The sequence below is a fragment of the Rhinichthys klamathensis genome, unplaced genomic scaffold (genome assembly GCF_029890125.1).
Source record: "Rhinichthys klamathensis goyatoka isolate OS25496 unplaced genomic scaffold, OSU_Roscu_1.1 h1tg000015l_1, whole genome shotgun sequence".
Lineage (NCBI taxonomy): Eukaryota > Metazoa > Chordata > Actinopteri > Cypriniformes > Leuciscidae > Rhinichthys > Rhinichthys klamathensis.
In genome coordinates, this window is record NW_026606567.1 from 2,530,822 (window position 1) to 2,642,576 (window position 111,755).

General features: G+C 38.6%; 5 protein-coding genes and 1 long non-coding RNA gene across 15 annotated transcripts; 4 read left to right on the forward strand and 2 right to left on the reverse strand.

The window, feature by feature from the left end:
- The first annotated feature begins 8,697 nt into the window (after positions 1 to 8,697).
- On the forward strand, positions 8,698 to 13,010 carry tnfsf18 (TNF superfamily member 18). The gene is made up of 3 exons (XM_056233787.1): positions 8,698 to 9,240; positions 12,256 to 12,316; positions 12,539 to 13,010. Exons 1-3 carry the CDS (start codon positions 9,061 to 9,063, stop codon positions 12,880 to 12,882), a joined length of 585 nt encoding a protein of 194 aa, XP_056089762.1. The 5' UTR covers positions 8,698 to 9,060; the 3' UTR covers positions 12,883 to 13,010.
- Positions 13,011 to 23,232: 10,222 nt separating this feature from the next.
- Positions 23,233 to 27,084, reverse strand: tnfsf14 (TNF superfamily member 14). 2 transcript variants are annotated; one of them, XM_056232828.1, is made up of 4 exons: positions 26,584 to 27,084; positions 24,171 to 24,210; positions 23,950 to 24,027; positions 23,233 to 23,663 (listed from the first exon to the last, which is right to left on the reverse strand). In XM_056232828.1, the coding sequence occupies exons 1-4, from the start codon at positions 26,785 to 26,787 to the stop codon at positions 23,275 to 23,277; spliced, it is 711 nt and encodes a 236-aa protein (XP_056088803.1). In that variant the 5' UTR covers positions 26,788 to 27,084; the 3' UTR covers positions 23,233 to 23,274. The 2 variants fall into 2 exon arrangements, with proteins under 2 accessions (XP_056088803.1, XP_056088811.1); XM_056232836.1 differs by having other exon boundaries at positions 23,950 to 24,009; positions 24,156 to 24,210; positions 26,584 to 27,083.
- Positions 27,085 to 31,396: 4,312 nt separating this feature from the next.
- tmed1a (transmembrane p24 trafficking protein 1a) lies at positions 31,397 to 37,378 on the forward strand. Its single transcript, XM_056232848.1, has 4 exons — positions 31,397 to 31,799; positions 34,669 to 34,766; positions 35,198 to 35,387; positions 37,075 to 37,378. The coding sequence occupies exons 1-4, from the start codon at positions 31,599 to 31,601 to the stop codon at positions 37,291 to 37,293; spliced, it is 708 nt and encodes a 235-aa protein (XP_056088823.1). The 5' UTR covers positions 31,397 to 31,598; the 3' UTR covers positions 37,294 to 37,378.
- Positions 37,379 to 39,352: 1,974 nt separating this feature from the next.
- On the reverse strand, positions 39,353 to 100,185 carry dnm2a (dynamin 2a). 9 transcript variants are annotated; one of them, XM_056232676.1, is made up of 21 exons: positions 99,741 to 100,185; positions 74,096 to 74,169; positions 71,400 to 71,549; positions 71,076 to 71,279; positions 70,678 to 70,776; positions 69,822 to 69,982; positions 69,497 to 69,639; positions 69,275 to 69,410; positions 69,005 to 69,072; positions 65,944 to 66,082; positions 60,983 to 61,069; positions 60,826 to 60,896; positions 58,690 to 58,738; positions 57,054 to 57,086; positions 52,799 to 52,909; positions 50,826 to 50,935; positions 50,636 to 50,747; positions 49,100 to 49,264; positions 48,779 to 49,002; positions 44,913 to 45,149; positions 39,353 to 39,556 (listed from the first exon to the last, which is right to left on the reverse strand). In XM_056232676.1, exons 1-21 carry the CDS (start codon positions 99,899 to 99,901, stop codon positions 39,526 to 39,528), a joined length of 2,565 nt encoding a protein of 854 aa, XP_056088651.1. In that variant the 5' UTR covers positions 99,902 to 100,185; the 3' UTR covers positions 39,353 to 39,525. The 9 variants fall into 9 exon arrangements, with proteins under 9 accessions (XP_056088651.1, XP_056088604.1, XP_056088625.1 ...); XM_056232629.1 differs by lacking the exons at positions 39,353 to 39,556; positions 65,944 to 66,082 and adding exons at positions 42,430 to 43,140; positions 63,098 to 63,236; XM_056232650.1 differs by lacking the exons at positions 39,353 to 39,556; positions 57,054 to 57,086; positions 65,944 to 66,082 and adding exons at positions 42,430 to 43,140; positions 57,253 to 57,264; positions 63,098 to 63,236.
- LOC130069133 (uncharacterized) lies at positions 40,610 to 42,087 on the forward strand. The gene is made up of 2 exons (XR_008803738.1): positions 40,610 to 41,150; positions 41,200 to 42,087. It is a non-coding gene; the product is annotated as an uncharacterized LOC130069133 (long non-coding RNA).
- Positions 100,186 to 101,107: 922 nt separating the features above from the next.
- On the forward strand, positions 101,108 to 110,761 carry qtrt1 (queuine tRNA-ribosyltransferase 1). The gene is made up of 9 exons (XM_056232718.1): positions 101,108 to 101,464; positions 101,569 to 101,637; positions 105,681 to 105,819; positions 107,148 to 107,342; positions 108,620 to 108,758; positions 108,868 to 108,943; positions 110,099 to 110,208; positions 110,376 to 110,460; positions 110,556 to 110,761. The coding sequence occupies exons 1-9, from the start codon at positions 101,192 to 101,194 to the stop codon at positions 110,706 to 110,708; spliced, it is 1,239 nt and encodes a 412-aa protein (XP_056088693.1). The 5' UTR covers positions 101,108 to 101,191; the 3' UTR covers positions 110,709 to 110,761.
- The last annotated feature ends 994 nt before the right edge of the window (positions 110,762 to 111,755 follow it).

The following is a 111,755-nucleotide window of genomic DNA, read 5'->3' on the forward strand; positions in this document are numbered from 1 at the left end:
TTATTATTATTATTATTATTTAATTATTATTATTTTTATGTGTGGAAGTACATGGCCAGCATCAGTTTCAGGTGGTTAGTTATATCATTAAGACCGCATAAATGGTTCTTACAGCAACAGGTGGTTGTTCTGCAGTTCTGGTGTGTGTTTGTTGTGCTCAACGTGCAGCCTCTGTATCCTTTCATATAGGCTGATTATTTAAGAGGGTTTATTCTCTGTCTGGGAAGCGAGGCAGACAAACATTTATTGCTGCGGTACCTTCAATGGGCTGACGGCCATGATGGAATGCTGAGTAATGTACCCTTTATCAATCAGGTTTGAGGATTGAGCTAGTTGAGATTGGGTAACTGTGTTGCAGCTGTACTTTCGCTAAAGGGCAGACCAGCCACTGTTTCTTGTATATTTTAGATGTATATTGTGGTTTATTGTTATTTGATATTGACTTTGATCTTAAATGTTGTCTGTTATTTGCTTTGTTTCTTTGGTACTGCTCTCCTCTTTTTGTGTGTTCCAGTGCTCAGAGACTTTGTACAGGGCCGGGCCTGCATCTACACTAAAACCTCCTTCGGTGTAGGTGATTTGGGTGGTGTGACACTGCTGTGTGGTGTGTGAAATAGTGACTTAAAGGTTACTACTTATTTGCGGTGTATGCTGTGGGGTTTCTCCTGTTTTCTTCTGTCTCTTAAGCCTAGTTCACACTACATGATTTTAAAATGTTGGGCTGAACTGTGCGGTTCACACTACATGACTTGCTCTCTGTGAAATCAGGAGTGTTCAAGTTGTTGAGCTGTTCACACCACACGACACAACGTGATTGATCCGCAACAGGAGGTAACGCACTATACGAGTTGACAACAACTCTGTCACCCAACGATTCTATCTTGTCTACAAACCACGTTTTGTCACAAAAAATCACGCGATAAAACGAAACGGAAATCCCGCGAAGCAGCACGCGCGCCAATACCCAGCGAAGAAGACGAAGAACACAACACGCGAATATGGACGTCAGACAGAAACTAGTGCTGCAAACTGTTTGCGCGATGATTTGCTCTGAGAAAAAAACGCAAAAAAAGAAAAAATAAGATTTACCCGGTGACCTCAACCCATGCCTTGCTCTGATTGGCTGTAGCTCATGACATCACGTGAGTTTGAGTCTGGATATCTAGCATGCTAGATATTTTTCTGGGCTCGGCGACATGTCTGCGAGGCGTCTGCGAGCGTCTTTGATGCGTTGTTGGCTCTTTCATACTAACAGATTGCCGAGCGTTCATCGCCCGCTAATCCCCCGCGATTTGCACGCGATAACACCCTGACCTGTCGGCGAGCTCAACGATTTGCAAATCGGGCTTAAATCGGGCTTAAAATCATGTAGTGTGAACTAGGCTTTACAGGTGGTAGGAGGTCCACAAGGGCAGGCCCGACCCTCTTGCAATCTTGAGGAGAGCTAATTCCAACTTCTGTGAATGTTATTATCGACACGTTTTTAACATTTGATGGTTTTATTGGAACTATAAAATTGTTATCTTTTTACAAACTACATTTGTTGTCCATAATCAGTATTGTGACCTTTAGACTAGAGGTCTCCTCCTCCCTTAAATAAGGAGGTGGCGTAGTCAGCTTATATTTCCTACACTACATATTGAATATTGCAGTTGGCTTTTTTATTATTCTGTGCACGTCTTCTCCTTTTTTTATGTGCCCTAGCTCATAATCTTTAATCAAAATAACTTCCCCTCCCTCTTGAAGCAACATCTCTTCTCCAACGGCGTGTTTACTGGTGCGAGGCCGTGACAACCTGTGGAGATCTACCAATAGCAAACCACAACCATCCAATCAATTCACCATGGACAAAATCAAATCCCGCCCTACATTTTTTCTTGTTTGAGAAGCCATTTCACTCAAGAAGCTGACATTCCTCACAATAAGGAAGAAAATACTATGGTAACTTCTGTTTCATACCTACTTTAAGAAAAGTAACCATTATAAAATGTACTGTTATTCCTCCTGAGGCTGTATTTTCTTACTTTGCAAGTAAAGTACTTTTCATAAATGAGACAGCCTCAATGCCATATGCAGCAAACAAATGTGACCTAAAGAGGGTGCAGCTTTTCGAAATGAGACCCAGCTCCTGTTTAGGCCAAGTGAACATTTATGACTAAAGGCACAGTCACAGGCAATAAAGGCCCATTGTCTTTTGTCAAGAGCAGAGTGCAATATGAAGCACAGCTCAGAAGTCACTTCCGAACCAAGCAACAGAACGTTAGTCAACACAAGGAATCTGCATTATCAACATGAACCCATTGCGAAATCTGAATGGGGAACTTTTCCCGATTGTATTGATTTCTTTTGAAATTACTGGATTTTGCAAACAAAAATTCATGGCAAATGTGACTTCACCATTAATTGTTATTTGACTGCTGTTCTTACTACACATTTGAAACTCCATATATGTAAATAATATACATATATATATATATATATATATATATATATATATATTATTTTATTAAGAGGAGTTCAAAGAGCCATTGATTTGCATACAACTAGACATGCATCCTTTGTAAAAACACCCCTTATTGCATTTTGCCACCAAATGCTGTCTATGTCAGCCCACAGGAAAATGAGGCTCAACCTTTCTCCTTCTCTCTTTCTACTTGCCTTCTTTTTCATGAGACCGGCAAATGTTGCCTTTCCTTGTCTTTCAACTCCAGCTCTAAAGCACTGATCAGCTGATCTTTTTCTTTTTCATTAAATGGCGACCATAGAGAAAACCTGTCAGACATTTGTCTTGATGCCATAAAAGAACCGTTTTGGGTTTCCTAAAGAACCTTTCAGTCAACAGTTCTTAAAAGAACCATGTTTTTCTTAGTGTGATGAACATTTTAATAATCTAAAAAACCTTTCTGCACGATAAAGAACCTTTTGTGCAGTGATAAGATTCCATGGATTGTAAAGGTTCTTAATGAAACCAGTTGCCAATAAAGAACTTTTATTTTTAGAAGTGTTCAGCATAAGTTACAATGATATATAGGCTGATATTTAATGTAGGCTAATTAAAAATATATATATATAAAGTCTTGGGCCTGTCTGTAACGGTTTCTTGAAGACGTTTGTATGAAGTTCTCAATTATTTGCACAGGTCTGGTGAACTTTGGAGAATTGGGAAATACTGCCATCTGGTGAGTTTTAACAATGACATTTTGTCATGGCTGTGCCATCTTACCTCCGGTTCACATCGAAGGTTTTTTAAATAGCTGAAGATCGGTGAGTGTCACAATGCTGTCCACACCCTTCTTAAAAGTATTTTCTCATGGATTACAAAAACCAACTGTACTTTAAATGCAGACAAAGTGTCTGTGATTAATATACAGAAATGCCCCTTTCTTCCACAGGATGCAACATTCGTGATGTGGATTAAATTATGTTATTTATAAAGTCACTTCCATTCCAACGATGTCTCTTCCACTGAACCCTCGTACATGCATGAGAGCATCACATAATGTGTAGAAACGTTTTAAGACCTGTAGATGGAGACAAACAGACATTTGTTTCAGAAAGTGTGCTTACACACTCAAGAAATTTGTCTTCATGACATAAGAAAAATATAACTACTCATAGATAATAAAATATTTACACAATCTGCATATTTGTGATATTTACATCAGGGTGTTTATTTACCTTTGTGAAGGACAATTTTTTCAACCTTATAAAATGTATGCGTTATTTTTCATGTCAAATTCTTACATTTGATCAATCATTTAGTTATAATAATAAGACATAGGGCTAATATCAATCAAATTAAATAATTTACACTGCAAAATTACAACTGCAATAAATAATGTTGAGATTAATGTTTTAAATAAATGTTTGAATATACAAATAAATAAATAAATGCAATGATACTTTTAAACATGAAACTAAACCGCCAATAGGTGGCAGCAAGTGACCGTCTTAATGAGTGAGTCATTGAATCATTCGTTCAAATGATTAATTCAAAACGCTGAATCATTCAGTAACAAAACACAGAGTGTTGCTTTCCTTTGGAACAATTTTTCTGAAATAAAAATCTTGTGTCTAAAATGTAAGTAACTTAATATTAACTATTGAGCAATAAATCAATGTAACATTTGCTATTGTGAATATTCAGGAAAACAGCTCCCTTGGCCATGTGATGTTACTATGTTCATATGTTCATATGTTTGCATATAAAGCAAACTCTGTAGGGTTTCTTGTGTATGCTGTTATGCTCATTTATTTTGATTTCTCCATGAAAGTCTCAAGAGACAGGAAGCGTGAGCCTAAACAGCGCAACCTTGTTTCCAGAAAAACACTATCCATTATCAATCGCTGTTTACACTGAATGTAATAAAATCTGAATCATTCTAACATTTTAATGCTTTCCTGTTATTTTTTGTGACTAAAGTTTTAAGCTACTTTTCCAGTAGAGCAAGTGAAATTCTCGTCATTTGTTCCTTTAAAAAAATGCACTTGTCCCGGACAAGTGTTAATGTGACTGAGGGCTTATACACACACTGAGATAATTAACCAAACACAAGACACCTGCTTAACTTAATCAATGATTATGGAGACAAATTAACTGAAGAACTGAGGCACCCAGAAACACAAAAAAACGAATAGAAACAGAACATACATGTTACATTACACCCCCCTCCTGAAAAGGCGCGTCCTCACGTTGTATAAATTCCAACTGAGGAGTGAGGGCAGGGGCTCTGGAGCGGGATGTGAAACAGGAGAGAGAGAGAAAAGTTTGGGGCGAACCAAACAGTCCATGGGGGAGTGGAGGGAGGGAGAAGCCAGGAGCAGGAGGAGCCAGATGGTCACCCACAATCCAGTCAGGATGAAGCCCCAGGGTGGAGTCGAGGGAGGGAGGAGCCATGGTGTTGACTTGGCTGAAGACACCCTGAGGACGACTGATGGAAATGAAGCCACCGGAGCATCCGAGGTGGAATCAGGGAGCCTGAAGACTGAGGTGACGCCGGTGGGACTGAGGACAAAGGTGGAGCCAGGTGGAAGACGGAGCCGAAGGTGCAGGCAGGACGACGTCTGACCAAGGCAGAGCTGGTGGGACAAGGGAGCCCGGTGGAGCTATGAGGACAACGATTTCTGGTGGAGCCGAAGTAGGGAGGACTCAAGGTAGAGCCAATAGGTCGACAAGCCGTGGTTGTTCGTAAGCCAGAAGTGGAGGCAGGGGAATATCCTTATTGGGCGGAGCTGGAGAACTGAAGCTCTGAGGCAGTTCCTCACAGAAAGGTGTTGGAGATGCAGAGGGGCTGAAGTGAAACAGCAGAGGCGGGGCTGAGGAATCGGCTGATTAGGGAAGAGGAGGCGGGAGAGATCACTGGGAGCACAGGCGACATGAGCTGGGCAAAACCAGCTGAGAAACAGGAGACTCAGGGCTAGGCGAGTCCAGCCGGGGTGGGAGGAACAGGGAAATATCTTCCCAAAACACCTCCAAATTACTTAAATAACAATAATAATTTGTTACATTTATATAGCGCTTTTCTGGGTACTCAAAGCGCTTTACATATGGAAGGGGGAATCTCCACAACCACCACCAGTGTGCAGCATCCACCTGTATGATGCGACAGCAGCCATACTGCGCCAGAACGCCCACCTCACACCAGCTTATTGGTGGAGAGGAGACAGAGTGATAGAGCCAATCAGTATATGGGGATGATTAGGAAGCCATGATGATGGACAGAGGCCAATGGGCAAATTTGGCCAGGATGCCGGGGTTACACCCCTACTCTTTTTCGAAAGACATCCTGTGATTTTTAAAGACCACAGAGAGTCAGGACCTCGGTTTAACGTCTCATCCGAAGGACGGTGCTTTTTGACAGTATAGTGTCCCCATCACTAATTCTGGGGCATTAGGACCCACACAGACCACATGGTGAGCACCCCCTGCTGGCCTCACCAAAGCCCCTTTCACACAGCGCTTTGAACCCGGCTTATTGCCGGCAAAATGCCAGAGTGCCTTCTGTGTGAACGCAAACACGACCCGGGATCGATGCCGGGTTGGGGACCTAGTAACATTGCCGTGTTCAGACCCGGAACGCGCGCTGTGTGAACAAAAGCCAGAACCAATGCCGTATAAGGGGTGTGTCGTAGTGATGATTCACGAGCCTTTGCAATAACGTAGGTATCGTGTGACTCAGTTACTCTAGAAGAAAGTTTGTGTCCGTCGTCGATACAAGAAAGAACGAAAAAATGTCTGCAAACTGGACTGAAGTAGAGACCCGTCACATCCAACGTCACGCGTCTTTCCGGAACATACACGGGTTGTGTGTGAACGCGCTCTCTGATTCCGGCAAATCACTGGCAGTGTGAATGAAGCGAAAAAAAATTTTTCTAAGAGTGATGTTTTCAGTCACAAAAACGTCTCAGGACTACTTGTGCTGTAACCACTGCTGTTTTTTGTGTGAAAATGAAAACTGAATGTATACGTTCAGTTCATACGAGAAGTGAAGGGGTGGTTGTGTGTCTTTATCGTCAGTGTAGTATTAAAATTACAGCAGTAAATCCATCCTGAGCAGGATTAATGTCACACCTTGACACCGTATCTCACCTTCGAAATCCCCCAAGGGCCTATTTCATCTTTTTAAACACGCCGTCTTTAGTTGTTCCATTGAAAGCCTTTTCAAAGTAGTGATACACTGTAGCCTAGTTCATAAGATCATTAGGTGTAAAGTCAGCACGGTCAGTTGGTCTATGGATGGAAATTGAGTAGGAGAGAAAAAGGTCAGTCGTATTTTATCATGTTCACGCAACACTATACTTACATTTCCTAACCCCTCCTCACATCTCGGGTATTTTTTGGAGGTCTGAACATCCTCTAGCTGGGCAGAGGTTCCCACCCACTAGAGTGACCAGTCACTAACACCACCTCCCAAGCATGGAGTCACTGGATTACCTTATCTTTGAAATATGCCTTTGTGTCTCTTTCGGTTCCTCTCAATCAAACGCATAAGAGCAACGTGGTTCCTCTTTTGCTTCTCTTCGTCACTGATTTATTATCTCACCCAAGGCTTTAAAAAGCTAAAGCTGGAAAAATCTCTTGTGGCTTTGGAAAGTGTTGATATTTCATCATTTCTCTCTTTCTGGTTTATTGGTTTACTATTTTCCTGCAGGTGTTTACTTTATCTGGCTTATGACAAATAGCAAGAGTCATTCATATAGAGCAACTTTCACAGGTAGACCACAGCCTGGAGCTCACAATATATATAGTCAACATATACATGCCCAGACATGTATTATTCTGCTTTTGAATTGTAGTTACATAGTTATTACATAGTTATGACATGTTTACAGTTATAAAAATTCACATGACATGATTAGCAGAAATTCTTCCAATTAAAATGAATGCTAAATAAAATGGGAATCTGAAGGTGGGTCAGCTAGAGAATATTACTAATTTGAGGGTTGTTTGTTATAATCATTTGTCAATAATTTTCATATTCAAGCTTTCTGCATGATCTGGGTCACAGGGGAAAACCACAACTGGGTCATATCCACAGATGTGTAAGAACATAAAGCTTACATGTGTGTTTTTAATGCTTTTTACTCATTTTATGTAGTCTTCATAAAATAGTATATGTAGCCAACCGTGCGAATGCAGATCACTTTGCACTTGACCATAATTTGAGTGGATCTCATGAAACTCATAAATCTAGCTCATTTTATACCTCAAAATAACAAGGAGAAAAAAAGTTGTGCTTTATTAGAAAGCTAATCAGAAAATTTTCAGAACCATTAAAATGTTATGATTTTTTAATCAAAATTATTTGCCTCAACTCCCTCAGTACAATGCAAAAAAATATAATTCTCATTATGTTAATGTGAAGAAGGATACATTTAAATTGAAATATTTACAGCATACATGCTATGTTTTAATTATTGTACTGTAATTCATTTATCTGATTTTTTTATATTTCTTATTGTAATGCAAGTAAAAAGAGATTTGTATTATTATTATTCAATTAAATTATTTTAAAGAATTAGATCAAAGAACCCTGCAGAAAAATATTGCGCAGCACAACTGTTTTCAACATTGATAATAATCAGAAATGTTTCTAGAGCATCGGATGATCATATTAGAATGATTTCTGAAGGATCATGTGACACTGAAGACTGGAGTAATGATGTTGAAAATTCAGCTTTGCCATCAAAGGAATAAATGACACTTTACAGTATAATAAAATAATTTTAATAAAATTTCACAAATGACTGTTTTTACTGTATTTTTGATGCATACAGTACTTCTTTTCAAAACAATAACAATTTTACCACTACATTTGATGTTTCATCCTTTCACTTACTCTCCAGTGTTATATTAGCTGTGTATGGATATCGAAGATGTTTACTATGCTTTGATGGATCGACATTCTGTTATTGTTACCACATGTCATAACATGTTTAATCAGAATAATAACATATGCAGAAGATAAAATACGCCACATAAAGTTTAGCTCTGGTCTGATGCGGTGTGGTAGTGGCGGATTCATTCCCTATATATTCTTAACATGTCAGAACAAGCTCACTTTGACCACTGAACAAGTTACGGCAAGAAAAACGAAACCAACATCTGTACACAACAGCACAGTATTTGGTTTAGTACAGGTCTCACGTAGTGCGTCACATGTGGCGTACAGAATGTGATGGTTTTGTATAGTGTAAAAACTCCCAGCAGTCTATTAAAGGGACTGTGACACCTGCTTCCCTCCGGTTGACAGCGAGTAGGAGGGCCTGTCCCTGCCCAGGCGAGAGATGTTTCATATTGCACATCACCCATGCTTTAGGGGAAAGTACACTACAGCGCTCCTCTTGGACATCTGCTGAGAAACTCTAAACAGGAACACAGACACTCACAAAACACAAAGCCATCATACAGGAAGCTTGACACATTCTGAGGTTTGTCTACGGGCCAACCAGAAGACGAGAGGTGGAGGCCACGCTCATTCGACATCGTCAATCCCAGCCTCACCAGTGTTTTCACCTCCGTTCGCTCACTCTTCTCCTGCACTGACGCTGTCAGGCATCATGTCTCTATCTGCCGAGTACTGCAGCGATAAAACGGGTGACAGGGGTGGCGGAGGTAGAGCTCTGGCCCATCAGAGGAGGCTGATCCGGGGATTGCTGGTTTGGGCCACCCTGCTCACTCTAGGCCTGGCCGCGTCAATAACTCTGCACTTCATTCACAGAGAATCTGATAAACCACAGGTAGGGATGAGATCTATAATCTAAGTTCATGTTCATTTTATATATAAGCTGCTTCAACCATGTCTGTGAACTTAACGAAATGCATCCTGCTCACTCTCAGAAAAAAAAAGGTACAAAATATTGCAAAATTTAGAAGATACACCCTTGTACCTTATTTACCCCTAAAGGGTTCATATACTTAAATGTACCATATTAGCCTACATATGGTACATACTGTATTAGAATGTTTTGAAATGATACTGTCCCAGGACAGCTTTTTTCTAGAGTATGGGATGCTCTTTAAACAATACTGAAGTTCACATATGCTGACAAAAACAATAATTAAATGAAGCAGTGAAGCAGAGACTTGAAACAAAAAATGTTAGAAAAAGGATAAAAGTAAATTCGGGCAATTGAGTCGAGAGCTGTTGTGTATTGTGTATCTGGTGGGATAAAGTCAGACCACAGCGGCTTTCTGACTCAAAACCGCAGATGAGGGGAACGCAAATGTGTGTAATCACAACAACCTCATATTTATATAGACAGAACATATTCAAACAGATAAGCTCAAATAAATAAATGTCTGAGAATTTTAAACTGAACTGTGATTTTTAGTGGATGTATGAAATTCCAGTGGATTTGCAGGTGTAGACTTCATCACATTCACTATCAATATTATCCATACTGTTAAAATAAGTAAGCATGCGATGACCACATAATAAGGGGAGTCTTTGTTATGCAGTAAATCAAACAGCTCATTTAGTGCCAATGTGGAAACTCTGAATATGTGAGTATTGATACTGCTGCTCAGTGTCAATCATCATTGTTCTTTCCAGCACAGTGGAGAGATCTGAATTTGCCGAAAATGCTTTTGTTTGTCTGATAAGGGACTAGCTGTGGTATCATGCCAGTTGGAAGGTCAAATCTGGTTACCACATGAACATGTCAAAACACGTTCTGGCTGCCCAACGAACAATTTACTGCAAGAGAAAATAAGATATGAAACTTTCTGTGACATGGTTGATAGAGATTAGCATCTGATGCAATTACAATTTACCATCATTTTTGAGTCACAGTTTTGTTCATATAAAGGAACTATTTTTTTTTTACACTCTTAAAAGGTTCAAAAAGGGGCTTTGCGCAACAACGCCATATAGAAGAACCATTTTGGGTTCCCCAAAGAACCTTTCAGTAAACACTACTTAAAAGAACTTTTTGTAAAGAGCATTTTAAAAATCTAAAGAACCTTTTGCGGAATGAAAAGCTTCCGTGGATGTTTCTTCATGGAACCATAAATGCCAATAAAGAACCTTTATTTTTAAGGGTGTAATTGTGCTACAAAAAAAAAAAAAAAAAACATACAAAACTATCCTTTTCGGGTAACTTTTAGAAGGTTGGCTATAAGATTTAACTGGTGGTTTCATTCAAAAGTAACACCTATAAGATATGAGAACCTGATTCTGCTGTTTGAAAAGGAAATTGGTTAAGTTCTGAAACTATACTTTCTCTTAAAATTAGTTTTTTTTTTCCACACACACACACAGACACATGAAGATGCAGCATATTGGGCTGGTGAAAACAAACAAGCAACCGCAGAACAGTAGAACATGACATTATGACATCATTCCACTTAGGGGAAATGCCACCCCTCCTCTTCCCTGGCTTGTGTGACATCAGAAGCGCTGCTTGTGCACAAACCTTTTAAATACATTTGAAAATACATATTTGGGTTAAAAACAAATGAGCTAAAGGGGATAGATGAATTGGACTGAAATTAATTGGACAACATATTATCAACCTGTTGGAAATCCCCTAGTGACCAACCAGAGTAACAAAGCAACCAACCTGAGCACCTTAGCAACTGTCGAAACCATGGGTTTCATGTTAGCCCTATCTGAATTAACCCCAGTAAGGGCCTTAAATGTGTTTGTACATGTGTTTTATGTCAGCCCTATCTGAATTAACCCCAGTAAGGGCCTTAAATGGGGTTATTCATGGGTTTCATGTTACGCCTATCTGAATTAACCCCAGTATGAGCCTTAAATGTGTTTGTACATGTGTTTTATGTCAGCCCTATCTGAATTAACCCCAGTAAGGGCCTTAAATGGGGTTATTCATGGGTTTCATGTTAGCCCTATCTGAATTAACCCCAGTATGAGCCTTAAATGTGTTTGTACATGTGTTTTATGTCAGCCCTATCTGAATTAACCCCAGTAAGGGCCTTAAATGGGGTTATTCATGGGTTTCATGTTAGCCCTATCTGAATTAACCCCAGTAAGGGCCTTAAATGGGGTTATTCATGGGTTTCATGTTAGCCCTATCTGAATTAACCCCAGTATGAGCCTTAACTGTGTTTGTACATGTGTTTTAGGTCAGCCCTATCTGAATTAGACCCAGTATGAACCCCAAACAGGTTTGTCCATGGGTTTCATAATGGCCCTATCTGAATTAGCCCAGTAAGGGCCCTAAACGGGTTTGTCCATGGGTTTTATGTCGGCCCTTTCTGAATTAGCCTTAGTGTGAACCCTAAACAGGTTTGTCCATGGGTTTCATATTGGCCCTATCTGAATTTGCCCATACTGGGGTTAATTCAGTTAGAGCCGACATGCAATCCATGGGCAAACTTATTTGGGGCCCACACCTGAAGCCCATATCGTGCCTACATTGGCCCCACCATACAATGTTGGCTAGGAAAGAACAACTTTGCAACCACCAAGCAGCTACCTGGCAACCAATGGAAGCACCTTATTAAGCACTGCCCTAACAACCATGCAGAACACCTTAGCAACCACATTGTAAACTGACTTGAAGTTTAACCACTTAAGCAGGATCTTACTACTGTATTTATGTATCTAGGAAACCTCAAATGCTGTATAAATGCTCAATGCTCATAATTTTATAGCGTTTTACAACTTTTCATTGAAAGACTGTCTTTATGGACCTTGCTTTTTGTGTACTATATTTTGACTGTAATTAGAAAACGTAAGAGAGATTAAAAAAGCCTTGATCTTACCTTATTTTTTTCAGACCCAACAGGATACCGGAAACCACAACCAACCGAATAAAGTCACGGACATGATGTCATTTTCACCAAAATGTAAGTCAGCGCTTAGAATCTTTTAGATATTTAAATCTACATCTTAATGTGTCTTCAGTTTGTGATCGTTATTTCCTTACTAGAACCAAATATATTCATTTAATGTCCTAACATAGCCCCCAACACCTATTTGGATACTTATTTCACAATTAAAATGCTATCTTTTTCTATGGTAGGCATAATTAAAAACCTTAAAAATGACTTCTCTAGATTTGTCCACAGGGCCTCAAAAAAACATGGTGGAGCTACTCCATTGGAATGTACCGAAAACTGGCTTCATCGAGGGAGAGGGGCAGTTGAAGGTGAAGTACGACGGCCTGTATTTCCTGTACCTGCAGGTTACCCTTGACCCTCACATGAAAGAAAACTATACAATCACTATGCAAACAGAAAGAAACAAGGTGATTTCCAAAGGTCTTATCAATGGATCAAAACTCTCAACTGTCTTCATGGGTAAAGGGATTAAACTGAGTAGGGGAGATACCTTTAATGTGACCTGCAAGCCTCATGCCAAAATCCAGACCCATTACACTGAAACCTACCTGGGAGTGATCAAGCTTCATTAGATCTAAATCGAAGACTGAAATGGATCTGTGACAGTATGAATGTGGACTCTGATTAGCACTGATCTGTTGGATTTTGAAGTACAGTGGAGACAGTGTGCGACATGTTTGATTTGGTAAGAAATGTATTACTTTTTTTATTTATTTATTTCTTAAAGTCACATCTCCAAAAAATAGTGAAAGCTCTCTCCCTTTATTGCACTATATTTAAGCTTTTCTCCATGTGAAGAACGATGTGTTACTGCATAGCCGAATTCTGATTGTTAAACACTCTAAAAAATGTTTGGTTGACCCATGTTTGGGTCAAATATGGACGAACCCATCCGTTGGGTTTAAAAATTGATACAAATTTTTAAAACAATGGTTGATTTTGTCCATATTTGACCAAAACATGGTTTGAAACAAGCCAGCATTTTTTTAGAGTGTGCCAATGTAAAATTGGGTACTATTGATGCACTTTGTTAAAAATATATATTTGTGTGCAATTGACCCTTCGCTAAGGCCCTGAACTGCTCCAAATGTTTCTACAACATACTCACTTTGGTATTGTGAACCCTTTATTTACTGTCCACACTACAAAACCTGAATCAATAGAACATTTAAATGAGATTAAATCTTACTGATGTTGTACATTTGATTTGTTTGAGAATTATGGTCAACACATCACTTAATCTACAGAGTGAACATCAAGATTTTGTTTTTTCAAGGTTTCAAGTATAAAAAGGGGAATACCTACCACTTGTTTTCTCTCTGGTTATCTTGTGTCACTATTATAAGCTCCTCAACAACCATATTTCTGGATTATTTCTGTAAAATGCCATTTAAAACTAGCAAAACACACTGAATCTACATACATTGAATAGAGTTGGGTTAAGGGATGGGGTTAAAGTGCAGACAAAGAATATCAAAATACCTCCCTTTAATAAACGCATACTACACTTATATAAAATAAAATATTTCGAATTCAGCCTGAAGTTTTCGCCAACTAACATGTCATTGGTCAGGTGGTGTATCAAGAGAACCAAGCCACTAAAAGAATGTATATACTGTAATTGTATCATGTGTATGTGTTTTCTTTCTTTTTTTTTCTTTTTTATTATATATATATATATATATATATATATATATATATATATATATATGTATGTGTCATATTTATCTATATTTATGGCTGTTAATTACACAGTGGCAACCATCTGGCTACTTAAAATGTATGGTTTAGAGAACAAAAAAAGGATAGTTCACCCAAATATTTAAATTCTGTCATTTACATTTACTCACCCTGTTGTTCCAAACCTGTATGAATTTATTTCTGCTGAACACAAAAGAAAATATTTTGAAGAATGTCAGTAACCAAACAGTTCATGGTCCCTATTGACTTCCATAGTATTTTTTTTCCCATACTATGGAAGTCAATGGGGTAGGCTACATCAACTTGTTACCCATATTCTTCAAAATATATATTCTTTCATGCTCAGCAGAAAAAAGAAACTCATACAGGTTGGAATAACTTGAGGGTGGATAAATAATGACATTTTTCTTCTTCTTTTTTTTGGTGAACTATCCCTTTAAGTCACTTATTGGGGTCACTGTAAATGGCTGAATTAATGTTTTGTTTTGTAATATTACTTAATGTCTTAAGATCTCCTTTCAAATAAAGTTACTCATTTTGTGGAGGTCCGTGTCCATATTTCATCACAGATATATCTGTCAAAAAGCTTATACACTGTGTAAGACAATTGTTTTAATAAACAACTACATACTTTCTGCCGTTGTAATATGCATTTTTTGTGATGATGACTCATTCATACTGATGGTAGACCGGCTGATATACTTACAAGAACGAGACAGACAGTGATAAGACTTTCCATCGAGGTGGGAGTGAGGGGGCAGAAACACAGCAGTGACTAATTTCCATAAATCCATCAGCAAACATGTTTAGTTAACTGTGGGTTTTTCGACACTGACATGTTTTCAATAATCATTTCAAGTTTGTACCTACTTTAATCTTACCATGGCACTAAACTGAACCGTCTTCAGTTGGGCTATACCTCTGAGGCTTCTGTTATGGTTCTGCATGTGAGATTGATCTCAGAGATCTTGAATCTATAGAGTCATCATTCTGTGCTACTGTGATGTTTTGATGACTCAATAGCGGGACCCTCTTTCTGAAAAGAAAGCGAAAGAGTGCGTAAACCAAAACATCACTCAGCACATCTGCTTTCGAGGAGCCCCTTATGAGTTCATCAACATCTTTTCACACACTCGTCATCTCACATTCCTGCACAGTTTAATAGCCCTAAATATTATATGCACTGCTTTTGTCTTATCAAAACCTCCTCAGTGATGGGTACAGTGATTAGATTTATACAAATTTACTCTGATTCTAACAGAGACATGCTAGAAGGAGAAAACCCGCTAGCTGAAAGACATCTAACATGGCAGCTGTGGGAACAAAGCCTGTTTCTACATGTTGGTTGGTTGAGAAGAAATGACAATACCATAGCGCTCTCCAGGTATTATTGGCCTTTTGCTCTAAAACTGGGGTTTTCAAAGTGTTATAAGGCCAAAGTATCCTAGTTGTATGGTTCACATGGATTAAATATGGTTATCTGAGTAGTGCGACCATATCCCGATTTTTTTCGAACCTGTGTGGTTCATCTGACGCATTCGCCTTGAATTATTTCGCACTAAAAAGGTCAATTGTCTATTATTGTCAATAGTGTAGCACCGGGCCTAAAAGTAACTACACCTGCCAATGGCCTGTGACTTCAGAAAATTTACCGGCCACAAATATTTTTTACTGGCCATGAAACTGCAAAAACAGGAAGTAATGACACCAAAGGTTTAGATATCAGTGAAAATTCACAATTCTCTATTCCAATTTCGATACCTCAGCTAAAACTAGCCTAACTAATATAAATTTAAAAGATTATTAAAGATAATAATAATGAAGTAAACTGCCTGTAAAAAAGAATAAGAACAAATAATCAAATCACAAGCAATAGCACTAATAAATACAAATTAAATAAACAGTGCTTTTCAGGTTTTTCAGGTAAGTCTAAGAGTTGTTTTCAGGTACAGAAATGTTATAAATGAATAGCCTGATATAGCCACTGCATGGCCTTCACTGTATAAATTAAATATACATTAATCCTTAATAAAGTTACGCAGTCAAGAGCAGTGAGTGATTTTTTTATTTGTCCTTTGTTGTTTACATAAAAAATCATAGACAGCAGCAGGAATATTAGGCTGCTGTCACTTTAAGACATGATGCATGGATCCAATGTACTGATACTGTACACATGCATTGTCTTTCTCGACTGTTTATGTTCACTTAAGCCATAAACGACTGTTTACTAGGATACTCGACGAGATGGGCAATTTTTAAACATAATTTTGTGTGAATTTGTCCGTTCAAGAAGACGTGAAAGAGAGCTCAATTCAGAATTTGCGTGCTGACATTGCTTTCTGGACACGTACTTCCGATGTTTGTGCTCACAAAACTTCTCACACAGCGTGTGAGTAATGAATTGAGGTTCTTTCCAACGCATTCTCATCCCAAGGCGTCATATACTGACGCTTTTGCCAAAGCGTCTACATCCGACGCACATGGCACCCTTTAGCGTCAATATAACACGCTTCGGTTATGGGTGGGTTTAGGTCTGGGGTAGTGTTAGTGTTAGACCACTAGAAGGCGCCATATATCTGCGTCTCATATTGACGCTAAAGGGTGCCATGTGCGTTGACGCCTTGGGATGAGAACGGGCTGTTCTTTCGCATCTCCTTGCACTTGAATATTTAAAATTGTAAGGCTCAAAGTTTCATGACGATGCAGCACTGGCCCATCAACATTCACAGTTGTGTTCTCACAACATTGCATTAATAGGATTCATAAAAATCTTGCCGGCCACCTGGAGATTGAAACCCTTTCATATACTCGCCAAATCCGATTTGTACTCGCTTTTGGGCGTTAATTGTAGGCCCTGGAACAATATGAAGCACAGCTCACACAGATGTCACTTTCAAACCAAGCAGCTTTCTGTTGGTCACCTCGGCAAATTCACCTGACCAACTTGAAGACGACCGAAATCTGCGAGGGGAACTTTTTTGTCCGATCACATGGATTCCTATTGAAATGATTGAATAGCCCGCGAAAATTCGTAAAACAGCAATGTGACCGCAACTTTATTCAACTGGCCTCTGACTTACAATAGGATACTTCATTTTGTTTTCTTTCCAAAAATATCTGTGTCTATTGGGCATTTCTCTTCATCTTCCCCGAAATGTGGGATTTGTTTTCCAACATGCTTCACCATGAACACACCCCAGACAGCAACATAGTGTCGGCCCAGATCCGGCCCACATCTGGTACGCGTTGAGTCCACATGCACCAAATGTGGCCCGGATCTGCCGACACTATGTTGCTGTCTGGGACTGGGGAAAAATTGTGGCAATGTAGCTAATAAAACTGTATTGTGAATTATTCAAGTCATACTATTTAACATCACTGAATGAACATAAATAGATTATTTATACTAACAAAACAAAAGTTTATGGGTTAAATCAGGTAGAAATAGCAAAGGTGACAATTTCAGGTTACCACTTTTTACATCTGACCTTGATGATATGCAAACAGACTTTAGAAAACAAATGTACAAAGCTAGACTTAAATGAAAAACAGTTTTATAGAGCCTTTTTTTTTTTGAGCCAAGATGGATGGACACTGAGTGATTTGCTTTAAAAAAAATAATTCAAAATTGTGGATTAAGTAGAAACAATTTTTAAATAACTGATGGAATTTGGCTGAGCTCAAATAATTATTGGCTTCATAACATGGTCTTTCCGGTCCTACGCAAAAATAATAATTCTGCACACAAAGCGATACTGGTGCACATCCGGAAAAGGGCAATCACGGTCATATTAGCCACCAAAAGGTCCATAATGCTAATTTTACAGCCCACTCTCGTCGAAATGATCCGCTCTCCACCTCCTCCACAGGAAGAGGGAGATAATGCAGAAGCATTTCCACTGCACTCGCTTCTGTTGCTGAGGGGAATCTCATTTTCAGTGAAGTCATTCATCAGCTTCTTCTCACTTCTCACGATCTTTATTTTCTTGAGATCTCTTTCCCTTCTCACCCTGTGTCGCTGAAAATGAAATTGAAAAATGCTAATCTGATGTTCTTGCTTCTCTTGTTTTGATCGGTGGTGTAGGAAAATATCACTCATTTCATTTGCCTTTATTTGAACAGTCTCATCAGTCGCTGCTCTCTCTCTCAGACAATAACACACAACAATGCATGTCTGTCAGATCATGACAATAGGGGTGAAGAGGCTCTGTCACTTGAGCTCCCATATTACAGCAGCAGGTGGCGCTGTTTTACTTACTGATTTTAACACTGTGATATGTTGGACTTCAGTCCCAGTGTTGTGCTGTGCATTTTTTTAAGTCCTTGATAAAATGACTGAGAAATGAGAAATTATTTTCTTACCCAAATTAAGTTATTTCAACTTATTGTGTTTATGTCACCATTAAATAAATAAAAATGACATTTTGTATGGAATATTTATCATAGTTAATTCATCCTTGCACATTTTTTTTTTAATTCATGTGCTTAATCTTTAATCAAAATAACTTCCCCTTCTTCTTGGAGCAACACCTCTTCTCTGTTGATGTATTTACTGGCACGAGGGCGGGGCAACCTGTCACTCACATGAGATCCACCAATAGCAAATCACAGCCATCCAATCAATTCCAAATGGACAAAATCAAGTCCCGCCCTACATTTTTTTCTCATTCCAGAAGCCGTTTCAATCGGATAGGCCTATACGTCACAATAGGGAAGAAAAGACAATGGCAACTTCTGTTTTCATGGAAATTTTAAATGTAGCTTTTTTGAGGTAAAGTATAGTTTAAAGTCCCCATGAATTCAAAATTGACCATACTTACTTTGTTTGCCTAAATTGATCGTTTTGTGGTGAACAATTCATCCATGCAAGTCAATCCACACAAAAACTTTTTTTTGGCTTCGTAATCTTTAATCAAAATCTGAAATTTCCCCTCCCCTTTGCATTGGAGGACCTTCCCTGATGACGTAGGTTTGACGTTTGGGTGTCTGCTTAACATCCGTAACCACGCCCCTCCAACTGACAGTAGACAGGCTGAATGACAACACCTACTTTTCTAGATCCAATCAGGTGCTAGTTGGAAAAAAGCCACGCCCACTAGTTTGCCTCATTTATTCCGTTTCTCTCGGAAATACGTCACAACACTGTAGAAAAGTTGTTTGCCACATCCGGTTCACGGGGACTTTAATTTATTATTAACTGTAAATGCTGTTGATATTGTTGTATCAAACCTATAATGCAGGACAGGTATGTATCAGTGAAACACAAAAGGCCACTTTTACACTGCAAGGTCTTGGTGCCTAATTTCAATTTGTTGACTATATCTGAATTATTTTGATGACCAGCTTACATCTTTTAAAAGTGACCCATATCCGATATCGGCATTTACACTATACACTTGGCGAAACAACCCAAAGTAGACGTACTGATCTAGAAGAGCTTAGGCCAAAAAGGAAGTAAAGCAGCTTGATTTGTATTGGACGAAAACAAACTGATAATACGTAAGCATTTGCTTTCCGCAACATAATTAAAGGTCAGTAAAACATTGGGTTGAGCCTTCTTCCTCCATTGCGCCATTGAAAAGAGTCATGTGATCGCGGTCGGTGTCCACCTGAGATTACATCATTCACCACCGTTTCTGCAAACCTGGCATGTCATGTTTATTGGTCCTGTATTTGAATCTGAATGCAATCGATGACATTTGAGTGCTGCGGTGAATCATCTGTGAGTAAAGACTTTAATTTTGTTCTGTTTTACACTAAGCTATCATAGTACAGTACTTGGAATACACGAGTCATATGAAATGCATTTATGATGGGGATGTTGGAAGATCCAGAGATGATCTATTGCCTTAAAGGAGAACTCCGGCGCAAAATGAACCTTTGGTCTAATAAAACATTGGTACCTTGTCAACCGTTCTCTGAGATTTGTTTTCATGATAATCGATTGTAAAGTGTTTTATCTCTAAAAACTGTTTAGCGTATAACGCTAGTAATGGGGGCATATAATAAGTAAAAATAAATCGCTAGTTTATACCACTAACAAGGATTAAAATAGCCCCACACGAACACAGTAACATAATGAGGGTCCCTACATGCAAAACGAATTGAGAACTTGGTAAGTGTACAGACCGTTTAATAAGAAGATAAAGATAAAGACAGTCCACTTCGTGTATACAGATAGGAGCCATATTTGGAAAACAGACTCGACTAATCAAACCACGAACGCCATTCATACAGTTCAGAAGTTCACTGAACTTCATACAGTTCAGCTCACTTAGCACGTCGTTCGTGGTTTGACTAGTCGAGACTGTTTTCCAAAGATGGCTCCTGTCTGTATACACGAAGTGGACTGTCTTTAAAAAATATCTTCTTATTAAACGGTCTGTACACTTACAAAGTTCTCAATGCTTCGTTTTGCATGTAGGGACCCTCATTATGTTACTGTGTTCGTGTGGGGCTATTTTGAGCCTTGTTAGTGGTATTAACTAGCGATTTCTTTTTACTTACTAAATGCCCCCATTACTAGTGTTTACGCTAAACAGTTTTTAAGAGATAAAACTCTTTACATTCGATTATCATGAAAACGAATCTCAGAGAACGGTTGACAAGGTACCAATGTTTTATTAGACCAAAGGTTCATTTTGCGCCGGAGTTCTCCTTTAAGAGATTCAGCTGTTGTTTGGTAAAACAGTGGTGAAAAACATTTGTAACGTGATATGGAATTTTAAGGGATGGTTCGCCCAAAAAAGAAAATTCTGTCATTATTTACTCACCCTCAAGTTGTTCCAAACCTGTATGAGTTTATTTCTTCTGCTGAACATAAAATAAGATATTTTGAAGAATATGGGAAACCAAACAGTTGATGAGCCCCATTGACTTGCATAGTAGGGAAAAAATATATAATGGAAGTCAATGGGGCTCATCAACTGTTTGGTTATCGACATTCTTCAAAATATCTTCTTTTATGTTCCACACAAGAAAGAACTTCATATAGGTTCGGAACAACATTGGGGTGAGTAAATGATGACAGAATTTTCATTTTTAGGTGAACTATGCTTTTAAATTTGATTTCCACATGAGTAATCTATGTGTTTTTCATGAGCAAAAAAAGCATTTTCATACTAGCCCTGAAAATCAGCAACACTTCTAATCTGAATCTTCAGTCTACGTGGAGACACACTCTTCACACGCTTTTCTGATACTATAAAGTGGAAATTGAAAGGGCAGGGAAATCCAGCAAAATAACTTTCAGTTTCACCCCACCAAAACAGGAGAAAGACTAAATATGCTAATGTGAACATACACTGGATCATATACTCAACACATACACACACACGCACACACCAACGCATGAGAAGTCTGAGGATAAACACACACACAAAGACCTTCCCATTCAAAATCAGTACACTTAAGGCCTGTGCCTGACATCATCATCAAACTCATGCATTAACTGCATGAAACCACCAAAGTCTTTTCTGAAAGTGATAATGTCATGAAAGGTTGGGCCTACCGATTCACTTTGTCTAAATGTGCATCTGCTGCTGTGTTGGTTGGAATATTCCACCGAGCTCATTAGAAAAGCTTCAGTCTAAAGACAGACAGATCTGAGTCAGCGAAACAGCCGTTACCTGTGTTTGCGGCGGCTGGCGTTCCCCACCCCCATTTCCTCTGCAGTTTACAAGCTCTGCTAAGAATACACAGAAGCGTGGGCGTTCACAAAGAAAAGCTTCTTAGAATAAGATCAAATAAAGGGACCTGATTCAAACGATAAGCGCATATGCGTGAGCAATGGACAACGAACCAAGCGTTTCTCCAAACCTCGAATTGCAGTGGCACCCCTGATGTCATCTGACACATGTGAACAACAGGCATCTCAAAAGACAAATGACTCACATCTCTCCGCACCTATGTTGGAGGATAAGATGAGTCAGAAAAACTTTGCATCATGAATTTAAAAATAAATTTGCAGGTAAAGCAAGAATCACAAATGAAAGTGTTACTGTATAGATGAGCAGGAAAGGTCAAACCGCAGCATTAAATGACGCATCATCCGCCGCGTGTTATACAACAATGTGTAAGGATGACTTAAAGCAGACTTAGGTTTGGCATAACTTTATTTCGAGCAGAAAATCCATTCAAAACAAACAAACGTTCAGTTAACGTACTTGAAATAAAGTTTTGTGCAGCTGATGCACGTAGAGAAATAAATTATATCCACGGTGGATACATCCAAAAACATGAAACATGTGCCTCTTATTATGCATAATATGAGACGGGCTATAAATAGTGCAGAAGATAAATGGCATATTTCAAGAGAATCGTTCAAATTGGTATACAAGCATGAAATTTGGCACAGATTCTCTCTAAGGGTCACTTTTTGGGAAAAAGGCGTTGGCCACCCAAAAATCATGGCGGCCATTTTTTCAAGATGGCTGCTATTTATGTCAAATGCAGTGATAGGCATAACATTTTGTGAAAATACATGTTTTTTTGGAAAAAAATCAAAAATTCAAGATGGCCACCATTTTTGAAAATGGCCGCCATTTCTCTTGAATCCTTTCATCTTTTTTTCAAATGGTGATGCTATCATGAAATCTGGTACAAATATTCTTTAAGGAGCATTCTCATGGAAAAAGGTGTGTGCCACTCAAAAATTCCGAAAACAATTTATGCTAAATGTGCCTCACAAACTATAAAGATCAAACTGAAATGATCAGAGATATTTTAAAATATATATTTCTGCCGATCTTTTCTAACAGATGTGCAGAGCGGAAGGTGCTACACGCAGAAACATTGCAGGCTTTAAAACGTGTTAGTCATTTTTATGTATTTAAAAAAATTATATATATACATATAAAATATTTATAGAAATAATAGCATCTATTCTGTATATTGATCATACAATCTCAAAAGATGAGTTTGATTCCTTTTGATATGACCCGTCACATGTCCTTTCATAATTCATTAATTTGGTGTGTCTAGCTTGTTTTCAGGTGGAACAACTACTTTGTACACTTTTAAAGGAAAAATAAATATAAAAATAAATATTTTCCATCCAAATCTAGTGGTGCACTTATTCAACTTCTACAGATTTATCATACACTTAGAAACACCAGTTCAAAAGCTGTCACTGGGACGGTACCTTTTCATAAAGTAACACCTAATGTATTTCCCTCTACCAGTACCTTTTGAAAGGGAACTGCCCCAGTGAAAGCTTTTTTCCCTCTGAGATTGTTTGGTAAAAGTCAGACTCCAGATTTAATCTAAACCATGAACACACCAAAGTAGATCTCAGCAGCATTGGACAACACAAGTGAACAATTTTTCACCCTGACAAAGACAGCATCTCCTTTGTAGAGATGAAACATGCCGCTGAGGAAGCTGTTGTCTATGATTCCCGGCCTCTGGAGTTTAAGATGAAACCTAGAGGACTGGAGAAGCAGAATCTCAGCCCCATATCGATCTGTAGTCCGCAGTACAGAGTGGGTGCATGTGATTTTATCCTCCCGGAAGTGGATCTTAGAGTAGACGGAATAATATCCCTCTTTCTCCATGACGAGTTTCCCCTCAGCTGGCTTGAGTTTGACTTGGTGGAGGATGGATTCCTGATGCTCATTCCACAGCACGACTCCATTAACAGTTGAATTACCAGCTACATGGGAGAGGACAGCATGAGCGTCATGAACATTAGCACTCAAATGTTTCAGCACTTGACTGAATTTATATTTCTCATGATTCTTAAGGAAAAGTAAATCTAGCTAACAAGTGTGCGACATACGTGTGCAATTTGCTTTTATTTGTGTTACTTCAGTTCTGATTACTTGGAAATATTCATATAGACATTGGATTGGTAGTGTTGATTGTCAATAGTGCCAAATAAACGTCGAAATAACGCCTAACGTTTAAAATAATAATAATAATAACAGCTGTGATATTACTTGTCAGTTGTGCCATTGGTTTTGACGGCTTCATTTCTCCAAGATGTTTGTGTTTGCCGAGTGCGACATCTTCTTTCTCTATAAAAAAAAGCATAAGTTTACCATAGATTTAAGTGCAATCTGATATTCTTCATATGCCATATTTAACTAGAATTTAAAAAATGCAAAACAATGTAAAGCATCAAAGTAAACTTGTGACTATACAGTTAAGTGATCTTTACCTTGTTTTCTCATGGCAGTCTGAGGTTCATTTGGAGTGGTCTGAAAGGAGAATAATACATTTATAAATTCACTTTGAGTCTATGATTTTTTAAATGCCGTGGGTGAAAAGACCTCAGAAAAACATTACAATAATGCATCATGTATTCTGTTGCTTCTGCGGCATATTGTGTCTTCATAGCACTTTATTTATTGTAAAATAACTTAAAATAACAGTTCATAGTACGCATCACCTCTACATTTTCTGACCCAGATAGCACACGTATGTCTTGTTTTCATCTGGAAAATATCTGTTGTGTACAAACTCTTACAAAAAAAGTATACTTCAAGTTTATTTTATTAAGTATACTTAAGTAATGTTTTAAGTATAATATCAATGTACTAGTAAACTTGTAAGTGTACCATTTCAATACTGATTAGGATTAAATTGGCCCACTTTTTGTTATATAAAATACTTTTATGTGTACTATAAGTGTAACAGTAAACATTGAGTGCACAACTAGTTCACAACTTTTAGTTTTAGTTATAAAAGTACACTTTAATGTACTTTCAGTAAACTACAAGTTTAGTAGTTTTCTTTATAAATCAATATTTTTAAACAATGTAAGATTTTAAGACAGTATGTAAAACTATGTGAAAATAGGCTACCCAATCAAAAGAATAAACACAACTACAAGCCAAGTATACTTAGAATACTTAACTACTTAAATATATCTCGATCAAAAGATCGAGTACAAATCCACTTAGACTTTTCTGTCTATGTAAGTCAAGTATACTTAAGTGCAATTTTAAGTATATATTTCTGAGAAGTACATAAAAAGTAGACTGAAAGTACTTTTTTTTTTCTTTTTTTTTAAAAGAAGTATACTAATAGCACACTTGAATAAACTTTTTCGTAAGGGAACATCTGATAAGCAGTTTTACATACATTCTAAATCATAAACATCTTCAATACATCTTCTAAATGTCTATATAATATCTGACAAAAAACATCTTAGAGACGTATTGCAGATCTAAAAAATACATCTTCCAGATGAAAACGCACATCAAATAGAAGTAGCCTATGTGTGCTATGAGGATATAATGCTTCATATTTAACTACTTTTAACATTTGTATTCAATAGTGGGTATTTATTTGGCACAAACAAAATCAGGATTTTAGTATTAAGTCGGCATGAAATGAAACTTCACCCTATCTGTTTCATAAATTCATGTTATAGATCTTCTTGTGAATGATTCATCATATTTTCACTGGGGAAAAAAATTGACCCCATTTTTATTTATGTCATAACTGATCTTCCAGTGAAATCATTTAGTGCTTAAACTCGGTCCCTGTAAGCCTCCACTTTTGAGAGCAACTTCCACATTTCAAAATCCAATCAACAACCAAAGCAATTCGCCGCAATACAGGTTTTATTCTCCCGGATGTATGACTATACGGAAGAAAAGATCGGTCGCCACTTCCGCTTAATCGCGACTTACTGGAACACATTTTACACTATAGCTATACAACTTTTTAGTTTTTACAACTTTATTTAAATAATGTCAATTAGCATATAAATCAAACCGCCTGAACTGACTTCCCAACATTTCTTGAGAGCTTATGACTTTATTTTTTAAAAAAAGCAACTATATAATGTTAGCTCGGTTGTAAGGTTGTGTATAATAATAAATAATGTGGATATAAACAGTGATGTATAGGTTTACGTTATCAAGAACTGCTGTGTAAACTGAAAAATGTGAGTGGTTACTTGAACTTAGTTATCAATGATTTACAAGACTTGCCATTCAAACATATTATTTCCTCTAGTTAACTTAATTTGTGTCACACTGCTACATCAGATAAGAAATCAGGTCACATGTTAGGTCAGGTAACCACAGCAAGCTATGTGGTTTGAGCAACGCCAGGTCTGTCCAGCTACATTTCTGCAAACTTCATGTAAAGGGAGGAGCCTGACAGAAACATCGCAATCTACGCAGTGTATATTAATGTACATATGGCTGAAAACACTTCTATTTTGTATTGTTTCATCGTTGTATTATCAGCATGACAATATGTTCGTTAACACTTTATTTCAATAGTCCACTTTAGACATTCTACTAACTAACTTTGTAACTACATGTCAACTAACTTTCATTAGAGTATTAGTAGACTTAATATCTGCTAACACTTTATTTTGATGCTCCTCAACAGACATTCTACTGACTATAAGTGTTACAACTACATGTCAACTTATTCTACTAACCTGAACCCTATAAACAGTCTACTAATACTCTAATGAGAGTTAGTCAACATGTACCGTAGTTGCAAATTTTAATTTGAGTTCTATATCATTTTAATTTTGTTGTTTCAGGTAACTTAATGTTACTGATCAACCAGAATGATAAGTTGTGGTTGGACTGGATGGTACTTACAGGCTGTTCTTTGGTTGAGTACAGCCGGTAGATGAAGCAAGCCTCAATGGTCATTCCACACAGAGCCAGAATGACCAGGATCACCAGCAGCGTCTGGATCCGCTTCTGCCGCTGTCTATAGCCAGGTTTGGGCGGCAGCGGAGGGGGTCTCGTGGGGCTGTCCACCACAAACACCGAAGGATACGAAATTTTACCTGTAGCCATGTGCACACCGTCTCTGGCCACGTTACAGATCACAACTGCACATCCAGAGAAGTGCAACTAGACCCAGTGCAACACAATGAGTGCGAGTCCCACTGTCAGAGCGAGAGATAACCATCACTCATAAAAGCCTACAGGTGGGCGGTCGATGCATGTGAGCCAAAAAACTGTCAGACCACTCTCAGAATCTGCATGCAAACCTGTAATGCTGTCTCAAGGGATGGTTAAAGCAAAATCTGCAAGTGGCGAAGAAAAACGTGCAACGTTTAAATCTAATTTGGTTTCAAAATGAGTTTTTTTTAAAAATCATCAACGGTAAAAAGCTGATTTTTTTTGTCCGTCAGACTGACATATTCCGTTTGGGTCTGAGTAGGTTGGAAGTGGAATCTATAATGGGATTTGGTAAAAGACGTGGTACAAAAGCCTACACAAGCTCGTGCATTTTCATGGCCACGCAACTGGCCCACCAATTCACACCTTCCTCTCTCCTGTGCATCAGCTCACAGCCACAGCTTCCCGTCCTATACAGAAGTCACACGCTTCTTCAGTTTAACCCCCACGCTGTGTTTAAAACCCTGTAACAAAGGTGGTCAAAAATGGCCGGCCTTTAAAAAATTGCTTGTTATGCTATATTATCACCGAATATTGGATTCAAACTTGTTTTCTTTCAATTAGGACCGGTTTTGTATTTATTTTTGGAACTGATAGATCGTAGGTCTCATTGATCTGAGATTACACCTCCGTTTTTGAGTGAAAAAAGCATGATTTTTGGATTATTTTGTCAATATTCATCAACATATGGAAACATTTGTACTGTTTATCACACTAATGTTCTTTAATAGTTAACTAGGAAGTTTGTTTTGAAATGCCTTTAATTTGTACAAAATGGACCAAAGTAACACTTTTTGTGTTCCTGGTTTACCGGCCTACAAAATATATATATATATATCTGGTTGATCATAGGCCTGAGGATAAAGTTAATTTGTGTGTGTGTGTGTGTGTTGTAGCGCAAGTGTGCATGTATCCAGCATGCACAGGTCTAAGGCCTTTATCTTTGCAAGCACACATATGTGAACATGAATATGATGAAAATGCTTCTAAACACTAAATGTTTCTCTTACTTTCCATATTCCCCATTCATTTTCAATGGATGGCCATTTTTGACCAATAAGATCAAAGAGGCCAACAGTCAGTCAGTTTCATTTAAATAAACGTAGTTAAATAAACACAGAACCGGTCCTAATAGAAAGAAAACAAGTTGACAAAAAGATTGAATCCAATATTTAGTGATAATATAGCATAATGAGCGATTTATAAGCAATTTTTTGTAAGCCGGTCATTTTTGACAGGGAACATCACATGTGTGACAATGCCCAAATCCCCCCAAAATACAAGAATTATCCCAAACTTTTGGGGTAGTTATACTCTGTGTGAGCAAAGTCAGTAAGTCCTTAGTCCAATGTAATGAGATTAACTAGCATTTTCGGGAAAAATAAAATCTTCTCAGGTTAAAATGACCCGAACACAACATAAGGGTTAAGTAACTATAGGCTGTAGAAGAAAGACATTTAAAAACACTTAACACAAACCCCCAAAAAGTCGTTTTGGAGCAGTAGAACACAATAGAGTAGTGACGGTCAATGCAGGCCGATGTACTATTTTTGTTTTGTTATAGTAGTGTGCACATGAGAGCAAAAGGGTAACAATAGTTCCCCATAATTAGACCAGTAAACACAAGTATAGTTGAGCTGATCTAAAAATTAAATGCAAGCAGACTGAGAGAGAGCCATCCGCTAAGAATAGAATACTCGTTCAGTCCATATTTAATTGATGTCATATCTTGTGACATCAAACCAACATCAAAGAATCAGTAGTGACTTTGTTGTTGCCAGCATCTTGGCCAAAGGCTTGTCCTTGAACACACCGCAAACTCTACATCCAACAGCCTATACCAGTGCATCTGTGCCTGCGTGAGAGAAACTCTCCATACCAGCAGGTGGCAGTAGTCTGGATTCAACGGTCATACAAAGAAAGCGAAACGAAGGCTGAATCCGAAATCGCCCCCTATAACCTTAAATAGGACGTTATTTGAGGGGACAGCCATTTGTAGTGGTGTCCGAAACCATAGTGGACGTTATTGAGTGCACTTCTTCAATCCAACATTGCACCGCAATTACAAATGTACAACCGGTGAATGTTCATGCTGTCCGAATGCGCTCACTCGTTTTCATTCACTCCTTCCAGTGAACAGTATTAGTGGACTAACATATAGGGAATAGTGAATGAGGGTTTAGGAGGCGATTTCAGATTCAGCCTAGGACTGCAGATATACAGTACAAGAAAAGCACTTCCTTACCGTTTTGAATTTAATTAATGTTGATCAGTTGGTCTTCACTTTCCTCATTCCATATGGCAATGTCATTATGAAAATATTTGTGTATTAGAAAGCTCCGATAAGATGATGTTAAATTGGAAGAGCTTTCTGTGTTCCATCTTGACTTTGACTGTTTGCCTGCTTTCGCCACTTTCTCGATTCTTCTAAGCAGAACAGCCAATCAGAGTCTCTTTCTCACCTACTGCCCAACACCGATTCAACATGCCGACGGGATCCTTTAAACATTAAAGCTGCAGTCCATAGCTTTTTTGGGGTTAAAAATGATCCAAAATACATATATGAGAAAATACATAACCAGTCAGTGTTTTAAAACTATCTGGTTGCCTTAGCTCGATTCAAAACCGTAAGCTTGTAATAATGTTTTTAATTCCAGTGGTACTGGTGGATTTCCGCGGGAGATTCGAGCATGTCTTTGCGTCATTACGTCACAACACATAAAGAAGGAGTCTCGGCTAGTATAAGCTGTATTGCGTGTGAGGATGTTGGAGGTGGAGATTTATAGCCTTTTCTCACAGCACTTGATATTAAACTTATCAATTTGATGGCGGATCCAGAAAGGTTGAAACGACAATCATCAGTGACAACTAGAGATTCACCCGTTGTAAAATGCAAAAGACTTCGTTCGGACTTCGGAGTGGCTACAGAAAAAAGAGACTGCAACCGGACCCATGCGGAAACAAGGATACATATCGGAAGGACATTACATGAAGTCACGCAATGCTGACGGTGTTAACATTAACAATTTGAGAACAAAGTATAATTTGCACGGTTTTGCGTGATATGATAAGCGATTGTTAGATTTAATCAGTGCGATTTACTGCAATGTCAGAACCAGAACAAAAGTGGATGTTACTTACTTGTTCAGATGACATTTTCCGGTGAAAATTATAATGTTGGTCATACTTCCAAAAAGAATAATCTGTGATTCTGACTGACAGCCTCACACTCTCCTCAAACATTGTGTCCATCCGCGCTGTGCCGTGTGCCCGTGTCGAAGTACAACTCACGTAAAGTTGATAATTCCGCGAATAACTGCAATTGCAGATTTCGAACAGAGATGGCGACAAAGAGGAAAAAACTGCGGACTGCAGCTTTAAATAATTACAATTTGAATGTCAGCCCAACCAGAGGGCCCAACCGTGCTTGCTTGACAAGTGAGAACAAATCTTATTGGTTCTCGCACATGATGCGGCAAGATCACTTTATATTAAATCGGTTAAACATATAAAGTGATTTTGTATGTTCAGAAGACTTGAATTACACCTCTCAATTCATATGGATTACTTTTACAATGTCTATGTGCATCTTTAAACCTTTACAATTTTGGATAGGCAAAAATGAGGAGAGAATTGTAAAAAAAACATCTTCACTTTTGTTCTGAAGATAAAGAAAGTCTTATGGGTGGGGGAAAGTTACTAAGCAATGTACTTCCTAAAAAAGTAACTAGTCAGGTTACTCAGTCATTTTTTGTGAACAGTAATGCATTACGTTACTTTATCTCACTTTATCTGTTTTTGTGCGAGTGAGATGAGTAAATGCCTGGTCACATTTATCCTACAGAGTAGGCTAAATGATTGAATTTTCATTTTTAAGTGAACTATCCCTTTAATTGAAAGTCTGCATTGTATTTTTACAAACTTGACAATTCACACCAAAGCAAACCATGATTTGTATTATCTTCAAGATCAGTCCATAGACCTAACTAAAATAAAGCCTCTTCTTGAAAGGTTCATTTTATGTAGGCAAATTGTTTGTTATGTTCTAGTTATGTTAGCTAGGTATGTTCTAACACTGCAGGGATGTTTTGTGTGACAACCACATCGAGCCATTACAACACTAAGGGTTATTTTATTATATCTTATTATAAACAAACATTCCCAGAGCGTTGCAGAAAAGTTTTTGTGACTGGCATTGGTGTAGTAGGCCTACAGCATTGAATTAAATTAAGACATGAATATCACAACGTATTTAGTCTCCGTGCAATTTATAGCCAAAATGCAGCCTACGGCCTTTCATTCGATCCCTTCAAATGGTCCAGGGACGTTCCGATGACGTAGACCATACTACAAGTAAACGTGTCTTGCAATAGAAACATTGAGCCCTACAACACTAGAACATGAAATGTTTCATGTAAGTTACTGCGACGCAACGAGGCAAGCGCGCATTGACGCTCAAATCGAGTCTTGACGTCGGAACCCAATCGACAAATCACCGAGACTGTTTGCGCGTTTTACGCGACGCGGGAAAACTTTAACGCGTCCGTTATCAACAAAGCTGTCAAACTTCAAACCCGGCTGTTTTGTCACTGCAACTTCACGAGAGTCCAAAACAACGCGCTTACAGTGCTGTGGAAGGCAATGTTCGCGTCTAGTTCTGTCGCGTCGCTCGCAGTGTTTGAAACAGCTGCTCCGGTGTGTTTATGAAGAGCAAAGTAATGGAGCGGTTTAAAGCGACGCGTCTCGTAGTGTGTTTGCTGCTCTTTCTGACGCTCTGCGTGGATTTGGGATACGAATTCAGAAAGAATAAGGACACCGAGTTCACTTTCCTTCTTCCTGCCGGAGCAACCGAGTGCTTCTTCCAAACAGCCACTAAGACCGGCAGCTTAGAAGTGGAGTACCAGGTCAATACATTTTTTTTCTTTTTAATTAAACTATTAAAAATGATATCTTATTTAAAATGATCTTTTAAACGAACTCAAGAGAAGCCAGACTAAATAAGGAGTCGGCAAAATTGAGAAAGTAACTTGTCAAAATGGTTGTTTGCTAAGTTAAGAATAGCTTTTGGTTATCATTTTATTAACACTATTAGTAACTCTACTGCATTACATTGCAATTTTGCTTGACAGTAATGACCAGGAAGTAGCAGGACTTTTCCTTTCATAGGTGTAGATGTTTTGGTCAAAGTGCATAGGCTACTGCATGAAGCACTAGGCTACAGTAAAGATACACATAAGGTTTCATTATCCTATAATGTTAATTTCAACATTTACTAATACATTAGGCTATTAAAACCAAATGTTGTATCTGATCATATTATTTAATGGACATGAGCAACTAACAATGAACGGTTGTATTTTTTATGAACTAATAACATATGTTACTAATGGAACAAATGCATTGCTCATTGCTACATAAACAGCTTGTGCTTGGTTTGGTTTCATGCATGTGGATCTTTTCTACAGCTCTGGTGGGAAGTTCAATATTATTGACATCATAGTCAATTGCATACTTGAGCGATCCTCATTCAGTCATCTTTAGACATCACACACAGTAGCTATACTGTCTTTTGGTTATTCCTGTACAGCCCTGTGTTGTAACCCTCCTCCTCAGGAGCTTGTCTGGGGTGTGTTTACGTTAAAAGCAGGCACAGCTGCGGGACAGCTGACCCGACCCAAAGCTCATTCCATGTGCCGGAAGGATCAGAGTGTCTCCAGTGCTGCATGGTTGCTGTTGCCACACTTTATCTCTAGTGACGCCGGCACACTGGCTCTTCATTTGAGCTGCTTTATCAGTTGGTGGAAGATAGGAGACCTGTTATTTGAATTTGGGAGGAAAAGGGACACGTGAAAGAATCATAAGGGCAGGGGTTGAAGTCTTTGAGAGTTTGCTCATGTAAGTATGAGAAATGTTGGTGTGACAAATAATCCAAGACACTCACTCATAACCTGTAGTGATTGACTGATACATTGGTGGATTAATTGGCCAACATTTGATCATTTTGAGATGACTTGAGTTTGACTCATCATTGGCCAACTACTTAGCTGCTCTTAAATCTCCTGACTGCTTTGTCATTAGATAGATAGTCCATATTTTCTTATACATTACTGGTGTATTTCCAAGAATGGACTTACCGGTACTTCAAGAATGGACTTATTTAAAGATGTAAATGTAACATGTAATTTATATATGTGACCCTGGATCACAAAACCAGTCACAAGTAGCACGGGTATATTTGTGGCAAAGACCCATTGTATGGGTCAAAATTATCGATTTTTCTTTTATGCCAAAAATCATTAGGATATTAAGTAAAGATCATGTTCCATGAAGATATTTAGTAAATTTCCTACTGTAAATATATAAAACATTTTTTTTTTTGCACCCTCAGATTCCAGATTTTCAAATAGTTTTATCTAGGCCAAATATTGTCCTATCATAACAAACCATACATCAATGGAAAGCTTATTTATCCAGCTTTCATGTGATGTATACATCTCAATTTAAAAAAATTGACCCATGTTTTGTGGTCCAGGGTCACAATATATAAAAAAAATCCTTTATTATAAGAAACATTAACAAAAACTCCTTGAATGCTTATTAAGATTTGAAAAACTTTTGTCCACCAAATTAAACTGATTTAAACCAATATGCCGGAAAGAAAAAAACATTACATAGGAAATGTTATCAAACTGTGTGACTGTGTGTCGAGGTCAATTAGTCTCTTAAAAGATCAGAAAATAATTTTTTGTTATTATACGGCAAGGATAGTTTAGGTTGTCAAACGTTATCATGTGGTGTGACTCCCCAAAAACATGATTCATTGGAGTTAAATAACTTATGATATTTGTTAAAAAATACATTAAAGTGCATTAAAATGTATATTATATATATATATATATATATATATATAAACTTTACAAATAATTAAGGTGTACACATGTATTAAAGGTGTAAGGTAAATTATGTTATTACTTTTCACTTAATGGTTACACCACATGACATTTTTAAAGTGATTAAAGTCTTTTAGAGTGATTAAAGTCTCCATGAAATCAAAATGGACAATTCTTGTTTTTATTAATGGAATATTGCAGTAATTAAGTAATTTTTAATTGTGAAAACAAATGCATTAATTAGGCCAATTTAGTTTTTTTGTTTATGTTTTATAGTAACGTTAATACACATTGACATTAAAGCTCTTATTTGCATAATTAATTTGTTCACATTATTCCAAAGGAAGGATATTTGTCTGTATAATATTTCTTTAAAATCTTTCGGAAGCAACTGATGGTTTTTTTTATCATACATTGGTGGATAAAATCAAGTCATTTGACAATTTTTCCTTTATTGAATATCAGGTTGCACTTGGATGGACATTGCATTACAGAAGTAAAATGAGTAAAACACTTTTTCATTCATCAGTCACCCTGCTTGAGTCAACATGAAGCAGAATTCCCCCTATTGCGGTGAAATTGCTTCTCAAACAAGAAAAAAATGTTGGCCGGGAATTGATTTTGTCCACGGGGAATTGATAGGATGGTTGTGGTTTGCTATTGGTGGATCTCATGTGAGTGACAGGTTGCCCCGCCCTCACGCCAGCAAACACGTCATCAGAGAAGAGATGTCGCTGCAAGAGCGAGGGGAAGTTATTCTGATTAAAGATGTGCACAGATAAATCATTTGTAGTAAATACCGCAATGTTCCATAAAATAAAATAATAATAATTTTGATGTGATTGAGATGTGAACCTCTCTTAACCTATCTGTGTATGTGCAGGTGATTGCAGGCTCAGGGCTGGACGTGGGATTCACTCTGATCTCCCCCAGTGGATACAGACTGGTCTCAGACTTCAGAAAATCGGACGGCATCCACACGTAGGTTTCACATCCCGTCGTGCGACGAGCTCAACCTTCACACATTATTCATATGCAGTTAGTTTAGGACCGTCATAACCCACCGGATTTGCATGTCCTCTGCTGGAAATTTGCATGCTGTCTGCAAGGCTGACAGTGACCACATCGAAACTGAATTGACTGAAAACAGTTGCCTGAAAATGCTGTCATCATTTGCCTCATGTTGTTTCAAACCTGTATGACTTCCTTTCTTTTGAAGAACATAAAAGAGCATTTTTTGTTTACCAAACCTTTTTTGGTTACCAAAAAGTTTCGGATACATTGAGTTCTATTGCATGGACAAAAAAAAAAAGAGACGTTTCTAAAAATATCTTCTTTTATCTTATGATCTAACACTTCTCTGTGTCTTACAGTTATGATGAGCATTAGAGTAATCTTGCTGTGTCTGTCAGGGTGGACCCCGCTGAGGAGGGCGACTACAGGATTTGCTTTGATAACAGCTTCAGCCGTGTTTCAGAGAAGATGGTGTACGTGGAGGTGATCGTGGATGGACCAGAAGAGGAGGAGGAGGAGGATGAGGAAGACTGGGCTGCTCTGGCTGAACCGGAGGATTCGCTGGAGTACAAACTGGAGGATATCAGGGTACACCAATCAAATATCTCTTCATTCGGTGAACTTGATTTCACCAAGTGCAACATGTTCCTGGATCAATATCTTTGTTGATCCTGGAACAACATTTCAATCAACTAATCAGATTTGAGGGACAGGTTTACAGATTATGTCAAGTTTAGGCTTACAACCAGGGTTAGGTGCTTCAACATCTGTGTTATTCACCATCATTACCCTTTGATTTTAGGGATATGTTATGGGTAGGGTTAGGTTATCAGGGTAGGGATAGGGTTAGGCCTGAATTTTCAGACAGGAATGTTGTTCCAGGATCAACAAAATATGTTGATCTAGGAACATATCTTACTTGGCTAAATCTCGGTGAACAAACAGGCAGATGAATGAAGAGGGTCACCCGTGATTTTGCCAAGTAAGATATGTTCCCAGATCAACATATTTTGTTGATCCTGGAACAACGTTCCTGTCCGAATATTATACCCTTTTGTGGTGGCAAAACATATAATGCAATGCAATAGAGATGAACAAATCAACTTTCCTCAAAAGTATGATGTATCATATTTATATAGCATGATTTTGCAAAAAAAAAAAAAGTTGCTTCAGTCCAGTAAATGTTCATCTTGAAATATTACTAACAATATAAAGGTTATTCTCACATTTACTTTCTAAAAGTCTGAAAATATTTCACAACTAAAAGACACGTGAACCACAATCTGAAGGGGCGACATTTAAAAAATTACACTAAAAGGCCTTTTACTTGCTAAAAAGGTATAAAATATCAATACATGGTTTTCAGCAAAGTTTTGATCATGTTGATAATTTAGGGGCCAATTGAGCTATAAAGCTAGCCTGGGAAAACCCAGACAACTTCCGGCAAATTTAGATTTGCTCTGAAAGTTAGTCTGGCAAAGAGCTCATTCAAGCCCATTTCCAATCCGCCGAAATCGAGGCACCAATCAGAAACGTTGGGGCGGGCTTTACACGATGACGACAGCGCTGGGATTTTGAAGCAGATTTTGTAGCCTACATTACAAAGATGGATGCCGCCGTCGAACATCACTCGTTCGAATCAGCTATCGCGTCTGTTTTAAGCGATCTGAACGTTTCCTTTTTGTTAAAAACCGAGCAAAGAACAACACTCGGAGATGTTTATCCACCGCTCTGCATACGTCATCTCCTTCACCGCTCTGATTGGTTTTAGGTCTATCCGCGACGTCCGTTGGTGACGCCCCTCTGGAAATGATTTGTCTATGACTATGACGCTTTGCCAGACCATAACTCAGTTACAACTGAGAATGGTCTGGTTTTAACCAGGCTACTATAAAGCAGCTCTACAGAAAACAATCATTATTCGACTCAATTCAGTTTAAGTTTTGTTTTTATCCAATATTGTCAGTGCAGCTAAATTAATAATATTATTGGATATTAAGTGTTTGTGTATCAAACATGATACAGTAGGCTTTATAGGGTTAAAGAAAACCCACCAACAATGTTTCCAAAATGCCTTTTATGCTTCAATACAATACATTTTTCCTCAAAGTTCTATTTTGGCACTGATCAGTTTTCCTCATTGAAATGTCATGCTTTAGTTACTAGTGTTTTTCAAATGTTGTACTGTGACAACCAGACTGCAACCAAATTGCAATGTTATAAAATGGCTTTGTGGGAAGTTGTAGCTGCAATGGTGTTTTCTCTCACCACACAGGACACAATGGATGCTGTGCACAAGAACCTGGAGCGAAGCCGTCAGATGCAGGCGATGCTGCGGGCGTTGGAGGCTCGCGACCGCTACCTGCTGGAGGATAACCTGTGGCGGGTTTCCTTTTGGTCCAGCGTCAGTTTGCTGGTCATGGTCAGCGTGGCCCTCACACAGGTCTACACGGTACGCAGATTATTCAGTGACTCGCGCAGAGTCTGCACATAGCAGGGATGAACTGAGGGGAAGATGCTGTAACACTCTATGCACTGTTAACCTAAAATACAAACTAATGGATTCTTGAAATGAAGATGCGAGGAAGCCGGGAAAAAAAACCACCTCTAGTTTTTAGAGATATCAATTAATCTGAATTCTTGGAGCTTGACTCAGTTTTAATTGTAAGAGTTTTCTTTAGAGCGCTAAATAACACTGGTAAACACTACATTTACTTGAAGTACTGTAGCAACATTTGAATGAGAATGTAATTTTGCACTTGACTGCGGTTCAGATAATTTATGAGACTTGAAACGAATAACACTGCAGTAAATTGTGAGTAACATATTTCTTATGGATTTATACAGGGGTTAAATAAAGATCCAAGGGAACGTTTCGCTTTTGAATGGTTTTATTATACAGCACATTAGCATCTCATTTGGAACAACTGCAGCTCAGTCATATGTGGCATTGTAAGTGCAAATAGAAAATGAATTTAAAACTCATCTGGGTTATTGACGTTACATTTCAAGTTAATGGCTGACTGAGTTATTACTGTACTGGTGGAATCAGAATCACATAACAATACTTTTAAGACTGTTGAATCTCTTTGTTTCTACAGGTTAATCTGAGGTTTGATTCATTTTCAGTATTTCTAATATTCATCCATCACCCTACAACAATATACAAATATTCTCATTAAACAACACGCCTAGTAAAAACTATGTACAACAATATTCATTACAAACTGCCTATAAATAAAGAGTCCTGGAGGTTCACAGACATGATGCTCAGTTAATGATTCAAATATTCATCTTGCATACGCCATAAAAACTAATTTATTCAGTAGAAATTTGTCACTAGGGCATCTCTTGTAAATCATGAAATTAAATCTCAGAAGAGCCATTAAACAACCAGAACAGGAATATTTAAAGATTAAAAGAATATTATGATTCATCTACTGTCGCTGCATGTTTGACTCCAAACTTTCTCAAATCCAAAGACATACTAATGTAAAAAATGTTTGCCGCCTTCTATATTTAAAGCTCAGATTCTCAGTCCTGCAAATAGATCTGATTTACTGGCTTCTTTTCATGTGTTCATGCTTTGAAGTTTAATGTTTACTTGCAACACATTTAATATTTGCTATCAGTAACGAATAAATGTTGCAGACTAATTGTCAAATACTTCATTAGGCTGCTGAATTAAGCTTGAAGACTAAAGTTAAACTCTAACTATAAACCTAAAACTTCAAATAGTGAGTCCCTTTCTAAATGTTTCAGTATGACCAAAACATGTGGTGCACAAATTCACTTTATCAGGGCTTATACAACAGTTGTCTACAAATCTGAGTGAACAAACGGCATGCTGGAACTATTTTTTTGTGTATATCTGTCTGTGTTCACAAATGGAGCACAACATTTGGTTTAATGGATATAAATGCTTCTTTATTGGCCACAAATAACCTTGCTAAATCCCCAGTGAAGAACTACACTACCCATAATCTTAAAAGGACAACCCATCAATTGGTTGCTATAATCAGAAATCACCGGAAAAAAAACTTCAGCAGTGAAAAACAAGCAGTCTCTTCATCATTAAAATATGTCAACAACTTGGGTCACATGTGCCTTGTCAACCAAATCCAGTATCAAGCCACGCCCATAAAGTATTGTGAATTACATCTCTGTAGTCTTTTTAGAGGGTGGCGTATTTTGCTACTCGCACTCAGCCTCATTGTGTTTATAACCACACTCTTGCAATCTTTCAGGGAAAATGTTATTTAAAGACTGAAAGAGTTGTGGAACCTTAGTAATGGTGTCCTTCGACCGATGGTGTAGTTCGTTTATAGCCTACGTTTAGCTCTTTTTTTCCTAACGATTGTATCAAGGCTTCAAAATTCATAAAAGTTGTGTTCATTTGTCAAGATTATCATGGTGTGTAAGAATCACTAATGAGCTGATTTGTTTGGTCCAAGGCTCAGAACGGTTTATTTTTTTTTTTTTTTTTTAAATCTATGAAGAAAATAAATGGGGAAAAATACTTCTGGAAAAGTAGGGGTTCAAACAAGACTGTGTGATACATGGAAGAATCTCATCTTTGGTCAAAGAAATAGCTTAGTAAAATTAAGTTGGCTTTTTTCTATACAATTGATTGATATCCTTAGGAATGGGCATGATGTCGTTATGATCTAGAAGAGCAGCCATACAGTACGGTATGTCGGTCCTCCTCCTGAGCACTGGATCAGCTTCACCACTGGTTCCGTCGGGGAGGTGGACGTCTGTTTAACAACCGCAACCAAAACCACACATCAGCTGGGAGAAATTCATTTATGTGATGCACACAGTATTTTTTACAGTAACTCAACAGGCTCTAATGAGGAATGAAGTGCTGACGTTTTCATTATGACTGTGTTCGCTGTGTGAAGTTGGGGTTGGGTTAGATGATATCTCAAAAGCTGTGAAACCACTTTATTGTTACATAGAAACAAAGGATTCTGAATCAAAGGCTGTTAAATATGAGCCGTGTGTTATTCATGGTCACATGCTGATATTTGACAACTAAACGTCTGACTAACGACTTTGGTCATTCAGACGTGGTCTTCTTTGATTTTTTTTTACTTCCACTGACATGCTCACGAGTCATACTGAGAAAGATGAATCAGCTTCACAGAGGAAGTAGCTGTGATGAAGCCATGTGGTTCTCAATCCGGTTCCTGAGACCTTCAACACTGCAAACGTGATTCATCACAAGCTCATTAGATGTTCCTGTTCTAAACAGTATCATATGCATGATTAGATTAGAGCATGCTAAAAAAGAATTACTTTCTTGTAGATTTATGAAGTATGATTTTTGGCTACCACTTGACCTATGAATGAGGAGTTTGAATCCAATAGGTTGCAGCAGTTTTTAATGAATCGGCCTAGAAATAATAACTAATGTATTAGCAATGCATTTATATTTTTAGCTTCTTGCTAGTACTTACATGCATATAAGAGAGTCTGGGGTATCATGATGCAACCGTATGAATAATAAACAATATGCTCAGATAAGTATGGACTTTCTCATAGGTGTGAGTATCAGTTGGAACCTCACAATTTGATTTAAAACCAATGAGTTTGTGACGAATGAAAATGTTTTGGGGAGGTATTGAGTAGATGCTCCGCTGACTAACTTAAAGCACTTCTGATTGGCCATTGCGTTAACACTCTCTCTCTCATTATTTACTATACACAACACATACTTATTCAAAAGAAGTACCAACTCCAGAGTATGTAATTTGGGACGCAGTCATAGACTGAGACACCTAAAACGTGCAGTGCTGCTGAGTCTCTTGAAGCAGGATTGAAAAACACTGGATTACACCAACAAAGAGTATCATCTCACTACACCTGTTACATTTGATTTATTTCAATAAGAACACAAAGAGGAAGAGATGCATGCTGGGACAGACATGTCATGGTAAATCAAGGAGACAGTGAGGAGACGTGACACAAGGAAACACCGACCACCAGAGCACCAGATCTTTATTATACACAACACCTTTTATTACCTCACTTCCAATTCTCATTGTGCATTTTGCTCCAAGTCCATTTTAAATCGCTACACAGGCACTTGACAATTTGTTATTCCAAAAGCATAAAAAAAAGTCGTTAAATATGTCCTCAGTCCCTCACTCCATACAAAAGGACAGAATTATTAGAGGGAGAGACGGGGATTGGGTCACCATAACCTTAAAGACCACAGGAAAGTTACGGCTGCAGTGATTTGGGCTCCATCCAGTTCTTAACAGATGCTGAAGTCATTTGAATTTGGAAAAGATAAAGCTGCATACAATTTAAAAAGCCTTGAATTGACTGGGTTGTGAAGAAAGAGTGTTGGTTGCCATCACTGCAGCCATAACATACAGGAGTGACTCAAGAGCATTTGGTATTTAAATCCACAGCTAATTTTTAAGTTTCACCTCATGTCCGACTCAAAGCCTTCGATTATTTACAGACATATTGTGCTGAAATCAAACTCTCTTGCACCAAATCCCCATTCTTATCCTCAAGTTAATCAAGAAAACAGAATTTGTCGTGGCCCATTTCCCTGCGCGCACATCAATAAAAGCAAACATCAAAGATTCTGCAATCATATCCGGATCAATAGGAAACCAGCTGGACCGCTTTCACTCTGAATTATGTTCAACTGTTATTACCGCAACCGACAGGGCACAAATCTGTCGATAGCAAAGAATATCTGTCGTTCTACACAGATGCAAACAGTTTGTGAAAAATGCCGATTAACACGAAGACGACAAACGCCCAGGTTATAAATAATACACTCAGAAATACGCGTGTTAGTACATCTACTATGATGTCTACATGAAAGCCTTTGTTTCACCGTCTTGGTGTCAGAAAGTTCTCTGTGTGTGTGTCAAGTTTGAACGGAGTGGTTCCATATAGCAAACGCCCCACGACCCCAAATACACCTGCATGTACCATGTTCAGAGACCCCTTGTTTGAGTGCACTCCCACTTTCCTGCAGCGCCCTGATGTTTTTCCCGCTCATAAATCCCACTCCCCTGACCCTCATTATTCCAAGCGAAATAAAAGCGCCCCATAAAGCCTTGCAGATTCATGTTGCAATGACCAAAACGCTAAGCTACCAGATTTGGAGTCGGGTGTTACCTGAGACACTATCTTACAGAGCGCTGACGGGTCGGACCGTCGCCAAGTGGTCACCGTGCTTTCCAGGATTATATTCATATACACAAATTATTATTTGTATAAACAGATCATTACAGAAATTTGCATACAAATTGCGCCTCCTCCAGCTATTTAAAAAAATTCCCGTCCATGAAACTAGAAGTGCTTTTTAAGAACCCAATTTCCCGGATGTTGAGTGTTGACACCAAATATGCAATGTGTACTTGTTGGTTAGCTGCTATGGATTCAAAATGAACAGTCGCTTGGTACTAGGTGCCGGTGTAGTGCTGAATTCTGTGACCCACCGAATTCTGTGACCCTAGTAGGCGCTGTAGTGACGGTAGGGTTAGGATTGGGATTAGGAGTAGGTTGGATTAGCGCAATACAGCGCCTACTAGGGTCACATCATTTGGTGGGTCAAAGAATTCGGCACACCACCAGAAACATAACAACGGCCAATTGAACATGAAAGACGAATGAAATCGGGTCAAAATAAATCCCACATAGTATAATGGTAACGGTCATTGTGTCTTATTTCAGGATATCAAGTTAAGAGTCAAGAAAACACAGAATGAAATCAAAAAACACATGAAGAAGTGTCTATAACAAGAAAGAGGTCTTCAACCACCCTTCAGTTACACAAGAACAGGAAGACGACAGGCTAGTTTAACAGCAACTAGCTTGCACAGTGCTTGTATACATCTTATCCCACATTAATCCACTAGTCAGTGAGGAGGCATGAGTCATCTAATGTTGGTTCGTCTACAAAAGTTGAGTAGGATACCCCCTGGTGGTCACCTGACCTATGTGAGTGATAAAATGACTGAAAGTTGGAGGCCACTACACCCTTTAAGTCACTCTATATAATATTTCAACAAAATAACAACAATAATCTTTTTTTTTTTTTGAATAGTTATGTGCTTAATTTAGACCTCTGGGATTTAAAGGTAGGGATGTGATTAGCAGCGCTGATCAGAGGACAGTTTGAGTGGATTATTAAGGTCTATTGGTCAGGGTGTTCGTGTAGACACGCATGCACGTTTCAGTGCAGCTCTCCAGCCCTTCCCCTCAGCCCAAGCACACTATGGTGCCCAGCGCACGGGTCTAGTCTAGCAGGGAGGGCTCAGCGGGGCGGATAATGGTGGGCCGGTTTGGAGCGCCAGGGGGTCTTCTGCTGCAGGAGGAGAAAAGAGTGAGAAACAGAGGTGAGACATACCCACAACCACAGGGAAATGATTGAGGAGAAGGGATAAGGAATTAGACGAGGCGATGCGAGAAGGGATGAGAAAAGACAATAGATGAGGGGAGACAGACAAGACTAGACGAGAGGAGATGAGAAAAGACAAAAGGAGAAGAGCTGAGGCAAGAAGAGGTGACTAGATGAGACTAGAAGAGATGAGAAAAGACTAGATGAGATGACATCAGAGGAGATGAGACTAGATGAGATAAGAAAACAAGAGAAGAGATGAGGAAAGAAAAGGTGACGAAGAGTTGAAAAGCGATGAGAAGAGACAAGATGAGATGAGACTACTTGAGAGGAGATAAGACTAGATAAGTTGAGACAAAATTAGAAAATAAAAGATGAGGAAAGACAAGACTAGATGAAACTACATAGGAAGAGACTAGATGAGGATGAGGCAACATGAGAAAATAAGACTAGATGACATGAGACTAGACAAGAAGAGATGAAAAGCGAAATGAGACTAGATGAGAAAACACAAAAGATGAGGTCAGACAAGACTAGATGAGATTACATGAGAGGAGATGAGATGAGATGAGGAAAGAAAAGGTGACTAGAAGAGTTGAAAAGCGTTAAGAGACAAGATGAGATGAGACATGAGAGGAGATAAGACTAGATAAATTGAGATGAAATGAGAAAAGAAAAGATGAGACTAGATGAAACTACATGAGAAGAGATGAGATTAGATGAGACTAGACCAAAAGAATTGAAAAGCGAAAAGCAGAGAAAAGATGAGGAGAGACTACATGAGAGAAAATGAGACTGGATGAGGTCAGACAAGACAAGATGAGAGGAGATGAGGCTACATGAGAGGAGATGAGACTAGATGAGAGGAGATGAGATGAGAAAAGACAAAAGGAGAAAAGCTGAGGTAAGAAAAGGTGACTAGATGAGCCTAGAAGAGATGAAAAGAGACAAGATGATGAGAGACTACATAAAAGGAGATGAGAAAAGACAAAGGGAGAAGAGATGAGAAAAGAAGAGGCGAGTAGAAGATATGAGATGAGAAGAGACAAGACAAGAAACGACAGGAAGAGAAAAGCCGAAAGAGGCTAGATTAAAAAAAAACACACACACAGAGAAAACACAAGAAAGGACGAGATGAAAAGAAACAACGAGATGAAAAGAAACAACGAGATGAAAAGAAACAAGATGACATTAAAACAGACAAAAACAGATGGGAAGAGACAAGTTCAGGACAGATGAGATTAGAAAATGCCAGGTGAGACAAAGTGAGAAAGCACAAGAAAAAATTAGCTGAGAAGAGAAAAGAAAAGTAGAAAAGATTAAAGGAGAAAAAATGAGAATAGAAGTGATTAGGAGAGCCAAGGCTAGATGAGACTAGATGAGAAGAGAAGAAAGGAAGATGAGTCTAGATGAGTAGAGACGAGAAGTACCTCTAAAGAAATAAAAAGATGAAATGAGATCAAAAGAGGAAAATAAAAACACTGGAGGGTCAAGTAAGAATATCCTGAGAAAGAAATTAGGAAACAATTCGTTTGTGACAGGACAGAATGCAACTGTTAGTGAGAGAAGAATGAGAGCTGAAGAAAGAGTACATCACTCAAACCTTGACAAACCAAGGCTTCTTGAGTTTTTCAACAAACGTTCGCTCCTCTGAGCTTCAGACACCAGATGCTTGTTCTCACACACACACGCGAGGATACGTATCTCCATGGAGGTGACACACTGGTTAACAGTCTTACCTGGGGATGCCCGGAGGGATACGGGCGGGGCGGGACGGGATCTGAGGAGGGGCACTGAAAGGATCCAGGCTGCTGTTACTGAAGGCATTCATGGGCTGTCCTGGCCGAGAGGGAATGGGCGGAGCTACATAGGCAGGGATGGGGTTAAGAGTGGGCGGGCCTGGTGTTGGACCTCTCACTGCTGGAGGCCTGCTGGGGGGCGGGGCCGATGTAGGCGGTCTGCGCTGGGGGGTGGGGCTACACAGGACAGGAAAAGAAGACATTTGGAGTTAAAACAAAAGTTTATGAAGGACCATACTCTAAAGGGGATAGTTCACCCCAAAATTAAACTTGTATTTACTCATCTACATCGTTCCAAATCTCTATACAAAACGTATTTTTGAAAACGTCTGCGTTCGAAATCGCATACTTCATGGCCGTTGTATTTAGTATGAACGTTAGGGCTGGGACAATAAATCGATGCATCGCGATTCGTGGATCGATTCCTATTTTTTCCGAACACATCGCGATTCTCTCTCGAATCGATTCTGAGCTTAGCTTTGAACAGCAGACGGCGCGCTCTAGGCTAGTTTTTACCCGCAAGCTCAAATGCTCACGAAGAAGAGCGCTCGTGCTCAGAAAGCTTTCATGACGCTTTTATGATTATTTTATAGAAGGTTCAAGTGGTGTGTGTAAGGCATTGGAAGCCAGCAGATTACGACTGTTTCTAGAGCACGCAGTGCCATCTGATGTTAAAAAATAAGCTCAGAATCGATTCGAGAGAGAATAGCAATGCAATCGGGGAAAAAAAATGGAATCGATCCAGAATCATTTCTCGATTCACGATGCATCGATTTATTGTCCCAGCCCTAATGAATGCGTGTAGTATCATGTGTGTAGAATGTAATCCGGATGTACTACATCCGTTGTGTATTTGTTCTGGTGCGACTTCACAAGATGAGCAAGGTGCGTAAAGAAATATTGGAAGAGTGCCAGCAGGACTTGCAAAATGGAGAGATCAAGTTGGTCATTGTCATGTGACCCACACGGTTGCTTCGCCTCACTGCTGTTCACAATTTCAGTCCCGTGACTTTATGGGATAGTAAAGTGTCCATTGTATGTGCACTTTGGAATCTCACTGGAAGTAGGTCATTGCCTGAATAGTATGAATTCGGACATACTACTCTTTTCACATACTGTTTTTCACCTACTGTAATGCAGGAAAGTATGCAATTTAAAATGCAGCCCTAGTATTTTTTGTCCATATAAGTTTTTTTTTTTTTTTGGTCTCCAATCCCTTTCAGTTTATGGACAAAAACAGTTGCAACATTCTTCAAAATATTTTATGTTCCACAAAAAAAGAAAGTCTCAGTCTTGGAACGACATGAGGGTGAGTAAATGATGTGAACTATCCCTTTATTATTTCTGTAGCATTTAGCATGATGCAAATTGTGCACATAAAAGAACTACTAAATTAAACATTTGTGGATTAACGCGTACAGTTTCACATACTATTTTTAAAAACAGTATACCGTATTTTCCGCACTATACGGCGCACCGGATTATAAGGCGCACCTTCAATGAATGACCTATTTTAGAACATTTTTCATATATAGGGTGCACCGGATTATAAGCCGCATAAGATACTGCAGTCAAACGTTTGACTAGGTTTGCGTTATGCATCCACTAGATGTGCTAAAGGGAATGTCAACAAAACAGTCAGATAAAGTCAAACTTTATTAAAGGTGCCCTAGAATGTTTTTTTATTATTATTTTATAATGTTTCTTGGGTTGCCCTTATAATGTTAGTATGTTTTTTTAGATCAAAAATAGTCATAATTTAGAAATAAAAGGCATTTTTCCTAGCCTGATTTTAGCCTCTGATTTGAACGCTCTGTTTGAAGGGGCGTGTCTGCTGTGTGTCACCGGCCTCTGCTGTGATTGGCTGACATGCTTGCATATGAAATAGCTATGTATTACATGTGAAACTCTCTCGAATAATTTTACTACTGCTATTATACGTTTTTACTATTACAGCTATCGAGATTAACGAATCTTGAGATGTTTTTAAAGTATTTCGATCTATTCCCATCACATAAAATGTTGCCGTGATGAGCATTGAGCAAGCAGATGACAGTCTGCTGATCGCGGGACTGAAGATCTTATCATTGCAACACAGTTTCTGCACTCTCTCTAATGCTTTCACCAATGCAAACACGATCATGTAAATACAGTAAGAGCTTCGTTGTGCAGTGTAACGTGCGTCATTGATTTCATAACGAGTTTGGCAAGTGTCCAGATAAACTTGCTCTGTGGAAAGATTGTTCTTTGAACGCTTTCTGTATATAATTTATTCACAATTTAAATACGTTTTTTTTCATCCTACTAAAAGAAACGACGTGAAGCTGATATTTTAGTCACTGGCTTGACTTACTGATGCATAAACAGTATTGAAAGATTTTGAGAGAAAGATTACTTGTCTGAACACATCAGAAAGTGTTGCTTGCTCTCGATCCGAGGCCAGCTCTGTATTGGCCCAAGTTGAGGAAACAGTCGTCGGTGAAATGTTTGGAAATTTTCAGAGAAAATAAAATTAACCCATTGTTTCTTCAGAGGCTCAGATGAAGGAACTAAAGAATACTTTTGTGTTCATGTGTACATCCAAACACTGAGCAACTGCTATGCTTCGGCTGCGCAGTTCCGCCTGGCATTGAACATGGGCTGGCATATGCAAATTCTTGGAGTCGTACATATTAATGATCCCGACTGTTGCGTCACAGTCGGTGTTATGTGGAGATTCGCCTATTTTTCAGGGGTGTTTTTCAAAAAAGGGATTTAAGTAAGAAGGAGAAACCAATGGTGTTTGAGACTCACTGTATGTCATGTCCATGTACTGAACTCTTGTTATTTAACTATGCCAAAATAAATTCAATTTCACATTCTAGGGCAACTTTAAGCGTTCTGACAACTCCGTTCACTCCCATGGTAACGTTGTTCAAACGTTAAAGGAAAACTCCGGTCAATTTTAACATTGAGCTCATTTTTGGTAAATTTGGAGTGCTGTCAGTACAGATAACAACGACAAAAACCGGTGTTGCCTACACCGTGTTATCCTCTTTTTAAAATTTGCACCCTGTTGACTTAAACGGGGCAAGTTTTAAACCTGCTTTTAGCCTCTTAACAACCTTAATGTGTCATTACAAGTGCACGGCCATGTGAGTGAACACGGTGAATCTGACTGTGGTAAATGTGAAAGATATGAATAAAAATGCTGTTTATTCAGCCAGCTCACATACCCGTATTTTCTTCCTGTTTTCGGTCGAAGTCCACAGTAGGCGACTGTCGAGTGCGCGCGCGCGATCATTGGTAACTAAGCAACAGTGGAGACTCAGACTGTCAGCTGATGACGGTGCTGTGTGGTGTTCTGAGAATATCAGCTCAAATGGATAGTTCATCCGAATCAGATGTTGAACACACGGAGGAGGTTTGATCACGCGCGCAAACTCGACAATCGACTACTGTGGACTTCGGCCGAAAACAGGAAGTAAATACGGGTATGTGAGCTGGCTGGATAAAGAGATTATTCCTGCCTTCGTGAAAGCTCGGATCACAGTTGAGACTGATATATCAGCCCAGGCATCCACGATCCATTGGCAGATAGTGGCGTAAGTCGCCCGGCGCTGTCTCCCCGTCTTGGTGAACGTGTGTTCACCATCCATATATAAGGCGCTCCGGATTATAAGGCGCACTGTCTTTTTTTGATAAAATTAAAGGCTTTTAAGTGCGCCTTATAGTGCGGAAAATACGGTACTAGTCTGAACAAAGAAAACCACAATAATGGGAATCTAATTCCTTCACAGCCAAATGCATGTTGTTCATGTTCTAACCTGGACTCCGGCACCCAGCTGTCGTTCACGGGAGGAGGCACGGGGGTGGACACGGTGCTGGTGCTAATGTCTCCGATGATGCTGAGCGCCTCTTTGATGGCATGGTACATTCGCAGCATCTCGTCTCTGCGCTGGGCCTGGTCAGCAGACTCCTCCATCAGACTGTTCTGATCTCCTGAGGAGTACAGGTACGCCAGCAGCTCTGAATGGATGAAGTCTTTAGCCTGGGGAAAGAAAGACAAGAGAACGATGTTTGCAATACCGGTACATTCAAATCAATGCGTTTCAATATGCTTACAACACAAACGGTTGAGTACTTACGCTGTTGATCATGAGATGCATGATAGTCTTGGGCATGAGGTCTCGGATGGTCTTGTTGACGATACCAATGTAGGAGTCCACCAGGTTTCGGATGGTCTCCACCTGCCTCTCCAGCTGAGGGTCCATGGAGAAGGTGTCGGCTGGGGCGGCATCTTCTGTCTCCACCTACACACACACACACACACAATGAATGAATGAATTTTAAAGACAACATCAAATTCAAATTGATCTACATCCTTAATAAATGTACCGGTTTCTTATTGTGGTCAATACATTAGTGCGCACTATTCTTAAGAATAAAGTTTTCTTTTATCTTTCATCAAATTGTAGTTACTTTCTCCATCTATAAGATAGCCTCTACTAACCTAACCAAGACCATGATACTAGAAAATATGATACTAGAAAACATGACTGATGTGTGCCCATGTTAAAGCTGCATAAAAAGGTGATCGGGATGAAAGATATGATTGCTAAAATGTTCTAAAAGATTTACCGATGTACTCTAAAGGCCCATTTTCTCCAAGAACAATAACTATAAAGATAACTCTAACGATTACTATATTAGTGTCCACACCAATGCACCAAAACATACTGTTTATACTAAGCGCGTGCTATAATTGTCATCAGCCACTTTAAATCCTTGAGGTCTTTAAAGCAGGATGGATTCTGATTGGCTGTCGATGTTTTTTTTTGTTCATCAGCTGGTCATTGTTATAGTGTGGTGTGGCCTTTGCTATTCTTTTAAATTTACAACAATTTGTTATTGTTAGAGCTATCATTCTCGGTGTGAATGAGCCTTAAATGTTTTTAACGTGGTTGAAGTGTGGTTGCTAAAGTGTTTCTGGCTGGTTGCTTACTCAGATTGCTTCGTAATAATACAGTAATAACGTAATAACACACCTGTCTTTAACAAGCAGCAGAATTTAAGATATCATGTCAATAGCACAAATGGATTATCTGCCTAATTTTGTTCAAATCCCTAAACCCCAAGTATATGTAATAATAATAGCAATGTTTGCCTTAGAAGCATCACCATCACCACTACTACAACAACTACTTCTACATTAATCCATTCCGAATACATTTTAAAACGGTGTTTTTGTTTCAAAATGCTCCCTGTTCACACTAGTTTTTTCAAAAGCTTTCCAAAAGTTGCTCATCCACACTGAAATGTCTGAAAAAATGCGTAAAGTCCATGTGCAAATTCATAAGTCAACACCATTGCTGAGTATTTTCTCTTTAAAACTGCAGTGAACCAAAAACAGTCTCAAAAACACGGTTTGAAATCGCTGGTGTTTCTGACGTCACAAACTACCTTGTAACCAATCAGGTCAACGTGCCGACGGGCTTTAGCAAATCATTAACAGCGAACTAGCAGGGCAGTCTCGAGAGATGCCAGGTTATCCCGGGATATTTCGGGATATTTAGCAATATGGCGGGCGTATGATGTATATTACTATGTTCTGATGAACTATATGCCTTTCTCCACTGACGTTCTGAGATGTTCAAATGAGTGTTCAAATGAAACATTTGTACCTGATCCTTCTCAGGGTAAACACCCGCTCTGAGAAAAGAGGCTTTCCAGCTATCCATGTCCTCCTGTGTGTCACAGGCCAGCTCGATCTGACGCAAGTCCTTATACACGTTCCTGCAAGGGGGATCGAACACATGAAGTCACCGAACACCAAACGCAAACACAAACATAGAGAGAGCAGTCGGCCCTGACCTTTGCTCGGTGTTGAAGATAGCAAAAATGTGCTTATTGGACATGAAGCCTTTCTCCACGTCTCTGAGCTTCAGGTTGTCCAGAGGGAGCATGTATTTCTTCTCTTTTTCCTATTAGAGTGAAACGAGAGAGGAAGAACAATCTTATAAAGCACTTCACAGTGCATGGTTGCACAGAAAAGTTCTGCGTGAAGATTCTTCTTTCGTGATCAACAGGGACAAAATGACGGGGAGTAAATGATGGCCGGATTTTCATTTATAGAGTGAACTGTCCCTTTAAAGGACCACCAGGTTGCCAAGCAAGAGAGGGGGATGTGAGACAGAGAGAGAGAAAAGAAAGAGAAGAGGAGGAGTCTGGATGAGGACTAATGCTGCCAACTCGTTCTGTTGCGTTGAGAAGCAGCATCTGGAAACGTTTATGTCTGCAAAGCTACGGCCCCAACAGTTACATCACTCAGAGGAACACTTCCCTGCCCCCAACACACACACACACCCCAGTAACCCAGTACGATTTCCTGCAAATTCCAAAGTCGGATCCCGGCTGGAACATTTCAGTGCGCTTGCCACGTCACTTTGCCTCCCCTTTCGTCCCTTTTTTTACTTTCGTCCCGCTCTTCGTCTCTCCTTTCTCCATTTGCCGCTTTCTCTTCGCTTCGGAAAACCACAGCTAAAGGAACATTTCTCTGTGTTTCTCGTAAAACGATGGTAAAGAGCGAAAACCGCCAACTGTTCAGATTGTGAGAAAAGAGCCATGATGGCAGAGCGGTCCGGATTTCTCTTGAAGAAACTGCAGAGGCCTGGAATATACATTTGCCACGCAGCAAGTGGACTTAGTGAGTATACCGAATATACGTTTTAAATTCATTCGTAATGTAAAGATTATCAAGAAGTAATGCTGGGATATGTTATTCTGACCGGTTTCATCCTATTTTAGATTCATAATATATTTACTATAATTTCTTGTGAATATGTGGGCCAGTTTGAATTACTTGATTCTTTGTGTGCCTTCATTAACTCAGCACGGAAAGCTTTTTAAATGTACGAATATAAGGTCACATTTCACCCCCAAATCAAAGGATATTATACTTTTGCATTAAAAAAATGAAACACTTTTTCAATGCGCCATTACTTTCATGAGAAATAAAACATCATTAACGTAATATGTACGGGTATTTTAATTTGGATTTTTTATTTTTGCAATGATTCTAATTGGACTTGTTGCTCACTATTATTTTACTATATTATACTTTACAACTGAAATATCAATATTTTTGTTCACATTCCAATAATGGGAATGAGATTTTAGGGATTTTGATGATAAAAAAATTGCTCTTGAAATGATTAAGAAAAAAGTTCTCTTAATGATTACATAACAACCTTCATTTACTTTACTTTTTATCGCTTTATTTGAAATAAGCAGTGACCCGAACATGTTCTCGACGGGTTTATCAGTGTGCCTGTCTGAACTGTTTACTCTCCTCTGCAGTCGTGTGCGGTCCTCGGGGCAGTGACCTGCGGTCCAGCCGCCCTCTTGCCTCCCCCCCGCCTGCCCAGTGTTCAGACTACCTGTTCATCATGCTGCAGCTGAACAGTAGTCCGCACATTGGTTAGGCTGGGCAGGGACACACACACCCGCGCCTCGAGCAACAAGGACTCTACCATTCGCCGCTGGACGGGGGGGGAGGGATTTTACGAATACACAAACTCTCTTGGGGACTAAAGTAAGACGTGTACATTAATGCATTTAGCAGATGCTTGCATCCCAAAAGCAACTTACAGTATACATTGAGAAATGTGAATGAAAAGCATGGCGTTGACGTTACCAGCACCATGTTCTACCAGTCGAGCCATGAGAACTCTGCTAACGTTCGCACTCATTTCAAACACACATGGGGTTCCGAGTCCAACTTGAGTGGCGCTAGTTCGAGAGGGGGAGGGTCTGTGAAAGAGAAATGAAGAACAGATGAATCTCACCTCCTCGTCCTTGTACCAGGACACCGATTCGGCCGACAGGACGAACCAGTACTCCTTTGAGCCGCCCTTCATGATGCTGATGTTGAGGGTTAGCCAGCCTTTACGGATCACCTGTGGGACAGAAGGGTGGGAAGGGGGGAGGGTGTAGGGCATGCCACAAGGGTGGGGAAAAACTCATGAGATCCATTCCACACACTTGTATATATTCAACAGTCTTTGTTCTGGAAGCTTGTGTCCTATGCTGAACCTAAAAACCCTATTGTGCAAACCTTCGACACTTACCTGCTGAGGAAATATTTTCTGGTACCCTGCCAAAACTTTTGTTGTTGTCACCACTTCTAACGACTAACCTGAACAACTAAATAAAGATGCTTCGTACATTACAGTCGTGGTTCTCAACTGGTTTAGCAACATTCAGGTGTGGCCAAATTGGCGACATTTCATTGAGATTTAACCGGCCAAACGGTCAATTGTTCATTATCAATTGTGTAGCGATGTATGAAGCAGAACTCGTACAAAGGCCTTTCAAACAAGCGGCTTTCTGAATTTGACGCATTGGCCAACTTGACCATAAGAAAAATCTGCGTGGGGAAATCTTTCGCCCTCAAGCGAAACTCCCGATCGCGTGGATTTAGTTAACTATAATAACCCTGTTGTGACTGGGCCTGTCGATATGCACAATCATATGCTTATTTGCACTTTATTATTCACAATTCGACTTGCATTTTTTTCAAACCTGAGATGTTTAGGTTGCGACTCACCAGTTGGGAACCACAGGATCTAGCGTTAAAACTACATGGAGTCAGAACATAAGGCAGCAATTAAAGCTTAGTCACAAAAGAAACGCTCCAGAAACCCTGAATAAACACTAAGAAAACCACTGGGGAGTGTCTTGAAGTCTTGAAATAGAGCAACAATAAAAGTACAAAGGAAAAACTTTGTTGTGTTTGTCGATTTTTTCGAAAAGCAATGTGGAAATGTGACAGCAGATGCCATCCAGACCAACTGGCCTGCCAGAGGAACGGAGGTCAGAGGTCGAAAGCGGTATGTTAGGGTCAAATTGGTGAGTAAAAGCTAACCTACATACTGGTAAACAAGCAGCGTTAGTAGTGTTAAATGGAGAAAGACGTACACTCAAGTGTGAAAATCTACTGAACAGGGAGGAATAGTGAGAAGGCATCGGTAGGCGAGTCTACTGGTAACCAAAGGCTGTTTGCTAAGAGAAGGTAGAGGAGTAGGAAGGGAATGTAAAAATGTTAGTTAAGGAAACAGAGTTTAAAAAGGGAGGGGGAGGGCTTTCAGCAGGATTTCAATGTTATTTTTGAGGGTTAAAAGGTATCCGGAAGTCAAGGATTGTGGGATCAAAATGAATCTTATTTACGATCTTAATGCACATTCTAGTTCCGTCCTGGTACTACATCTTTACTTCGTAATACCACACGGCATCAATGATATTAAACTTATCTCATAACGGAAATACATATCTGCCACAAGCATTTCTAAGATACCATCCCTTTTCTCCCTTTCCATTTTGCTTTGTTCTCTGTAAAGTCGGAGTGAAACTAAGAAGAGAGGGTTTGAGTTAGTCAGAGAGTGCCAACAGAAACAACACAGACGTAAAACTAATGGCACAGACTATATAGATTGTTTGCCTTGGTGGGGAAATGCCTTCAACTTTCTCAAACCTAGAAACCTGATAACCATCTCTAAGAGGGGGAAAAGACAGAAGAGAATAAGGTGAGAAAAACGCCAGGACATTTACGGCTCAGGCATCTCGCGTTAGGAACGTACTGTAGCGACCCGAACAAATGACCACAAAAACGCTCTCGAATATCTTTTTAATAGACAGAAATCCAGCAAATATCTGCGGTCAGAGCCTGACTCGGGCTCTGTATTCTCTAACATGGATCCGATTTCCCTTTGCCGCCCACAACTGGAAGAAACGAGAGCATGACCCTATTTTCCGTTAGTGTTTGGATTTCTCTGCTCCTCGACGTCGCACATTCTTACTGTCGTCTCTCTAGCTTACACTAATTAATCCTAATATTATGTAAAGTGTATAATTATCAACAATTAATAAAAGAGTTGGCAAAATATGATCAGCTGTCTTATTAAACAGAAATCTGTTGATAGAACGGGTGATTTTTGAATTAAAGATGAGATGATTAGATGATTACCTGTGAGAGGCGAATGTTAATTACCCCAACAGAAATCCCTCAATTAAATTTGTCCCAAAAAGGATTTCTCTAAGGTTGAGCGGTTAATTTCGTAAATGTGAGTAGACTGATCAGTAAAAGAAACCCAGTACTGCCACATTCTGGCCATTACTGGCACACCAAGGGGAGAAAAAAACAACTAAAAACTAAATACCAACCAGATTTTACAATTGTGCTGATTTAAAACACTTTTATTTGCCCATTAAAAGGGATAGTTCACCCAAAAATTCTGGCATAATTTACTCAGCATCAAATTGTTTCAAACCTTAATGAATTTCTTTCTTCTGTTGAACACAAAATAAGATATTTTGAAGAAGTCAATGGGGCCGGCCCATCAATGGTTACCAAAAAGATCTTCTTTTGTGTTCAACTCATACGGAACAACACGAGGATGAGTAAATGATGACAGAATTTCATTTTTGGGTGAACTATTCGTTTAAGTTTCCTAAGGGCTTTACTTGTTTTGTTTGTTTTTCACTTTTTTACTTTGAGCTGGTAATTTCAATTCATCTCAGGGAATCAGTTCAAACTGCCAAAATAGTTTCAAATCTCTGATTCAATTATTCACCAAATTAAAAATGCTCATGCTTTAATTAGACTTGTATTGTTTACTTTTAAATCTTGACAAGAATGGCTGTTTGGATGCAATGATATTGAATAGACCAATTTCCAGCCGACGTCACAGTTACGTCACGGCGCTAGCTGGTGGCAGAACAAAGGGAAAACTGGAGGCGGCAAATACAAACCAGCACAGATTCGGCTACAAAATAAGGATCTTAAATTATTATTCTTATTATTAAATGTCATCTTGTTGTGTTGTTGGGTGCAAGAATCAATGAAAAATGAATATGCTTTATCTGCATTTTTTTTATTTCTAGAAAATATTCACCTCATTAAAATTGCACCGTAATGTCACTCTTTACATTGTCGTCTTCATCGCGCTGGCTCGGCAGAACTGCGGATCGTACCACACAAGTCTTGTACTTGACCATTCAGCACATAGTTATAGGCATCTAAAAATGTATGTGCCCTCTGTTTCTCTATCAGGTAGGTGTAGAAGTCAGGCCACTCAACCGGAGGTAGCGTTAACGTTAATACTGTCAGATCCTCAATCAATGAGTGTAAGGGTCGGCCAATCTGGTTCCATCCGTTAAAATTAACTTTTGCAAAAAACAATCGTGGTCCTGGACAGTGAGCGACCTTGCACATTAAGATAAAATCGGATTTTCTCCAGCCATTGTTAAAAACAAGCTAACAAAACTTGCAGACTTTACGTTAGTGAAGCGGCCAGAGGGATCGTTCTGCCACCACCTAAGCTCCGCCCACAGAAAAACGTCACCATGTTTACCAACTGAAAATTGGTCTATATTGTTAAAAGGTTTTGTTAAAAACCAATATAGCACAGTCCTACATCAGAAGTGTTGCTAGTATGAAGAAAACAATCATGTGTCAATGGAAAATAATTTCGATTAGCTGTTCATGGCAAACACACTTAAAAAATCAATAAAAAAAATCAATCATTCATTCATTAAAAATGCACACCACATAAAGAAAACTCAAACACACTCCAAATGTTATCTTGGGTTCGGGTTTGGCTCTTTAGTATGATTGGATGTTTTCTTGGCCCCGCCCACCCACCCACCAAATACCCCAGGCGACGTAAAGGCTGATTCTCCACAAGGCAAACTCTGCTCACCCAGCCTGGGCCGCCAGGACTCACGTCCAGCAACAGGACAACCGAGGCCTCCATTTCACTCATATATGCTTTTCTTGTTAAAAAAATAAAATAAAAAATCCTTTCATGCAAACACAAAAACACTGTGCACTGTGAATTTTTCTCTAAATAAATGGTTAGTAACGGTCTCTTGGTTTAATTACAAGAATTACCGAATGTTAGGTGGTGCCACTAATTACAGTGGGCATTTTATGGTGGATTTGAGGTCAGTTACTGATTACACGTAACTGTAATTGAACAACAAACTACGAATTATTTTTTTTTATTCCAGGTTCCACCATTTTGGTTTTCCACCAGACTATACCTTCTCGACTTCGCCTTCTCTCAGGCCACCTAGCTGCAGAGTGAAAGAAAAACCATCAGCTTTAAAACTCTTGGCCGTAAAGTCAGCACACAGACATCCCGCCTATGAGTTGGTTGCCCTGTTACGGCCTCAGTTCTCCTGACTGGATGAGCGCTGATGACCTCTAACTGGGTGTGGCTTGAATGTTTGTGGTACTTACCAGTACTTCACCCTGCAGTGATAGGAAGGGAGGGGGGGGGTGAGTTTTGGGTAGAATAAATGAGGCAGAGACACAAGAAACAAAGCAAGAAAAGGAGGACAATGCAGGAGGAAGTATTAGAAAGATATGTTTTTCAAATGGAGATGAAAAGGTTTGAAAGGGACAAGAGTGTGATGGAGTGAGTCAAAGAAGAGAGAAGGAGTTACAGCGAGAAAAGAGTTGGGAAGACAGGGAAGCAGACACATTGTGAAAGAGAGAAAGAGAGAGAGAAAGAGAGAGAGAGCAACAGAACAAAGTTACATGCAATTAGATTAACTGACAGTACCACAAATCAGAATTATCTAATAGGTCGTGTCATTGTCACGGCTGCATCCATGCACATTCTCAATTACACTTCAAAACATAGAGGGGAAGTTTGCTTTACATTAGGGCAAGACTGAAACAAATAGAACAATGCACTGATTATTCATTTGTCATGCGTCAGTGTTACTAGCAGCTAGTATTGCTGTGATGCTAGTGAAAGCGCAGTTTCTCAAAAGCAGGGGAGGAAATGAAAGGGAATGTCCCTGTCTAATAACACAGCGTACTTTCAAGTTGCTTGTGTCATTTCCACTGAAACCTTAAAACACGATAAGCCCATTTCAGGCTCTTTCATGTTTCTAACTGTGTTACTCTTTAGTGCAGAGAAATGTTAATTCAAATGAAACGGTACACAAATACTAACACTGTGTCCTAACCAGGTGTGACGTGACAAGATTCAAGTTGCCAACACAAATCATGACATAATGCTTCACAATAACAGCCAAATTGGATTTATAATCTAGCGGTTTAGTCAGGACGTCAGTTTGTAGACAAGCCCGGAAGGCTAATAGACTTTGGCTTCCTTCAGAAATTTCCTATGGGTTTTTGGATTCTGAGTAAAATAAGGTACTTGTTTAGACTGCACGTCATTTATGTTGCAGAACAAAACATGAAACATCCTTTTAATTACCTGAAACTCGAAAATGCGAACTCACTTCCAGGTTTTAGGACTTATTATAAACAACATTATTATTATTATTAACAACGATAAAAAAGTAATTTTGCTTGTTGCGGTCGGTAAAGGCAAAAACTCAGTTTTACATGGAAGCCATAGCCATAGAAGCTCGTTGCTTCTTTCTTTTTTTTTACACCTGGTAAGGACACTGTACAAAAGGGTGTAGTTGATGACATGTATAAATGATAGAGGCCTTGGGGAAACACATTGTTCAGTTTTTGATCAAATGAGGTAAAGTAAAAGGGTTGCTTTGTAAGGGATTCATCAGGGTTTAGTGTTTGGCCCTTTTGTGTTTAACTGGAATGGTGGCGGGAGTGATTGTGTTGGAACGAGGGATGTGGGGAAAGATAGAGGGATATCAGAATGGATTCAACAGCATGTGGAAGTAGAGAAAAATGTACCTGGTTGGGAATGGCCCTCTTCTTGTTGACGATATTTCTTTGCTGGGCGCTGCAGGTGGGGGAAACGGAAAAAAACACTAATTACACACTGATTGGATGCTGCAGTATGTATTGTATGAATAGCACAACAATAAAACAATATCTGTGTAAACCTCCCTGGCGCTCTGGGTGGGAGCGATCCTGCCACTGAGGCAGGAAGATGGGAGGAGCGGGAGGAAAAAGAGGAGATGGGTGGTCTGATTAACATCTATCTAAATGTAGCTTGGTGACTGAGGGGGCGCTAGCGCACCTGTTGTTGGCGTACCCTGGTATGGTACCGTCATCCATCCGTCTGAAGTCAAGACTGAAAGTGACGGCATGAGAACCGTTAACAGAGGTGCCCTGACAAACTCACGACATGCGCATGGAGGCACACGCAGGACGAGCAGGGTCAGACAGGCTTGATGCTGTAGAGTAGCTTTGCCTCAACTCTTGAAAGCTCTACAGTAACCAACGGAGCATGCAGACATTTCACATGCAAGTCTTAAGTGGTGCACTAGCTGTCTGAGAGGTCAAAGACATGCACTAATAATTTGAGTGCACTTAAGTTACGTCCAATGCATTATCCATAATGCACTGAAACTGATCATTTTAGTCCACTGCACTGACAGTACAAAGGAGATGCAGCACAAAAGATGTTTTAAGAGGTTAAAAACATCCTGCAAATACCGATATCAGTTTTCTAAATATTTAAATTACATCTTAATATTGTCGATATGTTTTAAATGCCCCACGAACAACACAGAGAAGGTAATATAGCTTGGGGACGTCAAATGTACTGATGCTTCGATACAAAGTTCATACAGAAAAAGTTATGATAAAAAAAAAAGTATTTTCATTAAAACGTTTTTAATGTTTTTTGAAAGAAGTCTCTTATGCTCACCAAGGCTGCAGTTATTTGATCAACAGTACAGTAAATACAGTAACATTGTGAAATGTTATTTACATTTAAAACAACTGTTTTAATATATTTTAAAATGTAATTTATTCAAAGCTGAATTTTCAGCATCATTACTCCAGTCTTCAGTGTCACATGATCCTTCAGAAATCATTCTAATACTATGATCTGCTGGTCAAGAAACATTTCTTATTATTATTATGAATGTTGAAAACAGTTAATGCTGTGCAATATGTTTATTGAAACGGTGATAATTTTTTTCAGGATTCTTTGATGAATAAAAAGAATACCATTTATTTGAAATAGAAATGTCTAACATTATACATGTCTTTACTGTCACTTTTGATCAATTTAATGCATTCTCGCTAAATACAAGTATTAAATGTATTTACCTGCAATTAAACAAGTTTACGAACCTGACCATATCTGTGAATTGCATGAAGGCTACATACCATTGTCGTAATATTCAATGTTAACATTTATTTAATCATGGAAAAACTAAATGATGAGCAAACTTCCAGGCAAAAAAACAAGAAATTCGCCAGAATTTTATATTTGCTAATGCTATGCTATATTTGCGCAGAGATAAAAAAATATATATATACAGTATAATATACACATATATATTTTTTTTTTCAAAGTTTGCTTTCTCGAGCCATCCAGGCACTGTTGTTGTGCGAATGAGCGGGCCGCTGTCGTGTAAGCGGCTCCTAATTTAATAACTGATGATCTTTGCAACTGAAGTGAAACGATCAAAACTAACTTTAGCTGGACAATAACTTTATTCTAGAGCTGCTGTAAAGCCAAAACAATCTCTGTTACTTTCATTTCCTATGATCACAGTAAAGCTGCTTTGAAACAGTCCATATTGTTAAAAGCGCTATATAAATGAAGGTGACTTGCCTATGTTCGTAGCTTTGAACCTTCTAAAGATTCGAGAGTTTTGTTTGAGAGACACATTATATTCTGCTTTGCTCTTATGAATAAATGTGGTTTCAGATAAACTCATGTGAAAAGGTCAATTGTGGTTGGTTGCTTTACACGTCGGCCACATGGCCTGTCTACGCCAGTCTAAATAAACTGCACCGCCGACCAGACTTACAGACAGTCAAAAGTCTGGATACGCAAGACTAAAGCGCCGCTAAGGTTAGGGGTGAGAAATAAAACCCAGAATTCGCCACACTGGATGCTACACATACTTTGCAAATCCAATGAAGTCCTCATGGTTGGTGTTGATGTATGACAGCTCAATGTCAATCAGCAGAAGGACCTGGTAAAGACAATCATTTTGCACAATGAGAAAATAATGAAAAGACTCTGCGATAAAAAGGGGATCTTCTCTCGTTGCTCTCGCACCTGGTCCTTGGTCTTTCCTTCTCTCTCTCTGACGTAAGTGGTGACGATCCTCTCGGTTTCTTCTCGCAGTCTGGGGTAAGAGCCTAGCTGTGGGGAAAAACACCAGATAGATGCAGGCTACAGCATGTACACATGGCCACACTCACACTTACAGAAACACACACACACGCGCGCGTTCTGCGACATGAAAGTGGTAGGAGCTAACCACAGTTAGACCTTTAAACACACGTCGATGTGAGGACTAGTTTTAGCTAAGCCACCGTGCACAAGAAGAATCAGTGCGAGAGAGAGAGCAGACATGCACACACTCACACCTACAAGCATGCGGATTTGGGGATTTCAGCAAGTTCTGCAGGTAAGACAACATTCACTCCCAGCTAGGAATAGACAGTGAACGAATAAATGAAGTTCTAAAGTACAGTAAACCAAATTTAAGGGATGGTGTTACTAGGGTTGGGAATCGAAAACTGGTTGTGGATATGATTTTAAATGACTGACTTCAATTTAAAATATCAGCTTTGTTTCATAATTGACACATTTTGCAACATCGACACTGTTATTGAACTGAATTGAATCAACACTGAACTGACTCAAAGTGAATAACGACACTATCGTCTTCTGCTTCTAGCTGAATTGAACTTATTTCATAATTGATGAACTCTACACAGTCAATAAACTGAACTGAATCAACGCTGAATCAACTATTTTCACTATTTTTCTGTTTATCTCTGTAAAGCTGCTTTGAAACAATCTGTACTGTATTAAGCGCTGTGTAAATAAAGGTAACTTGACTTACAATACTACAGCCATATGAGTAAGTTTTGTTCTGGTAACAGTTATTATATACAGTCTTCCATTGACGCAGACAGGTTTCTTCAAAACCAAGGCAAAATGCATCGTTTTAGTGATTTGTTTAAAACTCTTTATGAATCAGCCAAATTAATCTCAAACTCATTGGTCTTAAATGACTCACTCACTCACCGAATCAGCCGCAGTTGTTACTGAGACAACAACGGGCTAACTTCAAGTCCTTATTTTTGGTCAAATTAGACTTGAAATAAACCAAGAACTGTGTTTTGTGTTGTATAGACCTTTTTAAAGTTAATATAAAGTGGGACCTGTTGTACATAAAGACATAAAATCTGTTTAATTACTGATTGGTTGTTCATATGACAGTGTGTATGAAAGATACACATTCAGAATTTTAAAAAATATATATATATTTTTTAAACAATATTGTTCAGTTGAGTATTTTTATAATTTAGAGTTTTTTAATATTTAAAAAAAAAAAATGTAACAATATAGTGCAGCATCAATAATTTGGTGCTTCCTCAAATGTATTAAAATAATCATTCAAAATGGAATTGGAACTAGAATCGCTAAATTCCTCACGATTCCCATCCCTAGTACTTAAAACTGATCAATCTTAAGTGATACAATTATTTGATGTTAACAAATATTTTGTGAAGTGCAGGAAATAGTTACTTTTTGAGGAGAAAAATCTCTTCCAAATCTGAGAGTGAAAAAGTGAAAAGATTTAAGAAAATGAAAAAAGTAAAAAAAAAAGAAAAGGGTGTGACATTGGGGAGGGAAGACAGAATCAACACAAATATTGCACTGCGGTTCCTCCTACGGCCACAAGATGGCGGGTGACCGGTTCTTTGTTGCTATGACAACAGCAGCAGCCTTTTTGTGTCTGGAGTGGTTGGCAAACCGTCTGTCACTATGTTTTTTTTTTTTTTTACTTTTACAACCAGAGGTTCAGATTAACTGATGCTCTACTAAAGCAACAAAGAGCGAGATAAGGTGATGAGCCACTGACAAACACTGGAACTGGGGCTCAAAAGCTGATTCAACTTAAAAACACCCCGTTTTCCCAAGCAATCCGGATGCTATTTGTTGGAGTCACAGGGACTATGGAAATGTGAGGCTCATTATGGAACAGGAGACCAACTTCGGACATGAACACATTCCAGACAGACGATGGGCGGGGGCTGATTTGATATAGATGGAAAGCTGAGGCGGCGGCAGGCGGGCAGCAGTGTGGAAATGGAGGAAGGAGGAGTTTTTGTTTTTTTTGGGCTCTGCCTCTTCTCGATCCGTGCTCCTGGTTACCTTGTTGGCACTTTTCCTGACGAGGGTGGTGACTTCGGACACCACCAGGTCCACACATTTCAGGCTGGGCTCTTTCAGTTTGCGGATCTGCTTTTTCACTATAGTCTCAAAGGCCAGGTCAGGGGTGAACAACCCCGTTCTGAGGGGGGTCAGGGTGATGCCGTTGGGCGGGGTGGTGGGGGGGGGGGGGGGGGTATGAAGAAGAAGTGTGGAGGTGTTAAAAGAGGACAGAAAAAAAGAGAAAGAAGGCAGAAGAGAGCATGGAGAAGGGGAAGAATAAAAAGAGAGGAAACTTTTAGTTGATTAATCATTGCTTATCTATCAACAGATACAAAGTTAGGGTCCAAAAGGGGGAGTCGCAGGTTTTCACATCCATGAATTATGAGTTTAATATACATACCCTACAGAAAAGTCTGTTCAAGTCTACAACTAAATACGTCTAAAAGGGGTGTCCAATCCTGTTCCTGGAGGGCCAACGTCCTGCACAGTTTTGCTCCAACCAGCTCAAACCGGAAGTTTCTAGTGAGTCTGAAGACCTTGGTTAGCTGGTTGAGGCGTGTTTAATTGGGGTTAGAGCTAAACTGTGTAGGACAGTGGCCCTCCAGGAACAGGTTTGGACACCCCTGGTCTAAAAGATTTGCAAAAATATTCACACCAAGTCCAATGCTACAATACAGTATAAAAAAAACAATATTAAATATATTAAAACTAGTAACCTAGCCTTCAAAGATCCATTGTTTTGGTTTAAACATTTTGAAATACTGGAATCCAATGGTTTATATGACATTTCTGTTAAAGTTGCGATGAAACGGATGTGTGTGACACAATTTGGAGGAAAAGATCGGTAGCTACTTCAGAGGGAAACGGATTATCGAAAAAGGAAAAATGTCGGACGGGACGGTTGATTGGATTTTGAGATGTGGACGTTGCACTCAATAGTGGAGGCAGGGGTGGGTTTAAAATGGACTAAATGATTGGAGAAGACCTGAATATGTCAGCAGAGAAAGTCTGTCGTTTTTACCAGAAAGTCCAGTTTTGACATTTTGATTAAACGTTACCAGCTTTGCACAGAATTGAATTGTTCACACAATAAGACCTATAAAAACAGTTTTATTTTAATTTCATGTTGACTTTAATAGCTCTTCAACATCTGTATTCTTCAGCCAATGCGGAGAGAATGGCACATTAAATTACTAAGAGCCATTCGACTGAATCTACAGCACTGCGGCAAAGAAATGATATTCCCCCAGAGCTGCCAAGTCTACGCTGGGAATGAGAAAGAAAAAAAGCCAAAACAAGACACCCACACACAATGCAATAAAACGTGTGCATGCAAAAAACACAACATACACAACCAGTATAGTCCAATTTGTGAACAAATTACTTGTACACTGGTTCTTTGTAATGAATCAGTCAAAATGACTTGGTTCTTTGTAATGAATCAGTCAAAATGACTCGAATCTTATAAAGACCCCCAAACCAACAAGTTGTTGATTTAAATTGGTGAAAAAGATTGAAAAAAATTAAGTCTCCAACTCAAGAGTTAACAGTTTAAATCAGTCTAAAGTCTAAATTGATTGTAGAGGTCTTTGACTTACTTGCTGAATGATAAGGCATTCATTTTGAGACAACTCGACACAAACCAAAAACTGTTACTGTGATGTATTCTCGCCCTAGCAAGTACACTAAAGTGTACTACTATTGTATGCTAAAGTGTATTTTTGTATCACAAGGACGAGACTCAAGGTTCAAATGACAATGTGCTGTTAAAGCAGCACATTTTGAGTTGTGTTGTAATGTTACCGTAACGTCGGTTTTGTGGTTTTGTTCCAAGTTTGTTTTCATGACAATGAAAACTACAAAATAAAAGGCATGTTTCAAGTTCCTGTTTTTCATGTGATTCCCTTGTCTAAAGTGTCCTGATCTGATTGGTTCCTTGTTCCACGTGTCATGTTTTCATTGTGTTTCTTGTTAGTCCTTTTTGTATAAATAGCCCTCATGTATAAATAGCCCTCATATTTTTGGCTTGTCGTGTATTGATGCTGCTGTTAGTCCAGTGTTGTCAAGTCAAGTTCACATTTATATTCATGTCTATGTTATGTTCTCAATCAAGATTACTTCAGTCATTGACTTGTTTTGGGATTATATCAATAAACGGTGTTACTGACGTCACAAACTACCTTGTAACCAATCAGATCAACGTGTGGTCGTCAACGAGTGGATCTCTGAGCTGGTGCGAGTGAGTGGAGGCGGGGATCATTTGCATATTCATAGAACCACGTATACTAAATGAGGCAAGGGCGTAGAGTTACATTCAAACTATTTTAAGGCATCAAGAATGTTTTTTCAAGAAAAAAATTCTTTAAATATCTTATTTTGGTGATCAAAGATGAGTTTTATGGGATTAAAATGAATGACTGTAGGGGGACTTTAAGACATTGGAACGATCCCACCTTTACTTGATATGTATTTCGGACTTGGTGTGAATGGGCCTTACATTTCATTTTGACCCTTGGCTACAGAGATGCTCAGCATTCAGGAGGATGTTGCGGACCCACGGCTCATCCCTTTTAGACCGCAGATGATCAGAGAGTGTCATTCTCCAATCATCTCCTTAACACAAGACCATCACAACACCCCAACACACGACAGCAGATCCAGCACAAAAGGCAGTCGAGGGGACCGAGGGGGCCACACCGACACGCAAACACGCTCCCCGAAGTCTATCGTTCAACCTCTAACTCTCCCTCTGTGCTTTTAGCTGAAAGCACCGTCTGTTTGTCTCAGGTGTAGTGTGACCCCCTCACAGGAAGTCCCCCTGTGGCCAGGCTGGGGTACTGCAGTACCTTGTTGGTGCACTGCCTGAATGTGTTGATGAGCTCCTGAATAACCAGATCGATACATTTCAGACAGGGCTCTTTCAGCTTAATGATCTGCTTTTTCACGATGGCTTCAAACGCCAGATCTGGAGTGAACAGCCCAGTTCTGAGAACGCACAGGACAGACAGACAGCAGGACATAAGAGGACGGAGACGAACAGTGAAACACATATTTGTGACAATGACGTGAAAATTAAACTTAATAGACGTGAAAATAGGACACTTGAAGGTGAAGTGGAGGGAAAGAAGAGGATAAAGACATTGGTTTAGCTCACAAAGACTGGAAACAGAATCCTAAATAATACACAGACAGATGAGTGTGACTTGCTGTGGGGAAAAAAAGTCAATTAAACATTTCAGAGACGACTAGGATCCTCAGTGATTTTAAGAATCAATCTAGGCCATGCCCTCATGACAGTTTTTGCAGTGGCGGACGAATATTTGAGGGTCTCACAAGAGATACCCAGATTTCAGTCAATTGATGCTCACTCCAATTGCAGACACGTGGTAAGAATGAGTAGAAATGACATAGTCAAGACCAGCTCATTTGAGTCAGATTCAAGACTGAGAGCAGAAGAGGGTTTTATGCGTCAAGACGGTCCACATGCTCCCAAGTCCATTGTGTCCAAGTACAAGACCACATTTTCATTGATTATGAGGCCATGACTATATTTTCATTGCCTTGTGTCCTTGAGTTCAGGAACATATTTTCATGGTCTTAGTCTTGGGCTCAGAATTGAGGACCAGTACCATTTTTTTTCATGGTCTTGGTCCTCGAGACCAAGATCACATTTTCATGGTCTAGGTGCTCGAATCTGAGCCCAAGACTATATTTTCATGGCCTTGGTCATTGAGTCCGAGTCTAAGACTATATTTTCATGGCCTTGGTCATTGAGTCTGAGTCTAAGACTATATTTTCATGGCCTTGGTCATTGAGTCTGAGTCTAAGACTATATTTTCATGGCCTTGGTCATTGAGTCCGAGTCTAAGATTATATTTTCATGGTCTAGGTCATTGAGAAATATGCATCTTTTTAAATCATTTTCCACACTCATAAGCAGTGTGGTGGAAATATATGGGGGGTGTCCTAATTTATTCCTCCTCAAAAATTGCATTCTTTTAAAATTACATTTCACGGAGAGTCTTAAAAAGGCCTTCCTTATTTTTAAATAGTTTAGTTAAATCACTGGGCCCTTCAGTATTGTTAAAATTGTTATTACATGTCCGTATGTTGAAAAATAGACAGGCTTTCATGGTGTCCTATTTTTTTCACATGACTGTATGGTTGCCTTTATATAATTTAATAATAATGATAATTTATTATTATTTTCATTATTATTTAATGGTGATAATCACATAATTTGGACAGTGACTCCCACCCCCTGCAGAACACCATCACTGCACTGTTTATTTATTGTATATATTGTTTACATTAATATATATATATATATATACTTTTTTTTTTTTTTTTTACTATCCACTGTGCTGCTGCAACACTGAGAAATTCCCCATTGTGGGAATGTCAGGTCTATCTTATCTTATACACCACCACCACTGTAGGCCTACCTTCAGACATATTTTGGATCATACAACATAATGTGATACAGTAGCTAACTGTAGCTGCTTCTCCTCCATTTTTGTTAAATCACTGCTGAGCATGATGGGAGGAATTTGGTGGGAATAAAAAGCTAAAATATTCTAGTTGTAGTCCTGTAAATAGTGTCACTACAAGATTCAGTGTTTGTAAAATCTTTAGTCTGGGACTAAAAACTGTGAACCCAAGTCTTTAGATGTGATCTGATAATCTTATAAAGTCTTTTCTAAATCTTTTCAAAGTCTTTAGGTGTACAGAAAGCATAAGATTATATTTTCATGGTCTTGGTCATTGAGTCTGAGTCTAAGATTATATTTTCATAGCCTTGGTCATTGAGTCCGAGTCTAAGATTATATTTTCATAGCCTTGGTCAGTGAGTCAGAGTCTAAGATTATATTTGGCCTTGGTCATTGAGTCCGAGTCTAAGATTATATTTTCATGGCCTTGGTCATTGAGTCTGAGTCTAAGATTATATTTTCATGGCCTTGGTCATTGAGTCCGAGTCTAAGATTATATTTTCATGGCCTTGGTCATTGAGTCTGAGTCTAAGATTATATTTTCATGGCCTTGGTCAGTGAGTCAGAGTCTAAGATTATATTTTCATGGCCTTGGTCATTGAGTCCGAGTCTAAGATTATATTTTCATGGCCTTGGTCATTGAGTCTGAGTCTAAGATTATATTTTCATGGCTTTGGTCTTGTCAAGGTCGAGCATGTTTACTCAGTCTTGTCCTGGGCTCGATCTTCTTCAGGTCTTGGTCTTGACTTTGACTTGAATAAGCTGGTCTCAACTACAACAGTGGTTTTGAAGCCAATGCGACAGCCGGATTTGAGCGAACATTGACACTGTAATCTTTTTAATCATGTCATTTTCGCCCCATAATGTTCAACAATGATGTGCCATAAACAATAATAGAACAAACGATGGAGAGAGAATGAACAACATTTTCCTTTGCCACATTTTCTTACGAAACTAAAATACACTTTTATAGTATTTATAATGTTTGTGAATGTTTCGCCTTTATTTACCAGCATTTACATTAGCATTTTTACCAGCATTTTTTTTTCTCTCAAACAATGCAATTTTGACCCGGTGTGACTTCTATTCCAAAAAATACGGTATTGTCAAAAGAGTGGTGACATGCAGAAAATACTTGCACCGACTGACAAATGCGATTTGTAATATTTTTAATTATTTTTTATAATGAGACAAATGATAAGAAAAAACGTGGCGTGAGCAGTAAAACGATTCTGGTAATTGTGTTGGGAAAGCATGGCCTTACTATTAGACATTTCAGAGAAAGAAAGTGTGTGATTAGAGTGAAAGAGTGAGGGATTAGTCAGTGAACAGAGGATATAAGAAGTGTCGTGGCTTTCATGCCAGCATAAGGCCTGCAGGGCTGACAAGCGCCTGCCGTCAATGGGACACCACTTGCCTGACACCATGGACGTTCTTAATGGCGTGACTGATTTCTCGCCGGAGCTCCTTCTCATCAAAAACAATCTGAAAGAGAAAGAGAGACTTCACAACAGGGACTTGCCACTGCACCTGTGTGGCATACCGGGTCCTCTGGGAACTTGTTGTGACTTGTTATCTCAAGATCATAGTATTTGCTGGATTCTAAACAAGTACAATCATTCAGACAAACTTTGACAGTTCAAAAGCAGACAAAACAAAGAGTTCTGTTGAAAACAGAGGCATTTACCTTGACCAGCTCGAAGGGGAAGCGTTCATGGAAAATTCGGTTAATCCGGGCACCTCCAGACAACTCTGCTGTGTCCACCTGGTCTCCGGAGCCTTCGATGCACTTCTCAAAGTCCACTCCGAACTGCTGGACCATCCTGAAAGAGGTACTCAGAGTTAGACACATCTGCCCTAGCCTAGAAATTGCTTCAGTTCGAGACGCTAGTCCCGTCACTGGACTCACTGCAGCAGAGCCTTGGTCTTTCGCGTAGGGTCATCCGGGCGGAAATTCTTATACTCTTCCACCTCCTTTTCCAGTGAGAGAAGCTGAGACTGGAGTTTGCTGCGTAAGCCGGGTAGCGTGTCCCGGATGTGGTTGGTCAATTGCTAAAAATAAAAAAAATAAAAGGAAGTGAGAATGTGATACAGTATATAAACATAATGGCACCAAACAGAGGGTGACAATCACCAAACAAAGTCATTTTCAGGAATTAGAAATATATGCATATGCTAATCTTTTCCAAAATGGAATTATTTGTGCGATTCCATGGCTAGTGTCGTGTTCCTACCTGGTTGAGGGTCTTCTGCAGATGTGGTGTTCCCATTTTTTCAGCCATGTGTCTGTAGCTGGGATGGGAGAGGAAGAACTTCCTTTCTGCCGCCATCGCAACACGAATATCCTTCTTGCCATCTATATCTTTCTGACTTCTGTTTACTACACCAATATAACCTGGGACAGAGAAAGTGACATTAAATAGCCTGTGCCAGAGCTGGATGGTGGATGGACAATATATACCCCATGCAATGGTAGAAATATGTCAACTGGAATCTTGCTATCTCCTTTTGTTCCTCCAAAGAACACTTTACATTGTATTGTATTCAAAAGTTTGGGTTCAGTATGAATTTTTTTTTCAGCAAGGTCATGTTAAATTGATCAAAAGTGACAGTAAAGACTCTTCCATTTCAAATAAATGCTGTTCTTTTGAACTTTTTATTCAACAAAGAATCCTAAAAAATGTATCATGATTTCCAGAAAAATATGAATCAGCACAGTTTTCAACATTAATAATAATAAGAAATGTTTCTTGAGCATCAACTCATCATATTAGAATGATTTCTGAAGGATCATGTGACACTAAAGACTGGAGTAATGATGCTGAAAATTCAGCTTTGGTCACAGGAATAAATTACATTTTAATATATATTAAGATATTAAAACATTTAACACTATTAGTGTTTTTACTGTATTTTTAACCAAATAAATGCAGCCTTGGTAAGCCTTGAAAAAACCTTACCAAACCCAAAGTTTTGAATAGTAGTGTATACGGTTATGGTATGGTGACATAAAATTACTCATAAATGATCAGATAATTGGCCATAATTTACACTCCTGTAATGTGATTGTTTAAAGCACAAACTGCCCACCTCTACGCAGCGGTAAGAGTTTATTTTCCAGGATATCCCGGGCGTCTGTACCCTCATCCATTAGATCCAGCTTAGTAATCACACCAATGGTGCGCACTCCTGTTGAAATACAAACAAAAATACATTAACAACAACTTGTGTTCTCTCCAAAGGGTTCTCACTCTATTGACCAATGAATTTCCATGAACTTTCCAGTTGTCTGTGATTACTTGATCAGGATTATTTTTAAAAAATCATCTAAATTCAAGTTGATTCACTAGAGCATTTGGGATTCACTAAAAAGAACCAACTAAAAAGAATGATTGGCTCATAAAGTGGAAATCACTGTGGTTTCCATGACTATGTGAACTGCATTTATCCGCCTCCTCTCGTTCTTTTATCTCTCCAGCAATCCTCACCTTGAGGGTCCACCTCTTTAGCCACCTTGAGGGCATCCGAGTTTGCCAAGTCAGTGTTGGCCGGGGTGACGGCGAGGATCAGGCAGCTTTCCCTAGTGATGAACTGCATAATCATGTCTCGAATCTGGTGCTCAATGTCGTGTGGCTGGTCGCCCACCGCAACCTTGGTCATACCGGGCAAATCAATGAGAGTCAGATTCAATACTGTTGAAGGGAGAGAGAGAGAGAGAGAGAGTGAGAGGAGTGACATTTTAACAATGGCTGCCGAGATTACGAGTGTGGACTGAGGAAAGCAGTGGTATTAAGAGTCTTTTGTTGTATTACCGTGTGGAGAGTACACTCTGAGGTTGATAGGAATAGGAGAGATGCCCTTATTGGATCCTGTAATCCTGTCGGTTTCTGCTTCAATTTCCTGCCGGACTTCATCAAAGTCCACAAACTTCCTCCCTTTGCAGTGCAAGAACTCGGCATATTCTACAAGACAGAGAGATGGAGAGTGTGGTTAAGGGTGATAGGGAGATGGGCGGACGACATTTCAGCATCAAGGCAAACAAGACTTTAAAACCATATAGTGATATTTTCACCTAAAGCCACACAGTCACTGCCATAAAATGTTTTTCACACCAGGGTTAGTATGTAATTCGCTAAAACTAAAACCATAAAAATTATTATGTTATTATGTATTAAAAAAAAACACATTTTATTTCAGCTAGTTGCCATTTAGTTTAACTAGATGTACTAGCATAGCTAAAACTGAAACTAAAATAAAGAGAATGTTGAAATTAAATTAAAAAAAAACAACAACCCGATAATAGTAATAAAAGATAATCTCAATAATACTACAATAACACTATTCCACACTAATATACAGAAGAGATTTTACGAAACATACTAATTTCCAAAAGGGCTGTATGATTTAGTTCTCACAACAAAAAAACCTATTGCAATTATTTTAGCAAATATTTCAACTGCAATTAATTATGCCTACAGTAATTATACTGATTTAAAGGGATAGGTCACCAAAAAAATACTTACTAAAATACAAATAAATAAAAAATATACAGATATTTTTATGCTAAACTAAAAAAAAAAAAAAAAAGAATAAAACATTAGGCAAGCATGTCTGAGCTTCCGTTAACTATATCTGATGTGCTCTATGTGTTGATCAATATATGAATAAAAGTTAATCTGTTTATGATATAAAGTGATTGTGTCTCTTCAGAAGAATTTGAGTTGCATGGGCTTTTAATGTAGGGACAAAAATGACAAGAGAACATGTGTCACTAACGATTATTTTTGGTAAATGATTAAATGGTCGATTATTTTGACGATTAATCGAATAATCCGATTTTTTGTGGTTGAAAATAGACCTAAGCCTTTAAAATGACTAAAAAAACATAATAACAACAACGAGGTAATATTATTTGGTTCAAATAAAGTATCAAAAGCAACTAATCATATGGTTTTACAGAACAATGTTAAAATACATAATATACATAATAAAAACGATCATCTTATGTACAGTATTATAACAAATCCCTGCAGAGGGCGCCTACGGTCTGGTGTACAGCAAATCAAATCTTTGTTTAATATTGGCCAAATGACATTTAATTAAAATGTTTACTCAATCTTTAATATTTTGGCAACTTATTTACGATAGAAATGCTCCAGGCACTGTAATTTCTCGACCAAGAATGTGTAGACGTAAAAACTTTGTTTATTATGCAAACTTAGAGCGAGGATTTAAACTTTTATTTTAAAATCACAAACAGCAGTTTCAAAATTCTAGGGTAGTTTGAGAAAATGCATTTGTACCATCCAGGAATTTAACCTCAAGAGAATTATTTTGCTTATTAGAGTGCAGATCTGGTTGCAAAAAAGCATGCTATAGTATAAGACTTCTTTTTATTCAATAAAAGCAGTTCAGCTTTGTTATGTTCCCCTTTACGGTCGATTACACTGATTTGGTAGATAATTTGTTCTGTAATGTCTTTCTGTTTGAATTAATTCTCCATCTGCACTTCCATGTTCTCGCTACATTACATTACCTCATACTGAAAGCAATATAAATGATAATTGCTTGTGGCAGAGAGATGTAAATGTTACAAGGGGAAGTTTCAGAGGAGAACTGCCTTATGAAATTGGAATAAGATGACATTATTAGTTAAAGATTAACCGTGTCATTATTGTGTCACTAGCAACATGGAACTTTTTGAAATTTGGATGAAAACATTTGAATGCGTTTTCGCCGTTCATTTACATGACAGCAATGTTTTAGGGGCCTGAAAACTGCTTTTCAAACAGCATTTCACCATTTCATTTGATAAAAAACTACACAGTAACTCATAGGTCTTCATGACAGCCTGCCAAAATTTCGGCTTAACTTGAAGAAATGATGACAAAAATATATTACTATTGTAAAGTCGAATGCACTGTAATTATACAGTTAATTAAAACATTATTTTTAAAGGATTTCTAGCCCATGTTTTAATTTAAACCTATGTTTGCTGGCCAAAAAATAAGAGGAATCGTTTCAATTTCGTTTGATTACATTGTATAAGATTAATTAAATTGCTAACGTTTTATGATATTCAATTGAATTTTTAAAATGTTAGTGCCCTATGAAATGTTTTTATTTTATTTTATTTTTATTCTGTGTTGTCGGTTTTAATTTTCAGTAATCTGTGTTTTATGATTTAATACAAATTTATTATTGAAAACACTGGTAATCAAATGAATGTCTATAATTAGTTGTTGTCTAATTATATAATATATCATTTTTTTATTATTAAAAAAAATGTGTCATTTCAAGTCCAATCCAGAAAAATTAAAAGCGGAATTTGCGGAATGATTAAAGTGGATTTCATAGGGCCCTTGATGTGTCATTTGATGTGACACATTTGTCACACTAAATATTATGGGCACCGTGTATGAATAAGCATGAAAGCATGTGGTTTCAATCAACCACATATTACGTACCTGAGAAGGCTTTGTTCAGTTGTGCTCATTAACACACTCACCAGCTTTGTTGTTAACTAGCTGCAGAATGAGAGGCCTGCGGGTGACGATGCCTGAGCCTCGGGGAAGGAAATCCCTGTAAAAAAACAACGAGAGAAAGTGAGTATGGATGGACGAGAGGCAAACACTCCCGAGTCATTCATAGCAAATTTCAGCTCAATTTTCAGGGGTGGTGAGTTTGATCAAATTATTCATGAGAGGAGCGAAGGTTTAGGGGCAACCTCTTTGCATTCATATCAGAACACACACACAAACCAAGACGCTATCATGGTCCCTTGTAGCAATGAATATTAAAACATGGTGGCAACAATTCCAAAGAGGCTGCAATGCTTTTGCAAATGAATGGCCACAGCCGTATCTTACAGCCAAATCAGGGTACATTTAATAACACTGTTGCGTATTATAAACACCCTCTGAGATCAAACTGTGAGCAGAGAGCAGTTTCAGCCCTTTACACCCACAGATTTAACAAAGCACAGAGGACAGAACAGGTACGGTGTTAATGGTAATATCAGGAAAAATGTTTTCATACCACAAAGCATCGCAAGTGATGAAATAAGTCTCACAGTTAAAGCCAAAATAGAACCAATTTGTCAGAATTCATCATTGGTTTGCAAATCGAACTACACTGGTTGTGCTGTGTTTTCGATTCTTTAAAAAAAAAAAGCTCATAAGAATCACTCGTATGGGAATCGGACTGCACTGGTCGTGCAATAGATCCTGAATCAGTATTGCCTCGCTGCTAAGTAACGTACATGGGACGACTTTTACGCTAAACGTTTTCATTTTCTAACCCTAAAGGCCCATTCACACCATGGAGTGGACAATAAAAACCATAACTATAACGATCAAGTTCTAAGTCCAGAGCACAACGATAACAACACAGAGGAACGTTCTAGAAATACTTTTTTTTTCCAGCTGATGTGCAATAAAAGACATTGACAGCCAATTAATACAGTATTTAAAGCAGCAGAGAGCAGACAATAACTAACCTCTTCTCAGTGTCTGCGCATGCGTCGTGTCGCTCTCGTGAACTCACGTCAGAGGCCCACACAGAAGAAAATTAATAGTTGAATAAAGTCGTTATTTTTGTGTGTTTTTTGGCACACAAAAAGTATTGTCATCGCTTGATAAACTTAAGGTTGAGCCACTGTAGTCACTTGGACTATTTTAACGATGTCTTTACTAACTTTTCTGGGCCGGCAGATGCAATTGCCTAGCAGCCTATGGAGGAGTGATCCGATTTAATCAAAAATATCTTAATTTGTGTCCCGAAGATGAACGAAAGTCTTACGGGGTTGGAACAACATGAGGGTGAGTAATTACTGACAGAATTTTCATTTTTGGGTGAACTAACCCTTTAACTAACGCATAGGCCTATTCAACTACTTAAAGGGATAGTTCACATAAAAGTAAAAATTCTGCCATCATTTATTCACTCTAATGTTGTTGCAAACCAGTATGACTTTCTTAGAACAAAATTCTTCTAAATATCTTCTTAGAAGAAAGAAACATGATTTGTTGCAGGGTGCATGATGACTGAATTATATTTTTGGATGAACCAATTCTTTAACAACTCCTGCGCTATAAACAGGTCTGTTACCTTACCATAACAAAGATTTCTGTAAAAAAAAAAAAAAAAAAAAATCTAGAAAGTACTCAAACTGTCGATCTACCATGATAGCAGCTGACCTGAAATATAAATTTGAACGTAGAAGAATTAGTTTATACTATGAACATTTGCATTTATTTACTTGCGTCCGATATGTTTCAGGCCTTTGGGACACTATAAAACCACATGATGAAATGCCTATGATGTGTCTTTTTTTCCAAATGGGAAGCTTTGATGGTATCCCACATGCTGTGGGTGTGTTGAGCGTGTCTGCGGGTTCGAGAGTCCAATCACAGCCTGTCTTAATGAGTAAGCCTGTCTCTCCATGAGTTCCTGCTCTACATCTGGTCCTGATCAAAGCCAGTGCAGTCAGCTGTGAATCCAACAGCCATTTCCCCGAAATCACCGGCCCACCTAACGCACAATGCAGCAGAGCCCGAAGGGAAAGACAAACCATGCTTTAAAACACACACACAGACAGTAACACAAAAAAAGAAGAGTCATACACAAAGAGACGATGAGACAAAACATGGCTTGTTGACAATAAGGACTGCCCAATGGCCCGGGGCCAGCGAGAAAGACGCTGAGGTTCCAGCTGTCACTGGAATTGTCAGTGGCCCGACTGCTGTGTTGCCATGAAAGTTGATCATTTCCAAATGTTTAAGTCTTGCCAGCTTAAAGGTGCAGTAAGCGATTTCTGAGAAACGCTGTTGATATTTGAAATCACCAAAGCAAACACACCCCTATCTTGATACCTCTGCCCCCAAATTCACAAACATGCTATGCAGCACAGGCACCTCCCCCCTCATGAGTGGACACGCTCCTTACTGCTGATTGGCTACAAGTGTGTTTTGGTGCTCGTCTGATTAAGGCCCCGTTTACACGATGGGAAAACGCAGATATTTCTCTGCGTTTTGCCCTCTCATTTACACGAAAACGCCGTTTTTATCACAGAAAACGATTATTTCTAAAAACTCCGGGCAAAGTGGAGATTTCTGAAAACGCCGGTTATGTGTTGCCGTGTAAACTGGGAGAAACGGGGTTTTAGGTTCTCTCTTGTCGATTCTGAGGATTTTGATTGGGTTGCATGGCTTTATCCTTCTCCCTACACTGCCGCCCATAGGTTTGGCATAGTTATGATGGCGCTCGACGGCGTATTTATGCGGGTGTGTGCACGATGTTATTTTTGAAAACGGAGAGGGAGAAAATATTCGTTTCTCTAAATACCCGGCTATGTGTAAACGTTGCCTAACTTTTCTCAGAAATCACTTACTGCACCTTAAAAGGTGAAGTATATAATTTCTGCAACACTAGTGGCACCTTGGAGAATTATTGCATTTGCAACAATCTTGCAAATGCCCCTTTCACGCCTCCCTCAACTCAAACATCACAACAGCTCTTACTGGTGCTTGTCAAGGCATGTCTCAACATGTGTTTTCAATAAACTGTCCAACATATTAGGAATACTTTTAGCTGTGTTGTTATGTGTCATGAGTAAGTACTGTAATTGAGTAGACTTAACACTTGGTCTAGAGCGAACGCGCGCGTGCATCTCTTATAATATAATAAACCTATCCAACGTATCTGCTCCGGGCACATTTTTTGATATGACGTGCCACAACTGTTTGAGGCGGTCTACACTGGACAAATCATAGCAAAAATTCTAAACTACATTTGTCTTTCTGAACAGGTGCATGATGGTATTGCAGTGTTCATTGTAGCGCGTAGCATTGCAACACCCTGTTCGCTTAGTCCCGTTTAATCTCTGAAGGTCTAAATGCAGCAAACTGTGGCTTGCACTTATGTAACAGAAGCTGAATGTCTTTTTCCATGTAAAACTTCATGGTCAAACTTCGGCTAAACACCCTCTGGCTCCGCCTATTTTGGCCACGCCCCAAACTCTTGTTATAGGTTGAGCTGGAAAGAGATACGTATACAGTCGGATATGTTATAAAGTCCCCCTGTGGTGAAAATCAAGTTTTTAATGTTATTTATATGTCTATTTGGTAGGGGTGTAACGGTTCACAAAATTCACGGTTCGGTTCGATACGATACAGTGGTGTCACAGTTTGGTATGTTTTCGATACAGCAAAAAGAAAGAAATGCCAGGGAAATTTCCCATTCTTTTTTTTTTTTTTAATAAATGGGAGTTTTCCTACATGTTGAAACTTTTATTTTTATAAATGGGGGTAATCTTTGAAGGATGAGCAAATAATGTATAATATTTGTTAAAACATAATATTTTAGTTTTGAAGTGCTGGAAATAGATGTGTGACGTTACGTACTTGAAAGCATTTGACTATTTCACCCAAACTTCCATGGTTACAGTTAGTGTTGCTACATTAAATCCATGGTGAATGTTGCTGGACTTAATCCTATAACTAGTTCATTCATGGCACAATGTTTCTCGCAGCGCTGTTTGATCCGTTAATAACGGAGACATTTGAATGTTTCTCACTAGATCTCGCAGCGATGTTATTACTTCAAATGCTTTCTTTACTAGATCTCTCAGCGCTGTGTATTGACCATAGACAGGTAGTGACAGTGTCGCTTGATCAAGATCGGCTCGCGCTGCACTGACATTGGTCCGAACTGATAAACGGTCCGTGAAGCACAAAATAAGTTTCGTTCCGCTTTCATTACGTTTGCCATTTGATCCTGTGCAATGTTGTGGTGGTTTTTGTTCGGCAGGAAAAATGGTCCAACGAATCGTTCAGTTTGTAATGCGTATTGCGTACCGAACTGAAAGCCTTGTACCGAACGGTTCAATACGAATACTACACCCCTACTATGTTTTTAATATGCTTTAAGACAAACCATGTGCAAATTCATAAGTCAACGTCATTGCTGAGTATTTTCTCCTTAAAACTGGAGTGAACCAAAGACAGTCTCAAAAACACAGTTTGAAATCGCTGGTGTTTCTGACGTCACAAACTACCTTGTAACCAATCAGGTCAACGAGTGGATCTCTGAGCTGGTGCGAGTGAGTGGAGGCGGGGATCATTTGCATATTCACAGCACCACATATACTAAATGAGGCAAGGTGTAGAGTTACATTCAAGCTATTTTAAGTCATGAAGAATTTTTTTCAAGGAAACAACTTTTAAATATGTCATTTTGGTGATGAAATATGAGTTTTAAGGGATAAAATTATTGACTACACAGGGACTTTAAGTGAACGTAAACACTTGGGAACTTAATCGTTTGAACCTTATATTAGTTAGGCTAGTAGTTTTTTGCCGTAGTATCAAAATCTGATTTGAAAATTGTGAAATTTCACTGTCATAATAAGCTAATTTATTAGATTACAAGGTAACATGGGAAAACCAGCAAAAACAATAACATTGATTTTGTTGATTTCCGGTGGGGCCAGTGAAAATTTCCATAGCGTTGAGCCCAGCAAAAGTAAGCTAGAGCTTTCAAGTGTGGCCTATGTTGAAGACAGCCCGTTTGGCTGCATGAAGCACGTGGCTGTACGACAACGGCCAATGCCTGGAGGGGGAGAAGGGCGAACGAAAACAGGCCAGAGAGCTGTGTGCTGGCATAACCCCGCATCCATGGCTCTCGACTTACACCCACTCTGCCAGCAAAGTCAAACACCTACACACACCCACACACACTCATTAAAAAAGATGCCCAGTAAATACACAAGTGCGCAACGGACCGAGGCGCATTGCAAATAGGAACAAAATACCCATATGGTATATGCTACGAGAGCTCCGGAAGACTTCGTTTCTCGCTTATTTCCAGAGCAAACAGGCAGGTGGGCTGCTGTCCATTATTCATGGGCTTTAAATGATAGAGGAGGCTGAGCAGATTGTGTATCATTTCATCCATTATACATGCACAACCGCAGAGCGGCGCAGAGAGAGTGGAAAGAGACCGGGAGGAACAGACAGGACTCGTCTCACTTCAGATACACCCAGCGTGAGTCTCCGTCCACCAGCTAATAACCTGCTCTCATTATACAAAATATGAGCAAGCACAGAACAGAACAGCTCCGAAGAGTTCACTCATTATAGAGAGGATGGGTCATGGAAAAACTGCATTTTTCTTGTTTGTTTGAAATATGAGCGCGTAAACCCGCCAAGAATGGATCTCGTTCAGCCCAAAATCAAAGAGAAAGAAATGAGAAATAATGGAAGCCTATTTTTTTGGGCCATTACGTTTTTCTAGACTGTAACATTTAAAGGTGCTGTAATCATTTTTTTGGAATAGCAGGTATGAAATGTCCCTGACACCTGACAGATATCACTGAAAATAGATGTGCTAATCACATCTGTCTCGATGAAAAAAAAAGAGAAAAAGTTAGCCCTCACTTTTTCAGCCAATCAGAAAACTCTAGAAATGGGTCAGTGTGTGGCGGTGGTGCTTTACAGGGGATGGATTAAAGATGTACCCTTTTTGAGAGCGTTTTAACAGTGTTAGTCTATAGAATGGTAAAGCACAGCATGCTATGGAAGCTTGTTTCCGCCACAGAATTTAAAAATAAAGGTTAAAGTAACACCAGGTAACTTTTCAACCTTCATAATATATTTCCAAGTCTCTTGTGATGGTACATCGACTTACAATAGGTTGAATGACACGTCTGCCATAGCCTGACGGGGTCTGTAGCGTTTTTAATCGTACTTTTAAACTTCAGGTTTCGGGTAGTAACCGGCGAACAAAGAGAACTACAAAATTCGACTGCTTTACGGCATATAAGTCACATCCACCACCACCCCCACTTCCTTAAAATCGGACGTGCGAGCCAAATGTTATAGTCATGGCCGAAGCAGCACAGAAAAACAAGAAAGCAAAGGTTTTACCGGAGCAAAGCAAAAAGAGAAAAAGAGAAAGTGATCGCGTTAAAGGCAGAACGAGGATCAACATTGGGCCAGCATTTTCTCGCTGGCGTGAGCTGAAGGAGGAGGAGGGGTGCCCGACCGATGCGGACTTGGCAAAAAAAAAAATCAAAAAATCAAATGAAAGCCTATGTCTAAACGGCGTGTACAAGTTTGGTAGGGGCTAAATTCTTGCAAGTAAATATATAAGATAGGGATGCACCGATCCACATTTTTTCACTTCCGATCCGATCCCGATACCTGAATTTGGATATCGGCCGATACCGATACTTTTCCGATACCAGAGCTGTGTTTGCTTTAATATTATTATTATCATTATTGTTGATTTTATATGATGCTGAAATAAACTCCTCTCTACAGGCAAGTATGATATGTACGTATGTATGCATGTATGTCAATATATATATATATATATATATATATATATATATATATATATATATATATATATATATATATATATATATATATATATATATATATATAATAGATAAACAAAAGATAGACAATTAAACAAAGATACACATTATACAGGCCTACACAGTGCTTTAATTTCAGGAAGGTCTACTAACATTATTCAGGTATGGTCTAAAAATAATTATAATAAAGTAATCAAAAGTAAAATAGCACTGCAAAGTTTATCATAGATAGATTTATGCTTATTAAAGCTAAAGTTATTCATTCAAGAGCTGTGAGTGATTTTCTCTTTGCCTTTTGTTGTTTGATTCTCAGTAATGGAGCAATCGTCAGCATGTTTATTAGACTGCTTCCCCTTTAAGAACGAGTGCACCATATTTTCTCCCAACTATTTCCATAACTACGTCCATTTTAGACAAACTGTTTAAGTGAATCTCCAAGCCGGTCATTTTGACATTTTTGTGTAGGCTACATTTGATCGTTTAGACGTGCATATGAAGCCCAAAGTATAATGTGCTTGTCTCGTTGCGGTCTGTTTCGGAGCGCGCGACGCGGGAACAGCTTCTCTTGCGCAGATTTTTGTGCTTTTAATAGCTTTTTTATTATTAAAAGCGTCCCGCAATATAGCAACAGTAGAGACTGCATTTTACAACAATCACCGATCATGCTGATGGGCTGTCGTGTTGTGCGCGCTGTGGCACCGCGTGAGAGATCTCTCTCTTTCTCTTCTGGACTGTGAATAGCAAACATGCATCACAGACAAATGGTTTAATTAATACGGCTTTGCAAACATTGCATTTTGCTGTCTTGCTCTGCTGCGGTGTTTCCAGAGTGAAGTATTTCCACCATAGGATTTCCACACAGCGAACATGTTGGCAGCTCAAAGCTATCCTGCTAGCTGGCTGCAAACTGCGGAATGGATTTCCTGAGGGGGGGTCTCTGTGTCTCATTGAGCCGTGCCTCCGTTCAGGATATCCATTCCACAGTTTGCAGCCAGCTAGCAGACTAGCCGGCGGGCCGCGGGAATCACTTTTGGAGTCGTTTCAGCAGACTACGTTAAAGCGCAGACATGGCTCATGGATATCGGATATCTCCGCAGGTTGGATCGGGAAAATCCGATACGTGAATTACGCTGGTATCGGTCCCGATACCGATACTGGATCGGATCGGCCCCATCCCTAATATAAGATGTACAAAATCATATTTTAGGATACCTAACATGTCTGTGATATTTGTTTATTTGTCTTGCCTCAAGCTATAATGCAAATCGATTTGTAAAATTTGCAGATTCATTTATGGTAGCTTGATATTATAATATTGACGATATATGGTTATTATCAACCACTCAAACATTGCATTGAAGTATCATATAGATTCAGTAAAACGGTAACCAATAGACTAGGCTTAAAGACAAGACGCAAGCAGAACACCAGCATGCGACCTCCTCCTACAGTGTTCAGGGCTATCATGGTTTTCAACAATTGCACGTGCATGTAGGATGACGTGCATGTGAGTTTACGACAGTAGTAGAGGTCTAGAGGACAATACTGTTTCCCAACTGTAGGGGGACCCCACCCCGAGAGCAAAAGTAACCTGGTGTTACTTTAATTGCGATTTTTTTATCTAACAATTATGACTTTTTCTCACAATTGCGAGTTTACATCTCGCAATTCTGACTTTTTTTCTCAGAATTTTATGTTTATAGCTCGCAATTCTAACTTTATAACACGCAATTGGGAGATATAAAGTCAGAATTGCATGATAAAACGTCGCAATTCTGAGGAAGAAAGTCAGTCTTTTTTTTAGCATTGGACTTAAAGGGTAACTAAACCCCTGGTCAGAGCCTGACTCCACCCACTGGCAATATTTGCACCTGAGATGGGTCTCTCTGTAGGCAAGGGCGTGGTTAGCTGGTGCCTGCTTACATCACAGGGCACCACAACGTCCAATAGGAAAATTCAACTGCAGTAGCCACCGTTCAACCTGAAGAGGGCAGCACTCAGACGTTTTTACACCATATATTGTAGAATTAAAACACTTTATACCCAAATGTCAAAAGAAATTACTTGAATCAATGAACAGCATTTATAAAGCCACAGTCTTTAGAGATCATTAACTAAAAATAAGCTGTTTTAGGGTTTAGTTACCCTTAAAGGGGTCATATAATGGTACATGCACTTTTACAAGTTGATTGTACTGAAATGTGTGTTGGCAGTGCCTGTACACAACCATCATATAATGATAAAAATCCATCCAGTGTTTTTGTTTTAATCTCCTTATATGTTTTCCCCTGCCTCAAATTGAGCCGTTCGTTTTTGTGACGTCAATAAAACGGACGCCCCTCCCGCGATTGTTGATTGACAGCAGTGATTCAACACAGACCCGCCCTCGCTCGTCCTGTCAATCATAGTCCGCGCGGATCGGCGCGGTCATTGTTGATATGCTGGAGCTGTCTATGAGCAGAATGGCGTCTAAGCGATTGTGGTGTTCTGTTCTTGGGTGTAATAACGAACACAGCAGTCATTTTAATGTTCCTATATCCGAACCACTGAAGACGCAGTGGCTGAGTTTTGTTTTCGAAGGGAATATTCCCCACGAGCAACGTCAATGCTCTCATGTTTGCGCGAATCATTTCTCACCAGACTGCTTTTTAAACGAGGATCAGTGTAAAGCTGGTTTTGCTGAGAAGCTGCACCTGAATAAAGGATCGGAACCTATTCGTCTTCCTGCTGAACCTTCAGAAGAACTAAAGTGAGTGTAACGTTTTATTAATCTTTATATATATTTATATGAATCTTTGCAAATCGCCAGCTGCACGCTTCACGATGAATGCGTCGGTTTACACTCAGGGTACATTACAGCATGTTTTCTATGTACAACGTTCTCAATATAATTCATAATCCCACGTTTATAATGAACAACGCGTTATGGATATTGTGTTATTGTGTTACAAACGGTGTATGCGCAGAACAGAGAGGCGGGGTGAGCAAAGCTCATTATCATTTAAAGTCATATGCACTGAAACGGCGTGCTGAAAACAAAGCTGTTTTTGACCAGGTAAAATAAGTGTTTTCTTACAATACTAATGAGAATTTTTAATTAAAGTATATTACAAACTTTTAATTTAGACCCTAAAGAATCATATTAGCTTGTACAAAAATGGCATTATATGACCCCTTTAAACTCACAATTGCGAGTTTATTTCTCACAATTCTGAGAAAACATGTCAGAATTGCGAGATACAAACTCATAATTGCGAGAAAAACTTCTGACTTTATAACAGGCAATTGCGAGGTTATATTTCGCAATTCTAGCTTTATAACACACAATTGTGAGTTTACATCTCACAATTCTGACTTTATAACACGCAATTGCGAGATAAAAAGTCGCAATTATCTTTTAAAATGTTTTATTCTGTGGCGGAAAACAAGCATCCATAGCATGTTGTTAGCATGTTAGTGAAAATATTACAGATTAAAAAAATAACTATACTATTCAAAAGGTTTGGTGGTCTGTAAGGTTTTTTCGTAAAGGATTAAGTCTCTTATGCACTCCAATCATTTATTTGAAAAATATACAGTAAAAACGGTAGTATTGTGAAATAGTTTTTACAATTTAAAATAGCTATTTCTATGTTAAAATACTGTAAAATGTAATTCATTCCTGTGATCAAAGCTGAATTTTCAGCATCATTACTCCAGTCTTCAGTGTCACATGATCCTTCAGAAATCATTTTAATATGATGATTTGACGCTCAAGAAACATTTCTTATTATTATCAATGTTGAAAACTTTTTTTTTGGAAAGTGTGATAGATTTTTCAGGAATCGTTGATGAATAAAACCTAACAGCTTTTATGTGTGTGTATACTATGCATATAAAACTATAAACCATAGTTACCTTGACCTAACCATGGTAATGAGGAGCCATATAGCCATTCATGGTTATGATCTTATGCTACAGTTAAACTAGGAACTATGTTAAAATATTCATAAGAGTGAGCACACAGTGGAATCAAGGGCTTTAGAGCTGGACTTCCATGAATAATGGACCAAACTATCATTTTTCTCCTCTGATTGTTCAGAACAAATCTGGCCTTGTTTGCCTTTATGTATTCCAAGAGATGACTTAAATCATTAAAAGCCTGATGAAAGGGAAGCTAAGAAGATCTGTGAGAGAATAGGAAACACAATGTAAGCTGCAGTTAGAATATTTTAACAACCTTTATACATAAGCCAAGTTATAGTTTGACTTCCCGCATTACAAAGAATGGTAATCGTGATTTTGATTCAAATAGACTGCAGCAATTAATATTTTGTCAAAACTTTAGTAAATTATGTTATTTTATTTAGTTGTCTGTTATCATGGGAGAATTTTGATCTCTATTTGAAACCAAAAAAAAATATTCTCAATTTATCAAGACTCGTGCAGCTCTAGCAGCAACTAAAGCCGCCTTTCCTGCGAACGACATTCGCAGTCGCACGAACTTTGAAACTGATCGTGAAGCAACCGTTACCTCGGCTTATTCCCCATGGTAAAATTAATGTACTCACACAAAACAAATGACACTCAATACATCTAAAATAAAAAAACAGTACATTTTATAAAGCTAATCAACATAAATATTGATTTAATAATTCTAAAATAATTATCTCAGCCATGATTATTTATAACCGCCATTTTACAGAAATTAGCATACGGAATAACTTTAAAGTGTTAAAAAAAATATTGTTTAAAGGTGCAGTGTGTAACATTTTTGAGTATCTATTAACAGAAATGCAATATGACATCCATAACTATGTGTTCAGTGGTGTATAAAGAACTTACTTAATAAACCGTAATGTTTTTATTACCTTAGAATGAGGCATTTATATCTACATAGGCGCGGGAATCCCCTTCTATGAAGGTCGCCATATTGTGACGTGATGTTTCTACCGTAGCCGAACGCGAACAAACAGCGTTACAGAGCGCGTTTCGTCACTACCTTGAAAGAGAAGCCGCAGGAAGCTAGAAGAAGATAGTCATAAACACTGTGTGTAGTGACTTTTCCCTTGTCAGTGGTGTAAATATGTAGTTGGATTGTTTCATGTAACTTAATTCTTCTCCCTCGCTGTGTTATGGCTTTGCTATGTGGGGATAAATGTGCTGGTTACGTTCGTGAGACAGCTGATTAGTAGGCTACTCTTGTCATTGACCGTAAAACAGTTACAGGAATCACCAACCCGTCGATCTTGGAAGCATTTTAAGTCGATCGAGTTTCCAAAATCAGAGAAAAAAAGCCTATTGTGTGTAGTAAGTGGTGTCTAGGGGATGTGGAGGCGCGCGCGCTGTTACAATCATGTCATTTCTGCCGCACGCACCTTTGGGCTCATGCGGACGCATCGAGTTTAAACAAGGCTTAACGCTTTAACCAGCTCAGCCACAGTAACAGCTCATATTAGCCAGCTAAACTTTTACTACCCTGTTAGAAAAAATATACAGTTGCATAGTTTCATGTGGTTCTTCTCCCTCGCTGTATTACCTGAAACTTTATCCATGATGTGGTTTATAATGGACTGTGGTACAGAAACTTGGTTTACGCTGGCTATTCTCTGCTGTCTCAGATGACGATGTTTGTCCCGTTTTAGCCACCGTAGCTTCTTCGAAAGGGAGGGGTGAGCGGTGGGCTGAGCCCTTAGTGTAAACTCGCAACCGAACCGCTAGATGTCGCTAAAAGTCACACACTGCACCTTTAATTCGAACTTAACACATCAGGTCGTCCGTTCGCATACGATCTAGCCGCAGAAGTACAAAAATTTCAATGCATTTGAAGAATGTTGATGAGTTTTTTTTATGTTCCACAGAAGAAAGAAAGATTTACAGGTTTGAATGAATCCTGGGAACCAGGAAAACCAATCCAACCCAATTTGAATGATCAACACATGTTCAGTGTTTTCATCATGAAAACACAAGTTTCTGTACACAGAGATCAGCCAATCAAAACAAAGACATTGATGATGCAAAAGACAAATGCAAGACTTAAAGGTACAGTACCAAAAACATGCTGTTTAATCCTAATCAACAATGAGATAGTGCAAAATGGTCATGTAAAGTGCATATTTTTGGACGTGATCACAGTACCATCACTATAGTGTTCTGAACCAGTTCTCAATAGTAAAAAAAATAAAACTTTTTGTGGAAGTGCTGCACAATAAGCAACATTTGGAATAACAAAAACAACTTCCTTTATCTTATACAATTCATAATTAATAACTGATGGGTTCAGTAACAGTTTCACATTTGTCACAAAACAGCCCGTGGCATTATCTGCCTGCCTTACACAAGGGTCACCCTGTGTTCTCGCTCCAGTTTTATACTCCTCCCAGAGTGAACACAGCTAAATGAACAACAGCCCCACCTAAAGCAGCCGGCGGAGCCAGATAGCAGGAGTCACGCAGAACAATGACATCAGCCCTGCAATAAACAGCCATGATGGAGGCGCTGGCCTGCAATTGGATCAAGTCGGTTGAAACCAGCAGGAGAAAGATCTTGAAAATCCAGTTCGGCAGGATGAAATTTGACCAACAATCTCAACTCATTCTACTTGGCATGTTTTAACGGCAGATGCGACACGGATTGGGCTAATTAATATGTGTAACTTACTAATGTTTACTGAGCTCTGATTGTGTCCGTGAGATGAATAGTGCTTTTGTTTGTTAATTCCCAGCTGTCTAAATGTTAGTATGGCGGATAAAGGCCCGACAGAAGGTCAGAGAGCTTGCTAAAGCACTAAGGTAACACTGTTGCTCATAACGTGCCATGCAGTTTTTATTATTATATTTGAACAGACGTTGTTTATCAGACTCAACTGTGCTCCAGTGGTTATTTATTCAAATATGGTGCCGCCTATGTGCTCAATTGAGCTCTCTCTTCAGATGGCCCTACACTAAGGATAGGGGCCAGTGTGAAAGAGTTTCGAGTCAGCTGACAGAACGGTCTTGCCCGTATTGGGTCAATGAACTCAAGTCATAACGTGCACTTGCATCTCTAAATGCTTTTATGATAAGAAACAGTCAGTTATATCTTACGGACAGGACAAAACATCTGATATGCTAAATTAGATCTGTGAATTTGTGTGAATTCGGTCTATTTGACCTGCCGCTGTCTTACAGTTAATCATTCTTAAAGGGGTTATGTGTAAGAATTTGCATTTATTAATCGCTTTTTGCATTGCCAATGTGTGAACAGCTTGTTTTAACTTAAAAACCGAGACCTTCCTCGACTTCCTATGTGAAGGACTCGGGCTGGTGTCACCAGGAAAAATCAAACGGATGCGGCGTTTACGCGTGCTCCCCAAGAACCTCTCTTACATTCACATGAAACAAATGCGTACACATTTTCAGGATAATGCCGAAAGAGCTACTGTAATGTCCCCAAAATCCAAACCATAGTCTTACATAGCCTATAGACTCAAATGTACTTTATAATCAAACTATCATAACTCTGTCATTTTAATTGCCTCATCTGTTGACTATAGGCTGGGTATCGATACCTTGACTTCAATACTGGTTCCTTTTTTTCTATACCAATTTTATGAAATCCATTTTAACAAGATTACATTACATATTACCTAAAAATATGTAATAAATGGACTGCATTTATATAGCGCTTTCACAGACCCAATGGCCACCAAAGCGCTTTACATATTGCCTCACATTCACCCACTGACGGCCCATTCACTCACTCATTCATACACCGACGGTAATGTTTTTTGACTTTTTTACGGTGGCCGAGAAAGCTCAACACGCTGCAACTGAAGAAAACACATGCAAATAAAAGAAAACACATACAAATAAATTAAAAAAACGCATGCAAAGAGAAAAAACACCCGCAAATGAAGAAAACATCTTATCAGTTTCACAACACAAGGTAGCTCCAAATACTCACAACACCTCCAAATACAGAAACGTGCTGCAAAAGCTCACAACACAAATACAGAAACGCGCTGTAAATAACACAGACCACAACGGAAATGTTTCCAGGGGAACCAAATAAGTGACGAACCCGGCTATTATTTGCCTTTGTTATTTGCAGCGCGTTTCTGTATTTGATTGTGAACTTTTGCAGCGCGTTTCTGTATTTGGAGCACACGTGTGTTGTGAAACTGATGATGATGGTTTTTTTTATTTGCAGGTGTTTTTATTAGTGCTGGGCCGTTATCGGCGTTAACGTGCTGCGTTAACGTGAGACTCTTATCGGGCGATAAAAAAAAATATCGCCGTTAATCAAAGTTGGGTTGGGATCATAAATAGCTTTTTCGAATATCGTTATATTTTCGCGCAATTCTAATGTGTAGTATGACGCCGCGCCTACTGTCACAGATCGCGCAGTAGGGTATTTTCCTGTCAGGGACACAAGGTGTACTTTTACTTTGTTACATTGGGCGACGTTCCTCTCGTTACTTTATTTTAATGCAATACGTTGTTAAATGAGTTTATTCCAAGCGCGCTGTGTCCTTTGTATGGGCATGAGCGATGCTCATTTACAAATGAATCACTCTTTTGAGTCGATTCTGTTCAAAGACTTTATCAAACAAGTTGTCAGATGATCTGTCTAAATCGGTTCGCGAATCAGTTGATCTGTTCAGTTCCTCGCGCACTGAATCGTCTGAAGCGCTTTCAATTCACACTCGGAGTCGAAACAGGAAGATTTAAGAGCATCAAGAGCGTTGGATGAAGTGGCCGATCTACAGTCTAGTCTAGTGAATGCAAATCTGCAAATGCATCATATTTTTGCCAGCGATGAAGATCTTTATTAGTTGAACATCTTCGTAAGCTGTCTGTGAATGAATGATTCCACAGGACGATACATTCGATTTCATTTCATTCAGGTAATACATTGTGTGTGTATTGCGCGTGTATTGCGCAGTGGCATAATCACACGAATAGTTTACATTGATTGAAACTAATTTGTTTAAAAATGAGGCTATTGCAGTAACAAGGCAGGTTCACATAAAATTCTTATGACATATGATGACATTATTTTTTGATCTAACGAGCATTGGCGATGCAAAAACGGACTGTCGTGCGTATTGTTTTTTCTTCTTCTTCCAATTAGCCTACTATGTTAAAAAAAAGGACGAAAACATGTTACTTGTTCAATTAATAAACAGTTTGTTTGATGACAAATCGCTAAAGATGAAATTGGCCTCCCTTTCTGTCATTGCGTTTTTTTTTTTTTGTTTTTTTACGATATTCGACTTTTGCTCCTCGATTGTCGAATGGCATTTTTGGCAGAAATGCACATCCTTACGCGAGGCAAACTATTCTCAAAGACTTACTTTTAGTCATTATTTGGGTAGCACACATATTCTGAATGCCTTCGGGAGAATTAAAATGAGCCATTTTAATCTAGATTAATCTAGATTAATTTCAATATTAATCTAGATTAATCTAGATTAAAAAAATTAATCTATGCCCACCTCTAGTTTTTATCTATGTGCATGTGTTTTTTTCTATTTGCACGCGTTTTTTTTCTATTAGCATGTGTTTGCTTCAGTTGCAGCGCGTTGAGCTCTCTCGGCCACCGTACTTTTTTTACAGACTCAATGACTCATATAGGCCACTGGGGGGCGGGATATATGCCTCGCGCTCAAGCGCGTACACAAAGATTGTGAACGCAAAATGGCCAATCAGAGAAATATATGTTGAGCGCGTAAACGCAATGGCCAACAGCACTGAAAATGCTAGAGGGAAACGCTGGTATCTATAGTGAACGCACCCGCGCCTATAGATAAATGAACCTTTCATTTAGAATACATAATCAGAGAGTATTTGTTTTTGATTCGAATTGGTTTGTTTAAAAGTAGACATTTTAAGCTTTCTATAGGCCTATTTCTCACGTCTGTTAGGCAAGTAGCCTATACGCTGAGTTTCAGTTCGTTTGTGACGCACTCCAGTGGAGTCTGAAGTGGCCTTAGGTATATTTACCCAGACTGTTACATTAATGCAGCTCAGAGGTGCCATGAATATGAATGAAAAAATGAAATGATATAAATGTTAAACTAAAACCGCCAATAAGTAGCAGCAAGTCACTATCTTAATGAGTGAGTCATTGAATCATTTATTCAGACTGATTCATTCAAACGGCTGAATGAATGAATGGCTCACTCTATTTGTTAAACTGTAGATCCATTCAATAATGAAACAGCACTGTGTGTTGCCCGAAGACATGGCTTTGTTTGAAACTATTTTCATTGGCGAAATTTTGCAAAAACAGACAATATTGTGTATAAAATGTATCACAATATTAATTTCTTGTTTACTGGACTGTTGTATAAAACCAATATCACATTAGCATCATGCGGATATTTAGGAGAAATCAGCACGCTTGCTCATTTGAAATTGCTAAACAATATCATATGACATAAATACAAGACAAAGCCTCATACAGGGGAATTTTTTGCCCTCATATCTAATTTTAGTGGCATTTTAACAGCATTCTAATTCATCACACAGTCATTTGTTGCCCTGCATCATGTTCGTAACTAAACTGCAGGTCTAGGCCTAAGGCGTTATTTTTTTTCCATAATTAATTGCACCCAAAAATAGTTGATCGACAGCCCTAATTGCAACAGATTAATAACATAATAAATTATTTTGTGTAACTTGTCAGTGACTAATGGGTCTTAAAGAAGCACTGTATAATAAGGCTGGTCTCTGCTCACTTGAATTGCTTCATAGGAGGAGTACAGATAAGATGCATTCAAAAACAGGTAGAGCAAGTGTATCTGAACAGCCACAAGATGGGTTTTAAAAAATGTTGAGTATTTTTAACTTGCCAGGCCACTTTGGGGCATATAATAAACTATAATAATAACTAGATAACTAGAAATAGACAAATAAATCCTTATTGTTGAGTCAGAAGTTCGATAACATCAGAAACATGGTTGAAAAACAACAACAAAAAAGTCTTTTTTAGGGTTCAGTGCTTTTACTGCAAGTAAACCAAGTTAAATCCACGAAACAGCCCACGCTCTGAACAAACTCAATAAACTGGAGCGAGTGAATTCAAATAACACCACCTGTGAGACACAACCCATTCCAGGAAACTATTCCTCTGAGCCTTATAGTCTTACAACTAAAGACTCATAAACAATAACCAATTAAGTTTACTGAACTCTCACAGCAGCACTAGAACATGCCTCTGAGCGCCATGTTAGGCCTAATTTAAATCACAAAAGTCTTTCAGATGAAATGTAGCCTATGTTTGTCTAGGTCGGTGATTACAAACGAGAGCTTCCAGAAATTCCTGATGAGCAGACAGGTGTCAGGTGAACGCTAGTGTGACTCCATTTTGCCTCCCTGAAGGGCGGCCCTGCCCTGCCACTATCATAAACACTGCACAAACACACACACAAACATGTTATTTCTATAAGCATGCATGCGTTTAACTAAAGCTTATGGCAACAATTCCCATTCTTTCTGACAACAAAGCACTTGAACGCGACTAGCTCGTAAACACAACTTTAGGTGTGGGAAGTTGGAAACTTCAGCATTAGGGTCTGTCCACACTTGACAGGTTTGGTTCGATGAAAACGCACTACTGTGAGATTTCTCTATTAGTGCGGTTCACTTGAATAAGTGTGAATGGAACGCTGCCATTCGAATCATGGAGCGAACCAAACAAGCGGGCCGAGACCCACACTTTCAGCTTCCAAAAAACTCTGGTGCGATTCGACTAAAATATAATACACAAGACGGACTAAAGACATCTAAACGAACCAAAAAATAGGATGTGTCACAAGCTACGCTGCCTATTGGAGTTTGGTACAAGTCTCGGAAACGCTGTCTCTTTTAGCAGCAGATCTTCATTTGTGAGAAATGGAAAAAAAAATGGCGCTGTTTTGACTCCCTGTCACATTTTCTAAGCTATTCCCGAGTTCTCAGCTGGCAAAAATATCATTATATGTAGTACACACACATACATCGAGTGAATTTAGCCCAGCTCTCACAGCATAGTTTTGGATGCAAGTTCTGTCTCACTTACACATCATAAAGGCTGTTTTTTGTTTTGTATCAGGTTCGGTGTTAAAAAGGACAGTGTGAACTCTAAGTGAACCAGGACTAGGCTAAATGTTCCATTTTCTTTTTTGGTCCAGACCAAAAGAACAAAGTGTAAACATAAATTGATCATTTTTACCAATGCATTTTTCATCAATTATTTGAGAATTCTGGATGATATTTAAAAATCCTTTAATTTTTAGACAGATTCGCTAATAAACCATTCAGACCTATTTGTGAGTCAGTTTCATTCAAAATTGGTTAATTTGCTCAAAAGACTGATCACTATGTCTTTAGTGTTGTCAAAAGTACATACTTCGGTACCAAATTAAAAAAATGTGACGATACCAGCATTTCCCTCTAGCATTTTGAGCGCTGTTGAACGGATTCTTAAACAGCTCTGATTGGCCATTGTGTTGTTCACACACTCAACTTAAGGCTATGTCTGTGATTGGCTACAACGATCAATGCTTTGAAAACATGTTATTTTCACTTAGTGGATATTAGTGGATATATTAGGGATCCGCGGATAGACGCCTGCTTTTAAACGCTTCCGTGTATCTGTGTAAGCGCTCGGTGAAGATAACATGTTTTGGAAGTGTTGATCATTGTAGCCAATCACAGACGAGCACGTGAACACAATGGCCAATCAGAGACATATATGAATGGCCAATCAGAGGTGTTTAAGAATCCATTCCAATCAACAGCGGGGAAATGCTGGTAAAGTCACATTTTAAAAATGTCAGTACCGACTTGGTACCGAAGTCGGTACTTTTGACAACACTATATAACAAGTTTAGTTCTACACCAAATTTAGCTAACGAAATATTACCATTAAGCAAGTTTTGTAACTTTTTCAGGCTTGGAAAACCTTACAATTCCATGATATTTCCAGGTTTTCCATGGCAATATGAATCCTGTATATTGAGGACAGTGAATGTGCATGGAAAGTCTCTTTCAGGACATGTATCCTACATATGCATGTCACACCCACAAGCTTATCAAACAATGATTCATCTATGCAATCAGGCCCTTAGTTGTGATAAAACATGAAGAAATATGACGTCAGAGATTTGTGATGGTAATGAAGTATGATGACTCAGACAGACGGCATTTCTATGACTTTCCAAAAGAGGAAAAAAAAGACAGAGAGAGAAAGATCACACTCACACAGCAGCGTTAAACTAGTTTTCTGTCATTTAATTCCAAGGTAAAACACAAAGTATAGTGTTATAAATGTCCTTCAAATAACATATTCCAATATTGACTTAGATCTGCAAAGTTAATAACTGTGGAGATTAGCCTATCTGTGAGTCTGTGAAAAAGGTCTGTTGTGTTCAATTTATATTCATACTCCACTAACAACAATTCCAAATTACAAGTGTAATTCCATAGATTTCTGGGTTTAAAACACACCACCTTACAATGCCATATGAAAGTGAACAAATTACCAAAAAAAATATTAGCTACAAATGCACAATAAAATAATATTTGATATACACAACATAAGATTGCTTAATGTTATAACTGATCATTATTATTATTATTCATTTTTTTGTTATTATTGTTATTATAATATAAAGCATATTGTCACTGTTAGGCAATATATATATATATATATATATATATATAAATCATTACTATTGGTCATCCTTTGCGTCTTTCTGTGGGGTTTTGCAAATATTTAACCAATGAAAAGTATTAAAAACAGCTTGTGACTAAACATCGTAACTGGCTCTCCAAACTGTCGGCCAAACCTCATAACGCCCTGAAAACATAATGCGATTCACTTACATGCGGCTGTTCTTATGACGGACAAAACACGCATGTCCAACATTCACTGGTCTAAAATCTCTAGCCATTTGAGGCAACCACTGCATTTTAATCACAACCCAAAAATGTTAAACACATGTAACATGAGCAGTTGTTTTTGGTCTTGACTTTAGATTTTTGAAATTATGCTACATAAGAAAAACCTGCACAAAACAAAAACAGCAGACGGACTGAATGAAAATGCAAATTCACTCTCTGACAGTAGGTGGCGCTTATGGAACAGTAGCGGTTTTATTTTCTTGGTTTCCGCTGTATACAAAGCAGTGCTGTGCTTATAAACACTACTTTATGTGGAGGTAAGAGGAAATTACCATACGGGTCAGGCAGGCCCCACGGTTCGGCACGCATGTGATTCGCGGATTAACTGCTAAATTTAACCATCATATGAAAGTTTATCATTTGGACGTGTTTCGTCTTGCCAATTTACACATTCAAACAATTTTAAATGCAGAAGAAGAGAGGAAAATCGGGACTCGCGCGTTATATATGCGTGCAGCCGCACGCACCCGAAGCGCACGCACAGAGAGAGAGAGAGAGAGAGAGAGAGAGAGAGAGAGAGAGAGAGAGAGAGAGAGAGAGAGAGAGATAGAGAGAGATACACATAAACACAAAATGATGTCTAAATACCCGTCTTGGCAAATATTCTCTCGTTTATGTCATAAGTTCGAAAAATACCGGATGTTTTTCAGTTTTTTCGGTCCGTGCAGTCGGGTCTTAAAGTGACAGCACACACCTAATATAATTAATTAATAAAACAACAAAATATAGCTTTAACAAAGATGAAACTATATTTAATTTGAAACATGTCAGACCACACGCACATCATCGCTAGATTGATGTCCTAGCATTATGCTAATTCCAGTACTCAATGGGTTGCTGAATCTCCTTCACTATCGTTCGTCAGCATTTATTTATTTTACTCTGTCATGCTAGTCCCGCGCAAACATCATAAAGGCAGGAGTATAGTGTGGTGCAGGTATGACATCACTTTGAAGGCCAAAACGCGGAAACGAGCTGGCATTTTAACACATCCTCCCAAAGTCTATGGTTTTTTTGAATGGGGTTATGGTTAAATGGCTGAAATAAGGTCTGTGGTGAACACAAGCTTATGACTTTCACATTTTATTCTACAAAATAAAATACATCAGTATAACCCCACTCATGATATCGTTTCTTGAAAAAGGTGGTTGCTAACAAGTGGCTAAATGGGACTACGGAGGCTGTCGAGGACATTAGACGTCATCACGCTTTTACAGCCTCACTTATAATTGTGCTCTTATAAACTATTTTAACTCTCTGGGAACAGGTTTTTATATAAAAACAAAGAGTTGTGAACTTGAAGATTAGTTTAGAGGATGACGTTGAAGTCGTGGGACCGCAATGTAGTTTGTTTATAGCCTACCTTTAGCTTTTTACTTCTGGCGACTGCATTTAGGCTGTATTTAGGCTTCAGAATTCATAAAAGTTGTCTTCATTCTGTGAAAATTATCTTAATGGACAAAATGTGTAAGTAGTATCATAAACAATACTTCAGTCCCGACGCCCATTGTCATTTATGACTCACCATGACACCCTATACGTATACGGATCGGGCTGATATTGTGTAATCTGAACCTGGCATAAGATGCCAAATATAGCTTTACCTAATGGTTTATGTCTAATTTCTGCTCTCAGTTCCAACACTGATTGTTGATCCTGTAATGGACAAACCAGCCCAACCTGATTATGTAATCCAAGATAATGTTGCTACGCATCATTTGCCACCAGGAAAACTTGAGACACCTCTAGGGATGTCAATGCAGGACAATAACATTGACAAACATACTGTAGCTTATTTTGCATGGATATCATATAAAACCTGTTTTTATCATGCATTCTTTTCCTAATAATCTCAAAACTGATAAATATATCAGTCTGTCACTACTAATCAGCTTCATTGACAAAGGAAATGGATGCATGCACAAGCTCTCAAGAGATGAATGTCTATGGGAAATGGAAACTGAATTTCAGACAATTAGTCTGATTCATACTCTGTCCTCTGCTAAACTTCATCAAGACTAAATGTATTCAAATTGGAGCGGAGACAGAGCAGTCACATCAGGAAGATTGTGGGAGGAAATGAATGCAGGAAGGTGCAGCTCATAATGCAAAAGGAATATTGACAGTAACAAGCGTCTTCTATATGCCTTCCTCCCCCAGATGAGAGTGAGCAGGACTGATTCGGTATCAGTGGGGTTTGAATGAGAGGCCTATCAGTGACTGCTGTCTGATACAGGTGTGGCTGGCAGTGACCTAGGCTATGAATATTGCAAAACAGGCGGTTGCCTACACAAAACTCAAGGTCAGGTGGAACAGGATCACTCTCTCCTGTATACAATACATAATACAGCTTATTTTTCACAAGATAATTGCATGTACACAGTACTGAGAAGTGATTTGAAATGCACAGATATTACAGTATATATGCGTACGTACACTTCAATAATTAATCTATATTCCCTGAATACAACTAAATTGTCATAGTATGCAGAACTAGTATGTAGCTAGTATAAGTGAACCGTTCAAATATGAGCTATTTTCAGAACCATTTTGATTTTTAATGATTTTCTTTTTTTATTTGACAATGGCCATTGCTGTAGCGCTTAAAAATCTAGTTCTCATTACTGTCTGTACAATGAAAATAATGCTGATAATTTATTTAATTGTAAAGTATCCATGCACTGCTTCTAAATGATTCTGATTTAAATAGACAAAAAATGAAATGGTCTATTACAATAATGAGAATCTAATTTAAAAGACCTTTGAAAGTAAGCATTGCAATGATGCATTACGGTAATGGTATATAAAGGCTACTTTTAAAACATTGCGATTTTTAATGAATTATGATTTTCTTCAAATAGTAATGGTCATAATTATCATTATTTTAATGCGAAAAAACATATTCTCATGCTATAATGTGGAAATAATATTAATATTTTTAAGTGTTTATTCAAAGAAATTGCAAAGTATGTATTACAATAATGAGAATCTAATTTAAATGACCTTCCAAAGTAAACATTACAATGATGCATTCACTGATCTATATAGAATAATTAAATAGATCAGTGGATGCATTACGGTGATGATATAATGCTCAGTGTTTCCGCTACATTCATTCTGCCGTGGCGGGCCGCCACACCTAAAATCATCCCGCCACGGCTGCAGCTTCTCGGTCCGATATTGTATGTGTTATTGTTAAGCCCCACTAAAGGCATATAAAACATTGTAAAGCACCATAAAGTTTTCGCACTATATTCCAAGACTTCTAAAGTCATTCAATAGCATAATGTGAGGTAAAAATGTATATTTAAGTCGTTAAGTTAAAGTTAATGGAAACTCATCTCTCCTCAGTCATTCTCAATTCAGCATTCAAACAGCACGTCACGTTCGGTTACGACAGTAACACGACGACACTCTCTTCAAGATCAATGTTCCCATTATTATACTTTATTTGTAGATAAAGGTCTATAGTTTGCATAAAATTACTTTATCTTGCTGGAGTTTATCGCTTTCTAAATCATATTCCTTTCTCCCGGGTGTCTGTTACTACAGCACTAGAGTAGAGAGCACTATGAATTGTTCTTCATGTGTGTAAGTTAACTGAAATTTAAAACTGTTAAAAGAAAAGGCTCAATAAACTGTTGCATAGATATAATACATTAAGCATAGATTGATATAATCTCTTCGCTTTGTGCTTTGAACTTTTCAATGCGAAGTGCTGCGCGCTGTGACTTCGCGTTGCTTCAAGTGCATCATTCTGCGCACGGGATGCGCATAATCGCTTTGCCGCTCTTATTGGGGCCTTTCATGTTATAATGCTTAGGGGAGGTTTAAACACCTGGGATAAGGGCGTGTGGCCAATGGGAATATCACACATGGGCCACGCCCCCTCCCCCTGGCGAAATGGGCCTGCCACCACGGCTGGAAAAAATCCTAGAGGAAACACTGATGCTCATCACTGCAATGAGGAAATGACATATTTTATTTAAATTGCAATTCAAATTAAAATACTCAGAAGTGTATTACAATAATAAATCTAATAGAAAAATCTTCAAAAGTAATCACTCGGGTGTTTTATAGTAGTAATGACTTGATTGAAATGTGCTTATTTCTCGTGAAAATAATCTCGCAATGGAAAAAGAATCGTTGCACTAACAAAACAATTACCGTGGTTAATCGCTGTATTAAAAAAATACCATGGTACCACTCTGTTCTCTGATGCACCTTGGACTGAGTATTACGCAAATATCACGACACATAAATATCACGACACATTTAGTGCCATATTATATATTAAAATGCAATGTAATTACCACCTAAATTACTCAACCATGTTAAGAGTTTTTAAAAGCTCATATACACAAAAGCATGACGTCAATTTCCAGAGAAGTGTCAGTGTCGTCACTGTCATGTAAACATGAGGAACATGAGGTGAATGAGGAAATGACTTTAACGACTTAAGACACAGCAATGAATATCTTAGCGGTTTTGGTTTCCCGTTTAGGCAATTCAACTCTCAAGGTTGACACCAGGGCCATAACTTCATCGGTGTGTGTGTGTGTGTGTGTGTGTGTGTGTGCAGTGCACTGTGCCGCCAACTTCCCCATTTAGCGCTCCGCTCCCACTTACGCCCATTTCATTTCAATGAATGAAGACGAGCGTCTGCTTACGTCAACTGCGTAACTCGCATCTGTGAATTTCACCCTATCCAAGTGAATCGAGTGTAAAAACGCAGCTGGGAAGTAATAAATAAGACGTGTATCTTCTTATTGAGTTAGATACTGATAAATGTAGCGACCTAAGCTTTTGCACGCGATCGAAGTCAAACCAAAAGAGAAATGGGTAACATAATAATAACCAACCTGCCGACGAAATTTTCCAGCACGGAGCTTTTTCCGGCGCTCTGTCCTCCGACCACGGCTATCTGCGGCAGATCCAAGTTACAACTTTGGCCAATGGAACTGAAAGCATCTTGGAGTTTATTGATCAGGGGGATCAAATCCTCCATCCCCCGGTTGCCCATGGTTTCTGACCGTCTCTCAGCGCGCAGGAACGGGCTCGCGGCAGCACGGCGCTCGGGTTACTCTCAAGTGTTCAATTTCCACCCTTCAAACACTTCCAGATCAGTCTGTCAAAGACTAATAACTCACAAGTTACTCGCTGACTGGCAGATGACACGTATTACGGCGCATTCGTTAAGATCCGTGTTGTGATCTGAGGATCAATCATTCGTAAACTCACAAAACAAAACTTCTCGCTATCATCCGGTCAGGCGACATCCGACCTCCACCGGTGACGCGAGTCCCGCCTCCTGTCAACCGATGTCGTTCTGTCCGATTGGTCCGACAGAGCGCTTCCTGGTGTGTTCTGACTTTTGATTGGCTCAACCCTCGTTTCTGACTCAAACGGCCGAGGAGTGCTATTGGACGACTCTAATGTCAATTTAGTTTCAACGAAAAGATTTCGAAAATTGTCAACGTTGTAATATTGTACAAATAAACAATAATTATCATTTTATTAAATGATAAATATACAATTACTGTAATATTGCCATGAATAAATTAACCATGTTAACAGTTTAATAATTTGTATTATATTTTCTTCCTATGAAAACACAATGAATACATTGTTTGGGGTCTCCAGTTTGTTATATATCCACTAGTAGAAAAAATTATTATATTTAAGCGGGATTCTCACAATCATGGAACATTATACTTATTTTAGGATTCTGATCTGGCTCATGAGTCATTTCTTGTGAAGGGAAGTCCGACTAATTTCTGCGAATCGGTTCCTTTAAACAGTTCGTTCAAAACAACTATTCATTGATTATTTTACGTCATTTTGTCGCAACGCACATTTGCCGTTTAACTGTTTTATTTAACTTTTATAAATAACGACCCTTAACCATAGTTTTATTACAGGTAAAATGTAGTAAACATGTTTTTTGAACCGTCTTTGTAAACCACAGTTCGTTTCTACAAAATCTATGGTTAAACTATGATTATTGTATCAAAACCATTGTCAATTTGTGGTTACCATGGTTTAACTACAATAACCATGTTTTTGTATTAGTAGTAGGCCTATAGTAGTAAAGCCATGGTTAATTTTCGTTAGGGTGTGTTTATTTAATGTGTCCCAGTTCAGTTTGTTGCAGCCACGATTCAGCTCACGCAACAAACTAATAATTTAAAAATCCATAATTTTAATGTAGACATTTCTGAAAAAGACGGATTACTGATTCGCGTACGAATCGTTCGGCTCTTCTTGATGAATCACTATTGAGTCGGATCTTTTTGATGAATCGCTATTCAAAATGGCTGCGCCCAGGACACATGAGTGTATAGACAGTATGGCATCAGTAAAGGTTGTATCCTCTGCTGCTCCTCTCGTTCTTCGTATCGTGGCGGAGTGTCCTGTGAGCAAGGCAAGAGCCTGCACACTTACTCTCCCACACTGCGCAGTGAACACCCCGGTGTTCATGCCCGTGGGCACTCAGGGTACCCTGAAAGGCATCACTGTAGACCAGCTGGAGGACCTGGACTGCCAGATATGCCTGGGGAACACCTATCATCTCGGCATGAGACCGGTATGTGAGAGAGGAAATACTTCAAATTTTGTTTTGAGTGTTTCGTCAGAACCAAAGCACTATGTTTAAAACTTACTTAACTGGTATTGTATGTGTCCTAACAGGGTCCCGAGTTAATAGAGAAAGCCAATGGATTGCACGGGTTTATGAAGTGGAATAGAAATCTCTTAACGGTAACTATTATTATTTTCAAATTGTTCCCAAACACCTAGAGAACTAGTCAAACGTAGGAAAGATCCCAGACAGCAACATAGTATTGTCCCAGATCCAGCCCACATCTGGTACTCGTTGAATCCATATGTACCAGATGTGGCCCGGATCTGGGCCGACACTATATGTTGCTGTCTGGGATGGTTTGTTTTATTCTTTTTCTAACGCAGATTTAGCAAAGTTTCTGTTCGAAGGGTACAGCCGGCTGGAAATGTTATGGAAATTGTAAAGACTTAAAAGTCTTGTCAGTTTTTTACATTTACATCTATGCATTTAGCAGATGCTTTTATCCAAAGCGACTTACAATAAAATAACAAAAGCAATTTGTCAGAGAGAGCCAATCGGTGTTGGGTGTAGTAACGCATTACAAGTAACTTGAGTTACATAATCAGATTTTTTTTTCAAGTAACTAGTTTTTTTTTTATATGCATTACTTTTAGATTTACAATCAAATGCCTGAGTTGCTTTTTCAAATAAGTAACGCAAGTTACTTTGTTTTTCCATTTATTGACTGACAGTTTTTCCTGTCCCTATGTTGCAAAAAAAAAAGAGATTCAGAATTACTCAAAATTAATAAAAACAGTTAAATGCAATCTAAGAATAGTATGCAAAACTGCAATAATTAGATATATTAAATTACACAAACATACTTTATGAATTTAATCTCACTTTATTAACCAATGTATTTGCTGCTGACCTTCGATTATCCATTTCCAACATACTAATAAACAAAAATGACTTTAGATAATCACATTTGTTTAAAATGTTTGTATGTACATTTTTTATTGCTGAAGTAAACGTGTTGAACTTTATTCTATTCTTCTTCACTCCAGAATGGCAGAACAGCTGAAAGTTTTTTTTTGAACTGCTCCCTCTGTACAGGCATGAATTTGGATTTCCTTCAGCCTAAACTTATTCACTTCACTTTAGGTGTGAAAGGGCTGTTACATTTGCCAAAAATAGAACTTTTTTTTGGTGTTATTAAAAACAAACAAGCAAGCCCAGCCCAGCCCAGCCCAGGTGAGAAAAAGTAACGCAAAAGTAATGTAACACATTACTTTTCATATAAAGTAATTAGTTACTTTTTTAAGGAGTAATGCAATATTGTAATGCATTACTTTTAAAAGTAACTTTCTCCAACACTGGAACCAAACAAGTTTTTATAGTGAATATAAATTATTTGAGTTTTGCTCTGCTCCGAAAATATTTCAAAGTGTTGTATAAACCTTATGTAGCCCCGCCCCTTTTCAGCGCTGCGCTCGTTGTCTTTTGACTTCCGGTCTGTATTTTCACAGCGATCTTGCATAGGTATGAATGAACTGCTCGTAAAAAATTTCCCGGTCGACATTTGTTAAGACATCTGCTTTACAATGCTTATCAGAAACATTACAATGCTCATGTCATGATAACTTTTGTTTACTCTACAATAATTAAATCCACTTATTACTCTAATTACTATTTAATTAGCTAATTACTCCTGGACAGCGATGCCATAGAAATATACAGAGTGACCGCAAAAATGGAAGTTCAAAGACAATATTCTAAAGATGACGGCGCCCACGTTTCTCTGGTGCATAAGGTCTATAAAATAAAATATACTTTCAAGCCAGCATAAAACATAAGTCTGTCAATTTCAAGGTCTTATTGGAAACATTTGCATACTAATAAATATATAAAAAAAAATTACACAAAGTGTAATCCTTGTTGTCCAACACAAAATTTGGAGGCCCCCCTCCCTCCATATAGGCTACGGCGGTTCCTGTATTTCTAATGTAATTATGACAAAGCTGCTTGTTTTCTGACTTTTTTTATTAACAGAAACTGGGAAAATTTCTGTATTAAATCAATTAACCATGGTTTATTTTGTGATTCCAGAAATTGCAAGAACTGCTTGTTCTTCAATAAGCACAATATTTATTGAGGAAAAGAAATATAATTGCAAATTACATCTTGATTTTATGTGTTTTTAAACATTTTAATATAGATTCGATTTGGGTTATTTTAATATATTCAAGTGGCCCGTTTATGCTTTTTCGGATATTACCTTTCCTGTAGTGTGTGATAAAGCTGTTTGTGAATGTAAAAGGTCTGCAATGTTTCAAAGTTCACAACAAATAAAATGATTGTCTCATAAAAGAAAGAACCGATTCTGAACTGCCTGAAACAAGTAGTCAGTGATTCCAGTCTCACTTCCTGCATTAACCTGCAGAGGTTTGTAACACATTTCATAATGCCAGCCTGTGGTCTTCATTGACTGCCCGCGAACAATGTCTACTTTGACCCTCAAACACTGTAGTTGTTGCTGAGGCCTTGAAGAGATTGATTTGTGTTTTTGACATGTTGAGAAGACGCGGTTTTCTGATGTAGACTCATTTTAAAAAAGCAAATCCACTTTGCATGCACTTCAGAAGGATGAGGACTCCGGTTCAAATTGGTACAGTAAAACCGATGACATCGTTACTGTTTGTATCCCTGTGTATCCAGTGCTGAGGAAGATCTAGAGCTGAAATTTAGATATGGTAATGGGTGTTTCGTTTCCGACGCACTGTAAGTGGTAGACCAATCAAAACAAACTGGGCCATCTGACCGAGCAGAGCAAAGTAGACCAGCCAAAACAGACTGGGTCATCTGACCAATAAGAGCAGAGTAGATCAATCACAACAGACTGGGTCATCTGACCAATCAGAGCAGAGTAGATCAATCACAACAGACTGGGTCATCTGACCAATCAGAGCAAAGTAGACCAATCACAACAGATTAGGCCATCTGACCAATCAGAGCAAAGCAGACCCATCACAACAGACTGGGCCATCTGACCAATCAGAGCAGAGTAGACCAATCACAACAGACTGGGTCATCTGACCAATCAGAGCAGAGTAGACCAATCACAACAGACTGGGCCATCTGACCAATCAGAGCAGAGTAGACCAATCACAACAGACTGGGCCATCTGACCAATCTGAGCAGAGTAGACCCATCACAACAGACTGGGCCATCTAACCAATCAGAGCAGAATAGACCCATCACAACAGACTGGGCCATCTGACCAATCAGAGCAAAGCAGACCAATCACAACAGATCGGGCCATCTGACCAAGGGAGTAATCCATCAGCCGGAAACGTAAGTCTCCCCGGGGGCCGCCATTGGCTAACAAGCCTTCACCTACTGTTAGTATTCCATTGACTCCCATTCATTTTGGCTTCACTTTGACAGCAAATAACTTTACATCTGAGGCGTTTAAAGTCTCCATTTGTCCATTGTTTATTTCTAAAGAAACACGATAATGTATAAAAGGCTCCCTTTATACATTACCTTTACGTTATGGCCCCGTAGAAGCCGTTTTTGTAAAAATAGGCTAACGATTGTGTCATAACACGCGACTCTCAGTCGCACAGTACAGAAATTACCGTATAGACAGAAGTAGAAGCTCGCGCGCAATTGGGGGGACGTGGAGGCATAAAGTCAAGGCAGAAGCCCATAGAGGGTTGTAAAGTTGCTCCTGCTGTTATTTCATGGACGGCTAATACTCACGATCTCCGGCTCTGCAAGATTCGGAAGGGAATAATTCAGATTCCCTTTGGCACAGCTACTAGAATACGTACAACTGTGAGACAGGTTGCTCATGTCACATCTACGTCATCAAGCTCAGTTTGAGTCTGCGCAGTGCGCTTGGCAATCAGGAAGTGAGTGCTTCTAATTGACTTCACTTTTCTCCGTTGAAGTCTATGGGGTCGCTCGCTGTGTCCATTTCTTTTACTGTCTATCCATCTGACCAATCAGAGCAAAGCAGACCAATCACAACAGACTTGGCCATCTGACCAATGAAAGGCAGAGTTTAGAGAGACAGAATCATTGAACAGAGCGATTTCAGATGATTTGAGAAATGAGGTCATGCTGCAATGTATATTCTGAGAAAATTAACGTTTTTTTGACCTTGGATGCATGTAAACCCTTTTGTAGGAGAATCCCAGAGTTCAGCATTTCACCCCCAAATTCCTTTTAACAGGACAGTGGCGGGTTCCAGATGGTGTCTCTAGTGGAGCTGTCTGAGGTGACGGAGCAGGGCGTCACGTTCCGTTCCCCTTACGATGGAAAGGAAATCCTGCTCACCCCGGAGCAATCCATCGGCATACAGAACAGCCTCGGTGCGAGTCACAGGGTTATTATACTTAACTAAAACTAAAACCATACAAAACAAGTCATTAATTATATAATAATAAAGTGAACAGTATAGGGTTAGTTTACCAAAAAATGAAAAAATTCTGTCATCATTTACTCACCCTCATGTTGTTATGGTTGAACTTCTGTTTACGATATTTGATGTGCTCTATATTCGTTCCCTGATCAATGTTTAAATGTGAATAAAAGACTCAATTCAATCTGTCCATCATATAAAGCGATCGTGTGTCTCAGAAAACTTTATATGGATTAGTTTTACGATCTATTTATGAGCTTTTCGAAGTGTCAGAGTTTTGGGTGAATGACAGAAAGCTCTCAGATTTCATTCAAAATATTTTGATTTGTGTTCAAAATATGAACGAAAGTCATGGGTTTGAAACAACATGAGGGCGAGTAAAGGAGGACATAATTTTCATTGTGAAATGAAATAAACACAAAAAAATGAATCTTTTTTTAAATTTAGTTTAACTTGATGTAATAAAATGACTAAAACTACATTGTTAATAAAACTTAAACGTATAAAAATAAATAAAACGCTATACAGTAATATTTTTTTTAAAGGGGTCATGAACTGGCTTTTTAATTTTTTTTATATTGTTGCCTGAGGTCAACTTATGACGTTCGCTTGGTTTTTACATTCAAAAACATCAAAATGAATAAGTAATAGGCTATCTTCTACCCTAGTTTTGAGCCTAGCTCAAAAACGCTCGGTTTTTATGGGCGTCTCGCATTGAAGACTTGGAAGTAAACGCCCACTGCTATGAGTGGATAACAGTTTTGCATATTATAATGAGTTTCGTGTAATGCGCGAATCGGTGGGCGGGGCTAAACCGGCCGTGTTGAAGTATCTTCTTCTGCGGGGGTGGTGTTTAATCCTCTTTGTCGTCATAGTTCCCCACTTTGAAAAACGACTCGTTTGCTGAGCCTGGTGTCAATAAAAGCTTTTATTGGACTAACAAGGACGTTTTCAGTTCTGAAACTTACAGGATATTCTTATAATATGATGACCTCTTAGATGTCAAAAGCTCAAGGAAAATTTGATTTCTCAGTTCATCACCCCTTTAAGCATAATTGCTAAAACTTTCACATTTAAATAAAGACGGGTAATATGGACATAAAAACTAACTCACAATATAATTAATATAAAATAGTATAAAAACTTGCATTAACTAGTATAAAAACTATATAGTATATCAATGAACCTAAAATGACACTGATGATTCATGTTGCAGATCCTTGTTTCTCAGCCATTTAAGAACATTCAACACATGCTTGTTGAACTCTTTGTGTGCAGGTTCAGACATAATGATGCAGCTGGATGACGTGGTCAGTAGTACGGTGAGAGGCCCGCGGGTGGAGGAGGCCATGCACCGCTCCGTTCGCTGGCTGGACCGCTGCATCGCGGCGAATAAGAACCCGGACCGACAGAACCTGTTCGCCATCATTCAAGGGGGGCTCGATGCCAAACTGCGCAAGGCCTGTTTAGATGGTGAGCGCTCCAGGACTGCAAATGTGCGACAGCACATCGTAAAAATCATATTAAAACTCCATTAACAGGCAAAAGTTTGGGGTCCGTAAGAATCGGATTAAAGAAATAAACACTTTTATTCAGCAAGGACACAGCACAGGTTAGTTTGATCAAGAGTGACAGTAAAGACGTTTATAATATTACACAATATTTCTATTTCAAACAAATGCTGTTCTTTTGAACCTTCTATTCATCAAAGAATCATGGGGAAAAAAAGTCAGTTTCCATAAAAATATAATCTCTGTTTCCATTCAAAGTTGTGATTTTAATTTATTTGCAAAATTGGAATATCGCATAAAACGTCTGCGAACAAAGCAGAGTTCCCCTCCCATGTGTTCAAGAGAACAAAATGGTCATTTCCTGGGAAACTGATTAAAAATATCAGCAATAAAAATGGAAGTTGCTGCAATCAGGGAAGCCACTGTGACCTTTTTACATGTACGTCATAAATGTACAGATGAAACGCTGTCATATTTCTTTGGCTCAGGCAATTCAGAACGACCAAATCAACATTTGAGATGCTCTGCTATGAAATTGGTCTGCTGGTTGATCTGTTGAGGCAAAGTCATGTGGTTTATTGGCTGGTTTATCAAATTTTTTAATGTCGTTTTATCGGAATAAAAAATGATCCGCCTCAATTGAGCGCATACATTTTTTATCTTGCCATTTCCATCCAATGTTTTTTGATGCAATATCCCAAAATTTGCATTAAAATAGGATGATAATAATAATAATAAGAAGAAATATTTCTTGAGCATCAAATCATCATATTAGAATTATTTCTGAAGGGTCATGTGACACTAAAGACTGGAGTAATGATGCTGGAATAGATGACATTTTACAATATATTACAATAGAAAACTGTTATTTTATATTGCAATTTTGATCAAATAAATGCAGCCTTGATGAGCACAAGAGACTTCTTTCAAAAACACCGACCCTGTAAAGGATTTGGACACTTCTAAATGTTTGAATGTCATTACATAAGAGGCAAAATATCAAATCAAATCAAGTGGCCTCTTCAATCTTCTGAACCATTTTTTGAATGACTCTTTACCAGCTGGTTTCAGAGTCACTTCTCCTCAGTTTCACACAGCTGTCCCAGCAGAGTAACCACAGATGTAGTTCATCACACTATGAACGTGATCCACTAACATTTTTCAAACACAAACCAGAAGCATTAAACATGATTCCTCTCCACCTTGCTAAAAATTGTCCTTTTCCGTTTCTTCACTCAGAAATGACAAAGCGCGATGTGCCGGGCTTCGCCATTGGTGGGTTGAGCGGGGGAGAGGAAAAGGATGACTTCTGGAAGATGGTGACTCTCAGCACACACCACCTCCCCAGAGAAAAGCCCCGCTACCTCATGGGAGTCGGGTAAGACACACTTCCTTTGAAATTGTGCTTGTGCTTTCGTTTACTATTGGTAGATTTGTCATTATTTGTGAGTATTGTTTGTTGATTGTCTCTTTACTGTGTGTTTTAGCTATGCACTAGACCTGGTGGTCTGTGTTGCCTTGGGCTGTGATATGTTTGACTGTGTCTTCCCAACTCGAACAGCAGTAAGTGATGGATTTCTGTTGACTTTCCTTTCTGTTAGGGCGGAAGTTTGGAGTCAGTACAGTTTTTAATGTCTTTGAAATAAGTCTCACCGTGGCTGCGTTTTATTTGATCAAAAATACAGTAAAAACAGTAATATTGTGAACAGTTTTCTATTGTAATATATTTTAAAATGTCATTTATTCCTGTGATCAAAGCTGAATTTTCAGCATCATTTCTCCAGTCTTCAGTGTCACATGATCCTTCAGAAATCATTCTAATATGTTCAAAATGGCAGCATTTATTTGAAATATGAAATCTTTTGTAACAATGTTTTTTTTTTTTTTTAAATTTAAAGTATTAAATTCTTCAAAATATATATTTCTGAATATTAGCTGTTAGCTATATCACGGAACCGTACTTTCATTACATAATGTTCCTATTCTACAGTCCACAGAAACACTTTATTAGAGATTCGGCCTGCTTCGGTTTAACAGGAAAAACCTACAAGAGTTTTAATGGGTTCCTATTATGTTTTTTTTTTTTTTTTTTTTTTACATTTTCAGCTTTCTTTAGTGTGTGTATGCTGCTGTTTGAGCATGAAAAAGCTCTGCATGTTACAAAGCACAAATTCACAAGTCTGAATTCCCTGAAACGCCTTGATTGTAGACTTGTGTTTACTTCCGGGAACCAACACGTCACAATATTCCTCATTTAAAGAAATCCCGCCCAAGGCATACGCCAAATAAAGGGGCGGTAGTGGGTAGTGTTGAATCTCACTGTTATGGTACGGGGCGGGACATTTCCCAAACACGCTCAAAGCAGTTGACCAATCAAAACACACTGATCCAGGCGACCAATCAGAGCACATTGTGCTTTTCAGAAGCAGGGGCTTCATAGAGACAGGAACTAAACAGAGTGTTAATGACAGATTGGGAAGAGAGGTGCTGCAACAATGTCAAATATGTGAAAAATAATTAGTTTTGTGTACATTTTTAAGCATGAAAACATATTCTAGGAGTCCCCGAAAAGAAAATCATCACTCAAAACCAAGGGCTTAATAGGTCCTATTTAAGGCTTTAGAACTTTGAAATACTTGGATGAATCCAGGATAAATGTTTACCATGATCTTGTCAGTATTTCTCTCATTTTAATGAGGCAATGTCTGGTTGTTTCAGAGATTTGGATCCGCTTTAGTTCCCTGGGGATCTCTGCAGCTCAAACAGAAACAATATGCCAAAGACTTTCAGCCGATCGATCCTGACTGCCAGTGTTCCACCTGCAAGAGGTACGGACATCTGTCTGGAATTTACCTGACTAAATTGTTAGTTTAATGTGCTGATGTTCAGCTGTCTGCTGTGCTAAGAGGAATAGTCACAGATCGAATCCAGATATCAACAAAATCTCTCTACTTCAAAACCTAAAGATGATTGTGAATCCTTTTTTCTTTGTCAGACACAGTCGGGCTTACCTTCACGCCCTGTTCAAGAGCGACACTGCAGCCATGCATCACATCACTATCCATAACATCTCTTACCAGGTAATTATCAACCAGGCTGACAAATGCACTACATGTTGTTTAGACACGGTATGTGTTATTACTGCGGTCACTTAATTTCTTCCTGTCCACATCAGCTCACACTCATGCGTTCAGTGCGTCAGAGCATCATAGATCAGAGGTTTCCTGAGTTTGTGAAGGCGTTCATGAAGAGGATGTTCCCGTCCAGCGATCAGTACCCCAGCTGGGCTGTAGAGGCACTGCAGTCAGTCAACATCACCGTCAGCTGAGACGCCCACACCAGGATCATGAAGACAAGAAAAAGACTTGCTGGTTCTTTTTTTAAATGCTTACATTTTTAACATATAATATGTGAAATATACCTGTTTTGTAAATAAAAACTTGTTTTCATTTTCAATTCCATCTACACTCTTTCACCAAAATAATCTTATGTGAAATGGTATTGTTGACTTTTTTATAGAATATTTTTTTATAGTTTTATCTTTTTTGTCTTCATTTTGAACGGCATATCTTTAGCATTTTAATTACCTTTATCTTTTAATATTACAACAGGTGAGAGAACAAATGTTAATATTAAGTGTATTGTTTATTCGTAATATCAATATAATCTCGTTTGTAACACCATAAATAACCATTATGGGATTGTGTGTGTGTTTATAAAATATACACACACACACATTATATAACGTTCTTGGGATTGGTAAGTTTAATGTTTTTGAAAGAAGTCTCTTATGCTGCATTTATTTGATCAAAACAGTAATATTGTGAAATATAACAATTTAAAAAATAACTGTTTTCTATGTGAATATATTGTAAAATGTCATTTATTCCTGTGATCAAAGCTGAATTTTCAGCATCATTACTCCAGTCTTCAGTGTCACATGATCCTTCAGAAATCATTCTAATATGATGATTTGATGATCAAGAAACATATTATTATCGATGTTCAAAACTGTTTTGCTCTCAATTTAATACATTCTTGCTAAAATAAAAGTATTCATTTCTTTTTAAATAAATCTTACCGTCCCCAAAAAATTGAACAGTATTGTGCATATGTAGGCCTACTATGCATTTAGTAACATCGCCTTAGCCTTTACATGAATGTTCTTTTATTGTGTGTTTTATGGCACGATTAGAATCGCTCGAACGCCTCAACTGAACAGATGTGCATGTAAAAAGACCATCAGAACCTTTAAAGGTTGAGGTTATATATGAAGCCTTTCATTCGCTAAGCAGGGCAGATTTATTGGGCTTCTCACACAGGCAGCCACTGAGGGGCAGAGCGCTCAAGATCTCACTGCGGGTTATTGACAGGA

Excerpts from the sequence above, each read along its gene's own strand:
- tnfsf18 (XM_056233787.1), top strand. The coding sequence starts at position 9,061 with ATGTCTCTATCTGCCGAGTACTGCAGCGATAAAACGGGTGACAGGGGT. Across the intron at positions 9,241-12,255 it reads GAGAATCTGATAAACCACAG|GATACCGGAAACCACAACCA; the intron begins GTAGGGATGAGA and ends CAGACCCAACAG. Across the intron at positions 12,317-12,538 it reads GATGTCATTTTCACCAAAAT|GGCCTCAAAAAAACATGGTG; the intron begins GTAAGTCAGCGC and ends ATTTGTCCACAG.
- tnfsf14 (XM_056232828.1), bottom strand. The coding sequence starts at position 26,787 with ATGGCTACAGGTAAAATTTCGTATCCTTCGGTGTTTGTGGTGGACAGC. Across the intron at positions 24,028-24,170 it reads GACTGCCATGAGAAAACAAG|AGAAAGAAGATGTCGCACTC; the intron begins GTAAAGATCACT and ends TTTTTTTTATAG. Across the intron at positions 23,664-23,949 it reads ACCAATGGCACAACTGACAA|CTGGTAATTCAACTGTTAAT; the intron begins GTAATATCACAG and ends TCTCCCATGTAG.
- tmed1a (XM_056232848.1), top strand. The coding sequence starts at position 31,599 with ATGAAGAGCAAAGTAATGGAGCGGTTTAAAGCGACGCGTCTCGTAGTG. Across the intron at positions 31,800-34,668 it reads GCTTAGAAGTGGAGTACCAG|GTGATTGCAGGCTCAGGGCT; the intron begins GTCAATACATTT and ends GTGTATGTGCAG. Across the intron at positions 35,388-37,074 it reads ACAAACTGGAGGATATCAGG|GACACAATGGATGCTGTGCA; the intron begins GTACACCAATCA and ends CTCACCACACAG.
- dnm2a (XM_056232629.1), bottom strand. The coding sequence starts at position 99,901 with ATGGGCAACCGGGGGATGGAGGATTTGATCCCCCTGATCAATAAACTC. Across the intron at positions 60,897-60,982 it reads AAGGAAAGACCAAGGACCAG|GTCCTTCTGCTGATTGACAT; the intron begins GTGCGAGAGCAA and ends TGTCTTTACCAG. Across the intron at positions 58,739-60,825 it reads GACTTCATTGGATTTGCAAA|CGCCCAGCAAAGAAATATCG; the intron begins GTATGTGTAGCA and ends CCCCACCTGCAG.
- qtrt1 (XM_056232718.1), top strand. The coding sequence starts at position 101,192 with ATGGCTGCGCCCAGGACACATGAGTGTATAGACAGTATGGCATCAGTA. Across the intron at positions 101,465-101,568 it reads ATCATCTCGGCATGAGACCG|GGTCCCGAGTTAATAGAGAA; the intron begins GTATGTGAGAGA and ends GTGTCCTAACAG. Across the intron at positions 110,461-110,555 it reads TCCATAACATCTCTTACCAG|CTCACACTCATGCGTTCAGT; the intron begins GTAATTATCAAC and ends TGTCCACATCAG.